Genomic DNA, 144,179 nt, shown 5'->3' with positions numbered 1-144,179 from the left:
CATTGAATCTCAACTCCAAGTCCGTTTCACTTCTTCCAAGAAGATGGGTTGTAGAGATAGGTTTCATATATTTTCCAGCAAAGTATCCGTTGTGGTGTCAGTCATACAAATAGCATAGAGGTCACTTGGGGTCTTAAGCACCACCCACCCTGATTTTGGGAGGTTGGGGGAGGCTCTGGCCATACAAATAAGACAAAGGTCACCTAGACCATTGATCATCTCTGGTCCTGCTGTGGAACTTAATGTTCTCTGGCTCTACAGATAGCACAACCACCAAGTTATTCATGGCCTCTCTTTCAAGACTTTCTGGGTGGAAAAAGAAGCCATACATTTCTCCCTTTGAAGAGACCTTCTTGAGTGTTTATCATCTCTGGTTTCCTTAGTGCCTGCTGAACAGACAGACACAGAGACAGAAGGGAGAAATACAGAGAGAGATGGAAAATCAGACAGACAGACAGACAGACAGACAGACAGACAGGCAAAGACTGAGAAAACAGAAATGTCTTAAGTTTTTATCTCTTTCCAGCCTGGCTTATGAAATGTTATATGTAAAGACATAAGTCCAGGAACAACTGCCAAGCATTCCAGGGGCACTTTTTAACTATCCAAACACTTATGTCCAACATCAAAGAACTGGGCCAGTGGCACATGATTAGAAACAGAAACAAAGACATTTCATTACAAAATAGATCTCTGAAAATAGAATGCACGATCGAGCAGAGGGATCATCCCAAAGAACACTGGGTCATGAGGCTCATGACTGTTTAGATGGCATGAACAAAGAGTCCTGTATCTTCTCCAGGTTGGTACATCAAGGACATTTCAAGCATCCTCTGTCCATTACTTGAAGCACAGGGAAGGAAGGGCTGCCAGTGTTCCTCTGAAAACAGGCCTTGTTCATATTTGTTGGTGCTTCTCTCTGTGGCCCCCAATCTCAAGCCACTCTCCATGAGGTCTGAAATGCCATGTGAAACAGGGCAGGAAGCCTCCCAATTGCTCCCCTTGGAGACTTAGAATGATGCTGGACAGGTGGCTCAGTGTGTAAAGGGCTTGTCAAGCCAGCATGAAGACGACAATCTCAGTCTCAGTCTCAGATCTACTGAGAGAAGACCTGCAAACCACCAGAATTTCCTTCTCAAAAAGACAGGCAAGTGAAGACCAGTGCCTAATGCTGTCCTCTGGCCTTCTTATGCATGCCTTGGTGTTAGTATGAATCACACACACACACACACACACACACACTTTGAATGACAGGTGAAAAGGGGGATTATGGAGAGAACAAGGCATAGAAAATGCCCCTAAAACAAAGTTATTTGCACTGGGTGGTGGTGGTGCACGCCTTTAATCCCAGCACTCAGGAGGCAGAGGCAGGCAGATCTCTTCGAGTTTCAGATCAACCTGATCTACAAGAGCTACTTCCAGAACAGTCTCCAAAAACACAGAGAAACCCTGCCTCGAAACCCATCCCCCAAAAAAGCAGTCACTATGACTGCTTTAAACATTGGTTTTTGCTTTTCCTTAATTCCCTTTAATGTATTCTCCCACATGATATTTTGATTATTTCTGAGATTACAATCTAATTATTTTGCACTCTTTCCTTTCCCTTTTCAAGCCCCTCACATATTATCCTCCCTGCTCCTCTACAAATCCATGACCTCCTTTTTTTGTTAATTGTGTTTGATTGCATGTATATATAAACATATATGTGTGTGTGTGTATACATACACATATACTCCTAAATATCATGTCCTGTCCATAGAATATTTCTTTTTTTTTCTTTTTTTTCTTTTTTTTTTTTGGTTTTTTTCGAGACAGGGTTTCTCTGTGGCTTTGGAGGCTGTCCTGGAACTAGCTCTTGTAGACCAGGCTGGCCTCGAACTCACAGAGATCCGCCTGCCTCTGCCTCCCAAGTGCTGGGATTAAAGGCATGCGCCACCAACGCCCGGCTGAATATTTCTTGTTGTGTGTGAGATCAAGGTTGGACATCCGGCACTGGACAACCAATGGCTGTGCTCTTCCTGAGCAACACCACCTCTCCAACTCCCAGCCCCATAGTTTGTTCGTTGTTCTGAGGGTTCATGGGCTTTTCCGTCTCTGGTTTGGTATGTTTCCTGTTCTTTGTTGTCATTCTAATTCAGCTCAAATTTTTCACTCATATTGGTGAAATGTTCAAAAGAGTCGGAGATGAACTGTATCTCTAATCTTATGTAGAGAAATGGCATCCAAAACTAATGAAAAGATTGTAAGATTCCCCAAATGGAAGTAACACCTATCCACCTATCCCCTTAATAAGATAGGTACTTCTCTAACCCCAAAGACTCTGTGTCAAAGTACTTACATCTAGATTCTAGCTTCTAAGATTCCCTACTTTTAATAAAAGAGTCACTTACCTTTTCTTTTTCGATTTCCTTTCCCAGAATGCCTTGGACAAGGTTTGATCTGACATTTATAACTTGTTAAGTTACAGAGAACAAACTCTGTTGTGTAAGTCACTGTGCCCATAGAATTTTCCTTTTGCAGCCTAGGCAGAGGGACTCAGCCATGACATTATGTTTTGTCTTGGATCTTTTTGTAACCCCATCATCTGTAATATATTTGCCTTTATCTCTGACAGGGATACTCAGGCTGGCATTATATGTGTTGATTATTTTAGGTTATATTGAGTTCAGTTCTATGATATCAAGAGTATTTTGATTACTGGATCATCTTGGAGATTTTTGAGCATATTGCTCAGTCACACAAAGCTTCCTTTGAGTGGATGGTGCTGCATTCTGGTCTTGAAGTATCCAAAACAGGAGTTCATGGACCATAGCTGGGGGTTTTCAGAAAGAAGACATATTCTGGGGTTATAAGTGAGAACTTAACTGAAAGAAAGAAAGACAAAGTTCCTAGAGTAGAAGCAAACCTAAAGGGGGGGCTATCAGTGGTCCCCAGCACTTTGGTTATGACATTATCTGGGTAGAGGCATGGGAGATGGGTGAGGTAGTCAGTCCAACTGGCTGAGTCATGATATGTCTAGATGGCTGTCATTTTGTGTTTGTCTACCCTTAAGTGCTCCAAGCTAGACTGCTCTTTTATGGTAAAGACCCAACTGGGTATCACACCTCCTGCTACTGTTCTTAGCATCTGAACAATTCAAAGTCACAGTCACCTTATTGAAACACCATGGCATCTGTTGTCTGCAGCAGACACAGCTGATGAACCAAGTGCCTTTGTGTCTTCTAGCCATGGAAGTATTCAAAGCTGCTTGCAATGGGGTACCTACACAAAACCTGAGTGACTAAATCCTACCAATTACTCTTAACACTGATAGAAGTGAAGAAAACTCCCAAAGAGTTTATGGTATATTTTATATTTATAGCCTCACTAACCCCCCAAATAGAAGAGATGGGAATACTGATGTCATTCCCACTTCACAGATGGGTGTGGTGTGATTGATACTGAGTCATGCTGTGATATACATTCAGGAAGTGCTTGTTCTGCTCTTTAAGAAGACAAGAAAATGCATGAAGTTTGAATAAACATTTAAAAAGGCAGGTATTTCATAGTAACTGCAGGAGAGGACAGTAAAGTTGGTCAGTCCATAGAAGTCTGCCACCAAATACGCCCAGAAATAAAGGGTCCAGAGAACAGTCATGTCACTAGTGTGACAAGACACTTGTGACATCATTCCAGTTCCTTGTTTGTGTCTGATATGAAAGCACAGACCCTGCAAAGACTTTTCCTCCATAATCAATTTTTAAAGCATGGACAGATTCTATTAATGTCAGTCTAGGTGGCACACACTCTTACACATAGGGCTCAAAGACATTGAGAAAGGGGGAATGTTTTTTTAGGGTTCCAAACCTCAGGGCAGGAGTCTGACATGTATGTTTGCGTGTCTATACCTGTGGGACCATGTCCAGTCTTGACTGAAATGATTAACTTATCCTCCAAGATCGTAAGTCCACGTGTGTGTACATGCATGCACAAGGAGTCTCTGGCAGTTCAAATAAATGGAGCAGAGGGATTGATATGAAAAAAAAACCAAGAACTTCTAAAGGAACAAAACGTCAGGTTTTCAGAAAAGAGAAGAATGTTGTAAAATGTGCTTTGCTTGGTGTCAATTTCTGCTCATTTCTCACATGACAAACCATCCTGCTTCATTGTCACAGAGACCATGCTGGTGATGCCCAGGTGGAGGAGAAGCTGCTTCAGCTGAGATGTCACTTCACATGGGGACTGCTGATTGAAGACATTGGCATACCTGATCTGGAAATGAGAATCTGGGAAGAGCTTGAGTTCCTTGACATCAATAACCCAGTGCGGATGCACAACCTGCTGGCCTACGTGAGGCACCTGAAAGGCCAGCATGAGGAAGCCCTGCAGAGCTTGAAAGAAGCAGAAGCCTTGACCCAGAGGGAACAGCTAGAGAAGAGAAGCCTGGTGACCTGGGGAAACTGTGCCTGGGTGAATTACCACAGGGGCAGCTTGGTAGAAGCCCAGACCTACCTGGACAAGGTGGAGAACGCTTGCGAAGAATTTGCAAGCCCCTTCCGCTACAGGATGGAGTGTGCCGAGATGGACTGTGAGGAAGGCTGGGCCTTGCTGAAGTGTGGAGGACAGAATTATAGACGAGCCATGGCCTGCTTTGCAAAGGCTCTGGAAGTGGATCCTGAAAACCCTGAATACAACACTGGCTATGCTGTTGCAACCTATCGTGTAGACTTTGATGAGGACTGTATTTCTCTGGAACCCCTCAGGAAGGCTGTCAGGTTAAATCCAGGAGATCCGTATCTAAAAGTTTATCTTGCCCTGAAGCTTCAGGATGGGGGAGAAACAGCTGAAGCAGAAACACACATTGGAGAAGCTCTCAGTAGCACATCCTGCCAAACCTACGTCTTTCGCTATGCAGCCAAGTATTACCGAAGGAAAGGCTGCATAGACAAAGCTCTAGATCTCCTACACAGGGCCTTGCAGGCATCACCTGATTCTGCCTACCTGCATTACCAAATAGGACTCTGCTACAGGAAACAAATGATCCCACAGAAGGCATCCAGAAACAGGCAGCTCAGAAGGCAGGGCATCATGCAAGAATTGGCACAACAGGCTATTTGTGAATTTCAAAGGACTGTGGAACTGAGGCCCACATTTGAGATGGCTTATGTTTACATGGCTGAAATACAGGCAGACATTCATCAATACGAAGAAGCAGAGGCAAATTTCCAGAAGGTTCTGAACATGAGGAACCTTGAATGTCACATAGAGCAGGATGTTCATTTCCGCTATGCCCGTTACCAACAATTTCATCAGAAATCAGAAGACAAGGCGATCACCCACTATTTAAAAGGTTTAAAGACAGGAGAAAAGACCTTTGCCTGGAGGAAACTTCTCACAGCTTTGGAGAAAGTGGTTGAAAGACGTGTTGACCACAATGTTCTACCTGTGGAGAGCATTGGCCTCCTTGGGTTAGTCCACAAACTGAGAGGGAACATGCAGGAGGCCCTGCTGTGCTATGAGAGGGCCCTGAGGCTCACTGGGGAGATGAATCCTGAGTTTTGAATGCAGCTCTACTCTGTGAAGTTGATATACTCATCACTGAGGTTGCTGCTCTCCTTCCTGAAGTTGTCTCCAGAACTGCATAGCTTGCTGAAATGCCAAGTTCCTAACGCATTTGCTCCTGCCACCTCTTTCTCACCACTCGTTGTCATTGTTAGGTCTAAAGGAACTTCTGTGACCACTACACTTGTTCACTTAGTGACCAGTTCTGACTCCTGCTGTTCTATAATCCTTTAACTCCATGTTTTTTTCTCATGTCTATGCCTTAGGTAGGAAAGTGTTCTATCCTCTGCCTGCTAGTGTTCTGGACAAAGAAGACTTCTCCAACATGGTTTAATTTTGGAACACCAGAAACTCTTACTAAAGTATAATTTCAGAGCAAAACAAATGATCAATGGAGAGAGTTTGAAAGCAGTAGGTGTCTCACATTAGTGGGTACTTATTAATCCAGAAAACTTTAAGTGTGTTAGAGATAGAAGGAATGCCTTCCTTAGGTTGCATGTACTGAGAACTATATAAATAACTTTATTCTATATTTGTATGCTAAGAATATTCAGTCAAAGCAGCTTCAATAACAAATTTGCTATATCTTGTTGGTGACATTTTAAAAGATGAAATTGTATGTTTGTATAGTATCTTGCTTATCTTTTGTTCTCAGCTTGAAATATTCTGAGGTCATCTGGAAAGACTTGCTCCCATCAGACTGGCTTATGGGTATATTACGGGGTTTTTGTTTTGATTCTTACCTGTTGAGGACACAGCCCACTGTGGTGGGTTTCATCCCTAGGCAGGTCATCTTAACATGTATAAGATATCTAGCTGTGCATTTTCCAGTAAGTAAAACCAGCAAGCAGAATTCCTTCATGATTCCTACTGTTTCCTGCCTTGACTTCTTGCCCTGAGTTTCTTCAGTAATTGATTGTTATCTTGAAGTTTAAGTCAAATAAACATCTTCCCAGTTGTTTTTTGAATATGGCATTATCACAGCAATAGGAAGCATATTAGAACACATAGAATCATGGAAGAGCAAAAACAATGAATGTAACTAGCAGGCAGAGAGAAAAATTGTGTTTTTTCAAGATCTGTTGTTCGTAAGATGCCATGGGAATACATAACAGTGACAAATAGTAGTTAACATGTCAACCCAGCAGATGTGCAATTTCCTGTTGGGAAGCACCATTTGGAAAAGCTGTAGGGTTCCTGACTGTAAATGACTGGTTGTGTCTGTCTGTAATTTTCTCAAGTGCAGCTGCTATCCCTCCCTAACAATAACGCCTGTGGGGTTCTTTCCACAGCCCTTTGGTTGCATGTTTTTATACTTATTGGGCTCACATATAGCTGTGCATGGTCAGGAAGATAATTTCTGTTTAACCTGTATAATTTTGATAAATAGAAATAATGCTAGGATATTTTACATTACTTAGACTGATGTAGGATTCTCAGTCACAAAGACTGTCTTTGTGGACAGCTAATTTTAGACTTCAGAACAAATTCAATGCAGGGTGGTTGCCCCTGGAGATGGATATCTGGTTGCTCCTAGAGACAAATATGAGAAGTCATTTTCCCAGGTGTTTTGCTGATTCAAGGTCAGAGCTTGAAGCAACTTTTGCAGACTTACATGAACTTTCTGGACATAGTCCCTACCACTCAAGGTTCAGCTAATTAACTGATATAGTTAAGTCTTGAATTCCAATGTCATTTTTTGTCTGGGAAAGAGTTACTCACTGGCTGGTCAATGTGACAACCCTAGCCTAAAAGAAAATATGTGACTTATCTTGATTTATTAGAATGGGTCAGGACCTGAAAATGTAACTTATAATTGTCTAAAGTTGGTTTTGAGAGAAGGTGCAGTGGTGTAGAAGTGCAAAGGAAGGATGGAGAGAGAGGAGAGATTTAGAGACCCTGGAGAGTTAATTAGAGAGAAGCTTCTGAGTGGAGCAAGGAGAAGGAATGAGTTTGGAAGGTATGAAAACAGGATCTTGAATAAGGGTTTTTTTTCAAGATGAAGTAAAATTTTCTATCAGAAAGCATCTGTGTTTTCTTATTTTCCCCTGATATATAAAAAGTCTAACCCTCAGATAGATAAGAATTTTTTCCTAATCTCTTGACACATTAATGGAGTTTTTGCTTACCCTGGGTACTGACTGGAGGCTCCCGCCACCCCCAATTAGTGATGGTCTACGTTTATAAACTCTACCAGATAGTTTTGTGTGTGTGTGTGTGTGTGTGTGTAAATGGAAGCAAATTACTTATTTCTATATGACATGAATTGTAAGGTTGATTCATATCACCATCATCCCTAGGGTTGGACAGGCTTATCTAGGTCATTCACACACACATGAGAAACACACAACTGAAACTGTTTTCAGATTTACCCATGATAAGCCAAGAACATGTTTATTGAATACAATCATAGGGAAGCAAAAGATTCATATCACTGTTGATTACTCAGTCTATGAATGAAGTGGTAGAGTAACAGTGGTAGAAGAAGGAAGGGAGAGAGGGTGGGTCATGAAAACTTTACTGACAAGCCAGCATCTTGGAAGGTAGAGGGTTCTCTCTTTCAAGAACCATTTCCCTCTTGCTCCAGGGGAAAATCTTTTGCATGATTTCTCAAAGGAAGATGCACAGGTTAAAGAGGGAGGCCCCTCATGTTTCTATTTCAAACAGGATTATTTTGAAGGGTTATTATCTTATCCCCTTCACATAGGTTCACAGAGTTGAGGACTTCAACAAGATCTGAAAAAGACATTAGTTATCAAAGTTGGTGCACATGTTGAAGTGAACTATCTGATGTTTTTTGTATAGTTTATAAACTGGATTTCCAGCAATCACCCTTCTATATGAGACTTTTTCCATAACTTGTAACTAGGAGGAGCTTAGGATAGGTGAGTTTATGTATTCTTGGCTAACATTAGTTTAGAGTTAATCTATAGAGTCCTGTTGCAGGATCCTAACAGGTGTCCCTTGGGGGTGGGGAAAAGTAGGCACTACATCAAAGACACAGGCATCAGGAAGAAGTTAAGACAACAAGCTCAGTTTATTCCAGCAAAGGATTAGCCTTATATACTCCCCAACCCTGCCCTAGGGCAGAAGATCTACTGAGCTGGCATCTGCTGAGGTGATGTGGTCACTGGCCGTAAGTCCACATCATCTCCTGTCTGCTGTAGTCAAGGCCATTTTTCAAACCCAGGCTGGCTATCAGTTTAGGCTGGCTGCCAGGCCCATTGAGGCTGTCTATATATCTATCTATCTATCTATCTATCTATCTATCTATCTATTTTTTACAGGGCACACTCAGTGGAAGCAAGGGTGCTTTGCCTTGACCTTGTTGTACCCAGCTCAGGAGGGCTTGGCATAATGGACTGTGTCAAATAGACTCTTACCCGTCTTTGACTACCAGCCCTAGAAGAGCATCCATTCCAGCAAACTGTCAGGGTGGTGGGTCAGGCAGTAGCCTTTGGTATCTCAGTAAGCCGTACATGCATTGTCTCTCTAGGATGATTTCATTCTGAGTCACCTTGGTTGACAAATATGGTACAGAAGACATTTAAACAAGAGAAAAATCAGCAGCACCCCCCTCCCACCAGAAAAACATATATAAGGATCCAGGAGAGATCAAAGAGTCTTTCTAAATTGCTCCACACACTTGTCAAAAAATCAGTCTCCAAGGCCATTAATGGGACCCTAGTTATGTTTAATCAATGAACTTTATCTGGAAGCATTATGGAGTAGTTGGAGAACGTGTCCTACCAAGTCTCTTTTATGTATTGTGTCAATCAGAATCTTTCTGAGGAAGTGTTGAAAGCCTTGTAGGGGTGAGACATGTCCTTTATCAAAGCCAATTCCTCAGCCAAAAGGTCAACTTGCTGTTGTAATACATGTATAGCCTGATAAAGATGCAAGTGCACTGCTCATTGCCTAAAACCTGTTTGAAGGGTGGCAAATTTGGACCAGACTCATTGGCTGCTCTTTGAATGAAGGAGAGATCAGCCAAAGAAGTGGGGATCCATGAATGAATGGCTGCATTAGGGCCAATGTTCACCAGAAAGGCCATGGTTAAACCCTGTGGTATCACAGTTGAGACAGGTAGAGAGACTAGCAAAGTGTTCGCTGCAATGGGCAGCCATCCTGGTAGGTTCCCCCCGTGGGTACTGCTGGGGAGGCAATGTCTTTTAACCCCCATCACTGTGCCACCCACACAGAGGAATATCTTCTTCCTCATACTTATTAGGAGTCCTTTCAGCTCTTTGGGGTTTCATTTGTTCTTCTTTCTCCTCCTGGGGGTATAGTCTATCCTTTGTTATCCAAATTCTTTTCATTCACAGACTTGCTTAGTGGAAATTTTAATCTTCCTGGACTAAGTCCCAGGGAAAACACTGCACTAACCAGTCACTCTTATCTACAGTTTGGACCAGAGAAAAACACAGAAACTGGAGGCCATAGAAGAATGTGTACCTCTCCCTATATATGTACCTCTTCATATATATGGAAGTAAAATCATGAAAAAATAGATGAAATTTAGTAATATTTCCCTATGAGGAATAGCAATGCAGGATTGAAGCCTTTGTGACATAATCCTACCCCTCAGGCAAGATGTATTCATTTTTATTTTATGTATATGGGTGCTTGCCTACATGTATGTATGTTTACCGCACATGCCCTTGGTGCCTTCAAAGTCCCAAAGAGGACATCAGCTCCTCTGAGACTAGAATTACAGAGCATTGTAAGCTATTAGGAACTGAACTCCAGTCCTCTTCGAGATCAGCAAGCACTCTTAACTACTGAGTCATCCCCCTAAACCATAAGCAGCATCCTTTAAATTGTGAAACCCACTCATAGGTTTCTGGAACACTAATCATTGAAGCATGGGGTTATACACTACTATTGAATGTCCTAGACAATATCACTAATAGCCTCTAAGTCCTGAAAGAAATGATATTCATTTAAAACAGCTTAGCTTTGTTTTTTTTTCCGTTTGTTTTGTATTTGATATGTATGGGTGTTTTCTCTGCAAGTATGTCTGTGTAGCACATATGTGCAATGCCCATGAAGCCAGAAGAGGGTGTCAGATTCCCTGGGGATGGAGTAACAGCTGTGAGATGCCATGGATATGTTGGGAATAAAACCCTGGTCCTTTGGAAGAGTAGCGACTGCTAACCATTTCTCCAGAAGCTAAATCAAATTTTTGTTTTGCTCTTTTGTTATTTGTTACTTAATCTACTTTTTTTTTTTTGGTTTTACGAGACAGGGTTTCTCTGTATTGTTTTGGAGGCGGTCAGTCCAGCCTGGCCTCTTGAGCATGCTTTTTGCCCAGAGTTCAGGTTTTACGTTTTACAAAATTTTGAAGACAGTTATTCTTAAATTTGTTGTTTCCTTTGTAAGGGCTCAGGCATTATGATGGCCTTCCCCTGTCACCTGGCAGAATGCTCTCAAATAGTACCCTTGTCAGCCCAGGGGTCCATGATTGTGTAGTTTGCACATAGGTGCAAGGGACCCCTTTAAAAGACAGACCCCGCCCACTTACACTGTCTTCTCTTTCTCTCTCTCTTTCCCTCTGTTTGCCTGGGGTAGGCAGGACTTTTCCTGTCTCCCTCTTCTCTTTAGTTCTCTCTCTCTCTCTCTCAGTGTGTGTGTGTGTATGTGTGTGTGTGTGTGTGTGTGTGTGTGTGTGTGCATCTCTTTACCTCTTTTCTCTTTCCTTCCCCCTTCCCTCCCCTTTCTAATGAAACTTCTCACTTAAGCTCTGTCTGCCTGGTGTGTTTGTCCCCCTGCCTCGGTCACCCTCACCTGCCATGGAACCCGCCAAGGTTCCCCTCACACTTTATCATAACACCCATCCCACAGAGGATAATTTATCACTGTAAAGAATGTTCTGGAAGAGCCTGCTTTTCTTGTTTTCCTGGGCAAAGAGTTTAACAATTACTTAGTTTGCCTGATAGGGATTTGGGTAACCAAAGCATGCAAAGAAAGCCCCATTTTAAAGTGGCATCACCTGGCTAATGAGAGGACCAACCTTTAAGTCCCCACGAGAACCCCAGAGGAAATTTAAATGGGTTGTATCAAATCTGTAGGAGTCACAAGGCCTCCCTAGTCCTCATCCAAGCCTTTTTCCATCCACAAAATTAAGAGAACAGGTCGTTTATTGAGAACTTCCCATTGTTTGGGGAGTGTGATGGCAATCTGTGTGGTAACTTTTCTGAGGGAGATGTAAACATGTACTCATACCAAATAAGGCCCTATCAGCAGACCAAAGAAATGATTGCACTCAAGTCTTCTTAGAGAGCTGTTGAGGTCACTGCGGCTACTTACTGGAGTGTAAGCAACACAGAGGCACACCCTCAGCATGGGTGACAACTCACAAAAGTTGCTTCTGTGGGCCTACCTGCTTCATTTGCCATCAGCACCACTCAGGCACTTGCATGACCACAGATGTAGGCCTGTCTAGTCTCCAAGCATTCAGTTTCCTGAAGCTTGTTAAGTTGTGTTGGCTTCTGAGTCTTCGGAATGTCCCTCCTTTCTCCACTGGAAACTACAAAACATAGCTGTCCTTTTGAAGACCATCTTCCTTACAGTGCACTGATATTTGCCTGGTCCATGCTCGCCTTTTGCCTGGGTCTTCTTCCTTTCCTTCCAGATGCCGGGACAAAGGCAGCCAGCGGCATTTGACTTCTAGCTTTAAGCATTGCTCTTTGTTGTAACAAACCTTATGTGTGGCAGCTCTTAGTTAAAAGAAGTTCATTCATTCTGTGATCAGCATCAGTTGTTTATCCTCTCTTTCATTTATCTGGGGTACTTTGCCTTGACAGTCACATTTATCATATTTCAATCATCTAGTCTTCCTGACTCTACAGCTGTGTGATACTGGTAAGCTTGGTAAGCTTTCTCTCCACATTCACAAGTCTCAATAGGCATTTTTCAAGACCTCTCCTGTTCATTAAGATTTCATTTGGGAAGCCTCAGTCTCAGTCCTACCAGAATGAAATGGGGGTAACCATTTGGTAGAGCCTTCCCATCTGCTTTATTGGGGCCTCACTTTGGATCATCGTCTCCCTCCTTTCTAGGCTGTCTCTGAGGAAATAGAGAAGGCCTCTGAACCATCAGAAGATTCAACACAGTTTTTCCATATCACCATAAAAGAATATGTTGTGGATGCTGCAGCGCAGGCATGGGTTCATGTGAGTCCATCAAAAGAAGACTTAAAGACACACTGGTTCCACTTGGACAGTATATGAGGCCACTGGCAGTGGGTCCAAGATCTAATATTAATGCACAAATTGACTTGATGGAACCCATTCCATACGGAGAGATACCTTGCTCAGCCTAGACATAAGGGTGTAGGGGTTGAGAGGTGCCTTGGTCTTGTCTCAAGGAGATGATGGGACAGACTTAGTAGACTTCCTAGGAGAGGTCTTACCCTCTCCGTGGAGCAGATGGGAGGAGAAGGGAGGGGGAAGTAGGAGGAGAGGAGGAAGGGGAAACTGGGATTAAATATACATATATTTAAAGCAGCAATCTTGTTTGGACCTTGTGGTGCTACTAGTCCACAAAGTAAGCTCAGTGCCTTGTTGATCACTGGATTTGGCTGGAATTTCAAAAATTAAATGTCTTCAGTTACTGAAAAGGAGAAAGGCTCTTCATTGTGTGTAGCGTCCCGTTGAAAATAGTTTTGCTGAAAAACTTTTCTGGCTCTAGAGAAGATACCTGAAGAAATTGTCTTGCCATGTAGTTAGACTGGAGTTGCTGAGGATGCCAAACCCCCAGCTTTTTCCTATACGGAAGAGGCCATGTACAGCGCTTTTCTGGTCCGGCTTCAGGCATGTTGCAGGTCGTCCTGGCCATTGGCTAAAAAGGCTTTATTCATCAACCAATAAGTAAAAGAAAAAAAGAATAAATCTAACCTTGCGCTGCAGGGGACCCTAACCTGGGAGAACTGAAGTACATTTCCTATGTTCAAGGCATGACATTTTCATTTACACTTTTGCCAGTTGATTACCTTTGCATTCTTGGGAAGGACCAGATAAAGCCACATACGAGGATGAGGATGAAAGATAGTCAAAAGGGCGGATTAGGCCTAGCTCTCCCGGGGTAGACCAGGTACCACCCAGCGGGTAGTTAGGATTAGTTGCTATCACTCTGGCACTAGGCTAGCAGGACATTGCTACAAGAATACACTTAAGGAAATTCCTTACTCATTTTCTCTTACAACAAAAAATATAGTTAAATATGCTGTACTAATTCAGTCAACCTTTCTCAAACCTCAAGGCATATTGTGACCAAGCCACAAGGCCATAAAATATCATCTATCTTTTGGTCACAGGTGTATAAGTATAATCAGACTGTTTTCCTAGACTTAGTGCCAGAGGACCCCCATTAAGAAAAGATAACACATTCCCCAATTTGACAAGTTGAAAAAAATCACAACCATATCAAATGTATTAGTTGCTTCTGTGCCCTGATAACAAAAGACCTGCCAGAAGCAACTTGAGGGGGGAAGCATTTATTGACTCAGAAGGCAGAGTCCATCCTGATGGGGCTAGTATGATGTCACCTCGAGTGGTGGCAAACAGAAGCAGGGAGATAAGAGTCCACGCCTGGTGATGCTCATACGAATCAGGCCACACAACTTCCTAAAACAGCACTGGGAACAGGGTGCTCAAATACATGGCCCAGTCAGAAGCATTTCAATTTCAAACCATAACACAGGCTAAATGTAATTACCTTCTCAATACCCAAAACATCATGTAATCACACCCTAAACCAAGTATCCTGTTGTCAAGGTAAGACATCCATTAGTTACTCCTTAGGTCAAATACCCTTTTGTCAAGGCAAGAAACACAGAAGTCACACCTTAGGCCAAACATTCTGTTGTTTAACATTGAAAGAGCAATAGTGGGTTTGAACTCTCTGACCTTAAGTCAAGATGAAGCAGAGCCATTTCTATGGACCTGACAGAATTAGAAAAGATTATAGAGTGAGGTAACTGAGACCCAGAAAGAAAAAAGAAAAATATTGCATGTTCTCTCATCAGAGGCTCCTAACTCCAGTTCATCAGATATGAGTACAATGCCTGCAGTAACTACAGAAACCAGGAAAGTAAAAAATGATCATTACCCAAGGGAAGGGGTAGGAGGAGCCATAGAGAGAATAGCAGGATATAGATTATCTGATGGGGGTGAGAAAGAGGACCTCTTTAGGGAGGAAGAAGGAAATACAAGAGGAGGGTAAAATAATAGTAAGTATATCTGAAAAAAATCATAATAGGGAATTATACTATTAGTTATCTACCTCAAACATAGCATACACATAAGCATGTTGTAGAGGTTGTCCAAGAGACCCCCCCAAAAGAGTATATAGTATTACTATTACCTTTGGATGTGCCCCAGAGGTGGAAGGTAAGTCCCTATTGCTGAAGACACCATGCATTTCAGACACAGAGTCCATAGGCCCCAGAACTTGAACTGGCCTGAAAGCCTCCTTCCTGAGGACTAACTCTCATGGTATGAACCGTACAAATAAAGCAAGCCTCAAACATGCACACTAGAGGACAGGATAGAAAGAATTCATACAGAGTGGTTAAGATTAGTCACATTTCATCTTTAATTTTTTCTTCAACAAAAATGCACCTCTGATACTGCTCTATTTCTAATGTATACATATATTGAAGTGGGGATTTGCAGGAAAGTTGCAAATATTTAAAAAAACATTATTTATTCAACTATCAGACAAACGATTCCCAATATTTAGAATTCAAGTATTCTTTATAAGAAATCTGAAGTCAGTTCAATCAGGAATTTTTTATAAACAATAAAAAAGTACAAATACTTTATTTAGCAGGGGTAAAATTATTGATTGTTCAGAGAAATTGTCTTTAAAGAAACAGGAGAAATGCATTAGACCTGGAGGGCTTTAGCCTCCTTGGGTTTGTGTACATCCTTCAAATGTTATGACCAAGGCTGAAGGCTGACTGCTGACTCTGGGGAGGCATGAAGCACGGCCCCTCTCTGCTGAGGTATCAGTCACTTACACATTTCATTTGCTTTTATGCTTGCACATACCCATCACATGTTCGGATTGCAGCTTTCACAAACATATTTATTTATTTAGTCATTTTTATTACAATTTTAAAAAAAGAGCTTGCTTCACATGTCAATCCCAGTGCCCTCTTCCTCCCCTCCCCCGCACCCCTTCACCATCCTCCCCAGCCTCCCACCCTATCCCCACTCCCTTCCACATAAGGGATATCCAGAGTCTGTCATTTCGTTTATGGAAGGGTCCAGGCCCTCCTCCAAGAGTCCAGGCTGAGAGAGCATTCCTCTTTGTGTTACGGACACACGAAGTCCCTTTGTATGCCAGGGATAAATATTGATCTACTGCCCAGGGTCTCATAGGTTGCCCAGGCCTCCTCACTGACACTCACATTCGGGGGGGGGGGGTTCCGGATCAGTCCCATGCTGGCCTCCCAGCTGTCGGTCTGGGGTCCAAGACCTCCCCCTTGTTCATGTCAGCTGTTTCTGCTGGTTTTGCCTGCCCATTCTTTACCCATTTGCTCATCACTCCTCTCTCTCTCTGTCACTGGGTTCCAGGAGTTCAGTTCAGTGTTTAGTTGTGGGTATCTGTCTGTGCTTCCATCAGTCACTGTATGAAGGTTCTAGTATGGCATATAAGGTAGACATTGAGTTCATTATCAGGGATGGGCATTTAAGGTAGTCTTTCCACTATTGCTTATTTTGCCATTTGGTGTCATCCTTGTAGATCCCTAGAGATCTCACTGATGCCAGATCTCTCTTCAAACCTATGACTTCCTCTATTATGGTATTTCTCATCCCGTTCCCCCCTATCCTTCCCCCAACTCAACCTTTTTGCTCCCCCATGACCTACTCTCTCCTCCTCTTCTCCCCCTCTCTTCTTCCCAGCTCCCACTCCCCCCACCACCACCCCTCGCCGAGTTCCCAGTCTGTTCAGGAGATCTTGCATCATTCCTCTTCTCTGGGGTTCCATGCATATCTCTCTTAGGTTCTTTCATGTTTCCAAGAATCTCTGTCAGTGGAATTGTAGACTGGCACTCCCCTGATCCATGTCTAAAATCCATATATGAGTGAGTGCACACCATGCTTGTCTTTGTGACTGGCTTACCTCACTCAGGATGGTTTCTTCTAGTGCCATCCATTTGCCAGCAAATTTCAAGATTCTGTTGTTTTTTTTCCACTGAATAGTACTCCATTGTGTAAATGTACCACAATTCCTCTATCCACTCTTCAGATGAGGAGCATCTAGGTTGCTTTCAGGTTCTGGCTATTACAAATAATGCTGCTATGAACATAGTGGAACAGACATCCTTATTGTATGAATTTGCATCTTTTGGGTATATGCCTAAGAGTGGAATTGCTGGATCTTGTGGTAGACTGATTCCCATTTTCCTGAGGAATCTCCATACTGATTTCCAAAATGGCTGTACGAGTTGTCACTCCTACCAGCAGTGCAAGAGAGATTCCCTTTCTCCACATCCTCTCCAGAATAAATTGTCATTGATGTTTTTGATTTTATCCATTCTGACAGGGGTGAGATGATATCTCAGAGTTGTTTTGATTTGCCTTTCCCTGATGGCTAAGGATGTTGAGCACTTTTTCAAGTGTCTCTCAGCCATCTTAGACTCCACTATTGAGAATTCTCTATTTAGTTCTGTGCCCCACTGTTTTAATTGGATCCCGTGGGCTGCATTTTGTCTTGTTGACTGTGCCCTTTGCCTTAAAAAAGCTTCTTAATTTCAGGAGGTCCCATTTGTTGATTGTCGATGTCAGTATCTGTACTACTGGTGTTATGTTAAGGAAGCAGTCTCCTGTACCAATTTGTTGAAGAGTACCTCCCACTTTCTCTCCTAAGAGTTTCAGTGTGGCTGGATTTATGTTGAGCTCTTTGATCCATTTGGACTTAAGTTTTGTGCATGGTGATAGACATGAATCTATCTGCAGTCTTCTGCATGACAATATCCAGTTATGACAGGACCATTTGTTGAAGATGCTTTCCTTTCTTTTTTCCATTGTATAATTTTAGTTTCTTTGGCAAAAATCAAGTGTTCATAGGGGTGTTGGTTAAAAATCAGGGTTTTCAATTCAATTCCATTGGTCTACCTGTCTATTTTTGTGCCAATACCAAGCTGTTTTAAGGACTATAGCTTTATAATAGAGCTTGAAGTCAGGGATGGTGATGCTTCCAGAAGTTCCTTTATTTTACAGGGATGTTTTGGCTATCCTGGGTCTTTTGTTTTTCCATATAAAGTTGATTATTGTTCTTTCAAAGTCTGTGGAGAATCTGTAAATTGCTTTTGGAAATGTTGCTATTTTTATTATGTTGACCCTACCAATCCAAGAGCATGGGAAGATCTTTCCATTTTTTTGTTGTCTTCTCTTATTTCTTTCTTTAGAGACTCAAAGTTCTTGATATACAGATCTTTCACCTCTTTGGTTAATGTTACCCCAGATATTTGGTGCTGTTTATGGCTATTGTAAAGGGTGATGTTTCTCTGATTTCTTTCTCAGCCAACTGATCATCTGTATATAATAGGGCTACTGATTTTTTTGAGGTAACCTTGTATGCTGCCTCTTTGCTGAAGGTGTTTATCAGCTGTAGGAGTTCCCTTGAGGAGTTTTTCAGGTCACTTAGGTAAACTATCATATCATCTGCAAATAGTGAAAGTTTGACTTATTCTTTTCCAATTTGTATCCCCTTGATCTCCTTTTGTTGTCTTATTGCTCTAGTTAGAATTTCAAGTACAGTACTGAGGAGATATGGAGAGAGTGGACAGCCTTGCCTTGTTCCTGATTTTAGAGGAATTACATTGAGTTTCTCTCCATTTAGTTTGATGTTAGCTGTTGGTTTACTGTATATTGCTTTTATTATGTTCAGGTATGTTCCTGTTATCCCTGATCTCTCTAGGACCTTTACCATGAAGGGGTACTGGATTTTTGTCAAAGGCTTTTTCAGCATCTAGTGAGATGATCATGTGGTTTTGCCTTTGCAGTTTGTTTATATGGTGGATTACATTGATAGATTTTCGTATGTTGAACCATCCCTGCATCCCTGGGATGAAGCCTACTTGACCATGGTAGATGATTTTGCTGATGTGTTCTTGGATCCAATTTGCTAGTATTTTATTGACTATTTTTGCATCAAAGTTCATGGGGGAAGTTGGTCTGTAGTTCTCTTTCTTAGTTGTGTCTTTGTGAGGCTTGGTTACCAAGGTAATTGGAGCTTCGTAAAAAAGAGTTTGGCAGTGAACCTCTCGCTTCTATTGTGTGGAACACTTTGAGGAGTAGTGGAATTAGCTTTTCTTTGAATTCCTGGTAGAATTCTGCACTGAAGCCATCTGGCCGTGGGCTTTTTTTGGTTGGGAGATTTTTTTATAGCTGCTTCTATTTCATTAAGGGTTATAGGTCTGTTTAGATTGTTTATCTGTCCTTGAGTTAGTTTTGACAAGTGATATCTATCCAGGACATTGTCCATTTCCTTTAAATTTTCAAATTTTGTTGAATACAGGCTTTCAAAGTATGCCCTAATGATTTTCTGGATTTCCTCAGAGTCCGTTGTTATGTCCCCCTTTTCATTTCCGATTTTGTTAATTAGCATGCTCTCTCTGCCTTTTGGTTAGTTTGGACAAAGGTTTGTCTATTTTGTTGATTTTCTCAAAGAACCAACTGTTTGTTTTATTGATTCTTTGCAATGTTTTCCTGGTTTCTACTTGATTGACTTCAGCCCTCAAGTTGATTATTTCCTGGTGTCTACTCCTCCTGGGTGAGTTTGTTTTTTTTTTTTGTTCTAGAGCATTCAGTTGTGCTATTAATTCTCTAGTGTGACTGTTCTCCAGTTTCTACATGTGGACACTTAGTGCTATGAACTTTCCTCTTAGCACCGCTTTTAGAGAGTCCCATGAGTTTGGGTATGTTGTGTCTTCATTCTCATTGAATTCCAGGAAGTCTTTAATTTCTTTTTTTTATTTCTTCCTTTGCCAAGGGATGGTGCAATTGTGCATTGTTCAATTTTCATGAGTTTGTAGGGTTTCTGTGATTTGTGTTATTGTTGAATTCTAATTTTAATGCATGGTGGTCTGATAAGATACAGGGAGTTATTCCAATTTTTTTTGTATCTGTGGAGGTTTGCTATGTTTCCGATTATGTGTTCGATTTTAAAGAAGGTTCCATGTAGCGCTGAGAAGAAGGTATATCTGTTTGTGTTTGGATGGAATGTTCTATAGATGTCTGTTAAACCCAGTTGGGTCATAACTTCTATTAGTTCTTTTGTTTCTTTGCTAAGTTTTTGTCTGGAGGTCCTGTCTAGTGGTGAGAGTGGAGTGTTGAAGTCTCCTACTACTAGTGTGTGAGATTGTATTTGGGGCATAGATGTTCAGAATTGAGACTTCATCTTGATGGAATTTTACTTTGATGAATATGAAATACCCTTCTTCATCTCTTGATTTTAATTCGAGATCTAATTTTTTTTTATATTAGGAGTGCTACATCAGCTTGTTTCTTGGGTCCATTTAAATCTTTTCCCAGCCCTTTACTCTGAGGTAATGTCTCTCTTTGACGTTGAGATGTATTTCTTGTATGCAGCAGAAGGAAGATGGGTTCTGTCTTCGTATCCATTCTGCTAGTCTGTGTCTTTTTATAGGCAAGTTGAGACCATTGACATTGAGGGATATTAATGACCATTGATTGCTGATTTTTGTTTGTTTTTGATTTATTGGTAGTGGTGTTATTGTGTGTAGGTTTTCCTCCCTTTTTCTTTTGGTGTTTGGTAAATTGGGACTATCTATTGCCTATGTCTTTGTGAGTGTAGTTATCTTCGATGGGTCGAAGTTTTCCTTCCAGCACTTTCTGTAGGGCTGGATTCGTGGATATGTGTTGTTTAAATCTGGCTTTGTCGTGAAATATTTTGTTTTCTATATCTATGGTAATTGAAAGCTTTGCTGGATACAGTAGTCTGGGCTGGCATCCTTGTTCCCTTAGCGTGTGTAGGATATCTGTCCAGGATCTTCTGGCTTTCATAGTTTCCATTGAGAAGTCAGGTGTAATTCGGATAGGTCTGCCTTTATATGTTACTTGGCCTTTATCTTTAGCTGCTCTTAATATTTTCTCTTCATTCTGTAGGTTTGATGTTTTGATTATTATGTGGTGAGGTGATTTCTTTTTCTGGTCCAGCCTATTTGGTGTTCTGTAAGATTTTTGTATTTTCATAGGTATATACTTCTTTAGGTTAGGGAAGGTTTTTTCTATAATTTTGTTGAATATGTTTTCTGTACCTTTGAGCTGTATTTCTTCACCTTTTTCTATACCTATTATTCTCAGGTTTGGCTTCTTCATGGTGTCTCATATTTCCTGGATATTTTGTGTTAGGGATTTGTTGGACTTGAGATTTTCTTTGGTTGATGACTGTATATCCTCTAATGAGTCTTCAACACCTGAGACTCTCTGTTCCATCTCTTGTATTCCATTGGTTATACTTGCATCTGTAGTTCCTGATCATTTACCCATCTTTTCTATTTCCAGCATCCCCCCCATTCCGTGTGTTCTTTCTTGTTTCTATTTCATCTTTCAATCCTTCAATTGTTTGAGTTCTTCCTTAATTTATTTGGTTGTTTTTTTCTTGGTACTCTTTAGATTCTTTAAGAGATGTGTTTTTTTCTTGAATTTTTGTTTCATTTTTTCCTCCATTTCATGTACTTTTTTGCTTGTTTTTTCTTCTATTTCTTTAAGGGATTTCCTTGTCTCTTCTTCGAGGGTCTCTATAATCTTCAAAAAATACTTTTTAAAGTCTGTCTCTTCTGCTTCATCTATGTTGTGCTTTTCAGGTCTTGATGATGTGGGGTCTCTAGATTCTGGCAGAGTCATATAGGTTTTTTTTTTAATTTCATGGGAAGTAGGCTGTAGTTTTGCATTACCTCTTTTTTTATTTTTTATTTTTTTAGGTTAGAAACAATCTTGTTTCACATGTCAATCCCAGCTCCCTCTCCCTCCCCTCCTCACCTACCCTCCCCACCAGGTCGCCCAGTCCCCCACACAATCTCCACTCCGATTCCCAAGGAGGGTGAAGCACTCCATGGTGGATCTCCAGTAACTGTCATTTCATCCAGGGCAGGGCGTAGGCCCTCCCTCAAGAGTCCCAGCTGAAAGAGCCTCCCATATTGTGGCATGGGCACTCAAAGTCTATTTGTATGCCAGACCCCTTGCATTACCTAGGTCTCCTCACTGACACCCACATTCAGGGGGTCTGGGATAGTGCCATGTTTTCTGCACAGCCATCAATCTGGGGTCCAAGAGCTTCCCCTTGTCCCGGTCAACTGTTTCTGTAGGTTAAACCAGCCCACTCTTAACTCCTTTGCCCATCAGTTCTCTCTTTCTGACACTGGATCCCAGGAGTTCAGTTCAGTGTTTGTCTGTGGGTATCTGCCTCTGCTTTCCTCAGTCGCTGGATGAAGGTTCTGTTTCCTAGACTCATGGGATTGTATGTTGGCACTCCCCTGATTCATGTCTAAAATCCATAAATGAGTGAGTACATACCACGTTTCTCTTTTTGTGACTGGGTTACCTCACTCAGTGTGGTTTCTTCTAGGGCCTTCCATTTGCCTGCAAATTTCAAAATCCATTGTTTTTTGTTTTGCACTGAGTAGTACTCCATTATGTAAACGTACCACATTTTCTCTATCCACTCTTCAGTTGAGGGGCATCTAGGTTGCTTCCAGGTTCTGGCTATTACAAATAATGCTGCTATGAACATAGTGGAACAGACATCCTTGTTGTATGCATGGGCATCTTTTGTGTATACACCTAAGAGTGGAATTGCTGGGTCTTGTGGTAGATTGATTCCCATTTTCCTGAGGAATCTCCATACTGATTTCCAAAATGGCTGTATGAGTTTACACTCCTACCAGCAGTGGAGGAGTGTTCCCCTCTCTCCACATCCTCTCCAGCATAAATTTTCTTTGGTGTTTTTGATTTTAGCCATTCTGACATGGGTGAGGTGGTATCTCAGAGTTGTTTTGATTTGCATTTCCCTGATGGTTAGGGATGTTGAACACTTTCTCAAGTGTCTCTTGGCCATTTTAGTCTCCTCTATTGAGAATTCTCTATTTAGTTCTGTACTCCATTTTTTTTATTGGACCCTTTGGTGTTTTGGAGACTTGCTTCTTGAGTTCTTTGTGAATTTTGTAGATCAGTCTTCTGTCAGATGTTGGGTTAGTGAATATCTTTTCCCAATCTGTGGGGTGCCTTTCTGTCTTGCAGACTGTGTCCTTTGCCTTACAGAAGCTTCTCAGTTTCAGGAGGTCTCATTTATTAATTGTCTATCTCAGTGTCTGTGCTACAGGTGTTATGTTCAGGAAGCTGTCTCCTGTATCAATTTGTTCAAGGGTACCACCCACTTTCTCTTCTAACAGGTTCAGTGTGGCTGGATTTATGTTGAGGTCTTTGATCCGTTTGGACTTAGGTTTTTGTGCAAGGCGATAGACATGGGTCTATCCGCATTCTTCTACATGCCAGCATCCAGTTATGCTAGCACCATTTGTTGAAGATGCTATCTTTTTCCATTGTATATTTGTAGTTTCTTTGTCGAAAATCATATTGGTCTTTCTGTTGCTGAGTGTGTTCTTATACTGTCTTCTTCCCATCTCTTCTTACAGTGGGTGGGCTCTGTCTGTCTCCACAGGTCTCCTTCTTTCCTCAAGCTGGGCGTGCCGGGGGTGGGGTCTGGAAGGGCTCATGTCTTTCCTGTGTGAGTGGATCCTCTCAATGCTAGGAGCAGCCCCCTGGAAGATTGAGGTAGTGTGTGATGGGCAGGGGAGGGGTCCCAGGAGGACCCAAGCTCACCTGAAGCTGGGCAAGCCAGCTCAGAAACATATTGAATAATTCACTATAATATTTTAACTTTTCTATAGTTACTGAAGTGTGGTAACACACTAATTGTATTTAAAAAATAACAGTGACTATAGACCCAGCGTCTGCTTTCTCTGTGAAATGTCTTATGTTTAATTTATTGTCAAATTGTTCTCATGAGTTTCTTATTTTATGCTGTTTTATCTGAAGAATTATTTAAGCCACATGTTGATATAGATCTGATTAAGCCAGGCACCATGAAATAGATGATACAAAATGATCTGAAAGCAACAGTCATTGACGCAAAATAAATATCTGGAGCTCTCAGTGTGGCCGCGAGGAGTTTGATGATCCCCAATGTGTGCTTATTTAATGTCTTTCCGTCAACCTATCAGCACCACTCAGTCTTGCCCCGCCCAACTCTGGAAGAGATTTCTGTCCTTCCTTCCTAGACATAAGTATGGTACAGTGTAGTTTACAGAGAAAACCAAGAAGTAAATCCTGTAGCACAATGCATTTTTGCATTGATGATATGAATGTCCTCCCATTCAGGATCATCTGCAGATACACCCAAGATGTCTCATCAAAATGGCCAATGAATTTCAAGAACATGTTGCTGCCATATAAGTGATCAACAGAACCCTTAACTAGACTGACACCTAACTCAGCAAGTCTGCAGTTCCTTCTGTTTGCTACACACTGCCATAGACTCCAGCCCCTTGTGCCATTCTGGCCGCCTTAGGATTCGGCTAGAGCTACAGCTGCATTGGAAATTAGAATATCCACCCCACAGTCTGCTTCAACTCGGATTATCTAGTGGCTTAGTCCTCCTGCTACTACATAAAACATGTGAGCATAGGTAACAAAAAGAAAAAGTTTCTTTAGTCCATGGTTTAGGAAGTTAAATCCCAAAATAGCACAATATGGCAGCCGGGCTTATGGTAGAAGCGTGCTTGCGGAACCAGATCATGGGAAGACAAGAAATCAGGACAGGGAGGGGCCAGCTTCATCCTCTCGCTATACCTCACCCTTTAAAGGTGCCACCACCTCTTAGCATCACCACTATAGGAACCAGGCTTTTTATAACACGAATCTCTGGGGTTTCACACTCAAACTGTATCCAAACCACAGCACCCACCCTCAGGCTGCAGACACAGCTGTATATGCATCTTGTCCTCGACCAGACCAAATACGGTAATAGCGTTCCACTATGAAGTCCCTGCTGAGGGGACTAATTGATCCCTATTATTTCCCAACTCCACACTTTTACATGTTCTCTTCCTGAATCTCAAAATAAGCCTATGATCTGATTTCATTTCCCTTCCCCCACCTGTGTCCTGCCTCATATCTCTTCCCTGGGTCGGGCATATTCATATTTTCATTTAAGAAAATAAACGAAGAGGGTATTTACTAAAGCTGTGATTCTCCAGACCTACCGCAAGTCAGGAGGTGGGGGGGAGTGGTTGGGGAGGCGCTGTCACAAACGTGAGGTACTACTGCCACCTAGAGGCCAAACACAAGATGCAGCCTGGAGTACTCAAAAGTACAATGGAATCATGAGATTCGCAGGCAAATGGATGACACTAGAAGAAACCATGCTGAGTGAGGTAACCCAGTCACAAAAAGAGAAACATGGCATGTACTCTCTCATATATGGATTTTAGACATAGATCTGGGGAGTGCCAGCCTACAATCCTATGGCCAGAGAGTCTGGGAAACAGAAACTTCATTCAGTGGCTGCTTGAAGAAGAGGCAGACTCCCTCGATTAAGTACTGAGCTGAACTCAAGAAACCCAGTAACAGAGAGGGAGGACTGATGATCAAAGGGATTAAGACTGGGCTGGTTTAATCCCTAGAAACAGCTGACCAGACAAAGGTTAACTCTTGAATCCCAGGCATCAGCCTGGGAATCCAGCATGGGACTGATCAAGACCCCCTGAATCTGGGTGTCAGTGAGGAGGCCTAGGTAATCTATTGAGCCTTGGGCAGCAGATCAGTACCCATCCCAAGTATACACACGGACTTTGGACTCCCATAGAACAATGTGAGGTGCACTCTCACCCTGAACTCTTGGGGAAGGGTCTAGGCCCTGCCCTATATGAAATGACAGACTATGGACACCCCCATGGAGGGCCTCACCCTCCCTGGGGGAATGAGGGGATAACGGGGGGGGGTGTTGGGGGAGGGCACGGGAGGAGGGGAGGGAAAGGGAGAGGGACCTGGAACTGACTTGTGAAGCAACCTTGTTTCTTATCTAAATTTAAACTGGAAAATAAAATTAAAAAAAAAAGTACACATACAGGACAGCTTCCCACAATAAGAACCAAAGTCATTAGTGTGAGATTTAGAAACTCTAACCTACCTCCATTTCTTGGCAGAATTGCTCACAGTGTGGGCTCATTCTGAAGTGCTGCTTCGGGAAGAGCTACATGCATTATTGGTTTTGTTTTATCCTGATGGAGGGATTGCAGCCGTAACACGTCTGCCAGAGGAGAACATGTGCACAACAACTCGCCCTTGACCCTCTGAGTTCATGCTAAGGAATGTGCGCAAGTGTCTGAAGTTCGCTGATTGGTTGGATTAAGCAGGGGTTGGAGCCAGAGGGACAGGGGGGCACACCTGTACATTATATATGTGCACGCGCATGTGACATGTAAGTGACAGTAGAAGAGAAACTGTCAGGAAGCGTTCCAGATGGAGGAACAAAAAAGGGCAATGGGAAGAAAGACAAAATATTACACGTTTTCTCTCACACGTGGAGTCTAGATTTAATTATATGTATGTGACTATGTCTGCATGTGCCCTATTCTTTTTGCTATAATAAACAACATTACCAAACACCACTTGGGGAGAATAGGGTTTGTTTCATTTTACATTTCCCATCCCTAAGGGAGGGCAAGTACTCAAGGCAGGAACCTGGAGGCAGAAACGGAAGCAGAGGCCTTGGAGAAATGCTACTTCCTGGCTTTCTCACTCTGCAAGTCTTGATTACCTGCCTTCTTCTACAACTCTGGACCATCTGCCCAGGGCTGGCAACATCCACAGTGGGCTGAGCTCTCATGTCAGCCAATCATTGATCACATAAATGCTCCATGGGCCAATCTACTAGGCTTGTTTTCTCAATTGAAGTTTCTTCTTCTCAAATGACTCAGTCTGCTCATGAAATCTGGCATCCCCTCTTGAACCTTCCTTGTTACCCAGTCTCTCTGGTCTGTGGGTTGTAGCATAGTTAGCCTTTACTTTACAGCTAATATTCTCTTATGAGTGAGTACATACCATGTGTGTCATCTGTGTTTAGATTACATTACTCAGCAAAATTTTTTTCTAGTTACCTTCATTTGCCTACAAATTTCATGATGTCATTGTATTTACCAGCTGAGTAATATTCCATTGTGTAAATATACCACATTTTTCTTATCCATTCCTCCACTGAGGGACATCTAGGTTGTTTCCAGGTTCTGGCTGTTACAAATAAACCTGCTATGAGCAAGTTTCCTTGTGGTGTGTTTGAGCATCATTTGGGTGGTATAGCTGGGTCTTGTGGTAGACTGATTCCCAGTGTTCAGAGAAACTGCCATACTGATTTCCAAAGTGTCCATACAAGTTTACCCTCCCACACAATGGAGGAGTGTTGCCTTTGTTTCATATCCTCTCCAGCATGAGCTGTCACTTGTGATTTTTGTTTGTTTGGTTTTTTGGGACAGGGTTTCTCTATGTAGCTTTGGAGCCTGTCCTGGAACTCACTTTGTAGACCAGTCTGGCCTTGAACTCATATAGATTGGCCTGCCTCTGCCTCCCAAGTGCTGGGATTAAAGTCATGTGCCACCATCACCTGGCTTGTCACTTGTGGTTTTTGATCTTAGGCATTCTGACAGGTGTAAGATGGAATCTCAGAGTTGTTTTAATCGCAATTCCATGAAAACTAAGGACGTTAAGCATTTCTTTAAGTGTTTCTTGGCCATTTGAAATTCTTCTGTTGAGAATCCTGTGCTTAGATCCATACCTCCCCCACCTTTAAATTGGATTATCTGGGTTTTCTTATGTCTAATTTTTTGAGGTTTTTTTATTTTATATGTATTTTGGAAACCGGTCCTCTGTCAGATGTGGGGTTGGTGAAGATCTTTTTCCCATTCTGTGGGCTGTTTTTCCAGTTGATGGTGTCTTTTTCCTTAAAGGAGCTTTTCAGTTTCATGAGGTACCATTTATCAGTTGTTGATCTTACTGCCTGCTCGATTGGTTCTCTGTTCAAGAAGTTGTCTCCTGTGCCAATGCCTTCAAGGATATTTTCCACTTTCTCTTCTATCAGGCTCAGTGTATCTGATTTTATGTTGAGGTCTTTGATCCACTTGAATTTGAGTTTCATGCAGGGTGACAGATATGGATCTATTTACATTTTTCTACATGCTGACATCCAGTTATGCCAGCACCATTTGTTGAGGATGCTGTGTTTTTTCAATTGTATAATTTTGACTTCTTTGTTGAAAACCGGGTGTCTGTAGGTGTGTGGATTTATGTCTGGGTCTTCGATTCTATTCTACTATCCACCTGTCTGTTTTTATGCCAATACCGTGCAGTTTCTGTTATTATTCCTCTATGGTAGAACTTTAAACCAGGGATAGTGATACCTCTAGAGGTTCTTTTATTGTATAGGATTATTATAGCTATCCTCGATTTTTTGTTTTTCCCGTATGGAATTTAGTGTTGTTCTTTCAATATCTGTAAAGGATTGTGTTTGGATAATAATGGGGATTGTATTGAATCGGTGAATTGCATTTGGTAAGATGGCCAGTTTTACTATGATAAACCTACCAATCCATGAGCATGGGAAGGCTTTCCATTTTCTGATATCTTCTCCAATTTCTTTCTTTGAAGACTTGAAGTTCTGGTCATACAGGTCTTTCGCTTTCTTGGTTAGAGTTACACCAAAATATTTTGTATTATTTAAGGCTATTGTGAAGGGTGTTGTTTCCCTGGTTTCTTTCTCAGCTCTTTTGTCGTTTGTATACAGGAGGGCTACTGGCTTTTTTTAAAGTCTATCGTGTATGCATTCACTTGACTAAAGATCTTTATCAGCTGTAGGAGTCCCCTGGTAGAGCTTTTGGAGTTGCTTATGTATACTATCATATCCTTTGTGGATAATGATATTTTGATTTCTTTTCTGATTTGTATCCCCTTGATTTCCTTTAGTTATCTTTTTACTTTAGCTAGAACTTCAAGTACTATATTGACCAGATAGGAAGAGAGTAGACAACCTTGTCTTGTTCCTGATTTTAGTGAAATTTCTTTGAGTTTCTCTCCATTTAATTTAATGCTGGTAATCGGTTTGCTGTATATTGCTTTTATTATGCTTAGGTATATTCCTTGTACCTCTGATTTCTCTAAGTATTTTATCATGAAGGGATTTGGATTTTATCAAAGGATTTTTTGAGGGCTAATGAGATGATCATGTGATTTCTTTCCAGTCAGTTTGTTCATATGGTGCATTACCTAGACAGGTTTTTGTATTTTTGAACCATCCTACATCTCTCATTCTAGGAGGATGCCTATTGATCATGGTGAATGATCTTTTTGATATAATCTTGTATTTGGTTTGCCAGAATTTTATTTAGTATTTTTACATCAGTGTTCATGACTGAAACTGATCTGTAATTCTTTGTTCAGTCATTGTGTGGCTAGAGTATCAGGGTGACTATGGCCTTGTAGAAAGAATTTTGGAATGTTCTTTCTGTTTTTTGTTTTGTGGAATAATTTGAGGAGTATTTGTATTAGCTTCTCTTTGAAAGTCTGGTAGAATTCTTTGTTAAAACTATCTGGCCCAAAATAGAGAATTCTCAATAGGGGAGTTTAAAATGGCTGAGAGACACTTGAGAAAATGCTCAACATCCTTAGCCATCAGGGAAAATACAAATCAAAACAACTCTGAGATATCATCTCACCCCTGTCAGAATGGCTAAAATAAAATAAAAAACCAAAGACAATTTATGCTGGAGAGGATGTGGAGAGAGAGGAACACTCCTCCACTGCTGGTGGGAGTGCAAACTCATGCAGCCACTTTGGAAATCAGTATGGAGATTCCTCAGGAAAATGGGAATCAGTCTACCACAAGATCCAGCAATTCCACTCTTAGGCATATACTCAAAAGATGCACATTTATACAGCAAGGACATCTGTTTCTCTATGTTCATAGCAGCATTATTTGTAATAGCCAGAACCTGGAAGCAACCTAGATGCCCCTCAACTGAAGAGTGGATTGAGAAAATGTGGCACATTTACACAATGGAGTACTACTCAGCTGAAAAAAACAATGGAATCTTGAAATTTGCAGGCAAATGGATGGCACTAGAAGAAACCATCTTGAGTGAGGTAACCCAGTCACAAAAAGACAAACATGGTATGTACTCACTCATATATGGATTTTAGGCTTGAAATAGGGGAGTGCCAGCCTACAATTCCCAACCAGAACGTCTGGGAAACAGGGAGGACCCTAAGAGAGATATGCACGGAAACCCAGAGAAGGGAAACAAGACAGAATCTTCTGAGGGGATTGGGAGCACGAGAATGGGGTGAGGAAGCTGGGAAAAAGAGAGGGGGTGAAGAGGAGAAGAGAGGAGGACATGGGGGAAGCAGGAAAGTTGAGTAGGAGAAGGAATACAGGAGAGAAGGATGAGAGATACCATAATAAAAGGAGCCATTATAGGATTGAAGAGAGATCTGGTACTAGTAAGATGTCCAGAGGTCTACAAGGATGACACCAACTGGCAATCTAACCAATAGTGGAGAGGCTACCTTAAATGCCCTTCCCTATAATGTGATTGATGACTTCCTTGTGTGCCATCCTAGAGCCTCCATCCAGTGGCTGAAGGAAGCAAAGGCAGACATCCACAGCTAAACACTGAACTGATCCCCTGGATCCCCACTGCAGGGAAGGAGTGATGAGCAAAGGGGTTATGACTTGGTGGGTGAAACCCACAGAATCAGCTGACCTGAACAAGGGGGAGCTCATAGACCCCAGCCCAGCATGGGACTGATCCAGACCCCCTGAATGCGGGTGTCAGTAAGGAGGCCTCAGCATCCTTTGGGGCTTCAGGCAATTAATCAGCATTTAGCCCTATCATCCAGATGGACTTTGGGAACCCATTCTGCGTGGAAGATTCTGCTTTCTCTGCCTAGGCCCTGCCCCAGATCATATGACAGACTTTTGAGGTCCCCCAGCAAGGGCCTCACCCTCCTTGGAGAGTGGAGTGGGGATTGGGGAAGGGTTTGGGGGAGGGCTAAGGGGGGCAGCAGAGGAGGGGAGGGAGTGGGAGCAAGGATTGACATGTGAAGCAAACTTGTTTCTAATTTAAATTAAATTAAAATAAATAAATAAATAACTGTCTGGCCCAACCAAGGCTTTTGATGGTTGAGAGACTTTTAATAACTGCTTCTATTTCCTTAGGGGTTATAGGGCTATTTAAATTGTTTATCTGATATTGCCTCAACTTTGGTAAGTGTCATCTATCAAGAAATGTATCCATTTCTTTTAGGATTTCAAGTTTTTGGAGTACAGGTTTTTGAAGTATGACCTAATGATTCTCTGGATTTTCTCAGAATCTGTTGCTAGTCCTCCTTTCACTTCTACTTTTGTTAATTTGGATATTTTCTCTCTGCCTTTTAGTTAGTTGGATAAGGGTTTGTCTATCTTGTTGATTTTCTCAAAAGAACCAACTTTTTGTTTCATTGATTCTTCGTTTGCTCTCTTTGTTCCTATTTTACTGATTTCAGCCCCCAGTTTGATTATTTCCTGCCTTCTACTCCTCTCGGTTGTGTCTGCTTCTTTTTATTCTAGAGCTTTCAGGTGTGCTGTTCAGTTGCTAGTATTAGATCTCTCCAGGTTGCTTGTTGGGCGAATTTGATTGGAAAATCTTTTTTTTCAACCCTTTACTCTGAGGTAACATCTGTCTTTCACATTGAGGTATGTTTCTGGTATGCAGCAGAAGGACATCTTTTATTTTTGTATTTATTCTGTTAGTCTATGTCATTTTATTGGCAATTGAGTTCGTTGGTATTGAAAGATATTAATAATTGATTGTTAATTCCTGTTATTTTGTTGTTGGTGGTGGTGGTGGTAGTAGTAGTAGTAGTCTTGGTAGGTGTGTGTGTGTGTAGTGTTTCACTTCTTTGGGTTTTGCTGCTGTGGGATTATCTATTGCCTGTGTTTTGTGGGCGTTATTAACTTGTGTAGTTAGAGTTTTCCTTCTAGTACTTTCTGTAGGACTGGGTTTGTGAATAGATGTTGTTTAAATTTGACTTTGTAATGAAATATCTTGCTTTCTCCATCTATGGTGATTGAAAGTTTTGTTGGGTATAGTAGTGGCTGGCATCTGTTTTCTCTTAGAGTTTGCATGACATCAGTCCAGGTCCTTCTGGATTTTGGGGTCTCCATTGAGAAGTCAGGTGTGATTCTAATAGGTCTGCATTTATATGTTACTTGACCTTTTTCCCTTGCTGATTTTAATATTCTTTCTTTGTTCTGTAGGTTTAGTGTTTAGATTATTATGATGTGTGGGTATTTTCTTTTCTGATCCAATCTATTTGGTGTTGTGTAAACTTCTTGCACCTTTATAGGCACGTACTTCTTTAGGTTGGAAAAATTTTCTTCTACGTTTGTGTTAAAAATTTTCTGTTTCTTTGTTTTGTTTTTTTGAGCTGGGATTCTTCTCCTTCTATTCCTATTATTCCTAGTTTGGTCTTTTCACAGTGTCCCAGGTTTTCTGGATTTTTTTATTTAAATTAGAAACAAGCTTGTTTTATATATCAATCTCAGTTCCCTCTTCCTCCCCTCATCCCCTGCCCCCTACCCACCCCCTATCCCATCTCCTTTCTGCTCTCCAGGGAGGGTGAGACCTTCCATGGGGAATCTTCAAAGTCTGTCATATCATTTGGAGCAGTGCATAGGTCCTCCCCCATGTGTCTATTGCTGAGAAAGTATCCCTCTATGTGGAATGGGCTCCCAAAGTCCATTTGTGTACTAGGGATGAATATTGATCCATTACCAGAGGCTCCATACATTGCCCAGGCCTCCTAACTGATACCCACGTTAAGGTGTCTGAATCAGTCCTATGCTGGTTTCCCAGCTATCAGTCTGGGGTCCATGAGCTCCCCCTTGTTCAGGTCAGCTGTTTCTGTGGGTTTCTCCAGCCTAGTCTTGACCCCTTTGCTCATTACTCCTCCCTCTCTGCAACTGGATTCCTGGAGTTCAGCTCAGTGTTTAGCTGTGGGTGTCTGCTTCTGCTTCCATCAGCTCCTGGATGAAAGTTCTAGGATGGCATATAAGGTAGTCCTCAATCTTATTATTAGGGAAGGGCATTTAAGGTAGCCTCTCTATTATTGCTTAGATTGTTAGTTGGGGTCAATCTTGTAGATCTCTGGACATTTCCCTAGTGCCAAATTTCTCTTTAAACCTATAATGGCTTCCTCTATTATGGTATCTCTTTTCTTATTCTCCTCTATTCTTCCCCTCACTCAATCTTCCAGCTCCCTCATGTCCTCTCCCCTCCTCTTCTTCCCTTCTCTTTCTCCTAACTCCCTCTCCCTTCCCCCCATGCTCCCAATTTAGCTCAGGAGATCTTGTTCCATTCCCCTTCTCTGGGGGAACCATTTATGTTTCTCTTAAGATGCCTCTTGTTTCCTAGCTTCTCTGGTGGTGTGGATTGTAGGATGGTAATCCTTTGCTCTATGTCTAAAATCCATATGTAAGTGAGTACATACCATGTTTTTCTTTTTGTGACTTGGTTACCTCACTCAGGATGGTTTCTTCTAGTGCCATCCATTTGTCTACAAATTTCAAGATTCCATTGTTTTTACCACTGAATAGTACTCCATTGTATAAATGTACCACATTTTCTTTATCCATTCTTCAGTTGAGGGGCATCTAGGTTGCTTCCAGGTTCAGGCTGTTACAAATAATGCTGCTATGAACATAGTTGAATAGATGTTATATGAACATGCATCTTTTGGGTATGTGCCTAAGAGCAGAATTTTTGGATCTTGTGGTAGACTGATTCCCATTTTCCTGAGGAACCGCCATACTGATTTCCAAAGTGGCTGTATGAGTTTGCACTCCCACCAGCAATGGGGGAGTATTTCCCTTTCTCCACATCCTCTCCAGCATAAACTGTCATTGGTGTTTTATATTAGGATTTTTTTTAAGATTTAGCATTTTCTTTGATTAATGAATCCTCTGTCATGTCTTCAATGCCTGAGATTCTCTCTTCCAAATCTTGTATTCTGTTGGTGATGCTTGCATCTATATTCCTTTTTACTTACCCAAATTTTCTATTTCCAGAATTCTCTCCATTTGTGTTTTCTTTATTGCTTCCATTTCCATTTTCAGGCCTTGAACTGTTTCCTTCACCTGTTTGATTTTTGTTGGCTTTCTTAGCATTCTGTAGGTAATTTATTGATTTGCTCCAATGTTTTGTTTGTCTTTTCTACAATTTCTTTAAAGGATTTTTTCATTCCCTCTTTAAATACCTCTATGATTTTCATAAAGTTATTTTTAAGGTTGTCTTCTTGTATGTCTGCTGCATTGGATTGTTTGGGTCTTGAGCTGTAGGATAACAGGGCTCTCTGATTGTGCATTACACTGGTTTTTAGGTATAGGAAGACTTTTTCTGTCCCACCTGCCAGCTCCCAAATAACCACATGGAGACTTCTTTATTTTATTTTATTTTTTTATTTTTAAATTTAAATTTAAATTAGAAACAAGGTTGCTTCATATGTCAATTCCAGGTCCCTCTGAGACTTCTTAATAATTATATGCAATAGCTTAGGCTTGTTTCTATTTAGTTCTTATAAATTAATTTAACCCTTTTATTTTTATTAACCTTTATTCTACCATGTGGCTTTTTACCTCTATTCCATTTTGTGTGTCCAACGCATGCAGCATCTGTCTGATTTCTCTTGACCCCATCCTTTGTCCTCCCAGCATTCTCTTTGCCCTGAAAATCCTGCCTAGCTATCGGCTGTTCAGCTTTCTATTAAACCAATCTGAGTGACACATAGTCACAGTGCACAAAAGGATTATTCCACAATATTTCCCCTTTTTTGTCTAAATAAAAAGGAAATGTTTTAACTCTAACATAATAAAATTATAAACAATAAGAACAACTACATAGTAAAAATTATATTTACAATTTCCAATTAATTTGCATTTGGCATATTTAGAGAAAACTACTCCATTATTTATCCTCTCTTGATGAGTTCAAAGCTTTGTATCTAATTTACTCCTTATCATAACAAAGGAACACTAAAACTATCTAGTCATCAACTCCATCAAAGACCCAGGAAGGACATAATATTACTTGAGTAAACAGGAAGAACAGAGCTAGCAACTTCCAAAAACTAAAAGAAATGACAGAAGCAGTTGACTGCCTGGACAGTTACCCAAGTTTCATCTGCAACATTGGGGTATCCATCTTCCACATATTAGGCCTAGGATATCCAACAAACTTTCTTGTGAAGCAGGAATTTTTGAAGACCTGTCCTACCCTGTTTTGGTGAGTTCAGCAGGTTTTTGTTTGTTTGTTTGGTGTGTGTGTGTGTGTGTGTGTGTGTGTGTGTGTGTGTGTGTGTGTCCTGCTGTTCCAACATACTGTCAGCAGTCAAGGCAAGAGTAGTTTCTTACCCAAATGGCTAGCTTTTGCCCTAAATAAAGCAAACTCCACATGGAATTTCTTCAATGTCCTGTCATCTTTGTCCTGCCTGCCAGCTTCCAAATAACCACATGGAGACCTCTTATTAGTTATAAAATTTCAGCTGATAGCTTAGGCTTATTTCTAACTAGCTCTTATAACTTAATTTTACCCATTTTTTAAAAATTGATCTACATTCTAACATGTGACTTTTGCCTCTATCCCATTTTGTGTGTCTGACTTGTTTAGCATCTGTCTGGCTTCTCTTGACGCCACCCTTCTTCCCAGTGTTTTGTCTGCCCCCCCAATCCTGCTTAGCTATTGGCCATTCAACTTTTATTAAACCAACCCCAGTGACATATATATTCACAGTGTTCAGAAAGATTGTTCTACAACATTTAGGCATCTGGCTTTGGGATAATTATAGCCCTAGGCATTGATCCCTGTGTTTGTCTTTGTTGAATGGGTGTTTTGTTCTTTGGTTTCTCTTTCCTCTAAATGGCCATGGATTCTTACAACTAACCTGTCTTCAGGTCCAGTAGGGTGTCTCTGCTGGGGTTCGGGAGGTGGGTCTGTTGGGCCTCTGGGATTCCTAGTACAGCCTGCCCTCCAGGGCAGCAGAAGTTTTCTGCCAGGGCCTGTCCTCCATTAAAACTGAAGTCCTCTTCCATGGAGCGGGTAAGTCTACTAAGTCTGTTCCATCATCTGGTTGTGTCTAGGCTGGGCAAAATATCTCTCCATATAGAATGGGCTCCACTAAGTCAGTTTGCACATTAGTGTTAGATCTTGGACCCACTGCCAGTGGCCCCATATATTGTCCCAGTCACACCATTGTCACCTATATTAAGGGAGTCTAGTTTGGTTTTATGCAGGTTTCACATTTGTCAAACCTGAGTCAGTGATCTCTCACTAGCTCGGGTTAGCTGATTCTGTGGGTTTCCCCATCATGGTCTTGACTCCTTTGTTCCAATATTATCGATCCTCCATCACTTCCATTGTACTCCAGGATCTTGGACCATTGGTTAGTTGTGTATTTCTGCATCTGCTTCCATCTGTTTGTAGAGGAGAGTTCAAGCTTCTCTGGGGTTATAGGCTGGGTATCTTTTGCTTTATGTCTGGTATCCACATATGAGTGAGTACACACTATATTTGTCTTTCTGGTTTGGGGTTACCTCACTTAGGGTTTTTTTCTAGTTCTGTCCATTTGCTTGCAAATTTTAGGATGTCATTGTTTCTTACCACCGAGTAGTACTCCATTGTGTAAATGCACCGCATTTTCTTTATCCATTCTTCAGTTGAGGGGCATCTTGACTGTTTCCAAGATCTGGCTATTACAAATAATGTCGCTATGAACATAGTTAAGCAAATGTCCTTGTGGTGTGAATGTGAGTTAGGTGGGCTTTAAATGTGTGCTAAAGGGTGGTGGGCCACATTTTACCTGGGATCTCTAGTACCAGCCTGGCCTCCAGCAAAGCCAAAGTCTTTTTCTGAAGTTGTAGGCTAGGATATGGAACCCAGGGAAGGTGCTGCAGCCTGGGAGGTAATTGTAATTCTAATCACATTTTCCTACAATCTCAGAGTAACCATATGTTCTAAAGGAAAGCCAATCGCTAAGGTTGTTATAAGCCAGATATAATATCACAAGAGTGGTGGTTTATATTTCCTAACCACCACTAACCTTCCAAAAACTAAAAGAAATGACAGAAGCAGTTGACTGCCTGGACAGTTACCCAAGTTTCATCTGCAACATTGGGGTTGCAACATTCACAGTTGAAGCATTGTGATGTCTCTATTCTCTCATGTCACTTAGTTTCAATACTTTACACAATCTGACTGTTGGCAATTGTTTGAGATTATGCAGCTCACTTTTTGTTTGTTTTTTGAGACAAGGTTTCTCTGTGTAGACCCAATTGTCATGGAACACACTCTGTAGACCAGGCTGGTCTTGAACTCACAGAGATCCTCCTGCCTTTGCCCCCCCAAGCCTGGGATTAAATGCATGTGCCACCACTGCCTGGTTGCATCTCACGTTTTTTACTTGATCCTTTATCAACATATCAAATCACTTCATGCATTGTTGAGCTCACAATGTAGAAAAAGGGGGGGGGGGGCCGGGGATGGCATCGTTAGCCTGATAGCTGCACTGTAAGAGGAAGAGGATAACGGTAGGGTAGACAGCCAGCAGAGGGAGGAAGACCAGAAAATAGCAATAAATCTCAGTATTCCTGAGAGGCAGCCTTTCTCAATTCACAGTTGAAGCATTGTGATGTCTCATGACATCCAGCAGGTGGCAGTGCTGCATAACATCTCAATGTTAAAATGATTTCCTATGCTTTTGAAGTTCCTTAAAGAAAAAATGGATTCCTTTTTGCAGTTGAGAGGTGAATGCTGAAGTAAGCCTTATGCCTTAAAGAGTCCTCCTTTAAACCCAGAGAATCAACATGCAGCTCCCAAATCTCAACAAAGTTCTCAGACACATTTGTGGACCCTTTTTCTGGAATATTTGTCATGTGCCTCTTGGTTCCACTGTAACCTTAAGTTGTCACACAAAGTAACTGTCCCACATGGTTTTTCCCACACCCATCGTCTTCTGCAAGAAAAGGAGCCCCAGAGTGTGCCACCCTTAGTCTCAGGCTAGCTTTAGAAACTCCTTTTTATGAATTAGTTTATTTTGTCAACTAGACAGCTTGATAGCACGGAGTGGGCAGTGTGTGTGTGTGTGTGTGTGTGTGTGCGTGCGTGCGTGCGTGCGTGCGTGTGTGTGTGTGTGTGTGTGTGTGTGTGTGTGTGTGTGTAATACCCCCACTATACACACTATCTAATTTTTAGGAAGGCCCTGTGAGTTGGGGGCCAACTGTAGACTGAGCGAAGGTGCCTTTTGAGAACCTGTGGCCTTGGCCCAACCCTACTGTAGAAGATTCCCATAAAAGCACCTTGAGAGGTGCCTCTAGATGGAAGCCTGTCACTGTGTGCCGGGGAGTACAGCCCTGCTCCTTCGCCGTCGCCATGCTCTGAGGGCTGCTGCCTCCCTGAAGCGTCTCCTCATTTGTGCAGTTATTTAGTTGAGAAAGTGTGGCAAACCTCGTGTCATTTTCACATTCAGGCCTCAGTCACATTTCAGTTATTGATATCTTCTTACTGACTCCTTCCCTTACCACATTTATCGCCTTCTCTAAGCCTGCCTTACACTCTATAGGGCTTCCTTCTGTTGGTGTTCCATGTAGACGCCCAAGTTAGGAATGCCTAGCAATATGAACTTTGAAGGAACCTGCACGCCAACCTTGCAGTCAGCACTCCCTTTGTGTCCCAGGTCTCTTTAGCATTATTGTTCTTCTTTTTTCATTTGTTCTTATTCATTATTCATCCACCAAGTACTTTTCGATGACACAATTTCTTCATTTTTATTATGTATCCATGAACATATTACTTAAAGTATTATAATTAATACTTAAGATTGGTTAACAATAATACCAGGGCTAGAATGTTCTAGCCTCTTAGATCATTGATACTATGTTAAAGACTTCCAAATGAATTATGTCACCAAGTAGTTTTGATACTCAGGATTACAGGCTCTGGACCCAACGGCTAACAAGTCAGCATACATCCTATTCTTTGGAAAGTTTGTGGGGCTGGGAGGTGGGGTGGTTTGAATGGAAATGGTCCCCATAGACTAACAAGGAAGAGCATTATTGGAGGTGTGGCCTCGCTGGAGTAGGTATGGCCATGTTGGAAGAACTGTGTCACTAGGGGTGAGCTTTGTGGTTTCAAAAGCTCAAGCCAGACCCAGTGTCACTCTCTCTTCCTGCTTCCTACCAATCCAGATGCTCTGGGGGAACTCTGGGCTCCTTCTCCAGTGCCATGTCTGTCAGGGTGCTGCCACGCTTTTTGCCATGAACATAATGAACGTAACCTCTGAACCTGTGAGCCAGCCCCATTTAAATGTTTCCTTAAAAGAATTGCCATGGTCATGATATGTCTTCGCAGCAACTGAAGACTGATTAAGATTGGGCCAGGGGGTAGGTGGGGTGGTTAATCTGGAAATAAATACATAGATAAGTGTGTAATTATAATAATTAAGATGTGGTTTTTGAAGGAAAAGAATCAGGTGCTATAGGAAAAAAATATGTCCCTGTGAATTCAATACTAGCCTGGTCTACATAGTGAGATCCAGAGCAGCCAGAGCTCCATAGTGAGACTATGTCTCAAAAGAAATCACTGTAAGTGGGCTTAAAGATCCAGAGGGTTAGCATTTGTGACGTTGGAGTGAAGGCACAGAGATAGGTGTCTGGAGCAGCAGCGGAGAGCTCATATCTTGGTCTACAAACAGGAAACAACAGAGAGAAGGCGCACTGTGCATGGTGTCAGTCTTTTCAAACTTCAAAGCCTGCTCTGTTGGGGAAGTCTTATGCTAATAAAGCACTGTGTGGCCAATAGGAATCTAGATAGGTGGGGCTAGGAATCCAGGAGGATTCTGGGTAGGAGAAACACAAGAGAGTTTGACATGTGACGCCATGGGGGTAGGAAGCCGGGAACTATTCTCCGGTAAGAAACATACTTAGATTAACAATTATGGGGTAATTACTTAAGGCAGAGCTAGCCAGTAAGAGACAAGCAAGGCCAACAGCTTCATAATTAATATAGCCTCCTGTGTGTTTATTTGGGACTGATGCCGCTCTGGAACTAGGCGGGCGGGAAGGCTTCTCTCAAGGAAAGCTTCTCTTAACACTGCTCTCAGTGACACACCTCCTACATCAAGGCCACACCTCCTGGGGACCAAGAGTTTACATACATGATCCTATGGGGGCCATTATCATTTAAACTACTACATGGGGTATGCGGTGAGGCTGGTGCTTAGAGGTACTAACAGGAGCAGTGAGGAGTGTCTCCTGGAACCTCCTCTGGGTACCACACAGAAGTGGCCTCTCACTCCCTTGCCCTCACGTTCAGACACTTTCCATGACCCAAGCTTAGATCCTGCCCTGACCTTAGTAACAACATCTCCAGGACCAAGAACAGCTCTTTCTTTCCTATAACCACAGTATCTTAAGTACTGACTAGCAGTAATGGGAGAGACAGATATTTTTATTTATTTGATATTACCCAAGGCCCCAAGAAGAGATACCGATGTTGGCATGGGAGGAGAAGGAAAATTTCACCCATGATTCAGGCTCCAAGCCCACAGGAAGAACAGGGCTCAGTATGCTTTGTAAGCAATAGGACTCATCAGTGACACTGTGTGCCCTATCTATGACTTCTAGCACTGAACAAGTTATCGTGCCAAGTTCAGCTATTTCTGCACTGAAGGAACAACGCATGTGATGGTAGCATGTTAACATACTCAATTCATGTCATCAAAGGGGAGAATACTAGTCAGGCCATTATAGATACTAAGGGATGTGTACTTCAAGTTTATTTTATTATTCCTTTTAACCTTTGGATATGTTTGGAAAGTTCAGTTACAAAATGTTTTCCCTTACAGACAGTCTTTCTGTCATGATTTAATATTTCACCATCCCTTTCACGAAATAGTTTGCTGTATTAACAAGAAATAGGAAATTTCCCAGCCACCTGACACTGATAGCTGCTCTCTTAGCAAATGTTTGCTGGAGTTTAACAAAACTTAAAAATTCTGAAGTGTGGAAACTCGGTTCACCTACTCTGAATCCATACTATTTCACTTCCATAAACAACTTCCGAACTACACTTCTCAGGACCAGAAAGAGAATGCCAAATAGATGTCCATAGAGCATAAGGGGAGCTTGGAGGTGGAATTCACTTCCTCCCCTTCACCACCCACCCCAGATTTTTCCCAAGAGAAGCCTTATCAATGAACAGTAAACTAAGCCTCTTTGCTGGGAGCAGTGGTTTTATGTTTGTTTGTTTTTTAAACAAAAACTATCTTGGGGAACTCTTAGAAATTGCTAATGTAAACCCCTCCTTTCTATGATGATTCAGAGGACTGATGCAGAATCCAGTGGAAGATCTGGTTTGGGATGACTTCTGAATTCATGTAAAATGACATAAACAGTCACAAGGAGAAGGATGCAGGATCCAGCATCAGACAGCATCGGACAGAATCCCTGCTCAACGTGTAGTAGCTATTGATCTAGGAGACCTGGTATCTTAGTTTCCACGTCTAAAAGATGGTGGTAGCTTAGGTTAATATAGGGATTAAATTGGAGGTCATATAGGAAGTGTTTATCACTATATATAATGTTCTAGAAAGACTCAATGAAGGATTTAGGGTTTCATGAATCACATTAGTCATGTTTTAATATGATTTGGATAGCCTCCCTCCCCAACCTAAGGGAAAGAAGTTGCTCCAAACATGTGACTATAAATACACTTTATTTTGCCTTTGCACTAGGAAAACATTAGCCTATATATCTAATCCAGTAGTAAAATTCTAATTTAAACAAAGGAACAAATGGCACATTGAGAAGTTAGATCAGTTCTTCTGTTTTCCTACTTAGTTCCAAAGTAAAACTTACAGTTGGATAAACAAATACTTAAGGCATAGAATCATTCCTCTACAGTTTATTCTTCATTCCATAAAATATCCCATTCCCATGAATTCCTTACACTTTGAAACCATTTAAATAGATGGAGAGGAAAAAACAGTAAAAATTCATATAGATGTCAAAACTGTAAACTCCAGGGTCTACATCTTTTCTTACTGGTTCTTCAAAAATGTTCCCAGAGAGTTAGAATGCAAATTTATTGCATGTATAAAGTGAAAAACCTGAAATGTTTTAATATAAAATGTTAAAACCTTTGATCACTATCCTAATCTTTTATAAACACAATAGAGAAATTATATTATAGAATCACATAAATGACATTTACTATAATCATAAATGACATTTACTATAATCAATGCTTTGAAAACATACGCCTGAGGGCATTCATATTTTCTTTAAGAAACCATTTTTAAGATAGAAAAAAATGACATTTAAGGTAAAGTGTTATTCCAAAACAAGTGTTTCATTTTAACTTTAAATTTTTACAGATGTACCCAAAATAGTCTTAAAATTGCAAATGACAAAGTGAATGGATTCAAAACTAAAGTCACAGGACACATAGAGACAGAACATCCGTATCCCCTGAAAGGCTACAATGGATCATTTTCCCCATCAAATCAAGCTGGTATCCCCTTATAAAATTAACATAGCAACACAAACACATGCCAGCTCAAACAAGGACTCAGCCATCCTCGACTTTCTTCAATGCTTTGCTATTTCTCCCAGCACTATGTCTGGCAAAAGCTACTCTGAAGCCTTTTGGGGACAGTAGGTTAAATGGCCTTTGAGATCAAAATGTTTCCTTGTGACTTGGATTTCATCTCTTGAATAATTAAGATTCCCCTTTTAATTACGTAACACTACTTCCGGGCAGATATAACATGTTTGGGGATTTGGGACTCTTAAGTCTATGGGTTTGAGACAGCTGGGCCCTGCCCTTCCTCTTTTTTTCCTCCATATTCTCTTCTCCAATCCGAAAATTCAGAAATGATTCCAAGTTGCAGAAGAGTTGGGTTTTTGAGAATGAACAGAAGCTTCTAAACAGATGAGTCAGGTTTATAACTATGATTCAAAAATGAACAGGGCGAGCACAGAATCCCATTTTTAGAACCTCACTATGACAAGAAAACCCCCAAGCCCTCTTTTGGACAAGGATGACTCTAATGACTGGTTTGCAAAGAAAACTCCCACCAGTTACCCTGCTGACTCAAGAATTCAATTGCTGCTCAATTGGAGTAGTGTCAACATTCTTCTATTCCTAACAGGAATGTGTCTACATTTCAAATTCACAATGGGGACTTGGGGTGTTACTAACATTTCAGAAAAGATGGAGAAGTTGTTCCATCACTCAACGAGCTGTGTTGGATTAAGAGTAAGTTTGTGCGAGTGACAGAGGTGAGTGGCAGGGACACACTAAGAAGAGAGCTTCCTGTTTCAGTTAGACAGTTACAAATGAAATACACTACCAGCCACCCTTTAAAATCCATTCCAACCATAGCATTTCATGATTATTCAGACATGCAACGTGATGACAATCCATTGAAAGAGGCAAGTGTTGACTGGGAAACTATTAAAAGACAATCTGTTGTGTATTAACCATTGCTTTTCAGGGAGTCTCAACTACTCTTTTGGCACTCTTTTGAAAACTTGAGGCACTCTATTTATGAATCCAGCTCTGCAACTTCACTCTCAACTAGCAGTCCAATGCTTCTGTTAAAAATGAGAATAAAGATAGACAGGATCTTTGTGATGACAAAACTATTGCCCAGTGGTCTCTGCTTTAGTTATACCTTAGAGTTACTCTTAAATACATCTAATTCCATCAATTATGTCCTGACCTCCTCCATGGAGCTAAGTTTTACAGTGAGCACAAATCCTGAATGAGGAAACCCTAGGCTACTCAAGACTTCTCTCTTATTGGTTATTTCCCCTTATAAATATATTAGCAAAAACAGCATTAATAATTTTCTTGGGAGGTGATACTCTGTCAAAATAAAATACTTCCAAAATGTGAACAATCTGGTGGCCTTAGGTTCACCAGCCTTGAAGATTCCCAGGGACAGGGCCACATTGGTCACGTGAGTTTGCAGCCTAGCACAGCTGTAGCCATGGACTCCTCATCTTTCTGATCTAACTCCCTTGCTACAGAGTAAGCCACCAATCCATTGGTCCACAGTCGTAGCTTGGGATCTGATTCTTTGGCAAGGAACCGCAGCTTCGTTCTCTTCATCCTCTTTACAATTCTAGCAAAGCCAAGCAGTACGGAACTAAATATCATAGCAAATCCACAGAGAAGGAACGCTGGAGTATAGCTGCCCGTCGTGTCCACCAGCCATCCTACAAGAAAGGCAAAGCCACTTTGTTGAACTAAAAATTCAATGACCAGATTGACCTACTCAAAAATGTAATCATTTATCAGGATGATCCCAATAGACTACAGCACATCATCATGACTGTGAACGAAAAGCAGATGGCCTAATATTACCACGTAGCAACTGAGGAATACATTCAGATTAATTAGGGCAATTTATAAAATAAATTAATAATTGTTATTAAGTGAAGGACTTTGAATCACATAATAGCTATTAGTGATTATTAATACCATGAGATCTGGTAGAAAATATTCAAATTTATATTTCATAGCCTGTAGCTTTAAAAATAATTTACATTATTGAAGTTGGGGTCATTTACATAAGAGTAAACATGCAAAATGCTAATACAATTCCCAGATCCCACATGCCATTTTAAATAACCTAATAGGCTTCAATGCAGTATCCAGTTGTCAAGGGAAGTTCAATTTCACTCATATCCCACTCAAATATCAGGACTTTGGACCATTGCTTCTTGGCCTTTGGGCTAAGTGTGCTGAACATGGTGGTGTGTATTATTTTAAATATATATACCTGAGACCACACAACTATAATCACAAATTTGTTGCTGTTGCAACATATCAATCCCAGTAGCTAAGCCAGACACAAAATTTGAGGACAACCATGTTGTATGACAGGAAAAATATGGGTCACAAGGATCAGAGAATCATTGGGGTGAAGCTGCACTTTGGCAGGAAGTTACTTTGTAATTAACAAGGAGCATCTTTGAATTTTTCCTCAAAACATCACTCAGATGCCACCAAAATTCATCAGGAAAGCACACAGCTTCTCTTTTCAGCCACTTCAAACCCACTCGTTGAAATGGTGTGTAAAATTAGTTCACATTGTACAAAGTTTCCCATGATTGGGGCCCCCTGTACACTTTTTTTAATGGTCTGATTCATGTGTAGATTTCTGTAGAACCAAAGTAGTCACTTTGAAAGTCAACAGACATTTACCAGCTTCCTTCTGTTGCATTAAAATGGAATATTAATTTCCTGTGTCACAAATCTCTAGCTTACGATTTCTAACATTTGGTGCCAACATACGCATGGAAAAGCACACAGAGCTCTGTCCGCAGTCCAAGTGACAGAGATGTATGTACCATCACGCCACTGCCTCTCCTTTTGGCATCACCACCCACTGTTCCATTTCAGAAGGAAGTTTCCTTCTGAATGTGCCTGCCTGGCTTACTTAGAACTGGGACTAATGTTCCATTCTTTTACTTCCAGTCTGAACTGGAACCAAGACCCTAATTTGGGAACTTTCTCTTTCCAGGCAAGCCACCATCCTTACTTGGTTGGGAAGAGATTATAAAAGAAGAAAGTGGGTAGGGCCATGATACTTTGATGGCTCTTGTATTCCTGTTATTGTTGTCTTTTACTCTCCTCTAACTTACTGGATTAGCTGTTCCTAGTCTTTTGGCATATGAGTTGTGTTCTCGAAGTGTGTGCCCTCTTCTTCCACATCAATGTGACGACAGTGGCTAGCAAGCTTTTAACGCTTACCTGCGATGGGTGGGCTCACCAAGTATGGCACTGCATGAAGGAAGTATACCACGCCAAGTGCCGATGACAAAGAGGTGGTCCCCACCATCTCCGCAGTCACTACTGGGATCAAGGTAACGTAGGCTCCATCAAAGTAGCCAAAAGTACAAGAGAAAGGCACAAGAAGGGGGAAACTTTGAAGCATTGGGAGGCACAGATAGCACAGCCCATCTAATGCCACAGCGAAGAGGTAGCAAACATACCGGTAATTCTTCAAACACCTACGGATGGGAAGAACAACAATGAGTATGGGACACACAGGTTCTACAAATGAGAGTTTGAACAAAGCCATGAAGTTGTAAGCACTGCAGCTATTTACACTGGTACCTTCATTTGCGTTACCTTCCAACTTCTCTTTTCTTTTTAAAGATTAAACCCTTCTATGATACCAAAGATTAAACACACACATCACACACACACACACACGAATTGGTTCCCATGGAGGCAAGAAGAGGGTGTTGTATTCCCTGGAGCTGGAGTTACAGGTGGTTGGGAACTGCTCAGTGTCGGGGCTAGGAACTGAACTCCAGTCCTCTGAAAAAGTGGCAAATGTTCTCTATTGCTGGTTCATCTCTCCAGCCCCTGTTATCCCTTAGTTGTTCTACTGGCATATGTAAATAAATTTATGTCTGTAGGAAGCATAGTGTGGTGATGCTCTGAAATTAGATATGTACAACATTGCAGCATAACTCTGATCTGAAATTCATTCATCATAAAACGAGATTATCTACTTCAATAATATGTAAGGCTGGTTGTGGAATAACACATAGCATGTCAAGAGGCTACAATTTTCTAGGCATCTGCCATATTGAGCTCTTGGAGATGTGGTAGCCATTGGTGTGGAGTACATCACAAATGCTCAATGACTCAGCTGATCATCCATGGCTGAGACAGGAATGCGAAGTTATTAAAATGAAATGCAGGAGTGATGAAGGCCAAGTCATATATGCAGGCTTCCCCAATGGCACTGCCACTGCATTCCCTCTCTGCAATTCCATCCTCTTCCGTGATACCAGTCATATGAAAAACTGTCTAAATGTCAGCTGTGGCGATTTGCAAATGCTTTCTCTTACAACCTCCAAATATTGCACTGACCTGTTAGACAGATGGAGCCCTTGAGCACCTGAGCTCAGGTGATTTTCCCTGGGTTATGGGGTTCATAAGGCGCAGAACTGGCATCAGAATTTAAGTGTTATGCCTAGCCATGCCTCCTCCTTATGCCTAGCCATGCCTCCTTCGGCTTACACGTTGCTTCTGCCTGAGTCATCACTGTGCAGGGGACATCGCCCTTCCTCCTTCCTTTGTCCTTGATCTACAATGTGGAAGTGCTCGGGAGTGGCTCCGTGAACTTTCCAGCACAGAAGGTTCTGGCTTTATCACCAGCCAAGCACAAAACAAAACAAGTGCAGTCAATCCTAAATATCATATAATTGTTAGAAGGTGACAGCCAGATCCTGATTAACTACCAAAGCATAATTTGTGAGAAGCTGTGATAGATCTCTCAGGTCATAACTTAAATGTAAAGAATTCCTCATCTAGGACATCATTAGAAGCTTGCATTCTTCAGTCCAAACAGGTAATTTGGATTTGCTGTAGATTTCCTATAAATTCAGTTTCTAAGCTTACAATATTATGAAGGTATTCTCCCACATTTGGATCTGAATACGTGGCTAGAGACAGTGTGTGTTATTGTACCTGACCCTCTAACTTGGACTAGATTCAGCTCCCCTTTCTCTAGATGATGGCTGGGATGATTCAAAACAAGTTTAAACCACAGCAGCCAACCAGCAGTTGTCTCAAGGGAGAACTTGATTTGCCTTGGGCTGGAATTCAAAATGTCATTGGAACTTTCAGCTGTCCTCGCCCTGGGCTGTTCAGAGAGCCTTATCAACCTAGACAATCAAAAACAAGGGTGGACATCTAGGGTCACAGTTAGCTTGCTATCTGCTAGTGTAACTTACCTCTTTTCCCCATTTTTTAATGGTTTGGAAACAGGGAAAAAACAATATTTGGTGAAATATATAAAATTTCAATGTGCACGGATACTCCAGCACACAGCTGCTTTTTGGGCTGCCCTAGCAGCCCTGGGAAGCCATGACAAATACGATATGGTCGACAAAGCCAAACAATGTTTACTCTGTGTCCCTTTACATAAAGAGGTTGCCAAAATCAGATCTATAAGAATCAGCAAGAAGGCTGACTTCAGATATTGAAATTATCCTTCAAAGGTAGGTAGGTGTGTGGCAAGGTAAGGTCAGGGGAAACTAGGGGCTAGGAGAAACCAGTTGTGTTTTCATGGATTTTGTAATCTTACCTTCTGTCAGTAAGCCATCCAAATGTGATGTTGCCAACAATATCTATCACCCCGAGTACGGACATAAGGAAAGCGGCTTGATGGTGGCTCACTCCGACACTCAGAGCATAAGGCACTAGGTACACAAAAAGTGGACTGCAGCCGTAAGCCATGAACAGAACGGAGACGGCTAACACGACGAAGTCCGACATCAGTAAAAAACCATACTCCTGCTGCAAAGAGCAGCAAAGACAGGCCTGTGCCCATTCTTTGGTCAGAGGTGAATAGGAAGTTGCCTGCTTACAGTCTTCTCTCTGCGTTCCATGGTCGCTAGTCTTCTCTGGACTCGAACAGTCCTCTTTAAGAGTAATTGGACGCATCAAAGCGCCACAGACACAGAGATTCAAGACGAACCCTCCAAGGATGAGCAGTGCCCCTCGCCAGGAAAACTGTTCGATAAGGAGCTGAACGACAGGAGCCAGGATGAAGGTGCCGATGCCACTGCCTGACATGGCGATCCCATAAGCCAGGGCTTTCCGCCTGCTGAAATACTTGCCAACCATGGCAATAGCCGGAGAGTAACAAAGTGCAAATCCAAGACCTGGGAGACAGAGAATGCCATGAGCGCTGCTGGTTCACGGTGAGCAGCCAGGGGGCGGGGAAACCGTCTTGAAACAGGATGGCAGCGATGGAAGAGTATTTGGTCTTCCAGGAAATCCCTTATAGCGGTTTGTATACCCAGCTGAAAAATTAGACTTCCTTCTAGTTATCCAAAAACTAGCAAAATACAGGACTTGTGTGACATTTTTCTTAGGAAGAATACACTAAAAGAAAGGATTTCTCAAAGAAAAGAAAATGGAGAACTTGAAAAAAAAATCACTGTTCAAGCTAACCTGGAATTTACTAGCAAAATCCAGAAAATGCTGGACTAGGAAACTGATTCCTCCCTCCCTCCTCTGCCCTTCCCTCTCTCTTTTCCTCCCCTGTGTGTTTTTGTGGGTTAAATCGGCTGAAAAAAATGCCTCAACCCTTCCCCTCCCTGAGAAGACACAGCTTTGACAATGCCTGTGGCACCCTGGATTTGCATGGAAGCTATCTGGCTTCTATTACTTAAGATTAATTTAGAAAGCCTAAGGGGCTTCAAGCCTAGATTTCAGAGCATGTAGGTTACTTACTTCAACACAACTAAAGACATCCATGAAATAATGTGTAGCACATCTAAAGACTGATCATGCCAGAGAAGAGAAAAAAGAATCACTTTCAGCACCCATTGTCATAGCCAGCAGATCAATGGGTTTCCAGATGTGGGACTTTTAGTACTAAAACCAGACCAGTTCCTAGTAAAATTAGCAGTCAGGCCCCTTGAGTTACTCAGTATATGGACCTTCCTTACAAGACAGACTCTATATGTACAGCCTCACTATGAGGTTACATCCATTGCTGGCCTAATTCATGCTACACTCATAGTGCAGTACCCAGACAGGAGTAGGTACCACATTCCATGGCCGTATCAGTGATGAACAGAATGCCACTTTTGTCCCATCAGTCAATTCCACTCAGATCCTATGCAGTCCCCTTAAAGTATAGCTTGTGGAATGTACATGTTCTTCTAGTTCCATAAAATCCATCACAATTTTCTAAAGTGATGTTTTTATAACACTGAGAGAGCGTGGAATGAGATAGCAAGGTGCTATCTTTTCCAAATTGAAATTCCCACTTATTGGATAATAATACTCATAATAGAGCCAGGACACCTCAAGCTGAACAGTGTTTAATTAGTGTCTTAGCAAAGGCAAATGAGAATGGCCATTGTTGAAAATCTGTACTGTGCTGAGTGCAGATCATTTCTTCTGAGTACAGATTCTCAGGCATAGAGAAAAGTTATTTTTCACCACATGACTAGATTAATGTAGTGAGGCATGTTCACTAGTGTAGTGGAATCACATATCCAACTCTGGTAACTGCTAAGTAGGTAGTCATTAGCTAAGTCAGCTGCATTATGCATCTAACAAAATGAATATTTTCTAAATCTCTGCTTTGTTTATATGCTTGACAACACATGAACAAGGTATGTCCGGGCAGGTGGAAGAAATGTACTCACCTGTAAGAACTCCCAGGGTGAGGTAGAGATGCTTCAGGCTGGTGGCAAATGATCCCAGGATGAAACCAGTAGATGCCAGCAAGCCACCGAGCATGATTCCCACTTGACAGGATAAGTGGTTACTGACAACGCTTCCAAGTGGAGCTTCAAAAACAACAGACAGGTCAACAGAAAGGAAGGCTTTAGGGGTACCTTGAAAACACTGTGGCGTTGCACTGACAGAGAAGAGAGTTATCAACCTTATAAACATCAAGCCCACCCCCTCATTTTATAACTGTGGAAATTGAGACCCACGGAGAAGTGACCCATTGGAGGTTAGACTAGCAGGAGCAGGGCAGGGACAGCGATGAAATGTCCCAACTTAGATTCTTAGCTTCATTCTCTTATAGTCATACTTCCAGGACTAGAGAGTAGTTTTTGTTTTTATTTACTTTTTCTTTTATTTATTTAATATTGTTTATTATGTTTGTATTTATTTACTTTTACATGCATTAATGTTAGCCTACATGTATACCTATACATCATGTGAATACCTGGTGCCATTTGGGGTCAAAAGAGTTTGTCAGACCCCCAAGAACTAGATTTACAGAGGGTTGTGAGCTACCATGAGGTTTCTGGAAACTGAACCCTCTGTAAGTCCTCTATAAGAGTAGCAAGTGATCTTAACTGCTGAGCTGTCTCTCTATACCCAAGGTTTTTTTTTTTACACAGAGATCCATTATTTATTTAAATTGCATTCACTTGCTCAAGGATGTTTATATCCAGTATTGCTTTTATAATGTAAAAGTAATGAAGATAGTTGCTTGATGAGTTGTGGAATATTTGTTTACACTGTGTGAAGATGTACCACTGTGATTGGTTTAATAAAGAGCTGAATGACCAATAGTTAAGGAGGAGAGAATAGGCAGGACCTCTGGTCAGAGAGAAACTCGGGGTTGGAATCTGGTACAGCAGGAGATGACAACAAGACACTGAAGAAGCTGAACATATGATACACAGGAGAGGTAACTGAGCCACATGGCAGAACATAGATCAATAAGAACAAGTAAATTTAAGCTACAAGAGCTAGTTGGGGAAAAGCCTAAGCTAAAGTCAAGCGTTTGTAATTGATAATACATCTCTGTGTTATTGGGGAGCTGATGGTCCTGGCAAGAAAGTGGTACTACAATGAATTTTTATTTTGAAGGAGAAAAAAAATCAAAAGAGCTGATTCCCTGAATATCTGTTTAATAGCCAGTTTTGTATGGATCAAGTTAAAATTAGAGACACACATGCTACACTCTGTTACTGGCCAGCATCCTCTACCAGTTACAGTTAACTCTGGGAGAGTGGGAAAGAGTAAATCTCTAGAGACTGTGTAGACTTCTCAAGGGTGCTGCTACTATGGTTACTAGAAAGTGAAAACATTTGAATCATAATATAAACCAAACTTGATGAGGATGTTACACCAACTTCAACAAGCTAGGCTCACTTGTCTGTTCATCACATGGCATATCTTCTTCAGGGGATGTGTCGGCGCAGCTATGCAATCTCTTGTTCATGCTCTAAATTCTCATAGTGCATAACTTCCATCAGCAGGGGAATGCATGTAGACAAGTACAGCAAGACTCACACTCTTACACAGAACATAAAGTCAGTTTTTCCCCCTGCCCAGAGCCTACACTGTCATGGTGACTATATTGTTACTGCTCTGTAGAGAATCATAAATATTCTCCAGAAGATAACACTGTGGGAGATGAGTCATGCTCTGAGGCCTGCTGATATGAACACTGTGGCTAACAACATGACCCTGAAAATCTAGTGCTAGCTCAAGGAGATGGGGGAGGGATACACCCAGAAACCAAGTAAACAGTTTTCTTAATACTTGTAAGTTGAAAAGTAAACTTAGTCCTTTCAAGAAATTTTCAGTCAACCCTCGAAGCAGAAACACACTTTAACATAAACCACTGATTCCTAAATCTAGACATTTAAAAATGTGCTATTTTCCTTAATTATTAAAAATGATGAAAATATAACAAAATTTAATTTATTAACAATAAGTATATATGAGTCAGTACCTAGAATGGAGTCAGATGAATTTATCATGAGTTACTGTTTAGATTTATTTATTTTACATTTTGTGTATGGATGTTTTGTCTATGTGTATGTAAGTATACCACATGTGTGGTGGTCTCCAACAAAGCCCAGAAGAAGGCATCAGATGCCCTGGAACTGGAGTCACAAATGATTTCTGGCTGCCATGTGGATGCTGGGAATTGAACTCGGGTCACGTGCAAGAGCAGCAAGTGATTTTAACCACTGGGCCATCTCTCCAGCCCCAGATAAAAGTTTCTCAAGAGACAACAGTTCCTAAAGCATGTTAGGATTCATCTTATTGAAAAGATACAGTGGATCCAGGCTAGAAATGGACTGTTCCAATTTAATGTAACTTTAGAAATTCACTAGTAAGCAAAGTCAGTAACTTTGGTACAAAATATATAAAAAATGAAAAGTTTTTCATTCTCTACTAAGATGCAATGTCAGTTCCCATGATTTCTGGAACCCATCCATGTCATAGAGACCACACTTGAAGTTTTGTAAATTAAGTTATAACCACAACGAGTATGCTTAGTTCTTGATCGCATCTTCTGCAATGTTTCTCTTACTCATGAAAAGATGAAATCTGTGAGTTAAAGTGGGAACCCTGAGGGAAAGGACCAGAAAGAAAGGCAAGACTTGAGATATGATCCATTGTTGTTGGCTTTCATTTAAGGAGACTATATAGAAATGGCTCCCGAACCATACCATCCTGAAATCACTTGATCCCATTGAATCTTGGAAGCTAAGCAAGGATGGTTCCTGTTACTATTTGGATGAGAAAAATGGCTTACTGTCCTGTTCAATGTACGCTTGCATGACTAGAAAATAAAAAGGCTGTCAAATTTGGAAGACATAAGTCATGTGAATTTTGCCCAGAAATTCCTCTCCAGATCATCACAAGCTCTATGACACTCAGATCCAGATGAATCAAATGATTTGTGTCTTTCCCAATGTATTGATGAATTACTCCATCTGTCATTAGTCAAGGCCATCAATTCCAAAAGCAAGTTTGTTAGGTTTAGCTGAAGATGAGATTGACCTTCTAGTTTTTCAGTCTTAACTAGTAACATAGTTCTTCCACTTAGAAAACTAATAATGAAAATTGCCAGTTGACTCTATCAGAAGTCATTGTCACATTCAGTTCCATAGTATCCAGCAATTGTGTACCCCAGTAAATAATACTCACCACAGAGCATTGTCATACAGTCTACAATGGAATGGATCCATGCTGTTTGTGAGTAATCCTGAGCAAAGTACGTCTGGAACTCCACAAAGAAAATGGAGATACATCTGAAAAATACATTGCAGGTATTTTATATAAAAGACAAATGAAGACGGAAATTAATCAGAACCTAAATTATTGTAATTATCTGCTGCAGCTTCAAAGGATTTCAGCTGCTGAGCTACAGTCAGTAGGAAACCAGGAGCTGACCACTGGGGCCATTCTGAAGAACCGGAAAACAAGTGTACCATCACCAGAGTGGCTGCTGAAACCACAGAGATAAGAAGACTACTGCTCTAAGAGGGTGTTGTGGAAAAAAGAAAACATGTTAAGAACATAATTCATTATTAAATATTAGCATTAATATTTTCTTTACTTCTTTAAGGTGATATACAACGTAAACTTGAAAAATGAAGAATAACATAAAAACAAGTCTCAGAAATTTTACTTCTAATATGTACAAAGGCAATAATCTGATGATAATAATGATGATGGGGATAGATGTACTGCAATGAATATAGTCTAGAGAACAATTTATTAAAGCTGAACATTGTAATTGACCTGTTTATCATTAAAAGACTTGTCTTGGTTACTTTTCTATTGCTGTAGTAAGACACTGTGACCAAGACCACTTATAGAGGAAAGTTTATTTGGAGTTTACAGTTTCAAAGAGTTGAAGTCCACAACCATCATGACAGGAAACACAGCAGTAGGCTAGCAGGCTTGTCACTGGAACAGTAGCTGAGATCTTATATCTTGATTGATAAGCTCAAGGCAGAGAGAGAGATATAACTGGGGAGGGTAGTTTGGGAAACCTCAAAGTGTGTCCCCAGTGACACTTCCTAGACCAAGGCCACACCCCCTAATTTCTTTCCAAACAGTTCTACTAAATAGGAACCAAGCATTCAAATATATGAGTCTATGGGGGGTCATTTGATTAAAACTAACACAAAACTGATTAAAAATTATGATTTTTCAATAAGACAAGATAGTATTTTAGTAAATATTTTTAAATGATGTTGATCTGTATACAATGGTTTGGAAATATAATGTTAACTCAAAAAAGTAAGGGCTGGCAATTGACATAATGGGTAAAGATTCTTGTCCCCAAGCTTGATGACCTTGACCAGTGGACCCCACCAAATTCCCACAAGTAGTTATATGCTCTCCATATTCACATGCACGCTCCACCCCCCAAAAAAATGTAAAAGAATTTTAAAATTACAAAATAGTTCATAGAGCAAGAACTAATTTTTAAGCCTAAAAGCTGACCTGAGGCCAATCCTCTGTGCTGTGTGCATCTTGGCCAATCACTACATGCAAATGGTGGGATTGCAAATAAATGTTCTAGCCTTCTTATAGATTTCAAATGATTTCACACTCAACATGGTGTCTTGCATATAGTCCCATGCATATAAAGGCACAGCAAAAAATACAAAGGATAATTAATGTTCATGATGAATGTATTATAGGGAACTAAATAACCAACCCAGAGGCAATGGCATGGAATCTGGCATCCATGCTCTATAGCAGAGGTCAGTGCCTGGGGCAGGGAAGAAAAGAACGCCGGATTAACAAATAGAGGTCAAGCTGCGATAAAACCTCCGGAATCCTCATCCAGGTCCAAAGGATAGGCCTACCCTCTCTCTACCAATCATCGAGTATGATGCCCCCTGGAGGACAGGCAGCTTCCTACAGGTGATGGAGAGAGAAGGACTCTGACAGCGGTAGTTGTGTGTTTCTGTATATGTACTATTCAGTGGAGGCCATGCTAATGGCACATCTCAGTCAGAGGCTGGAGTATTGAAATGCATGTAGTCACCCTCAACAGCACAGATGATGAGCGTAAACTACCCAGATGTGTGTATGACTTTAATTTGAATTAAAATATTGCAGGACTTCCTAAAAACATGAATTAACTATAACTAGATTAAGCCAGTTTTATATCACAGCAAGAAGAAAAACAAGAGCCCTTCAACCCAGATGCAGGAATCCATCTGTTGATTTTGCTTTCTTCCCCAAACAGACACTGATCTCCAGAACACTCACTAATAAATCCTGAAAAAAAAACTATCAGCAGAGCAAACAGACAACCCATAGAACAGGAAACAATCCTCACTAGCTGTATTTAGACATGGGGGTAATACTCAGAGTTTATAAAGAACTGCAGAAATTAAACACACACACACACACACACACACACACAAAGCGAAGTGTTGATCAGAAAATGAACTCAGGAAATGAGAAGTGTTCATTCAAATGAAGAAACACAAGTGGCCAATAAGTGTTTTTAAAAGTGTTCAATATCCCCAGTGGTCAGGGAAGTGCAAGTTAAAACTGCTTTTTTATACCACCTCATCTCAGCCAACGATCTGACAGCAGATGCCAGCGAGGGTGTGGGGAAAGAGGAACCCTTGTTCACTGCTAGTGGGAGTGTAAAGTAGTACAAGCATTGTGAAAATTAGTAGGGAATGTTCTAAATAACTTTAAAATAGAACTACCATATGACCCCTATACTACGCCTGGGCACATGCCCCACAAATTCCATGTCAACCACAGAGATATTTCCACAACCATGTCTATTGCTGCTCTAATCACAGCAGCAAGGAAATGGAACTAGCAACAGATGAATGAATGATGGAAATGTGGTACACATACACAATGGAATCTCAGCTATAAAGAAATACGAAATTGGCCGGAAATGGGTGGATCTGGAAAATATATTGTCAAGCAAGGTGACCCAAACTCAGAAGGCAAAAGCCTCTTGCTTTTCACATGCAGATCCTAGTATGTTAAACAGATAAAAGTGTGTGTAAAGCCTAAGAAACTTAAAAGGAGGCCAAAAGAAGGTAAAAGTAGGTACCGAGGAAAGAAGGAAGGTGAGCTACAGAGAATGAGATAGGGCACAGCTCACAGGGAAAACAGGGATATCAGAGAGGTGGGGGAGATTAATGGAGCTGAGAATCACTAAGACACTTCATTCAAATGCAATGATGATTTAATAAAAATACACACCTATATACTAAAAGCAATAACAAAACCCTGTGAAGTTCCTTACCATCAGGAAGACTTCTGGTCTGGTACTAAAATGTCTAGTATTTTCTCCTAACTACTCAGCTTTTAACATAAGTGAAAAACGATTTAACAAATATAGCCTTATTTTCAAAATAGTTAAGTTACCCACCACGCAGGATTCAGGGCAGAACACTATTGACTTTGGGGCTGGGTAAATCCTTGAGGGATTTGTCCTGTGTGCAGGATGCTTAGCATCATCTCCAATTTCTGCTCCACATGTCTCCAGACATGACTAATAAGCCTTGAAGCCAAAATGAGGCTGGCTGATGACAAGTGACCTAATCATCAAGTTTTCCAATTCCTCTGCATTGCATTCACATTTCATGGGTCTCAGTCCCTCTTCCTGCTCACAACTGATGCCAGCGCCTTCCCTGTGAACTGTATCTCAAAGCTCCTAACCGATGCTTCTGAATTCACACTTGACTGCCTTCAGAGCATTCTGCCAACAGTGCCAGAGTTACCTTCCTGGAACACAAATCATATCCTGCCATTTCAAACATTTTAGCTTGACTTAGGAGATTCTGCGAGCTGGCCCTTTTTGTTGGTGTTTCTTTCTGTCCACTGTTGGATACTTCATTTCAGCCATACTGAGTTTCTTTCTGCCTCTTTCAACACTCTCCCTGAGTTTTATGCACTTCTAAACATTATTTTACTCTCAGGCTGTCAGCCAGTCTACACCTCTAGGAAGTCTTCCTTGACTACTCCTTTACTACTTAAGACAGGAATCGATGCTTCTCTTACATGTCCTCTACATGCATGTTTAGCATGAGGTATGGCAACTCCCTTTACATTTGTTTGTATTGTTCACTAGCTGTTTCTCAGTGACGGCAGAAGACATGTCTGTCTTAACTCACACTAAATCCCAAATGTCTAATATAGTATATGTCATCTGGTTCAATGGAAGAAGGGGAGGAAACAATTAAAGGAGAGAAAGAGGAAGGAAGAAGGATGAAGAATGAGAGGGGATAGAAATGGAAGGGAAGGAGGAAGGAGGGAGAAAGGGGGAGCCACACTGACTGGAATGTAAGGAAGTGAAATGGTCCAATAGGAAAAGAAGAGGAAGAGGGGCTGGGAGCTCCAACAGATGAGCATGCATGGATGTGAGCTGAGGCAGGGACATGAAGCATCTGGTCACTCTCTGAAGAGAAAGAGTCAGCAGGATCGGGTGCAGAAGGTGGCAGTGCGGGAGCACAGAGGAGTTGAGGGACAGATGGCAAGCTACTTTACAATTAGAAACCACAGGCTCATCTCATCACTAGGTCATTTGGGGGAACTGACTATCAACGTGATGGCTCTTGTGACTTTGTTGTTGTTGTTGTTGAAGTTTTTACCTTGTTTTTCACTCGCTGCTTTCCTGAACTGAATTGTCTAGTTGCGTCCGTGAAACTTTGGGTATTAAAATCAAAGACACGAGCTTCATGTCTGGACACATGAGTGCCTTAGCCGGAGGGAAAACGTTTAATGACCACATCCGTCATTCCAAGCATTTCTACGATCATGACATTCAGGAAGATGGATTATGTCATTCAGAAGAGGACCAAGTTACAAATGACAAAATAAAACTAAAAGGAATAATGTGGTCATATTCCACCTCTTTATAAAGGGGAGAAATGACTGGAGCTTTCCAGATGGTGGAAGTCCGGATTGTAAGATTTAAAACCCAGTGGTGATCTTACAGAAATTGAATTCCAACAGGAGCACACATGCTGTGGATTGTGTGGTTGTTGTCTGGGATGCCTGTGCAATAACAGGAGTCAGGAAAGCAAAACTCCCATTCCAGAGTCATAGCACGGGCAACCAGTCATCGAGGAAAATTTGTGATCTCCCAGGGCCTCAATTTCATCATCTATAAGTCAAGCATTTTTGCAAGCATAATTCACAAAAGTCAGAATGATGAGTCTCATGACATCTCTTCAGTCCTTGAGGGTTTGATAGGGTCTGTTCACAAAAATGTGGGAACAAAACACAGCAAGCATTATCTCTGATAACCAAAACTGCTTTCTTAAAGATGATTCGACTCCACTGGTCAACACACTGGCGGTGTCAGTTTCATCACTGCTTTAACACTGTCCTCGCTATTACAAAACTGATTGCTAATACTTGGCTTGGTAAAGAGATATCTAGGTTGATTTAGTTATCTGTTGAGTCAGCTCAAGTACTGGGGCATTACAGCCTAGTAGTCAAAATCACTGTCTCATACCATGACTAATCCTGCAAATGTGGTGGAAACAAGTGTATAAAAACTATTTGAAAGCACGCCAACAAGCACAAAGTAAGTGCTCAGTAAAGTTAGCAATCCTTTTTTTTTAAACCCCAATTGTTCTGAAAAGACTTAGAAAAAGCTGCAAAACTCCTTTAAAGAACTCCAGAAACTCATTTCAAATAAGTTGATTTGGACCCAGAAACTCTAGGCAAAAACAAGTCTCTGACCTATGATATTAATTTGTTTGGATATTTAAATAAAATGTTTGCTTCTCAAGTATCCACTCATGTTGTCAGTATAGGAATATAATTTATGTAATTGCATTTTAAATGTGATTCTTACATGGACAATGTATTTTAATAAGGAAAAAGAAATAATCAATGCATATTAATAATTAGATGACATAAACAATAATGACTGTTTCCATAGATTGTAGAACTTTAAAATTTAAAATTTACAAAGTACAAGTCCATAGCTGAAGTAGGACTTTTAAATGACTTGGATCATAATTATAGCATTGTCTATAACAGCAGAATCCAGAAAACAATAGAAAATCCCATCGTGAACACACGTGTATGATAGATTTTAAGCAACAGTTTTTTCAGTGAGTTATAACCATGTTTATTGATATGGAACAATCTCAAGAGAAATTATTAAGGGGGTCAGAACCCCCCTTATGACCCTGTATCCAAATAACCCTGCTTGTGTCGATAACAAGAACATACATTTGTGTTAGGCCAAGGCTGAGGGAACTTCTTGTTTTAATTTTGAGACTTAACTAAAAAAAATACCGCTAATGTTAGTTTTTAGGCAGTGGAATTGAATCAGGAAGCAAGGAAGAAAAATACATGTTTCCAAAGTACTTAAATGCTACCATCTGAATGCAAGATATTTTGTTTTGAAATGTATTTTTAATAGAAAATCAAAGCATAATTGTCCTGTAGACATTGATTATCTATGACACAGATTACCCTGGCTTCCTTTTTTTTTTTTTTTTTTTTTTTTTGTTCTCATCTCCAGTTCCCTTTGCTGCTTCTTGGTTTGTGACATTTAGACAGGCTGGCTACATCACCACACATTCTCATTTGCCTTTATTCTGCTCTAGCATTCTTCCCTTGGCCTCTCCTGTTGACCCAGTCTGCTCTTCCGGGTTCGAACTAAATTCTTGGCAGGTTAGGAGTGGTGAGGAAGGGCAGACACTGATGCAGGTTGAGACATATTTCTCCTTTATATTTTCCAAATTCTTTCCATCCTTTAGAGCTTCAATATGGGGACAACTTTTTTTTTTTTGAGACAGCTTCTCTAGAAAGCTTGTCCTGAACTTCCAGGCCTGAATTTGTCTTTCTCTTATGCAACTAATAGAAGTTTGCACTTAAAAGAAGTTACACCAAAGAATTCCTTTTTAATTCTACAACCTAGTCACACTCAGAATACAGAAGAAAATCAGACTCAATATAAAATTATTTTGAAAAAAAATCCATGATTTAGGCCAGATGGTGGTGGCACACGCCTTTAATCCCAGCACTCCGGAGGCAGAGGCAGGCAGATCTCTGTAAGTTTGAGACCAGCCTGGTCTACAAGAGCTAGTTCCAGGACAGGCTCCAAAGCCATACAGAAACCCTGTCTCAACTCCTCCCCAAAATCCATGATTTATTAGGACGTATAACCAACAAACCTTAATGGTGGCAAATATAAACACCTACACTACATCTGTTGACAGACAGGTATCAATATCTTCATGATGATATCAAATAAAGTTATTAGTGCAAATATTTTTATACTATCTAGAATGTACTGTCAGAGAAGAGAAACTCAGTTCCATTTGAACAAAAGTGGGAAAGGAGCTATCACATGCATATCACAAGTATTCATTCATAAACATATGAAGTGGGCTAGTTGGATATTCAGTATATTGAGTACCAGGCCTCTGAAAGAAAAACAAATGAGCAAACAAGGATGAAAGAGTCACTGTTTTCTTTTTGTTGTTGTTTTTTTTAGTTGTTCTTCTTTTCAACCTAAAATCCAGCTGCAAAGCAAAAGATACATGAGCAGCCCCACACACACATATGAAATGACATGAGCTCATCCTTAACAAATCAAGAGGAAAGATCCACTTACCTGGTAACTGCCCGGGTACAGATGGTAACAAGGAAGCAGCCAGCCACTATCATCCAGCCCCAGCCTCCATCTGGAGGGGATGCCGACCCAACTCTAGTTATCTTCGCCATGGTTTCTATTCTGGTTTTCTTCTCTTTCCAAGTTACTTCAGTAGTACGTTATAATCATGAAAGTTTACTACCCAGTAACTTCCTGATAACATTCAAAGTTGGTACAGGATGCTACCTGGCACAGGGGTTACTGGCCATCTAAAGTGAAAACAAGGGCATACTTTTATTCCATTGTCATGTCCAAAGGTGCATTTTCACCTGATAAGTAATTATTACTCTCCTATTAATATGATTACTTATAACTATGAATACTGAGACATGGTAAAGACTGGTAGCTGTCCTTTTTAAAAAAATTCTTTAAATGTAAAACTGGTTTTTTTTTCCACAATCCTTGAGAAGTTGCCATTCCTTCAGAAAATGAAAGTGACAACATGATAAACAGAGGTCTCCTGTGAGTCAAAGTTACCCTGAATGACCATAGCTAGCACAGGGAGGACTATAGCACAAGGATGACCATAGCACAGGGATGACCATAGCTCAGGGATGACCACAGCGCAGGGATGACCATAGCTCAGGGATGACCACAGCGCAGGGATGACCATAGCTCAGGGATGACCACAGCGCAGGGATGACCATACTCAGGGACGACCATAGCGCAGGGATGACCATAGCTCAGGGATGACCACAGCGCAGGGATGACCATACTCAGGGACGACCATAGCGCAGGGATGACCATAGCTCAAGAACTATCCTCCCCAGGACTAGGGAAGGCAAAGCAACACTTCTGGGAGCATTCAACCCCAATACAGTTCTCCCGAGAAGCACAATCCTCGGAAAGAATGCTACTCTCCCCCTTTCACAATGGTGATGCTTCTGCTCAGAGGAGACTCCCTTAATGCTGCTGCATCCAGACACATATGGCAATGGGAATCTCAGCAGACTTCAAATGATATAGTTAGACACTAGCCCTGGAGATTTCAAATCATTTCTGTCAACATGATGTCCACACAATGCTAAAATGTGACAAAGGAAGAGAGAAGGGGACTCCACAATGTTAGAATTATGGTTAGTCTTGATCACAAAAAAAATGCATTCAAGTTTCTCTCAAAGCAGGTCAGTTAATAGATATGTCTTCCTGAAGAAACACGCAGGTTTAACACAGTGATGCTAGCTTCCTGGAAACTTTGAAGTAGCCAGCCATTCCTAACATATTAACTTGAGCATTCTTGTAAATGATTAACCCATCCGATATTTGCCAAAAAACAGCAGGGAAATCTTTTACTGACTCACCAGTATGTCTAAAACTATAACAAACAAAGCACTGCCATCATGCAACTCTTCTCTAATTTACTGCATTTTTATATCAACCAATAAAACATAATGTATGTTTCTATATTATTGTGTGTGTATATATGTATATATTTTTTCTGGCTTCAGAAAGATTTTCTCAATCAGAAACTGTATTAGAATGTTCTTCTGAAACTATCCCTTTGAGTACAAACTGGAATTTAGTCCCAATTCACTTCCTCCTCTTGTTGCTTTAAAGAATTTCATCACTTGCAAAAGGCTGCTAACACTCAGTAAAGCTCCAAACTTTGGGAGGGGTGCATCTCTTTCCTGTTACCCTCCACGGAGTTTTCTAAAGTGGCCTCCTTTATCTGTAGAAAATGCACAAATTCATACATCGGCAGCCAGCTGAAAGGAAGCTGGAACCCAGCTTTGGAAGCTCTGAACAGTCATTTTCCACTGCCTCCCTCCCCCCACATCTCCTGTTCCCAGTGTCTTCTCTGTCAGCGGTATGTTTTCTCTCTGAGCGGCACAGCCATGAGTAAAGCGCTACGATGGAAAACTGCCAAGAGGGGAATCATGGTAACCGTGTCCAAGCGGCCCTATTCAGGGGTGTGACCCTATTCACTCCCTCTCTGCCACCATTTCCTAACTTATAAAAACAGGACACTGAACTACTGAGACCTTGTCTCTAATTCAGGTAGCCTGTTGTGGTAAGTCAGCTTTTTGTCTCAGTGGCAGATGAGAAAAACAAGTTCAGTGAGGAAAAGTTGATGATGGTTCATGGTTTTAATCCATGGTTGACTGGTTTCACTGCTTAAAAGGCAGAGTCTCCTGTGAGGCAGAACAGTATAGCAGGGAGGAGCAATAGACCAAAGTGACTCATCTCATATTGCCCAGGAAGGAAGGGAGGAGAGAGAGAGAGAGGGAAAGAGAGAGAGAGAGAGAGAGAGAGAGAGAGAGAGAGACAGAGAGACATAGAGGGAGAGAGGGAGACAGAGAGACAGAGACAGACAGAGACAGAGAGAGAGAAAAATACAGAGACAGAGACAGAGACAGAGAGACAGATAAAGAGAGAGACAGAGAGACAAAGAGAGAGACAGAGACAGAGAGAAAAATACAGAGATAGAGAGGCAGAGACAGAGACACACATAGAAAGAAAAGACAGAGACAGAACACGATGCCTAGTAACATGCTTCCTCCTCCTACTTTCTACCTGCTAAGAGCCCATCCAGTTATGAACACATTAATGAATTAAACTACTGATAAAGTTAGCACACTCATGAGCCAATCACTCCATAGGCACTCTGGCTGGAACCAAGCTCTAAACATAAAAGCTTCATTGGAGGATACTTCATATCCAAACCAGAACCCTGAACTAAGTACATCCTTATTATATATGTCTCCTCGTAGGGTGAGCATTGCTTGTAAACTCTAATTCTTTGCTAGTATTTAAGAAATATGAACTTTGTTATTCTGACTGTATATAGTATTCTGGATATACAGGCAATATTTTTGAAATAACTCATGATAAGCTCCCCTTTTTTCAAACAAGTTTCTCTCAGTGCTCCTTTTCTATCATTAGGACTAAGGCAGAAGCACACAGATATAGGCAAATGAGAAGACAAGTCCTGTCTAGAATAGTTGTATTTACAGGAACGAGCCATGGACCATGTTGTGGGGAAATTGCCACCCTGGAGAAAGGCAAAGTAGCCACAGAATTAAAGGGGTGAGATTTTTTAAAGTAAAGAGTGGCAAACTTGCCAGGCATTGGTGGCACATGCCTTGAATCCCAGCACTCGGGAGGCAGAGGCAGGCAAATGAATCTCTGTGAGTTCGAGGCCAGCCTAGTCTACAGAGCAAGTTCCGGGACAGCCTCCAAAACAATACAGAGAAACCCTGTCTCGAAAAACGAAACAAAAAAGAAAAAAGAAAGAAAGAAAAGAGTGGCAAATTGCCCACATTTCTCTGCATGCCACAGGGATGTGTTGAGGTGACAAGAGAATTGCACATTAACTTAGAGGGGAAGCTGTAATAAGAAGGTTGTATCTAACTGTGGGAAAACACAGCTTTACTAGGTACTCTGTGGTGGGTTTAAACAAAAAGAAACAAGGACAGTGTCTACTTGTTGTCCCTCCAATCCACGACCTATATGTTCACCTGTATTTTCAATGAAGACACAGACAATAAACAGATGACACAAGCCAAGACCATGGCAAAGAGAAGAATGACTCTGTGGCAAACACATGACTGATCCTGAAGGACTCTCATAGGAAGACGGGGAATTATTCATGTTCCGACTGAGTACAAACCAGAAACCCCCCAGGAGCGGATGTCAATACCTAGAATCATTTTACATTGAGATGTGAGAGACCCAAAGGGTTCTTGCTGACTAACTCTGCACAGCTTGTGAGAACCTGACAAATACAACCTCCACCATCGTTGTGACATCATGTGCTCCCACCTAGACCAGGCACTGCTAAGGGGGAAAACCCAAGAGAGATTCCTTACAAGTAGCCAAACCTTAGACATAGCTGAATAATGCACAAAAAGGACAGCTTGTTAAAGATGGTTGACTTTTAAAACAGATATGATTTACATATGCTAAAACACACTTTCTAAAGATTTATTTCATTATTGATTCATGTGTACGTGTGTGTGTGTGTGTGTGTGTGTGTGTGTGTGTGTGTGTGTTGTATGTATGAGTGCAGTGCTTATCAAGGTCAGAAGAGGACATCTGATCCCCTGGAACTAGAGTTACAGGCAGGAGTGAGCTGTCATGTGGGTGCTGGGAACTGAACTCTGGTCCTCTGGTAGAATAGTCAGTGCCCTTAACTGTTGAGCCATCTCTCCAGGTGCCAAAACACACAATCATTTTAAAGACTACATTTCAATGTGTTTTGCAAATGTATGCATTTGCCTAAGTACATGACTATAATCAAGACAGAACATCTTACCACCAACTAATGGTCCCATCATGCTCCCTGGCATTTTACCACCAACTAATGGCCCCATCATGCTCCCTGGCAGGAACATGTTCCTTCCATCATGCTCCCATGCACTAAATCAAGCATGAGGTTACCACTGAGTTGCTTCTGTCTGTATAAACTAATTTGTCTGCTAAGAATTTCATACAGTGGGGCTGGAGAGATGGCTCAGCGGTTAAGAACACTGACTGTTCTTCCAGAGGTCCTGAGTTCAATTCCCAGCAACCATATAGTGGCTCACAATCATCCATAATGACATCTGGTGCCCTCCTCTGGCATGCAGGTGTATATGCAGGCAGAACACTGTATATATAATAAATAAATCTTTAAAAAGAGAATTTCATACACTCTGGGATTTCTTTAGTTCAAGAGTTTAACCTTGGACAGCATCCATTTTAAGCATATGTTCTGCCACTGTCTGACGACACCTTGAGCTTCGTTCTGTTTGCTTTGACCATAGCTGATTCTATCTCATCTCTTCTTAGTAGTCGGTACCGTGGACACATTGCAGTTTGCTTATTCATTCACCTATGATGGACATTAGTGTTGACTCCGCTTTCAGATCATTAAAAATGAAACTTTGAACAATGGTGTACAAGTGTTTAGTGGACACGTGTTTATTTTCTATAGTAAATTTCAAGGAATGAAACTGCCGAGTCTTACAAAAATGTACACCTATAAGAAAAAACAGCCAAACTACTTGAGATGGTTGTGTGACACTGTCAATGGCATTCTGCCTTCTGGTTACCTCTCAGTCTTAGAAATGCTTGGTGCTGAGATACGCTTATCTTAAGCTATCCCAGTGTGTAGTAATACTCCCATTTTAGTCCTTATTAATGCTCTTAGCTGCTTTTCACAAAACATTAACTATTCATAAATCTTCCATATGGAGCACCTATTAAACCACTAAGCTCTCAACTTTACTGAGATTAAGAATTATTTATTCTAGATATGAATTCGTATACTGCAAATATTTTCTCACTCTTTATGGCATGTTCGTTTTTTAGTGCTACACTTTGAAAAAAGGTTATTAATTTCAATTAACTGGAATTTACTGCCACTACTCTTATATTTAATTCTATTTTATGTCAATGATAAGCAATTACAAATTGGAGTTTAGGAAATGGAGAGATGGCTCAGGGTTTAAGAATACTGGCTGCTCTTCCAGGGGACCTGGATTTTACTTCCAGAACTCACATGATGGTTCACAACCATCTTTAACACCAGTTCTAGGAATCCAACCTCATTTGGACATAGAAGCACCAGGAACACATATGGAATACAGACATACATGAAGACAAAATGCTCATACACATAACAATAACGTTTTTAAAGATTTATTTCAAAGTTGGAGTTAAAATGCTACCTTATAAGCTCTGAAGAATTAGAAATGCTTGTGAATCAATTTACTATATAACATGTATACACATATTACTGAAAAACTGAAAACTACAAACAGCACTGAGATAAATTTAAGGAGTCCAGAGGCAGAGAAATAGACAAGCCATGCTTACTGATTACAAGACTTGGAGAGTATCATCCCTTCCAAACTGACAAATCATTCCAATGAAATCCCAACCAAAATGCCAATAGTCTCTTTTTAATAGAGAAAGACAAGCAGATTCTAAAATCTGTAAGAAAATATGACAGCGCTACAAAAGCCAAAAGAATTTTTAAGAGAAAGAATTGGAGCTAGAGAGTTGGCTCTGAAGTTAACTGTGCTTGCTGCTATTACAGAGGACCTGGGTTCAGGTCCTAGCGCCTACACAAGTGGTGCTAGCTCCCACACAGAGTGGTCAGTAACTCCAGTACCAAGGTATCTGGCACCTGTTTCTGGCCTCTGCTGGCATCAGTCACCCATGTGATGTCAAGACACGCATGCAGGCAAAACACTAATGCATATAAAATAAAAATAAACACTTTTTTTTAAAGAGTGAATGCAGGTTCACTACCAACTGATTTTAAAGCCTATTCTAAACCAAAGTAAACAATATCACGTGATGCTGCCAGTTAGATCATTAGAGCAGAATAGACTAACTCATGGGGGAAATAAACCCAGGGCCTTAAATCACACCATCTGCAGATTAACTCTGAATGGACAACAGATATGAGCACAAAAGTAAAAACTATAAAACTGCCAGAAGAAAATGGGAAAATTCTTTAAAATCTGGGGATAGATATTTTTTAAGAAAGGTCACAAGCCAAGCGTTTGCGGTGCACACCTTTAATCCCAGCACTCAGGAAGCAGAGGCAGGTGGGTCTCTGTGAGTTCGAGGCCAGCCTTGTCTACAGAACGAGTTCCAGGCCAGGCTCCAAAGCAATACAGAGAAACCCTGTCTCGAAAAACAAACAAACAACAACAACAACAAAAACACAAGCAATGAATTTCCCATTCTTACCTTCACTTATAAGTCAGACTTGTGAAGAATTTACATTTATGACAGAAACAAATTGTAAGGTTTCAGAGTAGATTGTATTGCTGCTGTTTCTGCACTTGGAAGGCATTCTCTGGGGGTATAACATTCATAGTGTTTAGGGTGTTCCATCTGAATCTGGTCTTTCTAGATCGGCCTGTTTGTGTAGAAGCAGGAGGAAGTATCTATACTTGGTCTTGGATGTATCCTTTTGGCTTTGTGTCCAGGCATCTGGAGCAGTGCCTGGCTCCATTTGCTAAGCCAGGCTAACTGTAGGTCTCTCATGAATATTCACCGAGGCACACCTTGCCTCTCAGTCACATTTTGCACTCATTTTAAACGAGTAAATCTAGCCCAGCCAAGATCCAAGGTTCATTTAATGTTCTGGCCTTTGGCTAGGAAACGCCAAGGGACTGTATACTATTAAAGGGCAAATTTCCAAGTATTTTAGGAGAGAATTTCAGAAGAGCCTCTGAGCCTTAACATCCATGCAGCCATGCTCAGCTGGTGTCTTTACACACTCTCATCCAGGGGCAAATTCATACCCAGGGACTGATACAGAAGGAAGTTATTAGAAAACAGAAATTCCTGTCAATTTGGATAGGCTTTAGCTAGGCCCACACTGTTATTGTCAACTTAGAGTCCTTGGTGTTAGGTATGTGCCTTTAGCTGAACATGGAGTTACTTATTATTGTTGTTTAATGACTTTCCTCATGGGTCACGGCAAAAAAAAATGCTATTCTTGGGTAAAGAAAGACTATTGTTTTGCCCTCCCTTTCTTCCTGTCTGCTTCTCTCTCATTAGTCCTCAGACAGATCCTAGTAACAAGCAAACAACTACCAGCTTCCACCAGAAGGCTTTGGATGTCTGTCAGAGACCTTTGGGCACTAAATTGCAACACTGACCTTTGCAGAAGGAGCTGCCACAGTTTCTCCATTGTGTCTGGTATTTTGAAGCTAGAAATACTATATATAAAACCCAGAACAAACACCCGAGTGATCCGCATGGCATTTGATCCACAGAAAGGAAAGAGCAGGGACAACTGGTGTTTCCACCAGGACAGAAAGCAGAATATCTCCCCACCCCTTCAGCCCCTGACGCACACAGTCTGTGACTCCAGGCAATGGCAGACAGTGTTTATTTCTAAGCTGACTACAATGTAGTTCAATAGCAAGAACTTGTCCCAGATCTCCATTTCTTTTCTCTCTTATTTGGAGAACTAGAGTAAGTGGGTGCCCTGAGCAGAATCTTCTTTGGGACATCGATGGCATAAGACTGATGGGGATATTGAGATCAAGATGGTGGATATGGAGACAGACATTACACCCTAAGTATAGGCAAAATGCCTGGCATGAAGCTGGTGCTTTGTATTCCTGCAGTCCAGCAAACAATCTTTCATCTAGCTCAATGTTATCCTGCACACTCTCTAACCTCAGTTTACACAGTTGCAGAATATGGAGTTATTAAGTCAGATCACATTACGCAAAAGGCATCTTGGTTCCAGAGGAGAACCTGGGGTTTGAGATGTATTGCACAAGGCCCTTTTATTTTCTTTTTTGATCACTAGGAAGCCTGTTATTGAAGAACAACTGTACAGCCTGTCTATACCACATTTCGTCAGTCTGTAATTGCTATGCGCTGTCATATTCTTGAGACAGGAGGGACAGTGAGTCAAATATTCTAGCTAGCTAGAAGTTAACCCTTTGAATTATGGAGTATTGAGAGAACTGTTGTCTGGAAGTGAACCCAAGTTGGTAGCTGAAAACAACTAGTAGTCAATAAGCATTGCACTTCTCCAACTCTGATGTCTGAGCATCTTCTCAAATCACATAGGCACGTGGTACAAGGAGCTTGAGAAATGGGGTAAGACTTCACCCATCCTTTGTCTGTGCTATGTAGTCACTGTAGCCAGCCTTCCCAGAAGTCGTGAAGCGCTAAGTGACTACATCTCACTGGGAACACAGGGCAAGTCCAGGCTCTGGCAGCAGACTGGGGGCGAGCACGCCTAGAAGGGACTCCACTGCCAGCCAGGCTTCACATCTCTTTCCTTTTCCAGAGCGGTTAAAAGGGAGCATGGGCCTTGAGGGCTCACCTGCAGAGCCTGGCATGCTGCCTGCTGGCTGCCCCACATTGCACAGGCCATCAAATTCCACAGGCCCTCGGAGATGTTTATTTTTGTGTTCTGCAGGCTCTGTTCACTGCTTGAGCCACAGCGGGTCACACAAAGGACAAGGTGTAGCCGAGACTGAGAACAGAGTGCAGTCACTTCTCTTCTTCCCTTCTTCCCGCGCCCCAAGACCCAGAACCCAAACTTCCTTCTTGAAATGAAGAAGTTAGAAACAATTTCACAAGCCTTTTTTCAAATCTGGCTTAGTCCCCTTTCTTCCATTCCTCGTAAGAACAGTTAGGAATGAATCCTTTGATTCCACTTTCTGGTTTCAGACCCCACGTAGTCTTGTCACAATAAACATCTCAGAACTAGGTCCCAACTTTTCTGTATGTGAGTATGATCCATGCTTTCAAAAATATGCCCTTAGCCAAACTGGAAGTAGTCATTATTATTATTAACACAAATTACCTGATGGGATGTACAAAGACATCAGGTAAGGTGACCCTCATATTTTCAAATAAGTTGTGTTTTATGGGAGCTCACTAAGGCATTTCTATACATCTGAAAATCATGGCGATGAGTAGTGCATTCCACTGACTGACAACACTGCACATATGTGTGGATTTTCAGTCCCTAGACTAGTTTATTCGTCTCTCAGGCATGAGACTTCCAGAACAGACACCCCACTCTTTATGCAAGACAGCCTTGGAGAATATGGTTTCTTACTGCTTAACAACATATAAGGTCCAACAGGAACTAGGAAGTGGGAGAAAATTCAACAAAGGTGCAATTCACAAAGGTATGGGCAGTTGAAAACCCAATAAAGGTGACAGAAACAACCAATCGCTGTTGTCGCATGGTGCCTGAGAAGGCAAAGGAGCTTGGTGTGTCGCCGTAGAAGCTCCTGGGGGGGAAAGGGATGCATCCACTCTACAACATGTGATGGTGAAACAGTGAAGGAAATATATGTGTGTGCCATCCCCAGGGTCCTCCTGCCCTCAGAATGCCAGGGTGGGGTCTTCCAGCCCAGTGAGACCCCAGCTGATGCTGTCCATGCTGCCAGCTTCCAGAGCGGAGAGCAGGGTAGAAATTGGATGGCAATTGTAGAAACCAATGGAAATCACAGTAGTATCACTGCGGGGCTGATTTGCCTTGCACACACTAGGGCTGTAGTGGTGCTCAATCTCACACTTACGCTACAAGTCTCTGCAGTTACTGAGTTGGATCTGTCGGTGTTCTGAACACAAAACTTACTTGTGAGACTAGCCTCCCCACTCTCTGTGGGACATAGGCACTCCATGGGCTTCAGCCAGCTGTCACCTTCAAACCTCAACTTCTGTGCCTCACCTTTCGGCCAAGCTGCAGGTTTCTTATCAGTCAGTAAGGTGCCTTGAATGCACTTGTCCAGAGAAGCACGAGCTAGTCATTTCTGGGAATTACTTTTAGCTCTTCCACAGTTTATAAGTGTGTATAATACCTTCCGATTATTCTCTCCCTACACCCTCTCTCATCTCTCCCAACCCCATCATCCTCTTCTCCTTGTCAGTCCCTTTCCCAGATTCATGAATTCGAAAATAAAAAGAATCCCAAATTCCTCTAAACAAAATTCTCCTCCCTCAGCTCAGGTATAAAACTGTTCAGTGAGGCCTTTAAAGCCATGTTACATACATATGAATGTTACATACATACATACATATGATGTCACACTGATGGGGGATGTCCTACTAGTTAACCATATGGCACTTCTTTATTCTTTGTGAAACTCTCTGTGTGTGTGCGTGTGTGTGTGCACGCATGTGTGTGTGCTCTCCACGGTGTGTGTGTGGAGGTCAAAGAACACTTTGAAGGAGGCAGTTCTCTCCTCACTACCTTGAGTCCAGCGATTGAACTCAAGTCTTCAGCCTTGAGGCGAGTGCCTTTACCCCCTGAACCATCTCATCAGTACATTTTTAAGCACATGGAGCACTGCTCCACCATGAGGTTGGTCATGTTTGCCTCTGCAACAAAATTCAGGGACGAGTTATAAAGTCACTTGGCTTTCCAAAACTCTCCCGCCATATCCCTTAGGATTACTGATCCCTCTTTAATAGACTTGAACTCCACTTGTAAGTCAAAATACATGGGAAAGCATGTAACAAAAAATTTCATATATTAACAAATGCTAATCCTGCCCCTATAGTATCAACAGACACATTCTCCATCTTTATTTATTTGTTTCAGTCATTTCATAATCTAAAAGCAAGAGATGCTGGCATACAGTCTTTTTGTAGGTGCTCAAAAATAATTGCTTAGCTAGAAGCTGAGGATGTAGCTTAATTAAAAAGCACTTGGACTGTATGCAAAAGTTCTCTGAGTTTGATACCCACCCACCCACAGCACCCCCACACCTTAAATAAGTTACTATATCAAATAGTAGCATGCTTAAACATTACTAGTAAATAAGTATCTTTAATATTTTACAATATTTGTTAGAAAATAACTGAAAACTGACATTTTTCTTATAGTATCAAAAGGAAAAACTGAAAGACCCAATACATTCATCCATTGTCAGTTTTCCACTATTGTGATAATACAAAAGAGTCAAATAGTGCTGGGGAGAAACAAAAAGATCCAGGAGTGGTGTGTCCCTTCAATATTTCAGTGATGTTTTGCTTCACTGCAGCGTATAACTGCTTCTCTCATTTGAACTGCACATGGAAATTCTTTACAGGAAAATTAGGTGAAGTACATATGTTTCTATTTCTTTCCTTTTGATGATTTTTTCCTAAGTGCTGTATGGATGATTGATATGTCCAACCATAAATTAGGATAAAGCCTTATAAATTACAGTTATGAGAATCATAACAACACACTAAAAGGTACATATATATTGGGCTCAACTCAAAAAGAGAATACACAATGTATATTCTATAAATATACATGTATAAATACATGGGCACAAGATAGAAAAAGGAAGGAAGGAAGAAAGGAAGGAGGGAGGAAGGGAGGGAAGGAAGAACTGAAAAACCGTAACACCAAAGGGACAGCATTGGGTTGGAGCAAGCATCTTCAAAGTTCTGCAAAGTGACTGAGGGCTTGAATCATATTTTTTTTTGGTTTTTCGAGACAAGGTTTCTCTATGGCTTTGGAGGCTGTCCTGGAACTCACTCTGTAGACCAGGCTGGCCTCGAACTCACAGGGATCCGCCTGCCTCTGCCTCCCGAGTGCTGGGATTAAAGGCGTGTGCCACCAACGCCCGGCTGAATCATATGGTTTTAAAAGTAGTCATTCCATGATTCCATGAGATAGATACATGGCTACAGAAAGTCCTTGGCTGTTGCAAAAGCTATGACCTGGATGGCTGCCTAGGCTACACTCTGAGTTCACGAAGAGGAGGTGACCATATTGTTTTGGGATCAATTATGTACCCAAAAGTTTTAAGTCTTTTTCTTAATTTTTAATAGCCTGAGAGAGAGAGAGAGAGAGAGAGAGAGAGAGAGAGAGAGAGAGAGAGAGAGAGAGAGAGAGAGAGAGAGGGAGAGAGGGAGAGAGGGAGTGTCCACCCTAGCTTGAGATGTCTGAAGACATCTGATCTTCTTGAGAGACAGTTGAGGTGTCAAGGCAGCCAGGGTTTGCCTGTGCATTGACTTGAGAGAGGTTAAATAAAAGATTAAAATAATAAAGAAGTTTGTATTGTGGCTCGCAGATGTAATCTTAACACTCAGAGCTGAGGCAGGAGGGTTGCTATGAGTTCAAGGCAAACCTCAGTCACAGAATGAGCCCCAAATCTACTCACACTAGAATGTAAGAATCTGTCTAAAACAACAGACATAAAAATAAAAAGGCCAGTGGCAGAAGACTCAACAGGGAAAGGTGCTTGCCACCCCAGATCTGACCACTTGAGTTTAATCCCTGATAACACAAAGGACCGAGTTCTATGGGTCGTCTGCCTCAACATCCACACCACAGCACACACGAGCCTCCCTCCTTCTGCACAAACACAGGATCAATACAAATTCAAAATTTTAGAAATTGGCTTGTGGCTTGCTACAACCTGTTTGGCAGGGGATATGCACAAAGACAGATATGGGAGGGCTTGTATGAATGGAATAAAAGGTTTATTCCAGTTTGGTCTTCGACTAACATCTTCCAAACTGCTTTCCTCTTATAAAGTGATGCAATATTTGGTGAGTAAATAACACAGAGGGCAAGTCCACTCGAGGACAGCTGCCCCTCACACAATGAGAATGCTATGTTCTCTTAGCATTTTAGGTTCCCATGAGGAAATCACTTTGGTTTCTTTGATGAACTTCTTCAGAAAATGCCGATAATGGAAAAAATAGTCTCACTGCGAGCTAAGTGATAAGAACAAGTTAATGTTTGCAAGATGTAAATAGGTAAAAGCTGAAATCACACTGAATAAATTTCTGATTTGTTTTTGGCCTTGAATGGGCAGCAGTCCTGTCTCTTTCAAATGCTACAGCAGGCTTTGGGACTTTAAGGTAATCTGAGGAGAGTGAATGAACATTTTGATTTCTGGCAAATAACCATCTGCAGCACTGAAAAGCACAGTTTAGGCTCTAATCCCTCACATCTTTAGCCCTCACTTTGCACCCAGAAAAGACCCCCAGATTATGCAAATTTAATTTACTGAGCCTCATTTCCCAAAATTGATACCAATCAAAACAGCTCAACAATGGCCAGCAAATGGCCACGGTTTACACTGTCAATCTAATACTCTTTCTTCTCAGGTGCACTCCAATGACTCGTGTCCAATGACTTTTCCCCCAGATTGCATGCTAACAAATATAAGCCCCCACTTTTCAATGGATGACTGACTTGTCTCAATAGGGAACATTACAGTCAGACCTATAACCAAGAGTGAGAAGCCCTAGTTAAGAATCTAGCAGTAGAGAAGAGTAAATCAAAAAGAAAGAGGGAAAAGGACCCAGAAAATTTAACAGTTTGAACCCATTCTTTCCAGAAGCAAACACATCTGGCACTTTATTACCCTGACTGCCAAGCTGGGCTGCAGGTGTGACACACTGGTCTCTACTAGTCCACCCATGCTGCCTAACAAAATACCACGTACTGAAGAGCTGAAATAACTGCAACGTATTTTCTTACAATTCCGAAGAGCAGATTTTCCGTGACTAAAGTTCCAGAAAATTCAGCTCCTGCTGAGAGTTCTTTTTCTGCTTTAGAGACCTCACCTTCTTCTTCTCCACCTGGCATTCCTTGCAGCATATGCATGGGAAAGAGGAAAAACTTGAGTTCCCCAGTATCTCTTCTTACAGAGTGCTGTGGTTTGAACACAGTTTTTCCTTTGGCGTTCATGCCGAAATTTAACCCCCATTATGAGCTATTAAAAAAATGAGACCAGTTAGGATCTTTGAGAAGCAATTAGGGTTCTGCCTTCAGGAATGGATTCATTGAGTGGTGCCATTAATGGCTTAATATCGACATGGGTTACTTCTGGGGTGTGTTTTCTATAAAGCCAGTTTAATTAGGTCTTTCTTACACTCTCTGTTTCTCATTACATGGTGCCTTGTGCTGCCTCAGGACTCAACAAACAGGAAAGCCATCATTAAAAGGTAAGCTCCTCCATCTTGGACCAGAGCCATAAGCCAAAATAAACCTATTTCTTTATAACTTATTGTGCTGGTTAGTTTTAATTGTCAACTTGACACAACCAAGAATCACCTGGGAAAGACAGTCTTGCTCAGGAATTATCTAGATGAAGGTGGTCTGCAGGCTTGTCTGTGGAGTGTATTGAGTGATAGTTGATGTAGGAAGACCCAACTCATAGTGGGCGGCACCATTCCCTAGGCAGGGAATCCTGAACAGTATAAAAGAGGAGAAAGCTAGCCAGGGCAAGTGAGGACGTGTTTACTTTCTCTTTGCTCTCAACTGTGGCTATAAAGCCAGTGGCTGCTTGAGCTTCTGCCTTGACTTTAACAAAATGATGAGCTTGGAATTGTAAATCAAATAAATCCCCTACGTTGTCTTTAGTTAGAGTGTTTGTCACACTGATATGAATAAAAGTAGGGCACTTGCTATGTCTTAGATACTGTGTTTTTGGCAATAGAAAACAAACTGAGACATAAGGAAGCTAATTCCATTAGACCAGGAGCCACCCTTAAGACCTCATTTAACCATAATGACTTCCTTGCAGGCACCATCAGCAAATCAAGTCATATTGGGAGTTAGGGCTTTAGCATATGGAGTTTCAGAGACACAAACATGCAGCCAGTGATAAATTCTTTCAGCTCATGAAGTTTGGAGAGTCCCTGCTGGATGTAGCCTAAAGTCATAGGGCATTTATGGCCACTTACTTACTGCAGTGTGGCTTAGGGTAGTGATGAATTTTGAGGTCAGCCCGCCCTAAAGAGGACAGGAAGCCCTGACTTAATGAAGGGAGTAAATCACTGAGCTGCTGACCAGGACAGAATAAATCAAAGCAATTCTCAAAAGCAAGAGAGGTTTGCTAGGCATAAGTGCTTAAATGGACTCACCACCTGCCCTGGCTTTACACATGTGTGTTTTTATACAGGCTTGCTCATTTAGACCTCACAAGAACCCTCTATGACGCTATAGCTGAGAACACAATTTTGGGACCCACAAATTCCTGCATTTAAACCTCAGCTTGTGCGTTTTTAATAGCACACTCTTTATTAAGTGTCTAACCCTCTCGGAACCCATTTCTCTCACCTGCTAAATGAAGACACATGGGGAACTTAAACCTCCAAAAACTTTTGTAAACAACTTTTTTTCATATCTGGCAATGTGTAAGACCTAAACTATTTAGAAATTTTATCTACTTCCTAGTAGAGTGTTCTTATGTCCTACTATAGAATGGTTTGTTACCTTGTTGCAGGGCGGCACTGCTATGGATCAAAACCCCTGCTCCTCAAGTGATAACCAAATACCTGGCCCCAGGATTCGCAGACATTTAAACTCACAAGTGCGAGAACTATGTAACTTAGCCGATATCTGTAAAGTCAGCTCTGGAACAGCTGATAAGGGATACATGTGTCTCGATTCCTGGATTGCTTTGTATCACAACTGTCATTTTGAAGATGAGTAAACGGGAACAAAGAGACTCCAAGGAGTCTGTTTGAGCCACTGGCTGGCAAGTGGCTCAGTGGCCATGACCTCCAAAGCCTTTGCTCTCAATCCTCACTTTGCCGTCTTCACAAGCAATGAAGGTTCCGTGTAAATAAAAGATAATCTGTTTAAGAAAGCTTCTTCTAAAAATGATTTAGGGCCTGGCATGGTGGTGCACACTTTGATTCTGACACTCAGGAGGCAGAGAGCTCTGTGAACTCCAGGACAGCCTGATCTACATGACAATTATAATAAAATAGTTTTAGAAATGTTTCCACATCAATTGGAAATATTGTGTGTCCGAATGGAAAACAAGCTGAACTTCAAGGGAAATTTAAAATGATCCCTGACCCCAGGAAAGGGGGCCTGCCAGTGTTTGTTTCATGATGGGCACCTCCATAGCCTTATTAACAAGACCAGGAGTGTACACTCATTCCAAAGGACTGGATTAGGCTAGAGCTCAGAGATGCTGGAACAAGAAACTAATATGATAAACACCAGTAGTTCCCAAGCAGGGGTAATTTGACCCTCAGAGAATATTTGGCAAAATGTAGAGACAAATTTGGTGGTCATAATTGGGGTATGAGTCACAGTAAAACATGAGTCAGAGAAAAGAAACCCCGACAAGCACAATATGTTTATACATGGGAAAGCAGAAGCCTAACTAGATTAGCAGGAGCACACTGGAGAAGTCAAAAAATAATGTAAATGGAAACAGCTTTTGCATTTCAAATACCAGTTTGGAGATATCTTGGTATTTAGTAGACAGAAGCGAAGGATGCTGATAAACATCCTATAATGCACAGGACATTCCTGGAAAAATAAGCAAAAAGAACTATATGACTCCCAAGAGTCAATAGCAACATGATTATGAAACTGAAGAAGACACAGAACAGAAAATCACATAACATCAAAAAGAGGGAGAGATGGGGAAATACCACATGTTGGCGCCAGTGCCTCCGTGGACCCCAATTTCATCTGCTCATGATGTCCACTGGCTCCTCCTGCCCCAGGCTCCCAGAGACAGTTTAAATCCCTGTTCTTCATGTATGGGAACCATTCACAGGACTTCCCTTCTGCCTAACTCCAGTAATGGGTTGATGTTACCTACACCCAAAGATGCTTGAGTCAGGCTTAGAGAAGATGAGCTCAGATGGCAGAAGGGAAGAACAGGTCAGTCAGAAGTCACAGCACCTGTAATGCACATGCTTGAGAAGGTATACACGGAGATGCAGATAGAAAGATGGAGAACAATGAGCAGGAAAAAAAAAAACAAATCAGGGTGAAGAAAACCCCAGTAAGTGTAGTATATTTGTGAGCAGGAAAAGGAGAAGCCTAACAGACCCATACAGATGAACGCCAGGAAGGTCAAAATAATCTTGAAAGATGCAACAAGATACACAGTTGTAAAGCAGACTTGCGCACATGTGAGTATACTAATAGTAGTTCATCCTTTAAACAAAAGGGAAATCAATAAAGTGTACAACAGACTCGCCTACAGGACAATCTGATGGCAAACCTTTAAGAATTAATTGCTGCTTCTAGCTGGGCATGGTGGAACATGCCTTTAATGTCAGCACTCAGAAAGCAGGGACATTTTATTGATCAGTGATTGACATGGAAGGACCTAGATCACTGTGGGTAGTGCCACCCTTGGGCAAGTAGTCCTGGGTAATATTAAAAAAAAAAACCTAGCTAGGCAAGCCATGTAAAGCCAGCCAGTGAAGAGCATCCTTGGATAGCCTCTGTTTCTTCAGTTCCTGCTTTCAGGTCCCAACCCTCAATTCCCATCATAATGAACAATACACTGTAAGATGAAAAACGAACAAACAACTTTCCTCTCTGAGTTTCCTTTGGTCATAATGTATGTATTTCAGAAATAAAAATCTAGCTAACACATTATCTTTCCAGGGTTCCATAGACCCAAACAAATGCACTTTATCCCTTTCTACTCAAACATTCTAATAACCAGCAGAGTCAGCAGTCATGTTAGAAGCAGGATGAAGAAGAAAAAGGAGTTTGGAACATGAAGCAGACACATGAAGGGTCCTTCCTTCATGTGATTTTTGTCAAAGTGATTTTTGTCAAAGTAACTATAACAATACCACTGGTTCCTGCAATGCCAAAGCTTCCAGCACAGCATGAGATTAACCTGTCAAACAGTACAGCAAAGTAAACCAGACTTGAGCCACAGCCCTGGCTCCATTTCGGTTGGGCAAACTAAGTGCTTATCACACACTTTTCTTAAATAACTACAAAAACAGTAAGGCTTGGTATTGAGTTTTTGGTTCTCCAGTGTGAAAGTCTACCAGCATTATTAAATAGAAATGTGCTAAATTAAGCAATCAGATCCACCGGTCCAGCAGCCCAAAGGACATGAAGCCGGTTATAAATAATGCCATGTCTTGTCTCATATATATACTGTTATAGAAGTATTATCGGTTCACTTTTGAAGGTAATTTGGTAGTGTTTATCAAAAGCAATTAACTTCTAACCCAATACTTCCACACTTAGGAATTTGCCAAGCAGTCACCCTCCCCCCAAACCCTGTGGTGTTTGTGCAGGAGTCCATCTGCATGATCTGATGTGAAAAGCACTGGACAAAATTACCATTAACAGCTGTGATGGGTCCAACAGAGTGAACACGCCCAAGTCTGCTTCCTCCTAATGTGCCACTGATAATTAAAAATGGAAAAGAATCTAAGCCACAGGATAAAGAGAGCAGGAGGGAAGGTGAGGGCAAATAAGAGACGTCAAATAAATTTTGGAAGCAGAGAGGTGAATGAACAGATGGTATCTGACTTAACAAAACAGGAACCATGGAGACCCAGAATGCAAACTGAGCTACCTCACCCCCAGCTCCTGGCATCCATCCCACAGTTACCCTACTGCATCAAGGGCCTAAACAAATGCACTTTAACACACACACACACACACACACACACACACACACACACACACACACACACACATTGAATTTTCTAGCAGCTGAGGCTGGCTTTGAACTCCAGATCCTCCTGCCTCTAATCCTGGGTGATGGGATTTCCAGGTATCTGCCATCATGCCTGGACCCATTTCTACGCCTCTTTGAACAAACACTCAAATAGTAACAGATAAGAGACAATGAGAAGTGATTAAAGTGACTCAATTTTCAGATCCCAGAAAAAAAATCAATAATGGAAGAGAGAATTTCTAAAGTATACTGAGTATGGGATGGGCTAAAAATAAAAACAGTGGGAAGTCCTAAAAGTCCCAGCCCTTTCCCCTGATAATCAGCTTTCCCTTCTGGAAGAAAACTGGTGCTGAGTGTGTTTATTCTGTAGAAATGCCACAGACTATCTTTGGAAGGAGTAGACAGCTGGGTGAGTTGGGAAAGGTGAAACGCCAGACAAAGCAACCGGGTTATCATGGTGATTGGTGAAGTATCCCATCCCTAAACCCAGCCATTGGAATTCCAGCCAGGGGTCTAGCTCCCAAAGACCCAAATAGGTGTGGTGACACTGACCAAGATGAGAGATAAGATCCTGACATTTGGGGGCATTCCCCAGGAGCTGCGAGCCACTGCTGTGTGGAAGGCTGCTTACTCAACAAAACTTGCCAAACTCCTTGCCTTCTAATAAGCTTGTGAGTGAGCCATTCTGGGGTGAACAGAAAGACACAGATCATCAAATAATTAAGAACTTAATTATTAACATTATTAAGAATTATATTAATCATTAATATAACATTGGAGAGATGAATCATGCAAGAAAAGACTTCAAAGAAACAAACATAATTCAGAGTATGAAAGGGCAGGCAAGCAGGAGAAAGGAAAAATTTAAAACATCCTGTGTTAATAAATCCAAGGTAGGTAAGGGCAGTTGTTGCTCTTACCAGGGATCTGGGTTCAGTTCCCAGCACTTACACTATGGTCCCAACCACCCATAAGTGGTTGCTCTTCTGACCAACCTGGGCACCAGGCGCATGTGTGGGTGCACATGCACACATATCCACATAAAGTAAAATAAATCTAAATAGAGATTAAAAACAAATCCAAGGAGACAAACGGATGGTACATAAATTTATCAAGAATAGAAACTCACAAAGAAAGAGATATTGGGCCAGCCAGATGGCTTACTAGGGATGATGCCACACAAGTCTGAACACCTACCTGAGTTTAACTCCCCCAACCCAGGGTGGCAAGAGAGAACCAACTATCTAATGTCCTCTGACCTACACACACACACACACACACTGCAAACACACACACAGGCATACACATGCATACGCACAATGATAATAAAATAAAAATTTAAAAATAAAGAAAAACATTTGAAAACTAAAAAAAGAACCTTTGGAATTTAAAATATGATAATGGAAATGTAGAACTTAGTAGAAATGGAAAACAAGGTTGAAAAAAATATCCCACAAAATACACAAGAGCACAAAGATAGATATTATAAAGAATAGATAATCCACAGGTTAATTTGAGAAACTCAAAGTCCAAGTAATACAGTTCACCAGAACAATGAGGAAATAATCGATGAAAGAAATGCAATAAAAACTCAATCCCATCTCGGGTCCAATAAAATTGATATAAAGACCCACAAGCCCTATTTCACACTATTGACCAAAAGCAACCAAATATGTAAAGCAAAAGCATGACAATCATAATGCAACAAAGCTGTTTATCCAGGATTTTGTTTTTAGCAAACATAGTTACCTGTATCAACTATGGTTCAAAAACATTAACGGAAATAGTATTCAGGAGGAAGAGGCAGGAGGATTTCTGTGAGTTCAAGGGCAGCTGGCCTACAAAGCGAGTTCCAGGACAGCCAGAGCTGTTACACAGAGAAATTCTGTCTTCAAAAACAAATAGGTAAACAAAAAAACCCAGAAATAAACAAGTCTTAAGTTGCCATTTCTGAGGAGTATGATAGAAGTCCACACTGTTCTTCTTTGTTCCCACCTAGAATAAGTCATTCCCCCTAATTGTGACCTCTCCTGTAGCAATCCAGAAGGACCACATTCATGCAGCCTTTAATTACAGTATATTATTAGAATTCTTCTGTTTTATTAAATTGTATTGTTAACCTATTGTTTGTGGCATTTATAAATTAAACTTTTTGGTGTATGTGTAGAGGGGAAAGTATAAAGTATAGAGTTTGGCACTATTTACAGTTTTACAATAGGAGTCTTGGAAATATTGCCAGGGAGGTTGGTTCCTGAATCTCTAGTGGCTACAAAGAATGGGAAGAATTCTAAAACAGGAATCAAAAAGCTCCATTCATAAAGGAAATACATTGAAGTCAATAACTATATTCAATGAAGAACATGTCTTTTTTTGTCTTTATTTATTTTTTTTTTGAAACAAGGTCTCATATATCCCAGGCTGACCTCAAGTTTGCCATGGAGCTAAGGATAACCTGGAATTTATGATTTTCCTGCCTCCACCTATCAAGTGTAGTTGTGAAAGGCATGCACCACCATGCTTTTAGGACTGGGGAATCAAACCCAAGGTTTTGTGCAAGCTAGACAAGAACTCTGTCAACTGAGCCACACTTCCAGGTCTTGGAGGATGTTGAGAACTTAACGAAGTGAAGACAGAGTGGGAGGATCTATCTGGAATACATGTAACCAGCAAAGGGCTTCTACCAAGATTATAGGAGGAATAACCTGTAAGCAGCAAAGGTCTCATGCATACCTAGCCACAGCAAAGCAAGCCAAGGAATCACAAGAAAGCATTTTAACTACATGACAATAGGCTTCATGAGAGGACCTCATTTGTTGTCACAGAAATACAAGTTGCAAAGACAAGAAGAGACAAACAGTGTGTTGTGTAAGTGTAATCACAGTATTGGGAGGCTAAGTCAACAAGTTCATTCAGCCTGGGTGCCTTAACCAAGCCCTGCCTCTGAAATAAAATAATACAATACAATACAATACAATACAATACAGAGAAGTTTATACCCTAATGTAAACAAACTGTTAATATGGAATCATTGTTAGTTCATCAAATCATAATAAATTTATCACACTAATATACAGCGTTAAAAATAGAGGAAAGTGCAGGTGACCAGAGAGAGAATATGGGAACCCTGCATCTTCTAACATGACATGCTAAGAATAAGTGACCATGAGTGCCCAGCTCTATAGGACATTTTTGTCAACACCCCCACCCCAAAGCTCAGAGAACACTGAGGAAGAGAAGAGAGAAAAAATGATGCCGAGGATGTGGAGAAGTGCTTTGGAATGCAGTCTCTCTGACATGTCCTGGCTATTGCACTTACATGTACAGATATAAAGCCAACCAAAATTCCAGCATGGCTGGAGGAGGAGCTTGTGAAGTCACCTTTACTGGGGTGTATTTTCATTGAAAGCTGCTGGGGGAGGGAGCGCCATTCTTCCCTGGGGCAGTGGTTACTGGTAAGTTGACCATGCTCCAGTGGATGCTCCACACCCATGCATATGGGCAACATTAATTGGACTCAATGCATTGTAAAAAAAAGAAGAGGAGGAGGAAGAGGGGGCTGGGGGGGGAGAGAACATGAAGTTGGGAGGTGATGTCTTGGAAAGGATCCAGGGACAACTGGGGGAAGGGAATAGGGGTAGCTCTGACAATAATTCATTGTATATGCTTATCAAAGTCTCAAAGAATAGGGATTTTAAATACAAATAATTCAAAAAATAAGAGTCCTTAAAAGATAAAGTCTGTTAATTAAATGCTCATGCTCACAGTGGGATAGTCTCCTCTCCCCCAGAGACACACCAGACTGATAAACAGTCATTTTGAAGAGTAGCACAGCAAATGTTAGGAAAGGTGTGAAGGCAGGGGGACTTTCATATGTCGTTGATGGAAGTGAAACTTTATGCAATTATTTTTGAAAACTGCCAGTGTCCATAAAAGTTGAAGACGGGCATTGCACATGATCTCTGCTATGCCAAGAGAAAAGAACACGACACATGTGTGAGAAATGTGTGAGAAAATCCTTGACATCTCCAGTGCCATTAAACATCAGATATTTGCCGGGTATTGGTGGCGCACGCCTTTAATCCCAGCACTCGGGAGGCAGAGGCAGGCGGATCTCTGTGAGTTCGAGACCAGCCTGGACTACCAAGGGAGTTCCAGGACAGCCTCCAAAGCCACAGAGAAACCCTGTCTCGAAAAAACCAAAAAAAAAAATCAGATAGTCAAACAAGGGCCATTGTACAGATGGGGAGACAGACAGGCAGACACATGTACATGTACATGCACACACTCGCACGCGCGCGCGCACACACACACACACACACACACACTAGCAGCTCACCCAAGGTCACGTGGATGTTAGACTCTGTGGGTGACTAGGCAGAGTGTACCTACAAATGCCACCAGTATTGGAATTCACACAGAACAGCTGTTTTCGCGATTCCTCACAGAGAAACTGTGACTTAAGACTAAATCCTTAATAGTATTCTTAGGACAGGTATGGTGTTGTTGGTTGTTTTTTATTCTTTGGAGGGCCACCACCCAGCTCCCAAATAAATCACACACAGAGGCTTATTCTTATTTGTAAATGCCCGGCCTTAGCTTGACTTGTTTCTAGTCAGCTTCTCTTAGATTATCACATCTATGTTTCACTTCTGAGCTTTTACCTTTCTCTATTTCTGTACATGTTTTCTCTCACTCTTACTCCATGGCTGGCTGTGTAGCTGTGTGGTCCATTCTTTTCTTCCTCCTTGATCTTCTCCTCCTAGATTTCTCCTTTTATTTATGCCCCCTCCTGCCCGCCCTGCCTATCCTTTCTCCTGCCTTGCTATTGGCCATTTGGCTCTTTATTAGACAAATCAGGCATTTTATACAAGCAAAGTAACATAACTTCACAGAGTTAAACAGATGCAAATTAAAGGAATGCAACATATTTTTGCAGCATTAAGCAAATGTTCCATAGCATAAACAAATGTAACACAGCTTAAAATAATATTCCACAACAGTATGGTGACAAAGACATTGAATTACAGAGAAAGCAGCACTATTTATTGGACAGTACATCACTGCTTAAAGCTTTAATGATTTCCTAACCTAACCTCCATATGGTCGGAGTACCTTGAATGACCTGACCCTTCAGATCCACAAATATCACCTCCTATCACTGTAACCCATCTGAGTGAAACAGCTTACCAGACAGTCTTTGCATTCTCAGAAAAATGTCAACCTCGTTTCTGCCTCAGGGTCTCGTGCTTGCTCTTCCCTGTCTTCCAAGAGTCAGCGCTTTGTGCCAGTCGGGTCTCCACCCACGAGGTGACTCCGGGGGCAAAGGAGATTGCTGCACAAGCCTGGTGACCTGAGCTTGATTCTCAGAACCCAGGTAAAGATGGAAACAGAGAACTGACTCCGCATTTGAGCTGTGATATACACCACAGACACACACACACACACACACACACACACACACACACACACACACACCATGCACACAAACACACACAACAAGAGCAGTAATAGCACTAATAAATTAAAAAATAAGCAGTTTAAGTGTGACACCTCTGTCCCCAATCCCTAGTATCCCTGGATTAAATGAAGCTTTTCACTCACTTCACAACAAACTTGTCATGCTTTGTCTCATTCACTAAGTTGTTTACCTGTTTTGTTTTGTTTTCTAAGATTTATTTATTTATCACATGCAGTGGTCTGCCTGCAGGCCAGAAGAGGGCACCAGATCTCATTACAGATAGTTGTGAGCCACCATGCGGTTGCTGGGAATTGAACTTAAGACCCCTGGAAGAGCAGTCAGTGCTCTTAACCTCTGAGTCATCCCTCCAGTGCCATTTATTTACCTGTTAATCTTCAGACTGCTGATGTATACTCCAGAAGAAAGAAACTTCCTCCACAGGGATTGAAGGAAATAAGGAACACTTCCTTCACATATGGCAAATCCTACTGAATTATGTAACATACCAAAAGACTTAATTTTTTTGTGTAACTGGATTCTGTAATGTAGCATTATTTTCATTTATTTTTAAAATGTCCGGTTAGACCAATGAGCCTTTATCTAGCATCATTATGTAAACACAGGCTTGTTTGATTTTGGAAAAGTTAAAAATAAAAGCAAAAAAGAAAAAAAGAAAAAGAAAAACAGAAGCAACTCCTCCTAGTAAAAGAGAAAACTCATATAAATTAATGATATCTAATCCACAGTGGCTATTCCAATCCCATTCCAAAATATGCAAGGTCTCTGCAATGCTGACCTCTGCCCCCACTGGCCTGAACAAATGGCTCTCTTTGAGGCTTTTTGCCTCCTGTGTGGACAGTCAGCTTGAAGGAAATGAAGCATGAAATGATTACACATTGTGAGGTGGAGAGAAAAGGCAATCTCTAGTAAGGGTGTGGCTATGTACATTCCTAAATCTACGTAAATCAAAGGCACAGACCACTGGTCACAGCTGGTGACCTGGAGACAACCTTGGAACCAGATAGGTCAAGAGACATAAGTGTGTATAATGAGGCTACAAACAACCTAATAAACCCACAGATTTTGAAAATACCATTAAGTCAAGCAGCCGGCGTGGCAAAAAGAGATGCCAAGACAGGAAGGAAGATAAAGAAAAAGGAGGTAGGGAGGAGAGGATAGAGTGAGAGCAAAGAATGCCACAAGCCAAAAATATCTCTGATATACCTAACCTATGAAGCATAGTAGCTTCGCCTGAACTGCCTCATACTCAGAGGCTTTAGCCTACCTCAGGTTGTTTAGCCTTCAACTGGTCAAAATAATCTAGCAACAGAATCTACTTCATAATCATGTACTCAGTGTCTCATGTGTACACACATGGGCCTTGTGTGTGCTGATAACACAGGAATCAGCACACCATGGAGTATGAATTACTCTTCCTCATCATCTTGTGACTGACTGGGAGCTGTGTCTCACTGTCACTGTCCAGCATTAGAGTGTCTTACTGAATATTGCTAGCCTGAATAAACAAAAAGATTAAAACTAACAATTTGAACTACAGTTTCTACCAAATATAAGTTTAAGTGGTCTTAGTTTATTTTCTATTGCTGTGATAAAACACTCTGGCAAAAGTAACTTAAGGGACAAAGGGTCTAATTCAGCTCCCAGTTGAGGTGACAGTCCATCATAGCAGAGAAGGCAAAGCACCAGGAGCTCAAAGGGGTTGATCACATTGTGTCCCCAGAAGAAGGCAATCAATGCAGGCTGGCGCTCAGCTCGCTTTTTCTAGTCTTACACAGTTTAGGATCCCCTGCTTAGGGAATGGTGCCACCTACAGTGGATGGTCCTTCCCATCTTAATAACATAATGAAGACAGTCACCCAGCAGACAAGTTGAGGGGCCCAGTTCCCAGGTGATTTTAGATTCTGTCAGGTGGACAATGCACTCTAACCACTGAGTAAATCAAACATCTCCATAAACGGAGGACCCTCTGTAATTGGTGAGCAAAACTCCACAGTTAGATTGGCAAGAATGCTAGCGATGAAGTATGCCGTGTCCCCACCACATCTGGTCACTAAGGCCTGTTCTAGCCAGGACAATTGTGACAGGGAGGAACAGCTTGCCTGGAAAGAGAGTCATGGAGCTAGGCAAGCCACTGTGTCAGAAAGCCGGAAGCAAAGAAGGAAGGGGATGGAAAGCCAAACCCTACAGGCTTCGGCTGCTTCTGCATGGAAAGTCTGCGAAATCTGGACCCAGGGAAGAAATGCTGAGGAGGAAAAAGAGCAGTAACACTGTTGCTCAGGTGTAAAATGATAAAAAAAAAAATGGAGAAAACTTCATCTCCCCATTGCAATATGATCTTCATTGCAACTACCTGCCTGAAAGCAGTCGCCAGCCCTCACCACTTCCCTTATCTGGACAGAGGCAATGCGGTCACTTGAGTTCCAACAGCCCACGTTCAGGGAGCATCAACGGTCTCCTGTCTACTGCTTCAGATTCTTGATCCTCAGTTTAGGCCAGACAGAAGTGTATCCTAACAACAGTAACAGAAGCAAATGCGCACTCCAGAAAAATGCCCCTGAGGACTGATTAAAATGGAAAATCTCAGATAGTCTCTTACCTCATTAAAATAGCCCTTGACCAGCTGTACCTAATGCCTGGGACGTCAAACTCCCTAACAATGAAAACAAAAACAAAAACGTCTAACCCACCTGCTCAGCCATCACATAAGCCCAGTGACTACAAGACAAACCAAATATTATGAATGAATGGGATTGTCTTTACTTTTTTAATAATTTATTTAAATTTAGTTTATGTGCATTGGTGTGAAGGTGTCAGATGTCCTGGAACTGGAGTTACAGACAGTTGTGAGCTGCCATAGGGGTGCTGAGAATTGAACCCAGGTCTCTGGAAGAGCAGCCAGTGCTCTTAACCACTGAGCCATCTCTCCAGCCCCTGTCTTTACCTTTTTAAGGTAGTAACTAGTTCCATGGAAATGTTTCCTGCACCTCCCCCCCTTTTTTTCTTGAAGTAGCTCTATCTTGGCTGCCTTTGAAGCTGAGATAAGCACTTGCTGTGGGCTTTAAAGCCTACTGGAAAATTACAGACCACGCAGTTTCTCAGAACAGGAAGTGTACTTCCCTTCCACTCGCAGTCAACTACGGTGACCTGACAACCTTAGGAAGAGAACGAATGGGAAAGGAGAGAGCTTTGTGATAAAGACAGAGAAGGGGTGGGAGTGTGCAAGGTGGCAGAGGCAAGTGTGAGACCTGATCTGCTGCCCGGAAGCCCTGGTTCTGCTTCACTGCACAGAGGGACACGTGGCAGCAGGTCCCCAAGCACTGGAGTATCCAAGGCTAGCCAACATGAGCAATGTCAAGCAACTTTAAATCAAATGCGGGTTGGACACTGCCAGAGCAAAGTGGGAATGACCATCAACTTGGGAAGGGAATAAGCTTGACTCCTAATTCAGAACACTTGCCATGGCCATGTTATAAATGTCTAAGGCAAGACAAGGAAAAAAATGGGGTAAAAAGACAGTAACAATAAGCTGGGTCCCACACACCCCCACATAAACTGATAAATTGTTACTATCTGTAAGAAATAATTCAGAGAATTTATTTATTTATTCATTTACTTATCTCTATACAAGTATGTGTATTTAAATATAACTTTTAAAGAATAAAATTGCAATTTGCATGCATTACAATGGTTATTGCAAGAGCAAAAGAAAAAATAATGTGTTGACAAGGATGTAGAGGAATTGGAACCCTGATGTCTTTCTGATAATATTGTTAAATGATGTGGCCTCTGTGGAAAACACTGTGATACGTCCTCAAGATGTTACAAAGAGAATTACCAGAGAATTAAGCAATTTTTCTCCAATAATTAGAAGCAGGCATTCAAACCGTTATGTGTACACCTATGTTCACCATTGCTCTATAATCCCAGTCGCCCAATAGTGGAAGCAACTCAACCCGAAATGAATGTCTATTGACCAGTGAATAGATAAGCAGGATGTGTTTTATGTTCATCGTGTAATAGCACCAAGCTTTAAGAGGAAGGAAATTCTGACATATGTTACCATACAAATGAAGCATGGAGGCACGATGCTAAGTGGAAAGGGCTGTGTGAGTCCAGTGATGTTGTGTCTGGAACAGTCAAAAGTCATACACACAGGAAGTAAAATGCCAGCAGCTGTAGAGAGGGGAGAATGGGACTAGTGTGTGGAATTTCCATTTAGAAACATAACAAGGATGTAGAGGTGGATACTGACAACATATGCAACATATGCAACAGTGTGGATCTGTTCCTGACATAATAAAAAAAAACTATACTTGGTCCCTGCCCTGGTTTCCTGGCACCCAGCCCCTAAAACACTCAAAATTTTTAGAAAACATAAAGATCTTGGAAAACTTAAGTGTTTTCTTGTATGCTAATGAGGTGACTGCTGGTTGGGGACTTGCAGGAAGGGGGACCACCCCAAAAGTAACTGACTGCCAGATGAATTATCCATGTGACTGGAGGGTTGGAATGTGCATTGATAATTCCCCCTTAACTTTGGAAAGAGAGAAGGTCTGGACAGTGGCTTGATGACCACAGACAAGTGATTTAGTCTACCATGCCTAAGTGATAACTCCTCCATAAAATCTTAGAAAGCAAGGCTTCAGACAGCATCTGAGAGGAGGAAACACAAAAATGCATCCACATGCCAGTAGAGTGGTGCAACCCCACATCTCCCTGGGGAAGCTCCTGCTATGACTCACTCTACTCTATCTTTTCAACTGGCTACTGGTTGTTATCCTTCAGTGTATCCTTTGGAGTAAACACTAAATAGTCAAGTAAGTCATTTTCCTAAATTCCGTGAGCTGTTCTAGCACATGAGTAAAGGTGAGAACCTTGGGACCCCCTGACTTGCAACCAGACTGCTAAAATATCGATGAAAAGCACAACTTGCCATCAGCATCCCTTATGCAGCAGCTTCCTCTGAGTACAAAACCTCCATCATCATGAAGGGAAACTGACGCTACCAGATGTTACAAAGGAAGAGAAACAACAGGATATTCTAGTAGGAAGTGAAATATTCCACTCTGTAGGGAAGCTTATTAACCTCAGGAAGTAAACAACTCAAAATCCTCAGGAAGTCCCTGAAACTGACCAGACTTACTAGGCTCCTTCTTTCCATACATAAACTGTAAAGACTACTGAAAGACTCTCTCAGATAAGCTGAACTATCTAGAAGAAACTCAGACCAGTGGAGTTACCTGAAAGAAACAGAAGATCAGCCAAGCTGCCCAGGAAAATAAAACAGAGACCAGCAGAGCTGCCTCCGTTTTAGGAAGAGGCTCAGACCAACTGAACTACCTTAGAAAGGTCACACTTATACCTGTTGATCAGACAGCAGGCTGTACAGCTGTGCTCCAGGTTTCCAGCTTTTATGAAATGTTAATTCACACTGGGGTGGGCTTTAGGTGATGCAACTGTCTAGTCATTTCTGCTACTCCCCTCCCCAAAAAAACCTCATGGTTCACCAATGTGGACTTTGGTAGTGTCTGTACTTTGGTTTGTTGTGGGTTTCCTCTCTGAAGTGAATAGACTTTCCTTCGCATCTCCCTAGGGATAGTGTCACACAGCAGCATTGTGTGTAAATCTGTGGGGCTGAGCACTTGTTCTTTGGGTACCTTACTGTGTCTAGGTAGATAAAGTCAAAACTAATTGTAGGATACCTAGTGGTCCTGTACAGGAAATTAGGGAACTCCATAGAGTGAAAAAGTCCAGATATCTAGTATTATAACTGAAGTTTGAGAGTAGAATACAGAAGAAAACAGTTCTTCTTTTTCCTGTTTAGTACTCTATATCACGGAACTCATCATTGAAAATGGTTTAATGGAAATTTAGTCATGCATATTTTATACTGATTTTTTTAAAAACATACAAATTTCCCATGCTTAGTTTTCTTTTTTATTTAATATAATATTGTTGATATATTTCCATGTTAATAATGTATTCTCCTTGACCATTTTCAAAGTTATAAACTATTTAATTTCCTTGTTGCTATACAGCCAGGCTGCCTTTGATCTCTCTCTGAAAAGGATAATATATGAATAGTTCATATGACATGTGAGGACACAGTGCCTGACAAAGCACGCTACATCTTTAATGTCTTTCCCTTGGACTCACTATGGTCATTCACAGATGTTCTAAAAATCTGGCACCAAAGTAAGAAAACCCTGTTTTTCCTCACTGTCTTAATAACGAATAGCAAATATAATGATTAGTGCTGAACAGTAAATATTTATAAAATGATGGTACATCTTGAAACTTACTGTGGAAGAGGAAATGTTTTTTTAAGTATTTCTAACTGAATGTGACAAAGTCTGTAATATTCAAAATACCTAACAAGAAGCTGAGAGTGACACTGAGCACTAGGGCAACAGGCTTGCTAGTCAGTGGACTAGCCAGATCAAGGCATACTAGCTACAAGTCTTGAGTAACTCCAATGAAATCACTTGGTGCAGGAGTATACAGTTAAATGGGAGTCCTAAAACCAGTGTTTTGAGTGATTTCCTCTTTCTATGATTTCAAAAAATAATAATAAGCATATTTAAATATAACAGAAATAGCTGATTTTAATAAGATATGTACCTTCCAAAACTCAACACTTAGCCCTTTCTTTGAGGTTGTAAGGGGGCATAAGCCTACTTTGACTATTGTAGTTGTAATAGGAGTTGCTGAGAAATCAGAGACAAAGAAGCAAATCATAGCCTATTCAACTTCCCAGCCAAAAAGAGACTGAGCTCCTGTATCCACATTCGTTATCACTTCCTCTCTCCACCCAGCCATACATATCACTTCCTGTCTGTCTACAGAGACCTCCAAAACTCTATGGTTAATTAGTGACTAGCTCCACCTGGCTAGAGTAGACCTAGCTAGAGTAGTCTATGAGGCTGGATCATCTCAGTCAGCAACCTGGAAATTGTCCTGAGCAGTTTATAGTCCAAAGCTGATCTTTAGGTTGTAATGAGCATTCTTCCCACCATCCTGGTTCCAGAACTGCATCAGTCCCAAATGAACACACAGGACGCTATATTAATAATAAAGCTGTTGGCCATTTGCTATGGTTTCTTAATGGCTAGCTCTGACTTAGTCATTTACCCATAATTGCTAATACATATTTTTATAAGGTCTTATCTTACCCAGAACACCAGACGTGTATCCTCTCCTCCCAGGTGTGGATCTTTGGTTCTCAGCTTTCCTGGCTTCTCATTTAAGTGACTTCTCCCTCAATAAAATATCATAGTACATCCCTACTTTGTGTAGCTTAATATTCTAAGATACTAGGTAGTGTTTTTCAGCTTAGTGATGTTATCATAATCCTGGTGGAATTAATATTGTGGGGTCCCCTCATCTTTTTGGAGACTTCAAAGGTTGCTGTTAGGTATGGTCATGGTTCACTGCAGAAAACTTAAACATTTTAAATGTTATATGCAGCAGATCTCAAAGAGATTAAAGGATCAATATTTGTTATTTACATCCAGAGTACAAAAACATAACTCCTAGTTACCTGATAGAGGCTCAAACCCAAAATCATGTACAGGAAGTTAAATAAAGCCGTTTTCTAGAATTAATAAGTTCTCTATATAATCTTTAATATCATGACAAAAGTTAAAATATATATATACATATATATCTTATAAATTTTGAGACAATATTTTTACCTTAAGAAAAGCTTCAAAGACTCAAAATAGAACCAAAGGATCATGAGATTGGTGGCAATAAAAGTTCCTTAATTTTCATTTTTCTTCTGTCCCATATAAGGTGGCTCTTCTGACATGAGACAGAGGCTTTGGATTTTACTTTAACAAATATGCTTGGGTTTAAAGAGCCACACTCCAATTCCAATGCTAGCTTTAATTGTTAATTGGACCAGGACAACAAAAAGACCATTTGCTTTATATGTCTGTAGAGAAGCAGAAACAAATATTTGGGGAGATTTATGAAATTTTATACTGTTGGAGATGTGATATACTAATAGGATAATTTACTCTTTTTCTTGGGACTTTTTTTTGTCTATATGATTTGTCCTTTTTTCTTCAGGTGTCTCTTTTGTCCAGTGGTCTTCAGATTCTTTAGCTGGATGCGTTCATTCTCCCCAAAAGACAAAAACAAAACTCTTCCCCAACCCTAATTTGGGGTAGGGTTCCCTTATGGCAAGTTATATCTAATCAAATGAAAATCATTTGTTAGTTTTGAAGTTACTTTAGATTGAATGGCCATGATGTTTGATTATCACCTCTTCTAATCAAGGGTTGTCTCTTGTTCAAATCTTAATGCTTATTATTTTTTGAAATCATGGAAAGAAGAGATCACTCAAAAGACTCATTTTATGACTCCCATTTAACTGTATACTCCTGCACCAAGTGATTTCATTGGAGTTACTCAAGACTTGTAGCTAGTATGCCTTGATACTTAAAAACATTTCCAGATATTGGTGAGAGGAAAGATCCAGTTAGTTCTCTTCATGAATTGAATTCTCTTACTTTGGGGATATTTGTTGTTAATTTCTCCCAAAGTTTACTGCAAGCTCTTTGCCAAGGTTCACTTTCTGGCAGTATATTGTCAATTTCATCGTTAGTTAAAGATACTACAATTTCTGCTGGTTCTATTGCTGCTAATTGATAAAGTCTCTATTTTCCTTTCAGAATCAAGACAGAGACTTATTCCACTTAAGTTTTCAACTTTTTACTCTGTGTATGTGGATAAAAAGATCCATTCTAAGATAATATCTTCCTTCCACATTAATATTTCTATAGGAGAATGCTTAGAGGATAAAATAATCAAAATGCCATCAAGCTTTGGATCCAACCAGTCCGCATGTGCAGCCTGTAATTTCTTTTCCACCATCTCCATTTGAGTCAGCTAGTAAAATATCATCCATATAATGGTAAACTATAGATTAAGAAAATTACTTATGTATTATTTCCAAAGGCTGACTTACAAAATATTGGCACAAGGAGGGGATATTTAACATTCCCTTTGAGAGAACCTTTCATTGATATCTCTTAACAGGCTGAAGGTCTTGCTGCCAGGTTTCTGAGGCAGTACAATTATCATGTGGGGACATTCTTTTTAAAGTATCTCCATTTGAGTCAGCTAGTAAAATGTTGTCCATATAATGGTAAACTATAGATTGAGGAGATTGCTTATGTGTTATTTCCAATGGCTGACTTACAAAATATTGGCTCAGGGTGGGGCTATTTAACATTCCCTTTGAGAGACTGTTTCATTGATATCTCTTAACAGGTTGGGAATTATTTTACATAGGCATCATGAAGACAAATTCTTCTCTTTCTTTTTCTTGTGAAGGTACAGTGAATAAGCAATCTTTTAAATCAATAAGTCTAAGAGGCCATCCTTTAGGCAATAGAGAAGCCAAAGGAATTCCAGACTATAGAGTGCCCATTGGCACTCACTTTATTAACAGCTCTTAGATCTGTTACTATACTCCATTTTCCAGATTTCCTTTAAACAATAAATACAGGAGAATTTGATTCCTCAATATACACAGCATTTAGTTGCTCCTGTACCAACTGTTTTATGGTCTGCAGTTTCTCTGTTGCTAAAGGCCACTGCTTAACCCATATAGATTTTTTCTGTCAACTATTTTAAAGGTAGGGCTGTTGGTGCTTTTGAAAGATCATCAACTATTGTGCCCTGTTCTTGTACAACCTGAATGGCTGAGACTTCTAATACCTTCTAATATTTTTTCACAAAAATTTACGCTAATTTATGATTTGTTTCTGAGACTGAAAGAATGTCAATCTCAGTATTCTATTGTTGTGACAAATCATGTCCCCATTAGTTCATTGCCGTGTTAGTCACCTACAGTTTTAATTTTCCTCTCTGTCTTTGTGGCCTTGTACACTTGACCCATCTTGTGCCTCTGCTTTACCTGAAATAAATTTCTAATCCCTAAAAGCTGAGCATTTACCTCCTGAAGAGGTCTGTGGTATTGTGTGGCACATAAGTAAGCAAATTAGAGAAAACCTGTGTTTAAATGTAGACAATTGGAAGACTCTGTTAGTTGAACTGGATTAGATACCAAGAGAAAGCTGGGATTCAGAGGCTACGTTTTGCCTCTAAAAGCTTCATGTGCTACAGTAACCAAGTTCTAAGGTATGTGGTGAGATATTGTTTATGATATATTAAAACTTACCTGAGGATTCAGAAAGCAAAGTCAGCCTCAAAGTATAGTATGATCAGGCAGTGGTGATACACACCTTTAATCCTAGGACTCAGGATTAAGAGGTAGACGGATATCTGTTAGTTCAAGGCCACAGTGACTACACAAAATTGATCTAGTCCTAAAGAGAAACATCTCATACAAAGATGATCTCAGTACCTGAGATCACATGGCTTTAATCTCAGCCCTATGGAGGTATAAAAAGCAAAGGGTCTCACGTGAAGCAATTAATCTCTAACAGTCTGAGTGAATCTGTGGAGCAGTGAAGTTGGGAACAGTTTGAGGATTACTCCTTTGGTCTGAGCTGAGGTAAAGGTAAGAGCTAGTGGCCAGCTGTTTTGATTTTCTGATATTCAGCTTGAAGCTTGAACCCCAATACCAGCCTATGGGTCATTTATTTTTCATTTTACAACAGTGTTGGCAGTGCTATTATGATGTGGGGCCTGGTGGAAGATAGTTAGGCCACAGGGCACTCACTACCTTCATAAGGGATTAATTCTCATATCATGGAAGTTGTGGTCCTATCAGACATTAGTTATCACAGGAGAGGTTGTTACAAAGTGAGACCACCCCACACACTCTTGAATACTCCTTCCTCCCCTTGCCCTTCCATTCCACCTTGTAGTGCAATCTGAGATACACAATCACGCTTAAATATACATGATCATTTCCTTTATGAGTCTCCCAGTCCAGGAATTTTGTTACAATAACACAAAACCGACTAAGAAACCATATGTACACCTGGAAGATGGAGCATAGCTGGCCACTGAAATCCTCAAGAACAGGGCTTGTCAGACTTCCTAAAGAACACCAGAACACCTCAGATTCAGGAGGATAGAGCCTGAGTGCCAAGAGAGTCCTCTGTTGATATATGGAGTACACACATTAAGGAGCAAGGTGTTGTTAGTGTTGGCAGAAGAGGGAGATTCGTTGGTCAGCAACTCCCATTTCTAAGAGAGGCTTACGGAAAGCTGTATGGAAACTGAGGAAAATCTATCCAGAAAGGTAAAGAAACACACTGAGCAGGCATAACTAAAGTCAAAGAAGACAGGAGTGACCCATGAGATGGGCTGCAGTTCTCACTGTCTGTTCAGACTGCCACACAAAACCACCAGAGGTGGTGGCTCAGACAGCAGATCGTCCTCTCCACTATTCTGGGGTCTAGAAGTACGAGCTGAAGGGTCCAGCATGGAGCCCTGGTGAGGGCTCTCATGCCGACTTGCCCTCTCCATATGCTCACATGTCCTCCTTTTCCACTTGCTCAGTGGGAAGAGATATTTCTCTTCCTCTTCTCATAAGCACACATTAATCTTATTGTGAGTCTCCACCCCATGACCTTGCCTAAACTGAATCACTTCCCAAAGGCCCCTTCCAAATACCATCGCATTGTGGAGTGGTAAATAAAAGTGCAGGAAGACATTGACCTGGATCAACTCAGCACAAGACCCAACCAGACAAAGAAAAATGGGGTTACTGGTCCTCACATTTCACATCCATAAGCAAAACTAAGTTGCTTGCGTGACTTTTTTTTTTGGCACGCACAAGGGAAACCCCTCAGCTTTCATATATATGAAATAAATAATTCTGAGCCGGGCATGCATGCTTGTCATCCCAGCATTTGAACACAGACACAGGAGGATCTTGAGTTTGGACTCAGCTGGCACTACAAAGCAAGATATTGTCAGGAACTGACCCATACTTCCATGGTAGAATGCATGAGAAACCTGTGAGAGACCCTGGGTTTGACCATGCACTCAAATAAATAAACATGCACATAGGTAACTTGGAAACAACCAGTTAGCTCTTTGCTCTGGCTCTGCTTTCTTAAGCTCCTTTCTGACCACACGTTCCGTTTCATGGAATGAGATGCTGTCTGATTCTAGTGTCACAAATGAAGCCAATTAAGAGCACTTAAATCTAAAGCCAATTAAGCCACCTAAATTTGTTGTCAGTTTGACTTTTGACACTGGATAGGATTTAAACAGAAGTTTCTGGAGACAGTTCACAATAGTGCCCACTGAGTTTTGTAGAAATATAAAGACAAATGCTGGGTGTTTGGCCCAGAGATGAGGGACACATGGATGGCACAAGGCCAATTCTGTAGCATATACAATTTCTAGATCTCTCTGCTATTTCCCCACCTTAAGGGGTGAGTCCATGGTCTGGCAGAATTCATGAGCTCTAGGGACACATCTTGACACAGGAGCCATTGTGACAAATATCTATGCCCTTAGTAGTCACTTATATGCTAGAAACCTGAAAACCTTCCAAGGCATGGAAGACTAAATCAGGAGTACCAGAGACAGCCATTCCATACCAGGTACCTCTCTCAACAGTGATCAATATGGCCTCTCTCTGCAACCCAGCAGGAGCCCCATTCATTAAAGAAGAAGATAAATAAGGACACTAATGTTCCTTGATCCCCATTTTTCTAAAAAGAGCTCAAGGAAGTACACAGCTTCTAGGTCCACACTCCCAAGCTTGTTATTGCAATGATCCCGCCAGTGCCCTGGTGTAGGAAGCCCTGTTTGGGCACTTTAGGCGTTCTCGGTTTCCATTCTCGACTTACACACACCACAGAGTCAGAAAACACAGTACTCTCTTTCCAGCTTCCCGGTGTCCTGGTCATGCATTGTGGTCCATGTCCCTGTGTTCTTCCTGACACGTGAGACTCCATTCTTTTCTCTTTCTGTTGTCATACCCAACATATTCAATGTGTCAAATAGGTGTCACATTATATGCTGTGTGGTCCCAGCTATGACTTTTTTATCTATTTGGGGAGCTGTGGCGATAGCTCAGTAAGTAAAAACTTAAGAGTATGAGAGACCAAGTTTGGTCCCTAGAACCCACATTTCAAACAACAACAAAAAGCTAGCAGTGGGGAGGTGGAGACAGCTGGGTTCCTGGGACTCACTGGCCAGCCAACCTAGTCCTCTTCCCAGGCCATGAAAGGCCCTGCCTCAAAAAACAAGTTAGAGAACATCAAGGAAAGACTGTTGAGGTTTGTCCCTAGCCTCAGATACATGTGCATACACAGAAACACATAAACATGCTCACACATGTGTGTGCACGCGCGCGCGCACACACACACACACACACACACACACACAGAGTTACATAGGAATAGTGACATGTCTTATCTCTGATTGCTACAAAGCATTGCCATCAACATTTCTTGGGCTGGGCATGTAGGAAGAATTGGTAATGCATCCCAGGACCTGATGAAAGGATTGTATGAGATAAAGTCTTTTCCCATCCACTACAGTTCCAAAACAAATGCCCCCATATACATACTGCGTCAGCAAAGACTTGAAATCTCCTACTTCGTGTTTCCCATCAAATCACTCATAAATTGCTTCAGAATATAGCAAATGTCCAAGTGTGATATCCGGAGCAATGAATGGAAAGCAGATGTGTCTGTGAGGCAAGCCTCCAGGGAGTCTGTCAGCATAGTCTCAGAGCCCCAGAAGGAACTCACACTAAGGGAAGGGTGAGTCAAGATGCACAATTTTAGCTTCTGCCTAGATCTTGAAGGATTAATGGGAAGGATTTGATATGGGCTGTGTTTCCTTAAAGTCTAAAATAGCTGAGCCATTAAAATACACACACACACACACACAATATTTTTATTATAAATGCAAGGGAGATGGAGGGTAATTTAGATAATATCAGAACAACTCAAATTTTCTGGAAATATTTTTGATGCCAGTAATATAAAGTACTATAGAAAGAGAAAATGCATAGTCCAACAATGACACTAGAAATGTAAGGTATTCATCATTTAAAGTCACTCATGGACCAATTAGTCACCTAGACATGAGGCAAAGGTAAGCACATTGATCTAACTATTCTTAAGGGAAAACTATCTTGAGAATATAAACCAAATATGGGACAAATTTACATCATAATGGCATTTAAAGCAAGGCAATTTGCAACAACAAAACAACTCTGTCCTTTACTTCCTAACTTCATTCCTCACTGATGGCTCCTCTGCCACTAAGTCTAACTTAGGAAAGACTTCTTTATGATGTTCAAAAAGAGGAGAAACACACTAAGAGGGGAAGGGGTAAGCACACAAGCCTTCAACCTTAGACCAAGAAATACAAACATCTAAGGAGTACTGGGAGGGGGAGAAACAGTCTTCTCCAGAGAGGAAGACACCAATTGGGTATCCAATACACACACACAATTCACACTGATACAAACACAAACACACATACATATATGCAGACATACACTCATACCCATTCACTATATACATACATTCATCAATCACATACAACATACACACACAAATACACATACACACTCATACATTTATACACATACATACACAAAAATACACATACACAAGAGCACACAAGACATATACACACACATACCTATACACTCAGAGAGACACACATACACAAGACTGATTGAACCTCATGCTCATGTCTGTGGATTTCTCTCTGTCATGGACTCTAAGGCACTAGAACCACTCAAAATGGCTAATCAAGAATTATGGCAGCCAGGAATGGCACATACCTTTAGTTGCCAGCACTTGAGAGGCCAAGGAAGGATGATTATGAGTTCACAGACAGCCCGGGATACCTACCAAGACCCTGAATCAGAAAGGGAAAAGTTATGAACTCTTGAGTGTCCTGCAGGTATGGGCTCTCTTGAAGAATAGTGACCCAATTTTCTGAAGCTTCCATGAAAGGCTTCTTCTCAGCTGAGGAGTCATGAAGACATGGCCTCTCTCTGCATGCACTAGGAATATCCTGTCTTCACACTGTTGTGGGCACCTCTGGTACATGAAAGAATGAAATCAGTATATTCTGGGGAAGAGCCTGTTGATGACAGGCCCATAGCTTCCCCTGTGTTTCCCAACACGTGAGGAAATGGAAGCCAGACCAATCCCAGGTCTCTGTTGCTTGCATCCTGAAACACCCCATCTGACAAATTGTCTGTTCATGTCACTTGGGTGTCATGGTTTGTACCTACTTGTCAGCTCCACTGCCTCCCATGTGGGGCTGTGCACCCTCAGCTCAAACCTATCTCTCAGAATCCCATTTGGGCAGGAAGGGAGACCACGGTATGCTCATCGCATACTGCTGATTTCCCACCACACGGCTAACTATAGAAGCAGAGGACAGCACACTGTGTGACAGTGAAGCTTCTGGCCCTTCTCCCATGACCCCTGCCTCCACATGTCATAATAGCTCCACAGCTGGAAGCTGGACAGTCTTCAGCTGCCTCTCTACCCAAGGAGTGTCATGATGAACATTTTCAGAAGAAAGAAAAACATTGGGAAGGAGGAAGAGATAGGAGATTTCATCAGAACAAGGTCTCCTTTTAGAGCAATAACGTTTGGCTAAAACACCAAGTTACCTGTGAAATATGCCGCGTGGCCAATTCAGTACTGCCAGGTCTTCTGCAAAAACTAGAGTCCAAGGTGAACTTTTCTTCAAAAAGAGGCTAGCGAAGCTGTACATCTTTCCTGTACAGCTATCCATAACTAAATTGCAGCATTCTTAAATACAGTCCTGAAGTCTACCAAGAACAATGCCCTAGCGGCAGAGACTACTTATCACCCATCCTATACCTCTAAGGTCACAGTTTAACTGTGTCTCATAAGACTTACCTGCAGCCCAGCTCCACCATGCATTGGTAAGTCATACTGTCAACCTATTGTCAGATTCACCAACCCTCCTGAAATCTGGGGCTGCATCCGTCTCAAACCTCCTATTCTCCTCATCTCTCAGGCTGTGTAATCCCTACTGTGATTGACTTTCAACTTTCCTTAAATTCATAAAGCCCTTGCTTACTGCTCTCCTCCTATTAGCTGCTCTTCTCCATCCTATTAGCTGGCCCTGTTCTCTCTTTCTTCTCCTTCGAGGCTAAACTTCAAGATGTGCTCTTGCTGTCACCTTACATTAGATGTTTGTCCCACTGTTATGCCAAAATACCTGACAAAGCAACTTAATGAAGGACAGGTTTATTTTGGCTTATGGTCCCATGGTATACAGTCCATCACGACAGGAAAGGTGCAGCAAGGAAAGGCAGCTTGTCACACCTCATCCTCGGTCAGGGAGCAGGGATCCATGACTGCTGTACTCACATTACTTCCCCTTTTAATTCAGTTCAGGACCCCACTGAGTGTGGAGCTTCCAAAAGTAAAAATTCTACTATCAATAATTTCTCATAGACACACCCAGAGATTTTTTTCCCTTGGTGATTCTGAATTCCATCAAGCTAACAATCAAGATTAACCCTGACACACACACACCAAACTGCCAACCCCTGGCTTGCCATCAATTAAAAGAGCTCCAACCTTTCTTTCCCTGTAACTGGTAAGGCAAGTTGGCTACCAAAAGTCTCGAAGACTTTCAGATTATGAGTTACAGGAGAAACCAATTGCTGCGTGTCCTGACTCAGCAACCACATTGCAGCAGTTTCTTAGATGTTCTTGTTTGAAAACCTAAGTGCATTATTTCAGCAGTATAGACAGCAGCACGTCAGGAGTTCTGTGTTCTGATTCTACCACCTACATTCTCAGATAGGTAGCTGAACCTCTCTGTGTGTCGTTGGCTTTAATTCAAATTTAATGATGCCCTCTTCCCAGGGATGCTGTGAGAGTTTAACCAGCTACATACATAAAATGATTCAGCAATGCCTGGAGTATAGAAAGTGTCAAAACATGCCTGTTACTATTAGGTAAAAGAACTGAGGCCTGTGGGATTTTCCTCCATTTCTTCTTCTTTGGCTTATTTGGATGCACTGAAACCCTCTTTTCATTATGTCAGAAAGAATGATTTGACTTTTGATATTTTGTCTCTTTTTTCTATGTTCTGAGCTCAGACATTTTCCTGGAATTAATTAGGCTGCAAGTTCATTTGGGAGTCTGTCTTCTTACAGGCAGAAGAAAGGATATGAGGATGGAGAGGACAGAGACGAGGAGTGCTCCCCGCAGCCTCACTCTCCTCTCTGACTACCGTCAGTTAGTCTCATCTCTTCTGGAGCCTAGCCTCTTTTGTAGCTCTGCACAGCCTGTCCCTCCTATCTCTGTGGAACAGCCTTTGCCTCCTGCATCCCCTAAGTCATCCCGTCATCCAGGATGTTTATGGCTCTACCCTCATGACCCCTCATGTCCACTGGGTAAATCTGTCATTCTTCACTAGCTGACATTTCTGTAGTGCTGCACTCATCTCTCTCCTTATTAAAACTGCTTTCCTGAATTCCATGACACAAGTCTCTCATATTCATCCTTCTACCCTACAGAATCTTGCCTCTTCCTTTCCTGTGCTAAATTCTCTTCTTTTGGCCACTCAGGATATGTTAAATGACTTACTCAACAGACAAATTCAACATCTAAACGTAAGTCAAGGAACTAAGTCCGTTTTCTGTTGCTACAACACACTACCACAGACTAGGACAGTTATAAAGAAAGGAAGTCCAGTTTAGTTCACAGTTGTGGTCCAAGATCAAGGAGCTGCATTTGGTGATGGCTTCCTTGATGACAGAGTCCTGAGGCAGTTTAGGGGATTACATGGCAAAGACAGAATATGGTAAGCGACCTAGCCAAACTGGATTTTATAACAGACCCACTCGAGAGACAACCCACTCATCCACTAACTATTAATTACATGATAGACTAATCACATCATGAAGGCCGATCTCTAATCGCCTCATGGATAGCCCATGTGCTTCACCCCTCTATATCTTATGACAGGAGTGATTTCAGCATCATTTTTGGGAACAAGTCATACTCCAGTCACAGCAGGTACCAATGAGAGTTAATAAAGCTGGTTAAGAAGCAGCCACTGAAATTCTCAAAAGGACACTATTCCTTACATGGCGCGCATATACAAAGAGTGCCCTCCAAAGTTCTCCTACAGTGACACTATAAATAAGACACAGTCCTTGCCCTCACATTTGGCTCACTGGAAAGGGTCAACATATGGCTAGACAGTATTTTTTTAAGTGCACTGGACAGTGGTGGCGCACGCCTTTAATCCCAGCACTCAGGAAGCAGAGGCAGGCGGATCTCTATGAGTTTGAGGGCAGGCAGTCTGGTTTACATATTGAGTTCCAGGACGAGGAGAAACCCTGTCTCAAACAACAAAGCAAAAGGAAAAAGGTGTAATGGCCAAGGCATGGCCTGGGTGCAGCAGGGATACAGCCTTATGATTCTCGTCCATTCTCTCTTATGTTTTTCCCAGATAATCACAATCAGGTATGTGATTTCAGCTGATGTTAGTAGTAGATTGTGCTCAAGATTTGGCTTCCTTGGAAAATGCCTACCATCTCTACTACATTCCCTGCAGAATATCAATACAAAGATAAGTGTTACTGTGAATCATTAACCTTATTTCCCCTCTGCTCAAGTTCAACAGACTCCTAGTTCATCACCCTGTTGGGCTTCCCAAAATCTCTCACTCAGAGTTATCTGTCTGAAGCATAGGTTCATTTTACCACCCCTACATCTGTTAAAGAAGCTGGGCATGATGGCACATACCTTTAATCCTAGCATTCAGGAAGCAGAGGCAGGTGGACCTCTGTGGATTATACATGACATAGTGAGTTCCAAGACAGTAGAGAGACCCTGTCCAGAAAAAAAGGAGGATAAAGAGAAGGGAGAAGAAGAGGAGGAAAGGAAGGAAGGAAGGAAGGAAGGAAGGAAGGAAGGAAGGAAGAAGGGAGACAGTGAGAGACAGAGACAGACTACCAAAGCAAAATTGAAAGACGGCTTGATTATGCAAGACCCTAACCATGATCCTGTCTGTTCTTTGGTTTTTCTAGGACCCTGGTTATGAGCCCTGCATGTGAACCTTGCCTTACAGCATCACTGTGAAGAACTAGATGCACCTTGATTCAACGTGTGCTTTTCCATCCCAGTGACTTTGTACATGATACCCTTCATGTCTAGATTATTTCCCTCTGAAAGCTACATGTCCTTAATGGTTTGACGCACAAAGGCTATTTGAAGTGCCTTGGGCCCTGAACACCCACACCAGGAAACTGCAGGCTGGTGAGTCATGCAGGTTGCTTAACCTGGCTGTGTCCTATGGTAGAGGCCTGCCGTAGGGCCATCAGCGTCAGCACAGAGCCTGAAGCTTGCTGGGTAGGCAGTGAGCATCTGCCTAGTGAAACTCGTTCAGCTATTTGAACAACTGGATCATAATGTTTTATCAGAAAGTTGGATTTTCACTTGAAATTTTAGTGGGAACTTCATCTCTAAAAAATTAAAATCTAAAGGTATCTGAATCTTTTCTTTTTTGAATGCAGAAGATGAGGTGCCAACCTAAAGAAACAAAAAAGAAAAGAAAGGAATGTACAGGGCTTAATTCTGAACAATGAATGGTCAGTCCTTTATCACTGGGACACCAAACTACTGAGTAAGCTGTTTTGGGCAAGTGTCTTATTGATAAGAGTTTATTCTTTACCTTGGTGATTTGACTTTTCAAAAATTTTAAATTTGTTTTTGAGACAGGGTCTCACTATGGAGTCCTAGCTGACCTAGAACTTACTATATAGACCAAGATGGTCTCCAAACTAATGGAGATCTGCCTGCCTCTGCCTCCTGAGTGCTAAAATCAGAGAGGCATACCACCATGCCCAGCTCATTGTTCTGAAGCTTTAAGTGAGTGCAGATGTGGCTGGTAATCCTTTTAAGCAGGTGACCAGCACACATGTGTTTAAGTCAACGAAACACAACAAATCTTAGACACACAGAGAATGGGAATCTATCCCAGGACCTCATGGGACCACACCCAAAACCCAGCAGACACCATTCCATAAGGGAAAATTAAGACATGGAGGTAAACCATATTACTACTTTACATCATTTAATATGAAAGCTGAAAACCACAATGTCCATGCCTGTGTGTGAATCTACCATTCTATACCTCAATACATATTAAGAAGGGGTCCTAGAGACTTTGTCAGAGTTTGAAGTTTTTCAGAGAAGTGTTCTTGCCCTCTTTACTTTGACTCCATCAATCATGTCTGTGTGTGTGTGTGTGTGTGTGTGTGTGAGAGAGAGAGAGAGAGAGAGAGAGAGACAGAGAGAGACAGAGAGAGAGAAGAGAAGAAAAAAGGAGGAAGGAAGGAAGGAAGGAAGGAAGGAAGGGAGGGAGGAAGGAAGGAAGGAAGGGAGGGAGGGAGGGAGGAAGGAAGGAAGGAAGGAAGGGAGGGAGGGAGGGAGGAAGGAAGGAAGGAAGGAAGGAAGGAAGGAAGGAAGGAAGGAAGGAAGGAAGGAAGGAAGGAAGGAAGAAAAAGGACTGCTCCTAGGTATGGTGGAGGAGAAGGGATGAAGTTGAGAACCTAGTAGACTGGTTAGCTTTGATTTGTTACATAGACATCTCACCCATTTGTTTCAGGGTTTGAGACTTAACACTGTTCATCTACACAAGCATTCGCATATATGACCCAAGTCTTTTGAAAATTATACACACATGTATGTGGGAAAATAAAAGACTAAAAAATGATTTGAGTGTGGTGACTTATGCTTGAAATCTTTGTACTGAGGAGATTAATACATGACGATTGCCACAGTTTGAGGCTGACCGGGCTACATAGAGAGTTCTAGGGCATCCTGGACTACAGAGTAAGATCTTTGGTTGGTTGGAACTTCCAGATTATTCCTGCTTAATCTCCTCTCCCTCTCCCTCTCCCTCTCCCTCTCCCTCTTCCTCTCCCTCTCCCTCTCCCTCTCCCTCTTCCTCTCCCTCTCCCTCTCTCTCTCTCCCCTTTCCAAATTGTGCCCTCTCAGAGAATCTCCAACAAATGGAAGGCACCAAAAGCCCAGTTTTGCATTCTTGGTGGCTACTGCAGCTCCCTCCCCTGAAGTTGCCAGCCACCCAAGTACCACTTAAAGCATTCAGCTTTTGACCATACTTGGGCATAAACCTAGCTTGTGGCAGACATATCACCACCTCCCTCCCACCCCACATACAGGCTATATAACCTCCCTGTTTTAGTTGGGGCAAGGGATTTCTCATGCCTCGATCTCTGGAACTGGAGAACTCACCCAGGAATTGCTTTGCTCAAATAAACCTATTCTTTTACTCTTTCAATTGGGTTTCATCCGGCTTACTGCATCTGTGAAGAAAACCTATTATCATGTTACAGAAAACCTATTAATCTTGTCTCAAAACTTATAATTAAAAGGGAAATTCATTGACCAAACTTTTTGAGGAAAGAGAAGGGTACCTGATAGTAGAATTCCTCCTGTGTATATGTTTGTCCTATTGGTTGATAAATAAAGCACTGCTGGCCAATAGGGAAGCAAGATAAGTGGGATTAGGAGTCAAGTAGGATTCTGGGAAATGTAGTCAAGAGTGAAGAGTCATGATGTGATGATCCCAGGAAGAGAGGACACATGAGGCTGGTGTCCTCAGTAAGATAAGACCTTATAGAAATATATATATACGTGTGTGTGTGTGTGTGTGTGTGTGTGTGTGTGTGTGTGTGTGTGTGTGTATGGTTAACACTTAAGACAGAACTAGTCAATGAGAAGCCCTGTACATTGGCCACCAGCATTGTAACTAACAGAGTCTCTGTGTGTTATTTGGGGTTGACGTGACTCTGGGACCAGACTGGCGGGAAGAATGCTGCTCATTACAGGTAGCTAGTTTAGCCTAGCTATTTCCTAGAATTTTACATTTGAACCATTCCATTTGTCTCTATAAACACTGTCTCATAAGATATGTATCTTGCACAGAACCTCTGTACTTAATTATTCCAAATATATGCTTATTGTCCTGAATATCCAACTGACCACTGGCTATCTCTTTCATCAGATCCCAATTTACAATCACTAATACTAAAGATTCCTCAATGCTTTTCAACACAGATACCCATTAGCTCCTAGAAGCAGAGCCTATGGGAACCCAAGACAAATTGGACACATAAGAAAGCAAAAACTTAGAAATGTGGCCCAGTTACTGAAAACTTTTTTTAGCTGAGACAGTCCTTGTTCAAGAAATATCTTACTTGGAAGCTCAGTGTATAAAAATGGGAATAGTACCCCTTCTCAGGCTGTAAGGGGTCCCCAGAAAGAAGTCTAAGTCTTGAAGCCAGACTACATCCCCTACCTACCCAGCCCCCAGGTTTCCTGTCAATTCCCAGAAATCTGCAAAAGACTGCTCAAAAATCACCAGTCACGATCCATGGAGATATTACCTTTTATGTTTTATTTATTCACTGTGTATATGTGGGGGCACATGTGTACCGTGGTACACACATGGAGGGCAGAGGACAACCTTCAGGAGTCGATTCTCTGCTTCTACCATGCGGTTTCAAGGAACAAGTTCAGATCACCAGGCCTGGCAGCAAGTGTCTTTACCTCCTAAGCCATCTCACCAGCCCCAAGATGTATATTACCTTTCGATTAAAAAATAACAGTAAACAGCTCTTCTTGGTTGTTCATTTGTTTTGTTTGTTGGCATCAAGAATCAAACCCTGGTCTCACATGCTAGGCAAGCACTGTCACTGGGCCACACATCCCCAGACCCAAGGTTAGGTCTAAGCAGTTTGATTCACAAGCGTTTGTTTGTTTGTTTTCCAGGTTCTGTGTTTATCACCTCAGCACATTTCTCAAAGACAGTAAGTCCAAGGACAAATACAACCTAAAATTAATGAAACTTTGGTAGTCACAAAGGACAATATTTAAACTTCTGTCTTTCTCTTATAAGAACCCAATGTATCTTTCTTATATAAAAGTCCTATATATTTTGAAAACCTATTTTGACATAACCAAATGAAAGAGACGGTATGCAAATTTCAAGATTCCACTGTTTTTTTCTGCTGAGTAGTACTCCATTGTGTAAATGCACCACATTCTCTCTACCCACTCTTCAGTTGAGAAGCATGTGAAGATTTGCAGGCAAATGGATGGTACTAGAAGAAACCATCCTTAGTGAGGTAAGTCAGTCACAGACATGAAGTGAGTTAGCTCCTGAAGAGTGGACTAGCCTGTCCCCTCAATTATTCCCCAGCTTCCTTCCTGTATCCCTCTGTAACCCCTCCCTCGTGCATGGGCTCCCACCATGATACCATCCATGATGATGCAATACAGTCAGCCAGACCCAGACCCTACTGGCCTTGAACTTTCAGGCTCCAAAACTGTCACTGAATAACCCCTTTTTTCTTTACAAAGTATCCAGATTCAGTTATTTTATAGCAACAGAAGAGAGGACTGGGATAGTTAATTGTAGTTCTGCTCTTATATAAAACTAAACTTAATGAATTCTACAGTGGAGGAAAATCCTTTCCACCACTGAGCAAGGCTTCCCACATACTGAAGAGGCACTGTAGTGAAAAAGAAGTTTTAAAGAAAAATATTTAATTTTTATCAGATATGTTTAAAAGATACCCCAAAAGACATATTTAGAAAATAGCATTGCAACTATTTCCTTCAATATTCTTTTTCTGAAGAAGTGTAAGATACACATACACATACACATATACCTATCAGTGATCCTCAATCCTGACTGCACACAATCCTTTCACAGGATTTTCTTAAGTTTCTGTTGCCATTACCTTACCCCAGAACCACTTAATGGAAAGATCTTAGGAAAGGGACATTCATATCTTCGGCCATTCTGGGTGACTTTAACGTGCAGACAGCACTGAGAACCACTGCCATGGAGACTTGAGTCAACACACATGGATACAAAAGTGTTGAGAGTCAACAAGAACAAGACACTCTGATATAGGTTAAGTGTGTGAGTTTGAATTTACCATTTCTAAGAAGTGAATGATGAAAGTTAAGACTAGGCTTGACCGCTGTCTAGCGGAAGTTCTCTTTCTTAGATTGTTGTGAGAGCAAGTTTACACATCTTGGTGGGTTCTTCCGTGTGCTACAATGCGCCTGTTTGGAAGTTCCAGATTTAGGGAGCTGTAATGGCCATTTCAAGAAACACAGCTGGTTTCAATAGATAAATATGATCTCATTTCCATGGAAAGTATTTCATCAAGTGAAGCAGAATTGCTAAAACAATACTAGTTGTTCCCGAAATAAGTAGTTGCACTCTTGGTTTCTATTATGTTAAATAATCCATGAAACAGTGAACGGTTCTCAAGAATGTATTGAAGAATCTCAGTGTGTGAGAGTTGGGAGTAATAGGTTTTAAGGGTTTGTGTAGCTAACATAGTGTCTTGCTGTTCTGTGTACACACTCAAATCAGGGGGTCAGCATCCAGGGTTTGGAGAGAAACACACTGACTTTTATGGTGATTTAGAAGCCTGAAGAACTGTGTCAGGTCTCCCATATAATCTCGAGTGCACAATTCTGTATCCATAAGAGGCCAATAAACAGGAAAACCTCATGCTGATGCCAAAACATGAGCTATTCTCAGAATATACTGAGAAAACTCAGAATCTGAAACTTCAGAAGCTGTGGACTAAAGCAACCAGAAGCCACTAGAACAAAGCAGAAGAACCGATCAGATATATCTTCAGCATCTTGTTCAGTTTTTTTTGTTTTGTTTTTTTGTTTTTGTTTTTGTTTTGTTTTTGTTTTTTTTGTTTTTTTTTTTTTTTTTTGGTTTTACGAGACAGGGTTTCTCTGTATTGTTTTGTTTTGGAGGCTGTTGGTCCAGCCCGGCCTCAAACTCACAGAAATCTGCCTGCCTCTGCCTCCCAAGTGCTGGGATTAAAGGCATGCGCCACCACCGCCCGGCTTGTTCAGTTTTCATATGAGTAAATGTAAATTAATTCCCTAGCCTTTGGATGTGGAGTCGTGATTGGTGCTCTGTGTTTTGTTTATTGGTTAAACCACACACACACACACACACACACACACAGTATGGCTCTATTTCTTTTAAAAGCTGAGTAGGACCTTAAAGAAACATGTAAAAAAATAGCTGAGTGAAAAATCCTAGCTATTTTTGTCATATTTCCCTAATATGTTATAGCTGACCACTCTATGTCTAAATTATAATTGTTCATGTTGCCTTTTTTAAGCTTTAGGATCTTTTATTGAACATGTGTGTTCATGTATGTGCAGGCAGGCACACATGTGCGGGGATGTGGAGGTCAGAGGATAACTTATGGTGCCATTCCTCGGGTATCATTGAACATTTTTTAGACAGGGTCTCTCACTAGTCTAGAATTGGAAATTGGCTGCTCAGTGAGCCCCAGTGGCCCACCTGTCTTTCCCTCCCCAGCACTTGGATTATGGGTGCATACTACCACACCCAGAGTTGTTTACTTTGGTGATGAGGATTTGTGTTACAACACATGTTTGCAAACCAAGTGCTTTACCAACCAAATTATCTCCTGGGTCTTTTTCTGTTTAAATTGGGATAGAACCAACATAGCAGATACTCCATCAAACTTGATCATTTTAAATTTCTTTTTCTTATCAAAGATTGAACCTTAAGCATGCCAAGCAAATGCCCCATTAAGCTGCATGCCTGGCTCCAACGTAGGCATCTAAATTCAGATGCAAGGCATTATCTCAAGAAACATGACACCATTGCCAGTCTCTCTGTGTTCCCCTACCTATATCTCCTGGCTACCACTCATCTGTTTTTTCTTAATGAGTTTGCTTCTCTGTACATATGGAATCTTACACTGTGTAGTTTTTGTATCTTGCTTCTTTTGTCTAGTGTTTTCACAGATTATGTACTGATGTTTTTTTTTCAACGTGCTTAACTGTTATAAACTGAACAGAGGTCTAGGAGTTAAAAGTTTGATCTCTAAAGTAACGGAAGGTGGTAGAACCATTGAGAAGTGGGGTCTTATAGGAGGAGTGTTTTGAGGAGTATGGTGACATCCTACCCATCCTTTATTTTGGCTTCTGTAATGTGAACAGTTTTCTTGCCAAGTATTTTCAATTGACCTCCATGCACATGCACACGAAGACACATGTCAGTGGGTCTACTCCATCTTGGACTATAATCTACAAAAATTGTAACACGAGTTAAACCTTTCTCTTTATAAGTTAATTATCTCAGGTAGTAAATTATAACAAAGTGAAGGTGAGTAACATATGGGTCCATGCATCAATACGCTTATTTCATGACAAAAGAGTTCTTCATTTACCACTTACATTAAATTAGTCAGTAGATATTTAATTTAATTGCAAAATCACAGTATCAAATACAGTTAGCATACACAGGACTAAGACTAAAGAGCACTGTTATCATGTATATAAACTATAAAAAGCATAGCATGCCGGTTTACAACAGTGATAATCTGGAGTAATCTCAATGCTTCAAGCAAGAACAAGTTTGTATTTCCAATGGAAACGAGAACACTGTTAGCCCAATGAGTTGATTTAGTGTTGGTCAACACTCCATTACCCAAGACAGAGATAAAGTACACAGCAGGGTACAGAAGTGATGTGTTTGTCTGTCTTAAAAATGAAGCAAGTGGGCCAGGTCTGGTGACAAACACCCTTAATTCTAGCATTTCAGGTGGATTTCTGTGAGTCCAAGGTCATCCTTGTCTACACAGCAAATTCCAGGCCAATCCAGGCTATACAGTAAAACCTTGTCGCAAAAAAGCAAAAACAAAACGAGTGGTCTTATGCATGTTGTTACAACACCATGTATGCAACTCCCTGCTGTATCTGGAAAACACCGATTCATTGTGGTTATTCACCACCTTTGGCTCTTACATTCTTTCTGCTCTCTCTCTTCTGCCTCTGCTGTGATGTTCCCTGAGCCTTTGGATAAGGTTGGATAAGGGCTATAGTAGGGATAGATATCCCATTTGGGGCTGAGTACTGCCTAAGATCAAACTAACAAAATAACAACTTGAAGGGAATGTGTGGACATGAAGTACCACCCCTCCTTGGGGATCTGTTGGAAACTGATAACTGACAAGAGAAGAGAGAGAGTTGGTTTTCTTTAACAGTATGACCCCAGGTGGTGGGTTGACAACCTACCACTCCAGTGAGTGGTTGCATACTCAAGACTATATAAACAACACAAATTGGACTCCCTCTCCTCTCTCTCTCTCTCTCTCTCTCTCTCTCTCTCTCTCTCTCTCTCTCTCAAAATTTGGGTGGTTATGGAATGGGGTAGATCTGGGAGAAGTTGGGAAAGAGGTGAATATAATCAAATTTTAATGTACAAAATTCTCAAATTATTTCTTTAAGTAGAAGAAACAAATAGGACTACAGGTAGTTGAGTCTTAGAGTGCTGCATAGCACACAGGGCTTGGGGTTCAATTCCCAGCACTACAGAAGAAAAAGGAAACAAAGCTTTACCATGCTATTCATCTTTCACTATATGTCCACTATAAAATCTTCCCCCAGTCTTTAATTCTTCAAAACTCATATACTCTCTCCTCCACTTACATTCCCAAGTACAGGGAGTAAGCCATTTCAGCCTACAGCAGTATAATCTGTCATTACAGCCCAGTTTTTCACACAAATTATCACTGAACAGTTCAATAAATATCTATTAAACCAACAAATAAGTGTGTTCATAGAATAACTAGTGACAGCAACATTCTATCTGACTATAACAACTCAACTCCCCTGGACCATCTTTGATGGAGAAAAATATAAGTAAATAAAGAAAACAGCCAGGCTTGGTGGCACAAACCTTTAATCCCTACACTTAAAAGCTGGGGGAAGGCAGAGCTCTGTGAGTTTGAGGCCAGCCTGGTCTACATAGTAAGCTCCAGGATAGCCAGGGCTACATAGTAAGACCCTGGAAAGAAAGAAAGAAAGAAAGAAAGAAAGAAAGAAAGAAAGAAAGAAAGAAAGAAAGAAAGAAAGAAAGAAAGAAAGAGGGGGACAGGGAGAGAGGGAGAGAAGGAGAGAGGGAGGGAGGGAGAGAAGGAGAGAGGGAGGGAGGGAAGGAGAGAGGGAGGGAGGGAGGGAAGGAGAGAGGGAGGGAAGGAGGGAGGGAGAGAAGGAGGGTGGGAGAGAAGGAGGGAGGGAGAGAAGATCTAATAATCATCAAAACATCAGATATTGTGACCTTACCTAAGTATTTCATAAAAACCACTTTTAAATGTGCAAACATATACCCAACCCCTACAAACACACAAACACACACACACACACACATACACACCAACAAAGAATCTTTTTTCTGCTCACATCTTCCAACATTTTCAACTGTGATTTGGTTTTTCTCAATTAACTCTGGGAGCCCATTCTACATGGAGGGATGCTCTCTCAGCCTGGAAAAATGGGGGAGGACCTAGGCCCTGCCCAGGATGAAATTACAGACTCTTAAGATCCCTCATGGAAGGCCTTACCCTCCCTGGGGAGTGGAGGGGGAATGGAGTGGGGTGACGGGTTGGGGGGATTAGTGGGCCAGGGAGGGAGAGGGAACTGGGAGAAATGTGTAAAAAGTTAAATAAAAAATTACTATTAAAAATTTATCACAGCAATGGGTGAATATTTAGATAGGCATGAAATAACTTTTAGTTTGACAATTTTTAAAAGAAAATCAAATGATTAAGTGAAGAACTAAAAAAAAAAACCCTCAAACACTGCAATGAACACTTTTGGGGGGGGGAGTTATATGACCAAAGACCTGACAAGTTCATTTAGATAAGTCATTATTAAAAACAACAAACATGCCTGAGCTTGCAAACTGCTGCTTGAAGAAAATGCAACTGAGAGACTTAGAGAATGCCTTAAGCAGGAATGTGTGTAATTCAAAAAGAAAAACTACCATGGTAACAAGTTTACCAATAAATCATGTGACTGTGTAGCCAAAGTCAGTTCATAAACATCAAAGCCACTTGAAGAATTCTTTGGTTCCCGTGATTATAAGATCAACAAGATGATTGGATAAGAAGACAGACAGAACATTTGTATTTGTTTCCCTTCTGAACATAAAACTGAAATTCTCTTCTACCTGGCTAACAAAAATCCCAGAGAAATTTTTGATAAATGAATTTCAAGTTGATTTCTTCAGAGCCAAAGTCCTTTGGTTTGGTCACTGACACCCACCAAATGCCCAGAACAGCACTGAGCGCACAGTTGGCACTCAATAAATACCTTTTACATTGAACTAAATTGAAAAATATGCACTATGCTGCAATGGTATTAGCTAATTCAGTCCACAATTTTAAAATTAAGCCATAACTTCTGCTCCAGATCATTGGGTTGCTCATGACAAACCTCCGGGCCACATTTCTAGAAACATCTCAGCATTGCAAACCACTCACATCATGTCCTCATCACTAGCCACTTATCACCAGGGGGAGCACAGAATCAAGACTCCAAGAAGCAGTATTGGAAGCTTACTCTTACTTATCTTGATTACTCCTGGGAATGCATCTGACAAGTATCAATATATTCATCTTGATATGGGAAGAATTTGAATATTACTTAAAATTAAGGATACTTCTTGCTTCCTGTTTTCCATCCATTTGTTTCTCCCTGCACATCATCTTTCATTTTCATTGTTTTTTAAAACAGGTTCTTCCTAAGTAGCTTTTTCAGCCTACTAGTCACTATGTAGTTCAGGCTGACTTTGAACTCCCAACAATCCTCTGCTGTATCTCTGGTGTGCTGGAATTACAGCATGTACCATCACAGCAGGCTTAAGGATTCCTACTGCTAACAATTACACAACAAAGGCAGTTTGACTAAATCAACCCCTCATCTATTTCAGAACCCTCCCAGTTTAAAAACAGATGAGTAAAAAGCAAGGATAGGAAAATTATATGCTTGGGCCATTCTAGTCATGGGGGGAGGGGTTGTTGTTAAAATACCTGGAGGCAAAGTACCCTGAAAATTGACCTGGGGAAGAGTGAGAAAGCCTGAATGTCTACGTTGGTCCCATCTACACACTTGAGGGTATGTATTTTGCCAATCAGCGCCAGACATGGATCTGAGCTTCCCAAACTGTTTAACAATTAGAATCTAGTAGATTCTCTAAAACCCCTTTCCACTTCTATGATCATTTAAGTAATAAGTGATCCAGCGTCCATACTTTTCAGTCAGGCTGGGCATCATGAGTGGCTAGAACATCAGAAGCCCTAGAGTAGTGTAACTTTGGAGAAAGGAGAATTACACAGCCAGCAGCTGCTGATTTCAAAAGCGAGCAAGCCCAGATACCTGTAGCCTCAGGTTCTTCCTGCACTTGGCAAGCCTGAAGTTTTTGTTGTTGTTGTTTTGTTTTGTTTTTTCTTTCTTTCTGGACTAGGTCAGCAGGGCCGCTGGAATGCCCGCACAGCTCTCAACAAAGCTGCGAAGAACTAACAAGAGGCCCGACAAAATGCAAGCGGAATGGTTCAGAATGCTGAATCACCAATTTGCACTACATCAGTGATTCTGAGATCCACAGGTTGAGAACCGCTGTTTTGGGGGCAAGGAACGACTGTAGAAATTAAGTTTAATTCATTTCAAACACAGAAGGCTGGTGAGTAGACTACTCACGAGAGCAACAAACAATTGGGAAGCAGAGTAGGGTTAAAAAGTAAGAAACTGACAATCAAGGTGGAAAGGCGGTCTGTCCTGCATGGGAAATGTGCATCTGGAAACCTCAGAACACAGATCAAAGCCGCTCTCTCCAGCCACCTGCCCAGAAACTCTGCGGGACACCTCAGGACACCGGACAAGAGGGCACGTGCTTCCTTTCTAAACCCAACAGGTGGCCAGACTTAGGGTCTAGACATAGCGCGCAGCTGGGGCAGACGCAGAACAGAGCGCCCGCGGTCCTTCCAGAGGTCTAGGTCCAACCCTCCCGCCCTACCTGGACGCCGGTGCTACCTGTGCAACGGAATCAGAAAGCGGGAAGAGCAGCAGCAAAGCTTTCGGCACCGGGACAGCATCGGGACTAGGCGCGCGCTCCGCAGCCCTCTACAGAGTCCCTGCCCGCCCGCATCCCGGGGCCCGCGGGTCCTCACCTCGTGGGGACAGCTGCAGCGCTGGCGGTGGCTCGCCCACATACTCCCTTGCGCGGCGGCCCTTTCCCCGGCCCCAGGCGTCTGGTGGCGGCCGAGGGGCGGGGAGCGCGTTGGGCGGAGGCGCCGCAGGGCCCGGAGCCGCGGGCAGCGGGCAGCGCCTGCCGGACAATGTCGCTGGAGTGATCCCACTGCCCCGCCCCCGAGAAGCAAGGCTTTCAGCCACGCCGGCCCCGAGAGTGACTCTGCCCAGTCGGGGAAGAAGCATTGTCCCGGGATTTGCTCTGCTTTGGGGGCTCGGCCACGCGTGAGGGGCGCGGGGAGGAGGGGCACCTCCAGGTTATGTAATGCTCTGCTGAGAAGGGAGCCAGCTTGCCTTAGTCTACAGGGTTCTCTCCCAGATGGCCTGAGGTGCCTCGAACCTACAGTAAAGGAGGAGACTGGGTGTTCTCAAAAAGATCGTTTCCATGCAGGGTCAAAGGGCACTAAACCTGCATCTGCATCTGACATGGAAGGGGACCCTGCCAGCGAGCGGGTCAGACCTTTTTTCAGTAATCAGTTAATTAATTACAAGGGTTCTAAAGACCTGAGTTCAACTCGCTGGCAAAGCCCATGACTTTGGGTGATCAACTTAACTCTGAGTTGCAGTTTCATCTGTAAAATTAAATAAATAAATAAACACATTTGCTTCACTTTGTTGCTGAGAGGAAGAATGAGGTTTAGGGGTCAGGTACAATAACAGTCCAGGATAAAACCTGAAGAGGGACCTCCCATGCCCACCAGGAGATGAGTGTGTGTGGCAGGTTCCTGGCTAGCCATCCCTTTAGTGTTGCACAAAGCCCAGCAGATTAAAGACCCTTCTCACCTTGCCCTTTGGGTTGTATGTTTGTTTCCCTTTCTGTCGACCTTCCTACACTGTAACTATTAATCGGAATTTAAGGACTATTTTCACTTGCATGAAACTAGTTTAGATCTGAGGAATTAGTAAATGTGTGTTTAAAACACACACAAGGAGATTTCATTAGCATTGAAAATGAGCTTGTAAATGCAGGGGCAGCAATGAGCCTGAACCCTCAGCTATGAAAGTCCTTAGGTCAAAGGCTTGGAAACCCTGTCTTTGAGAAAAATACTTCTTCCAGTTAAACACTGTTTCCAGTGGCAAATAAGTCTTATCTTCCACGTAATAACATAGGACAACCAGTTCTTTTGAAAACCTTTGGAGAATAGAACAAATCTTCAGATGTCTTTCTAAGTCACAGCTCACAGAGCCTCTAGCAAAGCCCAGAGCTATTTTATTTATTGGTTTAAGAGCTATGTCTTTGTTGTTTTATCCTTGATGGTATTCCGATTTTGTTTGCCTGACTGCTCTCTGGCAGAGGGAGTTTTAACCTTTGAGAGTTTAGTAATTGGGGGTGTAATGGTACATGCCAACAATTCCAGCAATCTGGAGGCTAAGGTATGTTGTGGATGGTGAGTTTGAGTACAGCCTGGGCTCCATAACAAGACCGCTGTGCTTGAAACAACAAAACAAGAGCCATAGAGACAGCAGATGAAGCTGAGTTAATTCCTGGGACACACGTGATTAAAGGAGAGAATTACTGACTGTCCCAAGTTGTTTTCCGACCTCCACAAAATACACACAAAATAAATACAGGAAAATAATAATTTTCCGGAAGCAGGATTGTGATGTAGCTCACTTGATGAGTGCTGCCTGGCAGATACAAAGCCTTGGGCTCACCAAGCTGTACTGGACACTGAGAATAAAGCATGGGCCAAAGGACAGCACCATTGCTCTCATTAAGTTCTTTCTAGAGGGCAAGGACCATTGAAGAAATACATAACATTATATAGAGAGTGATGTCTTCTAGAACAAATGAAGTAGGATGGGAGGATGGAAGACTTACAGGGTGATGAGCACAAGGGAGGTCTCTCAGAAGAGGTAGCATTTGACCCTAAACTTGAATAACACAGCCAGTGAATCATGGATGGATATCTAGAGTGAAAATGTTGGCAGAAACAGGTAGTACAATCATCATAATGCTGCCTGTGACATCATAGCGCTGTATCGCAACATCATAATGTTCCATTTTACGTAAAAATGCTGCATTGTGATATCACTATGCAGTTCTTTGCTATCACTATGTTCCTTTATGTCATTTCAGGGCTCCACTGTGACTCACAGTGCTTCTTCATGAGGTAGCAATGCTCAGCTGTAACATGACAATGCTTCGTTATGCTAACACAATGCTGTGTGTGCTATCACAACACATGATTGTGACATCATAGCACTCCATTATGAAATCACAGGGTTCCACTGTCACATTGTGCTAACACAATGCTACCTTGTAGCATCACAGCTCAATTATGGCATTAGAATGTTCCACTACAACATCACAGCACTTCTCAATGGCATCATGATGCTCTATTGTGCTAGCACAGTACTGTCTTGTACCATCACAATGCTGCATGTGGTATCATGGTGTTCCACTGTGACATCTCAATGCTCCTTGACAATAAAATAAAGTAAAAAGTGTTCAGTAACTGTGAGTTGCTGATAAGTGGAACAGGAAAAGGCAGAGCCTCATATGGGACGTCACTTCCTAGGGGTCTCCCCTTTCAGGCTGGTGAAGCTGCTGCTGATACAGGTGTGGGCCACATGAAAGGGAAGGTGGACAGAGGAAAGGAAGCTCCTTTCTCTTAAGTTTAGGAGTTGGAGTTGCTGGAAGTGGAGAGGAAAGCCCATCTGCTTGGAAGAAAACCAAGAGGGGAACCCTAGACTCCAAGCAGGGAAGATAAGTTACCGACTCTCTTCTAGGCAGCACTGTAAGGTAGAACTTCCTGCAATGGTTGAAATGTCCCACACTGGCACCATTCAAAAGCACTCCACACTGTGGGCTGTTCACACTTACCCTTTAAACAAGGAACTAATTAAATTTGGTTTTGTGTGCTATTTGTTTTCAGTGCTCATCTGTTTTGTGACTCATGTTTCAAGGGCTCCATACCAACATGTAGTTAGTGTTTCTCAGGATGTGCAGCGACAAAACACACCCCTCACCTCAGGAGGCCCTTATTCAGTGATGCTTACAAGCTAGGGTTTGGTTAGACCAGATATGGTGCTTTTCTGAAAACTGTCGCCTGTCCAAAGGCAGCGTGGAATGTCAAAGGTCCTTTGAGAATTTAAATGTGGTGATGCATAGAAGGCATTTAATGCAATGTTTTGGCTGCAGTAAGCATGCAAAAAATTTACCCATATTGCATTGTGATTGATGAAGATTCTCTTCTGAGCCAATTCTGAACCTCCACATCAGCACAGCAGGAACCTCTCTTCCCTCACATGTGACCACCCTCCAAATCTGACCAGGTCTTCATCCTTCACACCACAGGGATGTCTGGTGGCTCTGACTAACGTTTAGCAGGAATCCAATAGGTTGATTTGGCTATAATCTCCTTTATCCTTGATGTTTCCTCTTGGTAGTTTACAATTCTCTAACCTCCGCTCTATGCCCTTGCCTATAAAATCTGACTCGCCCATAATATGTGGAGCTATATACTGTATCTCTTCTCACCTTACTATAATACCCTATTATAGTGGTCCCTCAACCTGTCAGTGTTCCAGAAAAAAAAACACAACTTCCTCACAATGGTTTAACAAGAGTGTCACTGAACAAATTTTCCCATTAACAGGAGACATGGTGCTGTAGTTACGTCAGTACTAATGAAGCAATCTTCCGCTGACGTGACCAGCAGATGACCTGAATACTCAGCCACCCTGGTTTTCCCCTCCAGAAACTAAGCACTACCTGTGCTACTCCAGCCTGGAGACACGGCATATTTGATAAAAGTTCTACCATTTATAGCCAATAATTAACAAGTGTGTGTGTGTGTCTGTGTGTGTGTGTTAACTAAGATCAAACCACACATGGCTTAGTGCAGTGGTTCTCAGCCTTTGGGTCGTGACCCCACCTGGGGTCAAGCAACTTTTTCACAGGGATTGCTTAAGACTATTGGAAACACAACATTGTTTTTATTTGCTACTTCATAACTGTAGTTTTGCTAATGCTATGAATCATGACGAAAATATCTGTGTCACCGTTACATGAGGCATTGTCCTAAAGGGCCATAGCGTCGGGAAGGCTGAGAACCGCTTGCTTAGTGGAATTAATCTCCAGAGAGATTCTGGGAAGCACGACACCTAGAGTGCAGCCATTACTGAAAGAGTGTTTGTTTGTTCCCGTTGCTTGGTCAAACAAGACGTGTGGATTCAGCGGAGGCCAGTGAGAACACGGGCCCAGACGGGGATGCACAGCAGCCACAGCAGAGTGAAAGCTATCAGACAGCTGGGTGTGGGCATAAAACCGGGAAGCTTTTGCCTAACTAGAACTGAAATGCGACTTTCAAGGCCGATAGAGATGTTGAGGATAACTATAAATAGCATACACACATTCAATGAAAGAATATGTCATCAATTACATGGAATTGTAATTGGTGAGAGAATATACTGAAATTCTTCTCTGGACTCTAAGAAACATATCTGAATATCGTCTTCTGAAACTCCTATTCACCTGGCTTGTAAAAATAATACCATGATGGCTTGGAGAGATGGCTCAGTGATTAAGAGCACTGACTGCCCTTCCAGAGGACCCGGATTCAATTTCCAGCAACTACATGACAGCTCACAGCTGTCTATCTCCAGTTCCAGGGGACCTGACACCCTCACACAGACATATATGCAGGCAAACACCAATGGGTGTAAAATTAAAATAAACAACTCATTTTCAAAATACAAAAAAAGAACTAATTTTAAAAAATAAAATAATATCATGACCCTTGAACATTTTCCAGATCTCATTTTCTTTATTGTATTCGTTAATTCATTTTTTATTCTTCACTTCTATTCTTGTGAGCATTTTCCTAGAATTCAGGGTCTACTTCCCTGCACTCCTTTCTTAGTACATCCCAGGCCCTTCTTGTTGCTGTGGCTAACACCTGCTGTCAGCAGCATGGCATTCCCAGTCCTGACCTCCAGCTGAACTCCAGTTCTTGTCACCTGACACCCACTAGATAGTTCCACTTGCAGTCTCCCCACTCCATCACTTCAGATTTTAAAATCCTTATCACTGCGATTTCTTTCTTAGCTTCCACACAGCTCTCAGGTCGGTTGCCCTGTGCATTGCAGAGTGTTCAGCAGCATCCCTAATCTTTGGCCACTGGGTACCAATAGGAATCCTCCTATTCATAACGACCGAATTGTCTGCTAAATAACCCCATGAGGGCAGAGGAAAGCTGGGAGGAGCTGCAGGACCTCATGGTCTGGATGCTTCACATGTTACTTGAGGTGATGTATAAGAAGCGGCCAGTGTAGCTCTGGACCAGGGTCATCCTCCGCAGAATGTGGACACCTACTCGTCTATGATGTTCTATTGAGGGAAGGTGTTCTCTGAAATTATGGGTATCTCATGAACATTTTAAAAGGGGAAAATTAAATTGGGTCACCCCGAATTACACACTAGTAAATATTTTGTTGGAATTCAAACAAAATAAGAAAAGAAATTTCTTATATTCTCTTGCTGTGGTTTGAATGGGAAATATTCCCCAGTAAGGCTCACTGGAATACTTGGTCCCGGCCGGCGGTGCTATTTGAGAAGATTCTGGAACAGTTAGGAGGTGGGTCTTTGTTGCAAGAGATGGATGAATGGGGATGAGTTGTATAGGCCAGCCGATTTCCTGTTTATCCTGAGTGCCACTGCTAACTAGCTTCCTGCTCCCGACTCCTTTTCTTCCCCAGCCAACTGCCATGTCTTTCCCAGTCATAATAGACTGTGTCGTGTGCCCCCAGGAAATATGAGCTAACATAAACCCTATCTTCTTTATTTGATTTTTTTAAAAATTAATTTAGTTTTTACATTCCAATCCCTGTTCCCCCTCCCTCCTCTCCTTCTGCTCCCCAGACTTTCCCCCTGACCCCAATTCCCATCTGCTCTTCAGAGAGGGTAAGGCCTCCCTAGGATGTCTACTAATCTGTCCTATTATCTCATTGAAGCAGGACCAAGACACCTCTCGACCCCCACACCCCTGTGTCTAGGCTGAGCAAGGTTTCTCTCCATATAGAATGGGCTCCACTGAGTCAGTTTGTGCATTAGAATTAGAAACCCTGTCCTGTCTTCTTTAAGTTGCTTTTGTCAGAACATTTTGTCACTGTAATGGGAAAAGAAGGAGGACCTCTCTTAGAGGTTTTATTTCCCTGTCTACTGCGCCTGCTCCTCAGTCCCATGCCCCTTCATGCGGTGGTCTCTAGAACTGCTTTCCTCCTTTTTTCCAATCACTGCCCAGCTTGAACAACTGACCTGCTCAACACTGCCTGTATCCAGCATCCTTTCTTCCCTGTGCCCCCTCTCATCCCTCCCCCTCCCTCTTTCTGTCTTTCCATGTGTGCCCCCCTCTGTGTCTCTGTGTCTCTGTCTTTGTCTCTATCTCTCTCTGTCTGTCTCTGCCTCTCTCTCTGAACCCAGGGCCTTCCATGCTGAACCACTGAATCCCATCCTTAGCCTCGCTGTTCTATGAGATCACCATGCACCATCTCTCTCCCACATTCTTGCGTGTGTCTGGGGACTGCCCCCCACCCCCACTTTTGCCTGTAGAGATCTTACAGCATTCTTCACAGCACAGTTCAAATCTCAACTTATGTTGATGCTTGCAACTGCCTTTGAAAGCCATCAGAAGAAAAAAAAGGGGATGAAGGGGATGATTAGAGAGAGGAATGGACAGGCAGTTATAAAATAAATCACATTTAGTAAGACAGCAATTTAGAATCTATATACCAACCTATAAATACTCACAATGTAATACTTTCCATTTTGTTTCAAATTGTCAAAATACATAGTAAAACAATTGCAATAAGCTAAAATTAAAAATAAGCACCTCATTTTTTTTTCACAATAATCTTAACCACACCAAATCTAGCCATAGGCACTAAGAAACCAAGAACAGATTACAGATTGGTCTGAGTGTAAGACCCAGATGCACTGTTTGTCTGCTGGGTGACCTTAAGCATGTTACATGTCAACTCAGAACTTTAGTTTCTTCATCAATTTGTCTTCTCTCTAAGACTGTTGTGAAGGTTAAATGACAAACAGGACTGTGAAGTACTTGCCAAACTAAATGAGTCAGTACTAAATGCATTTTAACTGAAAATAAACAGCAGCATTTCTCCTTTGAACACCTCAGCATATGATACTGGGGAACAGTTCCTCTGCGCTATTTACCATTCCTCATACAGTTTTCCCTCCCTCCACTCCTTCCCTACACCACCTCTCCTTTCCTCCAATCCACTCCCTTTCCTTTTCCCTTCAGAAAAGAGCAGGCTTCCCAGGGATGTCAACTGAACAGGGCATAACAAATTACAATAAGACTAGGTATAAACCCTCATATCAAGGCTGTGCAAGGCAGCCCAGTAGGAGGAAAGGGGTCCCAAGAACAAGCAAAAGAGCCAGAGACACCCCCCTATTCCCACTATTAGGAGTCCTGCAAGAACATCAAGCTAATAATCATTACATATTTGCAGAGGGCCTAGCACAGACCCATGCAGGCTCTGTGATTGCTATGCAGTCTTTGTGAGCCCCTATGAGCCCTGCTTAGTTGATTCTGTGGACTGTGTTCTCCTTGTGTCTTCTACATCTCTGGGTCCTACAATTCTCCACCACCCTCTTCTATGGGGTTCCTGGAATTCAGAGGGGAGGTACCCAATAGAGACCTCCATTTGGGCTCTCTCTCCACCTACTGTTTGGGTGTGGGTCGTGGAGAATTAATTTAATTAATTGCTACAGAATGATTTATGCAACAAATGAATGGTAGTTATGTATCCCTTCTATTGATGACCTCTGATACTGCTCTGGTAGAGCCATTCAACTAGTACTTATGAAGCAACTACTATGAACATCAGCAACCCTGTGCAGAGCACTGACAGGCCCACTCCTAGCCTATTTACTTATTAGTAAAATGGAACGCTTCCATGCTGGGTACTTCTATGTAGTTTTGGCATTCTCTGACGATGATAAAACCCTTTTGATGATAATTCCAGATAAAAATATATGCTTGTATGTCTGATAGAAGCATATGTTTGTATCATTGTCCCCCTTATCAAATGTGAAAATAATGAGGCCAATTCCCCAAGGCCTGACCTATGGACTTTCAGACCTCTTTTTCTTGATCTCACTAGACCCACAGTCAAGCTTTGTATCAATACTAGTGTCAATGACTTTGGGCTTAGCTTTCCCATTAGTATATTCAAAGTCATTCAATATGTCACTGATTCTTTTCTACAAGCAAGTGTTTTGTTTACCATTTCATTTCTCACATTTTATTTAAACAAAATTATTCGATTTTCTTAGTGTTAAGAAAACCCATTTAAAGGGAGAGTTGTGGGGTATTTATAAATATTAATAAATATAAACATTGATATTAATATTGTGTGCCTGTGATGTCCCATGCTTTGTGTACATGTTATTTTAGTCAGTTTTCACCATACCTGTTTACCAACTGATGAAAACTAACTCCAAGTGATTAAAGAAAGAATGCAACATTGTGTGACTGATAAGCAGTGCCAGTCTGTGAAATAGGTCTAGCTTTGGAGTAATTAAGCAAAGACAACTGGATTCTCCCCACCATCTCTGCTCCTACACCCTTTGCAGTATAACCTTATAGCTCTTCCCAACAAGAATTGGCACCTATTTCCAAACACTTACATACTGATGTTGTAATTGCAATTGTGTTAGCCAATAAAGAGGAATGACAGAGGGGCTGGCCTATTGGACTATTAGGGTTCACATGGACCAGCTTGAGTCAGCCCAGTTGTTCATTCCAAGGCCACATTGCTCTGTGCTGTCTGGTTACACAGTTCTTGGTATTTACCCCTCCAGATCAAATAATCTCCCCCATAACAACATAATTGTTGCCAATCACTGGGGGTACAATTTAAGGTTGAAAAGGATTCAAAAACAGCGAGAGTGAAAGGGGCATAAGGCCCATATGCCATAACTGCCTCCTTCAACTGTTTTATATCCTTAAAGTTGAGAAGGGAATATTCTCTCTGACTCTGGCCTTGAGGATTAACTAACTGTCTCTATAACTGGAAACATCACTTGCCCTTCTGCATTTCAGGAAGGGCTGAAGGAAGATGGAGAGTTCAGGATTACAGGCAGGGGGACTCGGCTCAAGGGAACATTTTTTTAATTTGTTTTTTAATTTGAGGACACCTTTCTCCATCTCAGCCCCCAAAGAGGGAGAGGACTCAGAAGAGTAAACATTGGAAGCTTGAATTAATCTAGTAGACTCTAGGTCTTGAGCCTCTGTGAAGGTATCCCTAGTTTTTCTGACCCTGTCCTTCATTACCATATTATCACTATAAGTGTGCCCTTAACAAAATGTCACAGAGAAAAGGCAACAATTGGTATAGCGTTTGGCCCTTCTTTATGTAAGGTTCTTTGTAGGTCCACTGTAACCTGATTCCAATCAAGGGAATTAAGATCACTAGAGACCAAAAACCAAGGGCTGACTTTATGTATAGTTTTTAAGAAGTCCTTAGCTGTCTTATGTCTGGTGACCGTGCCCTGACATTGTAACTACTGGATCAAATGGTCCTCTCAAAGAGGGTAGGAAGTAGCAGCACCCATACCTAATATACTTACTCCTAACCTTAAGGAGAGTGCTGGCTGGCTTTCTGTGGGGGTGGGCTCTCAGGAATTCCCTGACAATTTTGATGCCAATGGGTCAAGTCAGGGCTGGGAGCCTAACTTTAAGACGCCCCTCTATTGAGGCTGACCCACCAACTAGGGCCTGACTTTTAAATCGCCCCTCTTCGGGGCCTGACCTTTAAATTGCTTCTCTTCAGGGCTGACCCGCTTTCTGGGGCCTGGCTTTCTGAATCACACCTCTTATCTAACTTGCTGGCCAGCATTCAAGTGTAATTCTTAGCAGTTCCTCTTCTTTCCCAATCTCAGTGGGACCTACATCTGTAGCGAGCCGCAGGTGTGTTTGCGGCCATGGTGCTACCATACTTCACAAAGATCCAAGGCAAAGGCCTAAGGATGTAAAATGAAGACAAAGACAGAGGCTCATTCTTACAAGAAGAATGATATTTATTCTTACAAGGGTAGATAGAGCCTTAAATATCAAAGGCAGGCATGGTGGAAAATCCCCAAGGTCAGAAACCTATGTCCCCAGAGCCCTCCAGCAAAAGGTGGGCTCAAAACAAGAATTAGCATTTAGACAAAGGATGGATAACAGGAACTTGCTGCTGCAGGCAATGCTGAGAGGAGGGGAAGAGAAGTATTTAGCTAAAAGCTCCTAGAACAAGAGGTCAGCAGACAGACCCCCATGGGGGAAGGGTGCAACACTTAGAGGTGGGGCTCATGCTTCTGACAGGAAACTAGGCCGTCCAAAAGCAAGGGGAGGCTGTTGGGGGAGCAAGCCTGTATCAATCAGTCAAATCTGTCCCCACCGCCAGACAACAAGGTGCGTTTCCTGGGCAGCTCAAACAAGGGCTCATGTCAAAGAACTTCAAACTAACAGCTGAAGACAGAAGACTGCACTGGGGGATGGAGGATGAGGGAGTGTCTCAGGAACTGAGGGCAATACTCGGGGGCAGGGGGGCAGATGCACAAGAAACAGCACCAAAGGTTTCCTGTTCAGCAGTCTTTTGGCAGAGGGGAAGATCCAGGAGGCAGTGGAAGGGAGCAAGATGAGTCCCGATGGTTTCTGGAGCCTGGGTCAGAAGACCTCCAGTACAGCACACCAGTGACAATCACAACTCTGGCCCCCGAACGGGGGAGATGAATGGGGCGGACATGCCACTGACTGGAGGTGATAGAAGAGCCTTCAAGTAGCTATAGTGGGGCCACAGAGAATGCATGGCCACCAGGTCAGCCTGGGTGGGAAGGCACGGTCTCACAGAGGAGGTCCATTGACGACTGGATCGTAGAAGGCACACGGATCTTCATGTCGACAGTGGCCCTCTTTGGAAAAGTGTCGGCAGTCAGGGCGGTCAGACTTGTCTTCCATCATGTGGGGGCCGTCCTTCGGTGGGTAGATGTTCTTGGCAAGAGACCAGCTTTTGAGCCTTAGTGAATGTCTTGGCTCTGTGTGAAAGCTTTCCCTAAAGGGGTCCCCATGGCCTGGCCCAGGAAAAAGAGGTTCGGTATTGACACCCCACCAACCACGACCATACGGGCCACATCTAGGACCAAGGCCTTCTCGAATAGGGCCTCTGTCCCTGGGAGGAGGTGGGAGGCTCAGCAGCGGTGGAATCATTGGTCTCCTTGATCCTGGAGGACCACCGTGAAGAACTGACTTGGAATCACCAGGCACTCTCACCTAACCAGTGGAAGTGTGGTCACAAATTGTCTTCCCGTTCATCACAATCTATAAAATGGCTGCCGCCCCTCTCCTCCGCCATGCTTCGGCTGCACAAGCCTGATTTCGGCTGCCACCTCCCCTGCCTTCTCCAGAAAGGGTTAGGAGCCAGACTGAGGTTGAGGGTTCAAGCAAGCCAACTCCTCATTCAAGCTCTCCCCAGCAGCCCTCCCCTCCCCAGCCCCCACCCTGTCCCACCTCATTCTAACCCAGAAACGTTCTCTTTCAAGAGAAGACTAAATGATAATGAGCGAGACCTACACACAACAATGCCAGATGCCTCCTAAGTCTTGGGATGGTTCCCACGGGACTATTCATGAAAGAAACACAGCGGAAACTGATTGACTGGATCTGTTTGGAAAATGGACACAGTCATCTTCGTCTAGGACTAATTAACCCTTCTGGACTCTCTGTGATGAACTTAATGAATTAATTATCCTTTCTTCATTTGATAAAATTACGGAGTACAAATTGAAGAAAACAAAGTCTCCCAATGCTGGGGCTATAGCTCAGTACTGTTGAATAAAAACCGCTGGAATCAATGCCCAATGCCACAGGAGTATCCAGTTAAATGAACAATAGCCAAATAACCTTTAGCTTCTGTACCATTAGTACATCTTTTAAATAAAGATTTATTTATTTTTAGTTTTGTTTACATGCACTGGGTGAGTATATGCGAGTGTCCACAGAAACCAGGAGAAGGTGTTGGATCCCCTGGAACTAGAGTTAACAGGTAGTTGTGAGCTGCAGCCAGATACGGGTGCTGGGAACTGAACTCTGGAAGGACAATAAATGTTCTTAACCACTGAGCCATCTCTCCAAGCTTCTATATAAGCACACCTTAAGTGCGATCAGGTTGTTGTTGAAATTATCATTGTTGTTGTTATTATTATTATTATTAATCTTCATGGTTTTAAAACAGGAAATTACTGTATCTTACCATGCTGGCTTCCTTCTACAGACATACAGATTTATGTACAATAATTAATTCTTATGGCTTTAAATAATATTACGTAAATAAATGGAATAACCACTCAGAGAGTTTCTACCAATATAAATAATAACTACTGTTCATATTTTGGTTTCATCCATACACAACTAATGAAGAACAACATGAAAAGATGCTACTTTGTCCTCAGTTCCTTCTCACACCAAACACAGCAATGGTGGCCAGTCTGACCGAATTCTCCACTCCAAGATTGTTACATCAGGAAAGACTTCCCGGTGACTCACTTAGCATGACACAATTTGGAGCTGTGGCCTAGGAATTCTTCAGGGAGACACAGGCTTTTGGAAAGGAAGAGGGGGCCCAAATACATAGGACCCAGCTTCCCCTCTTCCACACTCTCTCTTTAAGAGTCATCATTGACTTCCCACACCAACCCATCGGCCAGCCGGGCCAATTATCTCATCAAAGTAACCTCAAAATCAGCCTTCTTTTTCAATTAGTTCTGTTGCCCACCCCCATCCGTTTGCCATGTCCTCTTCCCCTGCACTGCAGTCACTTCCTACCGGATCTTCTTGCATCTGGGCTTAGTCTCTGCTGTCCATTCTCTGTAGGGTGTTCTCAAAGCTCAACTTGGATGTCATTGCTCACCTGGGATGACACAGATGAATACCCATCTGCTTCCCAGGGCACGGTGACAGTCTACACTCTCCTGTACTGCTTGCTACGCCACAGGCTGGCTGTCCCACAACACGTGCCACACTCCACAGACTCCAGGACACTTGTCTTGCTACACAGCCTTTCGTTAAGCACCAGGTCAGGGGTGCAGGGGACAGGAACATCTGCCTAAGAAGCTCTTTAGCTTTGTTATAAAAGCCTAATTACAATTGTCCCCTTCCCAGAGGGTCATCTAACCCCATTCATTTATGCTTAGCCTTCTTTGCTCCATTCCTCTCTAGCAAAGCCCTTTTTATTTCCTTCACAATGTCAATCACAATGGAACTAAAAGGAAAATGTTTGCTTATTTGGTTGAGGGCTATGTCTGTGCGCCATGTTCTGTGTGTGGCAGTCAGAGGACATTTGAGCATTGATTCTCATCTTCCATCATGTGGGTTCCTGAGATCAAACTATCAGGCTTGGCTTGGCCTAGAATTTTTTCCTGTTCGTTACCTCCAGACATGTTCATCCTTTTGACATTATGACAGGAAGTTATCTCCAAAAGAACAAAATTATGGGGTTATCAAAAACATCACCTGGTTGGAAAGATTGTCCAGTGGTTAGGGACCAGAGTTATGATTTTAGCACCCACATTGCACAGCTTACAACCACCTGCTCCAGACTATCTAGTGCTTTCTTCTGGCCTCTGAGAGCTTCTCCACACACATATCATTCACTCACACAGACATGTATACACATTAGCAAAATAATATAAAAATTTTAAATGTTTAAATCACAAAAAAATGACATTTAAAGTAAGTTTATGATTTTGTGCTTGGCAGCATTCACACCTATCCTAATGGGCATAAGAACTGCAAGGCCCTGGCTGGATACACCTGCAACTAAAACCTCAAGGAGAACAGGAATGGTGTCCATTGTGGTCACCATTGTGTTCCCAGAACCTAGGATGATACTTGGCATATATTATACACTCAATGATTAGATGAATGATTGAAAGAATCCAAACTTCTCATTGTTGAATTCCCTGAAATAGACAAGTTAGAAACTTCCTTTTCAGCATAGTAAGTTTATTCATTCTAAAATTAAATTATATTCCAGGGCTACAGTTAGTGACTGGGGAACTAATTTCTGTGAGTCCATTGTTCTTCTAATCCAGTAGAGATGGATCTCAATGCTATTGGGATGTTTCTATGGTCATAATAGTTTGCTTTTTTTTTTTACAATTAATGAAACTGGTAGTATATTATCAATAACATAATTGGTTACTTAGTTTAGAATATATATTTAATTCATTAATTATAACAAATGCAGCATATAGATCATGTGTTAGTAATAGAAGGAACCAGGAATTTCCCTGTATGGCCTCAAGTTTTCTGTCAATCAAAATAAAAAATAAATCAAGGGCTGGTCAGGTGATCCTGCAGTTAGGAGCACTGGTTGTTTTGTCAGGGGACCTGGGTTCAATTCCCAGCACAAGCTTATATTGTACAACTGTTGGCAACTCCAGTCCCAGGGCATTGGAACCCTCTTCTGGCCTGCTTGGGTCTCAGACACATGTGTGGTGTACAAACATACATGTAGGCAAACCACCATCACATATAAAATAATAAAATTGAAAATGTTAAAAAAAAACAAAAAAAGAGTTTTCTTTGCCTCTTTTGGTAAAGATATACCAATGTTCTTCTCTAAGAGGGGAAAAAAGCAAGAAAGAAGGATTTTAATTCTGTAAAGGAATGCCAACGGATTCTAAAACAAATGCTATTAATTATTGTGGTTCTAGGCAAACATCATTCAATGTGAATCCATGTGAATAAAAATATAGACTTTGGATGTTAAATATTCTAACAATCAATTTGGGAGTTAGAAAATAAGCCAAAATATTTCTCCCCCAAGTACAAAGAGGGAGATGAGGACAATCAAAGCACAAGGGAACTCCCTGCTCATCACAAAGTAAGACAGGTCACAAAGGCTAGGTAGAGAGCTCTGCTCCCACCTGACTGGTGAATGGAAGTGCTTCCCAAGGCTCACTCATCCACTAAGAGACAGCAACACCAGCTGCATCCAGGAGCAAATGTCTTTCTTTCCACTCCTGCCTATAGAGACTAGGACACTTTCTAATTTTTCCAATTCCTTCTTTAAAATATTGCATTATCCATCAAACAGTGACTTAATCCAGCACCCTAGCCACACCACCACCTTGAGTTGCTTTACTCCTATCTTATGGTCACTGTACATGTTTATAAAACTGACCCCCTCCCTACTCATAGTTCAGAGTGACTTTGAACTCCTGAACAGAATTACTGGTATGCACCACTCCCCTTCACCTGGCTTGCTTTCTTTCTTGCCTGCTAATCTGTCTTTCATTACAGGAATCTGTGTCAGTTACGAATCAATGGATACTACAGGAAATGCCTTCCTCCTCTTCAGCATTACCTGCAAGAGGTCTACACTAGTGGGGTTGAGTTAGATCTCGCTACTCTCTAACTGTAGCACAGGGCGTACTGAAGTAAACTAGGGAAGGCTATCAGACTAGGGAGGATGGCAATGGGTAGATGATGAAATCTAGATTTCGAGTCCCTTTCAACTGCTTTGGACTCTTCAATTCCAGCTAGTCAAGCCAACCCAACTACACAGCTATTGAGAGCTTTCTAAGAGTCAGGAAGGAATCTGAAAATATGCCAGTGCACTAAATAAAATCAAAAGCCAGAGAAATGCAGAGGAACCAAGACTTAGATTGATGGTAAATTCTGGATATGACTTTCCCACTGCACTGTCAGCTTGACACAAGAATTAGCCCTGTAATAATCATTAGTAAAGAAGATTCAAAGAAAAATCACTTGCTTAAACATGACCAAACGAGTTTTAGTCCTTGGCTCCATGAAACAACCACCAAATGCATTTGAATACCTCTCAAATTTGCAGCCACCCATGGGATTCACTTAACTTCATCTGCTCATTCACATCTACATATTTATCAAATTTCCTATGCGACATTGTGCTGCTCTTCTTAATTTAATAATAGAATTCATATGCACTTCTTTTATTAGATTTATGAAATAATAGAATTTCTGGCCTGCCCAGAACTTCTTACAACGTCATCTGATAGCTGTTTTCCAGTTGACTGTCATGTTAATAGTTATGCATGTTTGACAAAGCCATCATAGTGCCTGCTTAAGACCCAGCCACTGTAGTGTATCGTTTGTTTTCCCATTAGCCCCTCCAGGATAATCATCATTTTCCACATTAGGTACCACTGTACACTCATTGTTTGTGCAAATCTCATACTTTCAAATGGTGGCCAAAGTCCCTTGGCAATCCTTTTCCGTCCTCCATTGGTTCCAGTTCACAGTAGTTGTCTCCATGCTTGTCAGACGTATTCCTACGTTTTGTAGCTATTGTCTGACTAAGTGACAAAAAAGAAAGAAAGAAAGAAAGAAAGAAAGGAAGGAAGAAAGAAAGAAAGAAAGAAAAACAGATTTTAATGGCAATGTAGAGCAAAGTCATTAACTTCCCTGAGTCTGGCACCTCATCTGTAAAGTCAAGGGATTGAACTAGGTTCCAGGTTAAACTGCCGACTCCAGGGCAGGTGTTCATGCCTCGGGTGAGTTGGAATTGACCCTCAAAGCATTAAAAAAAATTCTCACCCAGTGACAATTATGATTAAACATACATACCTACAACCCTGTCACTCAGAATGCTGAGGCAGCGTGAGTCTAACCTTAGACTGCCGTACATTGTAAGTTCCAGACATGAGACATCATGTCTTAAAAACACTTTTTTTTGCCAAAATCAAACCCCTCAAACACACACACACACACACACACACACACACACACACACACACACACACACACACACCATTTTTTGCCTATAACGGTGGTGTATACCTTTAATCTTAGAACCCAGGAGGCAGAGGAAGAAGATCTCTGTGAGTTTGAGAAGTTAGCCAGCTAAGGATACACAGTAGAACCTTGTCTAAAACCATTTTTATTAAAAAAATCTCATCCACTGATATGATAATTCTGCTAACTTTTTTAAATTGTAAGAGTGTCCACAAAGCTTTAGATTCTTTTGAAAAATACAAATCTGAGTACTCTGAATAAATTCATATTTGCTTTTTATCTTTGTCTCTCCTCTTCTTTTTTCCTCCATTGTTTCCTCTTTAATTTTGTTTTTAATTGACTTTCCAAAAATACACAGGCTGGCCTGGTTTGCCTGGTCTCTATGTCTCAGTCTTTTGAGAGGTGGGACTGTTTGAGGTTATCTAATTGCATTTTTGTCTCAACACTCCCATCCCACTCCATCCCCCCCTCCACTTCCCAGGGAGGGTAAGGGCTTCCAAGAGGGATTTTCAGAGTCTGGCATGCCATCCCGGGCAGGGCCTAGGTCCTCCCCCATGTGTCTGGACTGAGAGAGCATCCCTCCATGTGGAATGGGCTCCCAGAATCTATTTGTGTGCCAGAAATAAATACTGCTCTACTCTCAAAGGTCCCACAGATTGTCCAGGCCTCTTGTCTGACACCCATGTTGGAGGGGGGTGTTTGGATAAATTCTCTGCTGGCCTCTCGGGCATCAGTCTGGGGTCCATGCATTCCCCCTTGTTCAGGTCAGCTGCCTCTGTTGGTTTCACCAGCCTGGTCTTGATTCCTTTGCTCATCACTCCTCTTTGCAACTGGGTTCTAGGAGTTCAGTTCGGTTTTTAGCTGTGAGTGTCTGCCTCTGCTTCTGCTATTGGATGAGGGTTCTAGGATGGCATATAAGGTAGTCGTCAAACTCACTATCAGGGGAGGGCATTTAAGGTAGCCTTAATGCCTGTTTGTCATTCTTGTAGATATGTGAAGATCTCACTAGTACCAGATTTCTCCTCCAACTTATAATGGCTCCCTCTATTATGGTATCTCTCATCCTTCTCTCCTCTCCTCTCTTCCTGTTCTCCTGTGTCCTCCTCTCCCCTCCTCTTCTCCCAATCTCTTTATCCCATCTCCCTCTGCTCTCCCCTCGCCCCTGCTCCCAATCCAATTAGGAGATCCTCCCAAAACCCTTCTTCAGGTTACCATGCATATCTCTCTTAGGGTCCTCCCTGCACCCCAGACTTTTTGGCGGTGGGATTGTAGGCTGGCAATCCCCTGCTCCATGTCTAAAATCCATATATGAGTGAATATATACTATATTTGGTTTTTTGTGACTGGGTTACCTCACTCAGGATGGTTTCTTCTAGTGCCATCCATTTACCTGCAAATTTCAAGATTCCATTGTTTTTTTTTTCCTGCTGAGTAGTGCTCCATTGTGTAGATGTACCACATTTTCTCTATCCACTCTTCAGTTGAGGGGTATCTAGATTGTTTCCAGGTTCAGGCTATTACAAATAATGCTGCTATGATGAACATAGTTGAGCAGATGTCTTTATTGTATGAGTGTACATCTTTTGGGTATATGCCTAAGAGTGGAATTGCTGGAGCTTGTGGTAGGCTGATTTCCATTTTCCTGAGGAACCTCCATACCAATCTCCACAGTGGCTGCACAAGTTGGCATTCCCACCAGCAATGGAGGAGTGTTCCCCTCTCTCCACATCCTCTCCAGCATAAATTGTCATTAGTGGTTTTGATTTTAGCCATTCTGATGGGAGTGAGATGGTATCTCGGAGTTGTTTTAATTTGCATTTCCCTGATGGCTAAGGATGTTGAAAACTTTCTCAAGTGTCTCTCAGCCATTTTAGACTGCTCTATTGAGAATTCTCTATTTAGTTCTGTAGCCCACTTTTTAATTGGATCCTTGATGCTTTGGAGACTTGCTTCTTGAGTTCTTTGTAAATTTTGGAGGTCAGCCCTCTGTCAAATGTGGGGTTGGTGAATATCTTTTCCCATTCTGTGGGCTGTCACTTTACCTTGTTGACTGTGTCCTTTGCTTTGCAGAAGCTTCTCAGTTTCAGGAGGTCCCATTTGTTAATTGTCAATCTCAGTGTCTGTGCTACTGGTGTTATGTTCAGGAAGCTGTCTCCTGTGCCAATTAATCCAAGGGTACTTCTCACTTTCTCTTCTAAGGGGTTCAGTGTGGCTGGGTTGATGTTGAGGTCTTTGATCCATTTGGACTTAAGTTTTGTGCATAGTGATACATATGGATCTATCTGTTATCTTTTACTTGCCAGCATCCAGTTATTTATTTCTTTTATTTATATTTATTGAAAATGATTTCTTTTTTCTGTTGTATAATTTTACCTTCTTTGTCAAAGATCATGTGTTCAAAGGTGTGTGGGTTGATATCAGGGTCTTCAATTCAATTCCATTGGTCTACCTGTCTGTTTTTGTGCCAATACCAAGCTGTTTTCAGGACTATAGCTCTATAGTAGAACTTGAAATCAGGGACTGTGACTATTCCTGTAGTTCCTTTATTTTAAAGGGTTGTTTTGGCTACCCTGGGTCTTTTGTTTTTCGGTGTAAAGTTGAGGATCGACCTTTTGAGGTCTGTGAAAAGTAGTCCTGGTATTTTGATAGGGATTGCATTGAATCTGTAGATTGCTTTTGGTAAGATTGCCATTTTTACTACGTTGATCCTACCAATCCAAGAACATAGGAGATTTTTCCATTTTCTGTTGTCTTCTTTAACTTCTTTCTTTAAAGACTCAAAGTTCTTGTTATAGAAGTCTTTCACCTGTTTGGTTAGAGTTACCCCAAGATATTTTATGGTGTTTGTGGCTATTGTAAAGGGTGATGTTTCTCTGATTTCTTTCTCATCCCCTTTATTGTCTATAAATAGAAGGGCTACTGATTTTCTTGAGTTGATCTTGTATCCTGCCACATTGTTGAAGGTGTTAATCAGCTGGTAGAGTTTTTTGGGTCACTTATGTAAACTATCATATCATCTGCAAATAGTGAAAGTTTTACTTCTTCCTTTCCAATTTGTATCCCCTCGATCTCCTTTTGTTTTCTTATTGCTCTAGCTAGAACTTCCAGTACAATATTGAAGAGATATGGGGAGAGGGGACAGCCTTGTCTTGTTCCTGATCTTAGAGGAATTGCCTTAAGTTTCCATTTAGTTTGATGTTGGCTGTCGGTTTGCTGTATATTGCTTTTATTATGTTTAGGTGTGTCCCTGTTATCCCTGATCTCTCCAAGACCTTTTCATGAATGGGTGTTGTATTTTTGTCAAAGGCTTTTTCAGCATCTAGTAACATGATCATGTGGTTTTTCTTTTTCAGATTGTTTATATGGTGGATTACATTGATGGATTTTCATATGTTGAACCATCCCTGCATCCCTGGGATGAAGCCTATTTGATCATGGTGTATGATTTTTCTGATGTCTTCTTGGATTGATTTGTGAGTATTTTATTGAATATTTTCTCATCGATGTTCATGAGGGAGATTGGTCTGTAATTCCCTATCTTGGTTGTGTCTTTGTGTGGTTTGGGTACTAAGGTAATTGTAGCCTCATAAAAAGAGTTTAGCAGTGATCATTCTGCTTCTATTGTGTGGAACAATTTGAAGAGTATTGGTATTAGCTCTTCCTTGAATTTTTGGTAGAATTCTGCACTGAAGCCAGCTGGCCCTGGACTATTTTGGTTGAAAGACTTTTTATGGCTGCTTCTTTAGGGATTATTGATCTGTTTAAATTGTTTATCTGTTCTTGTTTTAATTTTGGTAAGTGATATCTATCCAGAAAATCATCCATTTCCTTTAAATTTTTCAATTTAGTGCAGTACAAGTTTTCAAAGTATGACCTGATGATTCTTCGGATTTCCCCAGTGTCTGTTGTTATGTCCCCCCTTTCATTTCTGATTTTGTTAATTAGCATGTTCTGTCTCTGTCTTTTGATCAAGTTGGATAAAGGTTTGTCTATCTTGTTAATTTTCTCAAAGAACTCTTTGTTTCATTCATTCTTTGTATTGTTCTCTTTGTTTCTACTTTATTGATTTCAGCTATCAATTTTATTATTTCCTGGCATCTACTTCTCCTGGATGAGTTTGCTTCTTTTTGTTCTAGCGTTTTCAGGTGTTCTGTTAATTCTCTAGTGTGGCTATTCTTCAGTTTCTTCATGTGGGCACTTCCAGCTATGATCTTTCCTCTTAGAACTGTTTTCAGAGTATCCCATAGGTTTGGGTTATGTTGTGCCTTCATTTTCATTGAATTCTAGGATGTCTTTGATTTCTTTCTTTACTTCTTCCTTTACCCAGAGGTGATACAATTGAGCATTGTTCAATTTCCATGAGTTTGTGGGGTTTCTGCAATTTGTGTTGACACTGAATTCTAATTTAAGCTATGTTGGTCCGACAAGATACAGGGGATTATTTAGATTTTTTTGTATCTGTTGAAGTTTGCTTTATTGCCAAGTATGTGGTCGATTTTGGAGAAGGTTCCATGTAGTGCTGAGAAGATATATTCTTTTTTTTTGCATGGAATTTTCTATAGATGTCTGATAAACCCAACTGGGTGATAACTTCTTTTAGTTCCATTGTTTCTTTGTTAAGTTTCTGTTTGGTGGGTTGTTGAAGTCTCCCACTATAAATGTGCATGGTTTAACATGTGACTTGAATTCTAGTAATGTTTCTTTCACAAATGTGGGTGCCTTTGTATTTGGGGCATAGATGTTCAGAACTGAGACTTCATCCTGATGAGTTTTTCCTATAATGAATATGAAATGACCTTCTTCATCTCTCTTGATTAATTTTAGTTTGAAGTCTATTTGGTTAGATATTAGGATAGCTATACCCACTTGCTTCTTATGACCATTTGTTTGGAAAATCTTTTCCCAACCCTTAACCTTGAGGTAATGTCTGTCTTTGAAATTGAGGTGTGTTTCTTGTATGCAGCAAAAGGATGGATTCTGTCTTCGTATCCATTCTGTTAGCCTGTGTCTTTTTATAGGTGAGTTAAGTCATTGATATTCAGGGATATTAATGACCATCTTATTGATTCTTGTTTGCTTTGGATCCATTTTTTATTTTGTGTGTGAGTTTTACAATATTTCTGACTTCTGATAAAGTAAGATTGTCTATTGCCCATGTTCTTGTGAGTGTAGTTAACTTCCTTGGGTTGGAATTTTCCTTCTAGAACTTTCTATAGATATGGATTTATGGATACATATTGTGTAAATCTTGTTTTTCCAAGGAATATCTTGTTTTCTCCATCTATAGTGATTAAGAGTTTTGCTGGGAATAAAAGTCTGGGCTGGAACTCTCTCGTCTCCTGGTGTTTGTCGAACATCTATCCAGGATCTTCTGGATTTCATAGTTTTCATGGAGAAGTCAAGTGTAATTCTGATGGGTTTACCTTTATATGTTACTTGACCTTTTTCCTTTGCTGCTCTTAATATTCTTTCTTTATTCCATATGTTTGGTGTTTTGATTATTATGTGGTGAGGGGACTTTCTTTTTTGGTCCAGTCTATTTGGTGTTCGGTAAGCTTCTTGTACTTTCAAAGGCATCTCCTTCTTCAGGTTGGGAAAGTTTGCTTCTGTGATTTTGTTGAATATGTTTTCTGCACCACTGAACTAAGCTTCTTCACCTTCTTCTAACCTATTATTCTTAGGTTTGGTCTTTTCATGTTATCCCATATTTCCTGGATATTTTGTGTTAAGGATTTATTGGATTTAAGACTTTCTTTTGTTGACGAATCTAGTTCCTCTATTTTATCTTCAGCGCATGAAATTCTGTCTTCTATCTCTTGTATTCTGTTAGTTATGTTTGCATCTGTAGTTCCTGATTGTTTATTCAGCTTTTCTATTTCCAGCATTACGTCAGTTTGTGTTTTTTTTTTTATAAAAATGTCTCCATTTCAGTTTTCAGGTCTTAAACTGTTAGAATTGTTTCCTTCATCTGTTTGATTGTTTTTTCTTGGCTTTCTTTTAGAGACTTGTTGATTTCTTGCATTTTTGGTTTGTTTTCACTTCTATTTCATTTAGGGATTTTCTCATATCCTCTTTGAGGACTTCTGTCATTTTCAGGAGGTTGTTTTGAAAGTCATTCTTTTCTGTTTCATCTGTTGGGGTGTTCAGGTCTTGTTGGTGTAGAGTTTCTAGACTCTGGTGGTGTCATACTGGTTCTTCTGTTGTCTGTGTTTCTATATTGCCGTTTTCCCATCCCTTCTTTCAGTGGTGGCTCATGAGGTCTCTTCCTCTCCTGGTGTGTTTTGGTCTAAGGATCTCTTCCAGTGCATTCAAGCAAGTCTAATACTCCAATGGGTCTCACGATGGGTGCAGACGGGTCTGAGAAACTCTCTAGCATAGGCAGAGACCAGAGGGGACTGAAGACTCAAGCACAGGGCTGGGGCTGGAGGGGACTGAAGGCTGAGGGTTGCCAGACTCATGGTGATCCTTTCCAGGTAGGTCCTCTCTAGGTGCAGGGCAAGCCCAGGGAGGTGGAAGCAGGGGAATGTGGGGAGTTGGGTCCCAGAACAGAGCCCCGACTCACCTCGAGCACTGTCAGGGGCTAGAGGGGCCTCACATTTCTTTTTTAAAAATAGCATTTTCATTATTTACTCTTCAAAAATTTCATACATGTACTTGAGCTTACCCACACTCACACACATTCTCTTTTCCCCTGCAATCTCCTAAGACCCACCAACCCATCTCCCCTAGTTCTATGCTGCTATTATTATTATTATTATCATTACTATTATTATTACTCTCATCCAACAGGTGAGAGGAAGAGGAAGACAGGCAACCAGGGATCAATGACAAGATAAAGAAATTAGGCCATTCAATGATAAAGATAAATTAATAAGAAGAGACCAAAACGTTCATTACCTATGGGATAATGAAAAGAATCAATGGCATAGAAAGATAAGAATTTCATGATAAAAGCCTAAAAGCTACTATATGTCTACTATCCCCAGAAAAACTCTATGTCATGGGTAATAAAGAACTGCTTTCCTTCATTAAAAAATCACAACCACCAAGCCAGCTCTAGGAAGATCCATGAAACAATCTTCATTCACACAAGCAAGATAAACACATCCATGAAGCTACAGGAAAGAATAAAGGACACTAGAGCATGAGCAAACCAGGAACAGAAAAACACAACAAAATGCTGAAAATGAATATGTACCTTCCAATAATAATTGCAAATGTCAATAGTGTCATTCCCCCATTAAAAGACAGATTATCACACTCTAATTAAAATGAAAAATTATCCATATATTTGTTACCTCCAAGAAGTGTGCCTGATCATCAAAGACAGAGGAACCATTAATTCTAAAGAGTGGAAAAGGTATTCTAGTAATTGAACTAGTAAGCAAGCAGGTGTCGCTGTTCTGATATTGTACAAAGTAGACTTTATACCAAAACTAGAAGAGATAAAGAAAATCACTTCATAACTAATTAAGTGGAGAATCACCAAAAAGATATTACAATTTTAAACATGTGCACCCAGAGTTGCATCAGATTTCACAAATCAACATAGTAAAGGTTATGCGTGGCATACCTGTGGCAAATATTATACTAAAATGAGAATTCAAATAATTTTCACTAAAACTGGTAGCAGGACAAGTTGTCCATTAGTACTTGAAATTTTAGCTACAGAAATAAGACAAGAGAAGGAATTAAAAGAAATAAAAACAGGGGAAAAGTCAAAGTATCTTTATTTGCAGATGACAAGATTCAATGTGAGACTCTCAAGACTAACAGGAAAGTACCAGAGCTGATAAATATTTTCAGCAAAGTTGTAGGATACAAATTTGGGCAAAAAAAATCAATAGCTTTCTTATATAACAATGACAAGAACACTGAATAATTGCATTAATAATTGCCTCAAAAAATAAAATACCTTGGAATAAACCTCACCAAAGAAGTAAGAGACCTCTACAATAAAGATTTTAAAACACGAAAGAAATTGAAAAAGACATTAGGAGAAAAACCATCCCTTGGTAATGGATTGCTGATCTAACATTAGCCACATGGCTTTACTACCAAAAGCAATCTACAGAATCAATGCAATTCCATCAAAATTCTCAATGCTGTTCTTTACTGATATAGGAGAAAAATCTTAAAAGTTATGTGGATACAGAAAAGACCCCATATAACTAAAGTGAACCTGTGCAAAAACAATAATGGTACCACCGTACCTGATTTTAACTTCTGCCACAGAGCAGGAGCACCACAAAGTGGTTCAAAAATAGACACATAGATCATAGAGTAGAGCAGAGGACTCACATATGAAACCACACAGCTACAGCCATATGAGTTTTTAGAATGGTGCCAAAAAAGGCGAGTGGTTCAACAAATGGTGCTGAGAAAGCTGGATGCCCACATGGCTAAGAATTAAAGTACATCTTTATCCCTAGTCCTGTGCTTAAATCAATGACCAATGACCTTAGTGTAAGACCTGAAACTCTGGAGAACTCGAGGGAAGAGTAGGGGAAATGCTTCAAGATGTAGATGTCAACAAGGGCAAGGACTTCTGAATAGGACTGCAGTTACTCGGGCAATCATATCAGTCATTGATAAATAGGCCCCTCCGCAGGTAAAGGCACTTGCCACTGAGTCAGGGGGTTCCTGGAATCCACCTGGTAAGAGATGTCCAACCCCTATAAGTTATCCTCTGACATCCACATGTGTGACCCCGACATACACAACAAATAAATAAATGGTGTGGTCTTTTTTTAATTGTGAAAACTGCTGTGCAGCAAAGGAAACAGTTAACTGAGTAAAGGTACAACCTGTTCAACTCAATATTGTAGTGATCACTCTTATACAGATCTATAATGAAAAGGAGGAAAACTGAGCAAGAAAAAGACAAAATATGCAATGTGAGGAGTAAAGGGAAACCAAGAAGTGGTATGGAGCTAATCCTGTGTTTGAGGAGATAAATATTAAAAATTGGAATAAAAGGAGTGGTGGTGATCTCATGGCAAGATCCCACACAGCTAAGCTTCCAACTTGTGAAAAGGAGTTATAGAACAGCTTAGGTCCAGGTGAACTGGCTGGAGAAGGTGTATGCTGCTTCATGTTTCCACTGCCAAAATTTCTTACCCATCATATATGTGGCCTGTGAGCAGTCAAAACTTAACCCTGCATTGAGCATTGTGTAGAGGGGCAACAAAGCAAAACATGGAGATCTTAACTACAAACAGATGAGAGATACATAGACAGACAGACAGACAGACAGATAGGAAAGAGAGTTAGCTGATAGAGATAGATAGATGATAGATAGGTAGGTAGGTAGGTAGGTAGATAGATAGATAGATAGATAGATAGATAGATAGATAGATAGATAGATGATTGATAGACAGATAGATATTAGCAAGGAGTATAGCTCTGTGGCAGAGCTCTTTCATGTTTAAGGCTTAGATACTCAACAGAGCAAAGAAAAGACAAAGTTAAAAATAAGTATCAGTGACCCCCTAGACTAGGGTAGATGTGGGGATAGACAGTGAGTTTTTAGAGAAAAGAGGCCTTGAGTGATACTAAAATAATATCTAGATGTTCTTTTCATTTGTTAAAACTCATATAATGAACAGTAGAAAGGGGCCCCAAGGTAAACCATGGTCTTTAGGTGATAGGGTGTGCCCGTGTAAGTTCTTCAGCTGTGAGAAATGTATTCCTCTGATATAGAGTGGTAATAGTGGGAGACTCTGCTTTCTGCTCAGTTCTGCTGTGTGCTTCCAACTGCAGTGAAAGACTACTAATTCATTATGTCTACTATAAGAAGGTCAAAACCCAGCAGAAGGCAGCCCATGAATTCCTGTCCTTGTTTGTACGCCTGATTTTCTTATGAATATTCATAATAGTAAAGTTCAGATACAAGAATCAAAGTGCTGGAGAAAAATCACACAATGAGGTGCTTCATATCTGAACTGCCTCACCTGCCTACAGACTGAGAATCTGTACCAATTACCTTGCTGGGATAGACAGGGAGCAAGAATTAGAGGCATTTCTTGTTACTTCAAAGGCCCATCAAACAAATAGTTAAGGACATGGAAGTCACTGGAATGAAGACTGTGAATATATTCATGGGAATTCAGGAGGAAACTGCACACTCTCTTCTCTTCAGATAATCTCAATCGTGTTTAAATATCACAGTTCTCTACAAGACCACATGCCCATGGAGACTTCATACAAGGGACCCTCTTCCTTTCAAAGCCTCATGCCCTGAATCCATCCCTCTAGATTGTCAAAGGTTTGATGTGTACAGTTTTGTCTTGTCTGTCACTAGAAACGAGTCTATTTGTATAACAGTAATAACTCTTGCTGAAATATATACATTTATTATCACTGTTCTGAATTTTACTTGCATTCCCTTGTCAAAACCCAGTAGGGGTGTATTAACAGTGGCTCCTCAAGGAACCAAGCCCCAGAGAGATGTTAAGTTTTCCTACCAAGCATCTGGCCATGTCATGGGGAAGCAGTCTGACAACATCATACCATTTCATCTATTTATTTGTTTATTTGTTTGTTTGTTTACTATTCTAGCTGGGCTGCCTTAGCCCCAAGATGCTGCCAACCAGGTACTGATTTGAAAGCTTTGTGCTAATTGCCTCATTTAATTCATGCATCTGACTTTTCAATTGACAAAATCACACTGCTTTCTACACATTCAAACAACACAATGTGTTGTTTCCATTGGGGGAAATTCAGGTCTTTTGAGTTCTTTGTAAGTGGCTATGTATACCACCTGTCAAATGATGACTACTTCTTGGGTGACTTTAACTGAACAGCTGTGTCACCTAATACATAGCTTTAAAATTTGGCTGATAACAATTTCACAATATGGTTTAAAATTTAAACCCAAATATTTTATATTTTAGTACTAATACACTTATCAATTTACCTGTGAATCAAATAAACAGTTCCTATATTAGTTGCTTGAGGTACAAGAAGAAGGTTTTGATAAACACTGACAATGTCATTCCCTTATGACTTCACATTATGTACTTCTTTAAAGTTCCTCGTGTCAAATGCTATATTGGGTACTAAGTGTACAAAGAGGCTATGATCTGTGACCACCAAATAAGGCAAATGTTTCTATATCAATGCCTATTTTGGGGTTGACAAGGCAATCAGCACTGGTGTCCTGAGTTCAACCTCTGGAACTCATAAAAATATGGAAGGAAACTAAAGGATAGAACCAACTCCTTCCATCAAGTTGTTCTCTGGCCTCCATACATGGACCATGGTTTGTGCATGTGTGCACACACACACACACTCACACT

The 144,179-nt window shown here is 41.4% G+C and overlaps 3 protein-coding genes across 3 annotated transcripts in view; 1 reads left to right on the top strand and 2 right to left on the bottom strand.

The window, feature by feature from the left end:
- LOC121140331 (interferon-induced protein with tetratricopeptide repeats 1-like) overlaps positions 1-6,509 on the top strand; it is an 8,458-nt gene extending 1,949 nt beyond the window's left edge. The window contains exon 2 of the mRNA XM_040745240.1: positions 4,155-6,509. Within this exon, the coding sequence (XP_040601174.1) occupies positions 4,155-5,541 (1,387 nt within the window). The 3' untranslated portion in view covers positions 5,542-6,509. The remainder of the gene's footprint in view (positions 1-4,154) is intronic.
- A 34,902-nt stretch (positions 6,510-41,411) lies between these two features.
- On the bottom strand, positions 41,412-116,241 carry Slc16a12 (solute carrier family 16 member 12). Its single transcript, XM_005063673.4, has 7 exons — positions 116,011-116,241; positions 60,609-60,856; positions 53,177-53,280; positions 49,912-50,055; positions 47,832-48,411; positions 45,479-45,738; positions 41,412-43,938 (listed from the first exon to the last, which is right to left on the bottom strand). Exons 2-7 carry the CDS (start codon positions 60,716-60,718, stop codon positions 43,676-43,678), a joined length of 1,461 nt encoding a protein of 486 aa, XP_005063730.1. The 5' UTR covers positions 60,719-60,856; positions 116,011-116,241; the 3' UTR covers positions 41,412-43,675.
- Positions 116,242-126,948: 10,707 nt separating this feature from the next.
- Positions 126,949-128,322, bottom strand: LOC101822611 (proline-rich protein 3-like). The gene is made up of 2 exons (XM_005063202.1): positions 128,254-128,322; positions 126,949-127,374 (listed from the first exon to the last, which is right to left on the bottom strand). The coding sequence occupies exons 1-2, from the start codon at positions 128,320-128,322 to the stop codon at positions 126,949-126,951; spliced, it is 495 nt and encodes a 164-aa protein (XP_005063259.1).
- Between the last annotated feature and the right edge of the window lie 15,857 nt (positions 128,323-144,179).

The sequence above is a fragment of the Mesocricetus auratus genome, unplaced genomic scaffold (genome assembly GCF_017639785.1).
Source record: "Mesocricetus auratus isolate SY011 unplaced genomic scaffold, BCM_Maur_2.0 Super-Scaffold_4256, whole genome shotgun sequence".
Classification (NCBI taxonomy): Eukaryota; Metazoa; Chordata; class Mammalia; order Rodentia; family Cricetidae; genus Mesocricetus; species Mesocricetus auratus.
The sequence above is the reverse complement of the archived record's forward strand: the minus strand, read 5'-3'. Positions and strand labels throughout refer to the sequence as shown.

Bases quoted from the DNA above. Each gene is read 5' to 3' on its own strand.
- Slc16a12 (XM_005063673.4), bottom strand. From the start codon at position 60,718: ATGGCGAAGATAACTAGAGTTGGGTCGGCATCCCCTCCAGATGGAGGC. The intron at 50,056-53,176 runs GTGAGTATTATT...TTGTTTTTGAAG, and splicing joins CTGTATGACAATGCTCTGTG to CTCCACTTGGAAGCGTTGTC. The intron at 43,939-45,478 runs GTAAGCGTTAAA...CCTTTCTTGTAG, and splicing joins GGTGAGCCCACCCATCGCAG to GATGGCTGGTGGACACGACG.
- LOC101822611 (XM_005063202.1), bottom strand. From the start codon at position 128,322: ATGAAGATTAATAATAATAATAATAACAACAACAATGATAATTTCAAC. The intron at 127,375-128,253 runs GTGTGCTTATAT...TCCACTGGTTAG, and splicing joins ACAACCTGATCGCACTTAAG to GTGAGAGTGCCTGGTGATTC.